A 144,179-nucleotide genomic window follows, 5' to 3' on the forward strand; every position below is an offset into this window, starting at 1 on the left:
GCCAGGATATCACGCGGGGACCGCCTTCGTGAACTGCCCCACACCCCTCCCCGCACCCCCAAACCCAGTTCCTTTGAATGCATTCATGGCAGCTACAACGGAAAAAACTCTCAATAAAAAATGTAAAGTTAAGACACTTCGTGTAATACTTGGGACTGTCTACAAATCGAGGTGGTCTTTTTAACTAGCATTACAAGTTTTAACATAATGGTTAGTATGCTGTGTGGTATTTAATTTTCGGCAACACTTTTTGGCTTCATCCTTTTTACATCCCTATTTACCCACCCTACCCCCGTGAGCTCCTCGGAGTGTGTGTGTGTGTGTGGGGGGGGGGGGGCAGGAGTACAGAGCTAGGGCGTCGGACCTAGCCTGTGACAGCTCCTCTGACGGGGGCCGCCTCGGCGCCCGCCGCTCCACACACTGCGTCCCCGCTCAGCTCCTCGCCCCCCTCGGCCTCAGCCTGGTGCAGGCTCCGGTGGGCGGAGGCAGGCGGGGAAGTGTCAGAGGCTGCTGACTGAGGAGGGAGGCAGGGAGGGACCACTCTGCGCCTGCAAGTTATCCTGCTCGAGCAGCGGTCCAGGGAGGAAGAGGAGGGGAAGCGAAGCCGCCTGCAGAGGAGGAGCGGGGAGGACACGTCGCAGCCTCCGGCCCCAGCCCCTGACCAGACCGGGAAGCCACCAGTAGCCCTGCGGACCCCCTGCAGCCTTAGAGACTCCTATCCGCCGGGGGCTACTACCCAAGGATAACAGAGCAAACTCGTGCGAGGAGGGGAGGAACGCGCTCTCTGGCTGCAAACACTTCAAAAAGTTGTTTTCCAGGCACACAAGACGACGTCCTCCGAAAGTGGAAGCTGATTTCTCCCCCCTCCTGTCCCCCCCAGGGCTCAGTACGCGGGGCCGGGTCTGCAGCATGAAGTCACGACTCTGAAGAGGAACCTGTAGTTTTGGGCTGCTGGGGGGTTCGGTTTTACCCAGAACCAGACGATCGCTGATGGCACTGCCAAGGAGGAAGATAAGGGCCCCCTCCATGGGGCCGCTCTGTGCCTTATAAGACAGGGAGAAGTGCCCACTCACTCACTCACCGCCCACCACCCTCTCTCACCAGAACCCCCAGCTCACTATCTACTCATACTCACCCTGCCTGCGCTTTATGCCCAACATACCTACTCACTGGACCCAGGTGACCTCTCCACACTCACCCATCCCTTAACTCATTCAGCACACAGAAGACACTCAGTCCTCAACTCAAAGACTTGGTCATTGCCCCCACCCACTTGCCACTCCTTTAACTCGTTCCCTCTCCCCCACTCAACTAACTTACTCAAGAGAAAGTGCGCAGACACCCACGGCCCTCATTGGTCACTCCGCACGCGCCGCTTGAAGTGAGCAGCCACAGCGGTGACACATTGGCGCAGATCACAGGGGTTCGATACAGATGGTGGACCCGGGAGCCATGCAAAGCCTTCCTGCCCGCGGATAGTGCCTCGAAGCCACTCCATGAAAAAAAATGAAAAGGCGCAGACAAACGGACACGACGCTCACAGAGAGGAGACACCAGTGACCCACTGACGCATCACGGAATAAGGGGCATTTTATGGACCCACGCAGGATCGGCGGCGTGTGTGATATTTGCCCGGTCTGAGGCGCCGCAGCCCCGGGCGCGTGCGAGCCTCTGCGGGGCGGGCAGCGCCGCCGCCCCTCCCGCCGCCCCCGGCTGGGATGCGCCCGCCCCGGGGCGCGGAGGGCTAGCATGGCTTCGGCCGTCTTCCAGGGCACCTCCCTGGTCAACATGTTCGTGCGGGACTGCTGGGTGAACGGCATCCGGCGGCTCATCATCAACCGGCGCGGCGACGAGGAGGAGTTCTTCGAGATCCGCACCGAGTGGTCGGACCGCAACGTGCTCTACCTGCACCGCAGCTACCAGGACCTGGGCCGCCTCTTCCGGCGCCTGCTCGACTCCTTCCCCGAGGACGGCGGCCAGCTCTCGCAGTCCCTGCTGCTGCAAGGTGCGTGCCCCCTCGGCGCCCCCTGACCCCGGCAGGCGGGTCACCGGCGCGCAGAGGGTGTTTATATTTCTCACTGTGCCTACCTGTCTCTGCAAATGCCGCAGTTGGGTCAGTTTCTTTGCAACAGTGCTTTAAATAGAATTATTAAAGTGCAGGTACATGGAATTATTGAAGTGCAGGTACATGGAATGATTGAAGTGCAGGTACATGGTATAATTGAAGTGCAGGCACATGGTATAATTGAAGTGCAGATACATGGAATTATTGAAGTGCAGGTACATGGTATTATTGAAGTGCAGGTACATGGTATTATTGAAGTGCAGGTACATGGAATTATTGAAGTGCAGGTACATGGTATTATTGAAGTGCAGGTACATGGAATTATTGAAGTGCAGGTACATGCTATTATTGAAGTGCAGGTACATGCAATTATTGAAGTGCAGGTACATGCAATTATAGAAGTGCAGGTACTCACTTACCTGTTAAGTACCTGTTTGCTCTTAAGGCGTGTTGGTACTCGCCCATTAAATGTATTGCAGCAGTGCGGAGAAGTGCAGGTACTCTCCCTTTCGAATGAAAGTGCATAGTCAGCACAGGACAGTAGTCAAGTCAAGTCCAGTCAATACAAAGTTTATTGTGTAGATTACCCCGGACAGTATTTGCCCATTTAAAGAGCTCTGCTTAGTAACTGTTCATTCTTTCTTCCAGCTATAGTAACCATACATCCCCCTTTAGAAAGTTATATAGAAGGCCATTTTGGGTGGAGAATGCCTCCATGGTTTAAGCCACAGTTACAGTTTGTGGAAGGGCTACATTTGAAGGCTAGCTTTCTCTTATTGACCATACTCCGTAATTCTGGCCAACTCACTTTGTATTCCTCCCCAAAATGACAAAGAGACACCACCTATATCAGAAAGGGCAATACTTCTTCATTTATTGTAAAGTGGCAGAAATTGTTAAATAAGCCGAGTAAGTACCGCCACAAATATTGAGTTGTGTACAGAAAGAGATAAGCAACAATCTACAAGGTGATGGATTGGATGCTTGGATAATCTCAGCTTCTGGCAGTTGCTTGGGGCCCTATTCCAGTCCATGTTCCCTTTTTCACCCACCGCGCCATTCCAGAGAAATGCTTGTCCTATGCAAATCGGCGCTGACCCTGCTCCACATGGGAACTGCCTGGTCGGTCAGGCTGGACTGCCCCTGTTGGAGCAGAACCTAGAATGACTTGCACATGGCAGACTTCGGAATGAATGAATAATAATTATCTGTAATGCAACCTGAGAAATCCTCAGTGGCATTTCTCCCTTTGTTGAAGTAGGAACCCTTAGAAGGACAAGTTTAATCAAAGATAGGACCCCTGTGCACTGTGCCACAGGATCCAAGCTGCACATCACTGACGAGACCTACGTTGGTCGAAACCAATCTGGGGTTGCCTGTGTTTTTGTCTGGAGGGGACCTGGCCTGGCAATTCAGGCTGGGCTGCTCCTGTTGGAGAACAAATACTGATGTGTTTATAGCAGATCTCTGTCTAGACTGGCATAACGGGTGAAAAGTGATGGGCCTCCATACCTATCTGAGTGGTCCCCAGTGGTTGAGATTGCTGTTTGTAGTAAGCGAGGGACACACACCTGAGCAGGCACACTAATATGTGTGTGGAGATAAAGTCACATTCCACTAGTCTGACTCTGGGCAGCAGAAGTCAATTTAATGAGCCAGCATTTCCGTTTTGATTCAATCACATTTTCACCACAATAATACTGCTTCCAAAGACCACGTCACATGGCTTTAACACCTTGGCTGCTAGGCGTTTTCCCGCTGGGTGCGGAGGATTCTTGATCCCCATTGTTCATGACAAGGTCAACTCGTCATAAGCACAGGGCAGGTAAAACCCATGACAAGTTGACCTTGTCATGAGCACTGAAGGGGTTAAGGTCCAAGATTTTTAAATGAGTGATCCCTCTACTCTGATTTTGAGAAGTCTTTGGACTCCAGATGCACCTCCAGATGCGTGGGTTCAAGTATCTCAGTATGATGCCTTGCACTTACTTTTGTTGGGTGTTGGGGAGGTTGTTTTGTTGGAATGCCACTAGACTAGGGTTAATTTCAGAATTTCTTCAGAGTTAAGTACGCTCTTTAAATATCACTATTTCTGTTTGGCAGCAACATTTTTTAGGTTTTTTTTGAAGCTGAGAATCCTTAAAAACTAAGCTTGATGCCGGCCTCTCACTAAACTAAATACGTAGAACCAGTAACATTTAATTCTATTTTTGTGAGTGTTATTGCATGATGAGATGACACATTGTTTTAAGACCCTGCAAACAATGCAAGGCGAGATATGTTACTGGAGCCACAACTCCACCCAAAAATGAGCGGCGTAAACGATGTGGTGTGCGGTTAGAGATGGAAAACTTAAGATCCTAGACCCAAATCTTCAACTCGGTAATTCTTCCAGAGGCAGGGCCCAGACAGACGTTTGCAGCCCACGCAGCAGATTGAAATATTCTTAGTATCACTCAAACAAGGGAAAACTAGGTCCCCAGAACAAGCTCATGGAAGTGTTTTGTGTCCAACACACACCAGGTCTGTTTAACTGCATTGAGCTATGAGATCACAGTTGGAGAAGGTGTCAACAGTGCAGCTGCTTGGATGAAAAGTAGGAATGGCCATTATTGCTGCTGCCAACACTTCACAGCAGTGTATCAGTCATCGGCATGCAGCACAAATCAGAGCTGGCGAGTGAGGGAGGGTCACGTGTCTGCCAGATGTTCAGCCGGATGACTTTTGATTGGTTAGTCATGTTTTTTGCATCTTTCTGTGACATTCCCTCTCTTTCTATAGGACATACTGGGCATACTACAAACTATTTCCAGTTTCGGAAAAAACTGAAAACTCGCCTCTTCCCCAAACTTTAGCTTCTAGCATTTGCCATCAGTAGTTGCTATCTGGTATTAGCGCCGTGATATCCCGTGGGATGAGTGTTGCGCTCTACAAAAACCGCAAATAAATAAATAAATAAATTCACTGCAGCTGTCTGTTGTTGGTGCCTTCATACAAGGGTGCAGTGACACAATGTGCGGTGTTTGGTGACAAATGTGACTTCACGACCCAGGCATTTAGTGTGTGTAATGCCGGTCTTTAAAGGCCAGACCTATGCCAGACTTTTAGACTATCCAGATAAGATAGATTTGGATACAATACATCTAAAAGGGCGGCATTTACTTAGTGATTATCCTGGCATGGATAGGGTCTTTTTGGCCCAATACTGGACTCTTGCATTGTAAGAAAGTGGCGAAAATGTTGGCCATGGCATTTATCTAAACCTAATAAAACTGGTTTTATAACAGGGACGGGTTGCTCACTAGACAAAATCACACTCTGCAGGACTCTTCATGATCTTAGGTTCAATTCCTGGTGCTTCCACTCAGCCTTTTAACCTCCCTCAGTTAATAACAGGAGTACCATTCAGTTGGGGAACAGTAAACATCTGTTATTCAGGGAAGAGAATGGAAAGCTAGTCTTTACAAGACTTTGAAGCAGGCCCTTCTGGAAAATAATTAGGGGTATGTACAATACCAACGTTTTTTTGGCCACAGAACAGATTGTAAAGACATTTTATGAACTAAGTATGCTTTTTGGGGAATAACTCTGTAAACAGGTGACCTTTATACAAGAACTGTAAAGCAAAGTTGGACGAAGCTGCACAGTCTTTGCAAAGTTCAGTGTTGGCTAGCTTAGTGGGCAAAGCTTACACTGCACAGACCTACAAAAGTATACTTAGGGCCTGTCTCAAATAGATTAGAATTATGTTTTATAAGGAGAGGCATACAGAAAAGATGTATGTTCCCGTTTCCGAGAGATGTCAGACTGCCACATTCAGGGTGCTTTGAAGCATCCTGTGGAGCTTAAATACAGCTCGTCCACACACCTTCATCACGTACAATTAGAAGCATTCAATAGTAGGGCGAAGCCTGAGCAAACACAAGGAGAGGACCAGTAGGCGGAGATGTGGTTGGCCAATAAAAACATCCTATACAGGTGTATTGTTCTGTTGCTCAATTGACAAACACACTTCCACTGTAGTACACACATTTGTGCCCTTGTACAGTGGACCAGGAGCTTGTCCTAAAACGCACTGGCCATGACATTTCTTCACCTTCTTGCCTTGCACCCCTAGTGAAGATAACCTCAAGTTTTATTGTTCTCTAATACCAACCAGCTTTCTTGATCTTGAAGGTAGGCTGCCCAGGCATCAAACTTACTTTGAATCCAGGACCAGAGTCACAAATCCTGGAGTTTCTGCTGTACATCACTGCTATAGGTTTAAAACCACAGGGCAAGAGAACAAAATACTGAAGAAACTGATCTGTGATTTGAAAAGGGGGTACATTTTCTTAGGTTCTGCAGGCTACAGATATGACTCCAGATAAAAAGACCTAGCGGGCGTTCTATTAACTTTTGGCGCAATGCAGTGAAGCAGTTTAAGGGTATGTGCCATATGTTGAGCATAGATTTTGTACTGTAAGAGTATCCTTCCAGGATAATACGTATGCTGTAATACTTTTCCCGCTTTGTACTGGGCTGCGCATTGCAGTACACCTGCAAAGTAGAAAAATATGGAGAGTTTTAAAACTTGTCCCAAAGCTATGCCTGTTTTGAGGAGGCGTGAGCTCATACGCTTTTGAACAAATCACTGTCTACCAATGTTAGTAGATATGTATCTGCATCAAAACCAATGGGAACACCCGCATAACTCCCATGAAATGCTCCCTGCCCATAAAGTAGCGCATAGCAACATTTTGTGTTATTTTAGGCAATTTTCCATAGCAGATTAGGATTTGCTTTATAAGGTAAATCCCAACACATTTTGCCTTGGGTTTGCATAATTTTTGTGGCGTGAACCCAGCGCAAAATGGTAAAAATCTTGGCCCTATTTTCGTGTTCACTAAACATTCCCAGAATCCTCTGCGCCCTTCTTTATCCTATCAAGCCACCCATGAACCCAAAAACTCCAACACGAAACAAAGGTGAAAGTTAGGCCAGCACAGAGAGCTCCTGGTCATTTGCTGGCATTTAGAGACATGTTTAGGAAGGTGCAAAGTTTTTCTCAGGCACACTTCCCGAAATTCTTGCGAATACTACGGTCACTACCTGTACTTTGCAAAGTTTTCTGCATGTGGGTTTTTATGCTTCAATCAGAACTTTGCGGTACAAAAGGTGGTGGTGATGGACGGAGCATCTGAACAAATCAAACACTTACACCCAGTCAACAGATCTGGGTTTAATCCATCACCGTTCTTTAACCCACTCTGCCACCCCAGTTTAGACATGGCCATATGCAAATCAGTCTGACCCTGTGCCTCATGGGAACAGTCCAGCCTGAACTGCCAAGCCATGCCTTCCCTGGACCGGACTCAAGCTTTTTAGGACCGGTTTCTGGCATTACAGCCGTCTTCAGCCAGGCTTGCTTGAATACAGTGGCAAAGTGAGCAAGGGACTCACGTCTGAGCATACCCTGCCAACTTATGGCGAACAAAGCGGTACAAAAGGGGGTGGTAATGGACGGAGCATCTGAACCAATCAAACACTCACACCCAGTCAACAGATCTGGGTTTAATCCATCACCGTTTATTAGCCCAATCTGCCACCCCATTTTAGACATGGCCATATGCAAATCAGTCTGACCCTGTGCCTCATGGGAACAGTCCAGCCCGAACTGCCAAGCCATGCCTTCCCTGGACCGGACTCAAGCTTCCTAGGACCGGTTTCTGACATTACAGCTGTCTTGAATCAGAACTTTAGCACCACTTTTTAAGATGTTTTTGAGAAAAACAGAATGCCAACATCACCAGATAAAAATTTGAGGGGAAAAAAAGCTGCACATCCATTTTCAGCACCATGGAGCACTTTGCATGGATATATTGAATGTCTGTGACTGTTTGTGGGGAAAAGCTATGGCTTGCTGTAGGTGTGGAAAAAGGCAGCTAACAACGGGCCATTAATTAAGATCTATGCAAGATTTTGCTTGAATAATAACTTCACACACCTCGAGTGCCCAGGAAAATATTTCGCTTACAATTAAATCAATGATCAAAGGCAACGTTTCTTTTAAAAAGTAGGCAGGGTGTGGACGCTTTTCATTGTAGAGGATCACAGAGCGAATAAACCACGCGCTTTTCGCACATACACTACTTAATGCGAAACAGTCATATAATTGAATCAACCCTTTGCATGATGGGATAAAGTGTAACTGTGCACAAACCACCACTACTGTCTCTGGCTAGTACTCATCTGCATATAGTGTTGCAACTACTTCACTGCATCTATGCATCTTGTGCATCTAGCAATGCCTAGACCAAACTGTGCGCGCTTTGAAAATGTTATGTTGGGGAGGTAAGATTCCCTTAATGTCAAGACAAAGAGGGTGGAGGGGTCTAATTTAAGCTATCTGTGAAAGAAACTGTTTTGTATCTATGTTCACCACCAAGAGGCTGGTAACTCTACTGCTTACTCACTCATTTACTCACTCGTCTGCTGGATTTAACGTGGCCAGCTAGTTAATGATCTCACAGTAGGTCTCAAAACCCAAGCTGACATCACCAACCAAAATGAACATTCTGGAATGCCTATTTTGTGGGGTGATTGTTAGAGATGAAGGACTGAATGAAGAGAGCCGCGTGCTTTTTCCCTACACTGGATAGCGTCGGGGAGAGGTGTGGCGCCATGGTCAGGGGGACTGACACTGGACGCTGAGAATCACGGTTCGATCCCAGGCCCTGGCGGCAGGGGTCTGCCCAGCACCGTGCGACTCTGGGCAATAGCTCGCTTAATCTTCCCAACGGCCCCAAGCGCCTTGAGACCCCTTCGGGGGTGATTCGTGCGCTATACAAGTACTGGATTTTACATTTTTTACATTTGAATGACTGAATGCCTAACCTCCTGACTGGCTGATTGATTGATGCATGATTGACTCACTCACCTGATAGAACGAATGCCTGACTGGCTGATTTACACAACATTCACTCGCCCAAATGAAGACTGTCAGTGCCATGGGAATGTTGGGTAGGTGATTTGAGGTCATTGGAGCCTCTTGCCGCCACAACAAGCGCTTGGAGGGCAGCCCTCATTAAACAGTCCTTCTCACAGCATGGGACCTGATTACCATGACAAAGACTTGCTGAGATATTCTCAACACCGCTCAGTGTTGGGGTCACGTGCATTCCCTTTCACTCACAGCTGGCACAGGCAACCACTGGCCCGCCACCAGCAAGAGTAGAATTAACAAGCCCAAGGCCGTAATTGCAACTAACGTACTGTGCGCGACATACTTAGAGAGGAAATAAAGAGAGGTGTTTCATTCCTCACCGGAGGGCATTGTGGTCCAGGAAGTGCAATATTGATTGTCCTACAAACAGCATTAGAATACGAATGAATCTGGTTCAACCTTCACTGTGTTGATTAGAAGTTTGTAAGGAAGATTTGATTGGCTGACCTCAACTTGAGATGGATGTGGGGATTGGCTGTGAAAGAGACATAGTAAAAACATGTGAAGTGTTTACCAGCGCAGATAGTGTTTCAGAAAAAGCCAGTTACTCTTGCAGAAGAGGTTGTTTAGATTTGAGAGGGCCAGTGGCAAAAACTCTAACCTTCAGCCAGATCCATTCTTCCTTCCATAGAGGTCATCCCTGGATAAAGTGAGAGTGGCCAACCCCCAGACCTGAGGACCGCGAGAATTCATCTCAGGGTCACCACAATCTAAAATGTCTGGGATGCGCTGATTAGAGTACATGTAATGCCTCTTAGCGCTACAGAGCCTAACCCTTTCAGTGGAATAATTTGAGTGGGCAGCTGGGGAAGAAAGTGGGATTCATATTTTCTAGATTCACAATAGAGCATGTCCATTGCTGTGTCACATGCCGCATTGCATGCTGGTATTAACATGGTGCAGAACCCTGCCTAATGCAAACCAGTGCTTAACAAAGAATGACAACTTTTACTCTGGCATTCACATTCCATAAATAATACTTTGGGAAATGTACCAACTCCATTTGACAATCAATCTTCCCAAAATACAGCCCTATAAAAGCAAATGGCATTTCAGAGTGAAAAAAAGGATATACGAACAAAACTACCTTTTTGTTCCTGTTGAAGTATAGACCTTCCTACTTTCTGTATCTTTTTTCTAGCATGTTGATGTTTGGTCAGGATGAGTTACAAACCCCTTTCTTCCTGTTTTTCACTTGTTAGTGCTTTTGCAGACTCATGCTTTTAGTAGCTTGTAGAAAGATCTTGTGCTCCGATCAAAACAGCATTTTACCCTTGGAGCGCTCCGTCACCTAATAAGAAGGACATTTTCAGGTCCTAAACTTGTAGTTTAGGGCTGCCTAGTTGTAGCGCCTTAACTTGCCTTATTGATGTGCCAACTCTAATCATTCTGGCTCCGTTCCTCCTTCCTGTATTGCTTTCTTCTCTTTCCCTTTTTCATTTTCCCTGCTCTTCCATTACTATGTCTGCCCTAGCTCTTCCGGCAGCTTCCCCTTCTCCCTATCTTTCCTTTGCCTGGCTGTCAACTCACACTAGTCACATTCCTACCTGAGCTGCCAGCCCGGTACCAGTCAGAGCAATAAGTAAGTGGCCATTTAGTGGCTCTGGCACAGGCATCTCGCATTATTCAGCAACATGACACAGGTCTCATCTGACCTTTGTTTATGGTTTAACCTCATTTTACGCATAGTTTTCTTAAAACAAGACCACTTCCTTACTAAAAGTTTATCCAATCAGGCCAATGCATCTAAGTGAAAAGTTCGAGTTGGGCTTGAATTTCTTGAACTGGATTTATGGAAAAGCAGCAGGTTGAGTGCTGGTGCCCCAATGACCATGGTGCTTGCCTTAAAGTGTCTGTGGGGCTAAACTAAGTTCCCGTCGAAAACATCATTACACAAAAGCCAAAAGTATTTCCCTTGTCGATGTTTGTCTTTTTGCATTATTTTATTAAGTTGTCACAAAGCGTACGTTAAAGCCTGAGAGATTGGTTTGGATGTTGTCTTAAACTTTTGTCTTTACATCTTTTCCCTCTTACTTTTTGGAAATAACACGACATTGCATTTCTCTGTAGTTTTCACAAAGCCAAGCATGCATGCACCAGCTGACCTGCACGAGGCATAAGACATGTTTATTCCTGATGTTCCTTTCGGGGCAGCACCCCCCCTTGTCGTCCTCTGGCCCCAGATGTGAATCAGCTCACCTGATATCACCTTCGCCATGATGCTAAATTGATGGCACACAAGAGAAATTATTTTACTAATGGAAAAGGAACAGACATCCAATGAAACTTAAAGGGAATCAGTGTTTGTTTTGCTTACATCTACTACTTGCAAGATCGAACAAGTACAAAAATCTGTTGGGGTTACAGCAGGGCCCTCTATGTTGGCATGCTTGACTTTTTGACCAATCGGCGTAGAAGTGATTCAAAACTCTGCTGCCACTGCTGATTCTTAATATTTTGCCCATGTGCCACATCTTGCACTATCAACGCGATCTGCACTGACTCCCTTTAAGAAAATGGTCTCTCTTCAAAATCCTGTTCTTCGCCACAAGGCAATTCATCAGCCATACCTACCAAAATTAAAGGCCAAAACCCAAGGCCCTTTCCTCTGCTAATCACCATCTTCTTAAAATTCTTCGTATCCACACCGGCAAATATGGTGTTCAATCTCTCTTTATCTGGTGGCCAAAAACTAGAATCTGCTCCACATCGCTCGCGTCTACAGTCCAGCTGTGTACTGTTTTAAAAAACAACTAAAAACAGGGTTATTCCTACAGACCTAGTTTATAGTTTCTCCTAGTTCGTGTTTTTTTTTTAGCATCCTAACTATGGATAGGTGCTCGTGCTTTATAAAAATTAAATTAAATAAACGAAGAACAAAATTGTAGTTCCTGAAAGTAGCGGTGATTAAACAAAAAAAAATTGAAAATGTTTCAAAAAATAGTTTGAGAGAATAAACCCAGCAAAACTAACACCGAATTTTATGAGAAAACTCACCGGAACAAACTTTGATAAATTATAATCTTAACAATGTTATTGTTAATCCGGGCCGCAGCCATCAAGTGTACGGTTTACAAGTAGTGGGTGCCAAGATGTCTCTAGGTGAGGCAAGTGATAAAGCAATACATGGATTCTTATTCCTTCTGGTGGCAGGCAGGTTGGTCCCTGGGGATGATGGAGTAAAGGTATGCAGCACAGCAAGGGTTAAATTGACCAGAGAGCGCTCACCATAGTTGCATGGATTTTCTATAGGGTGTTAGATAGCTGTCTGATTTGAAATAATAATCTGTACCTATCTGCAGATCTTAAATGGTTCACAGTAAACTGTGTGTCTGGAAGTTTGAGGTCTGGACAAACAGTCCAAATGAACGAATAATGGAAAAAAGCATATTTTTTTTTAAGTTGACACTTTAAGATCTGGATAGGCAGAAATATATTCCGCAATGAGAAATGTACATGTTCGGATTTCAGTGAATATATGTTATCCTGAAATACAGAATGACTAAAAATCATATTCTGTATTGCAACACAGCTTATAGTATACAGAACAAGGAAGAAATATAAGAAGATAAGCATAAAAAATAAGGGTTCAGAACAAGGCACGCTAAGGTTCCAGCCTTGGCCATTATTCTTGAAGATGCTCTACACACTCCTTTTATCATCAAAAAGAGTGAAAAGTGAGGCCCTTAAGTTTGCGCATCCTACGACCATTAACGGGAACATCCACAATATCGTTGGAGAGTCGCAGTTTTTGAAGCAAAAAATGGCTTTACTTTATCTTTCGCATGCATTAAATTGACACCATTTCAATGCAAGTCAGTAGGGAATATAAAGTTCCCGGTTTACTTTTCCAGATCTGCCTCCTTCCTGATTCCAAATGTTGGCATGTATCCATGAAGTATGTTTAACTTTGACCCACAAGGGTTGGAGCCCTGCCAGATGATCATGAGATCCACATGTGATGCATACAGTGAATCGTAATTGGTATCAGATATGCAGCCAGGGATCCTCCTGAAAATCTGGCATGGCTCCAATCCTCATGGACCAGTGTGAGACAGCCCTGGTGTAGGTGTAATTGAGTCAACATGCATTTGAGTAGTGTGGCTCACTGGTTAGAGGCTGCAGACCCAGAAGCAAAGGTCGGCCTGGGACCAGGGTTCAATTCCCGATGCGGCAGGGTGTTGGGTCAATGTCAGCGGGCTCGATAAATCTCGCCTTCGGTGCCACTCTAACCATGGGTCCCACTCAGCAACTCTGGGCAATAGCTTGCTTATTCTCCACAAACGGCCCTATCAACACCGGGGATGCCTGGCTTCACCTTGGGGGTGCCCAATAGGGACCATCTCACAGGGAAAGCCAGGACGGGTTCCCCAGCGTTATACAGCGCCAGGAAACCTACGGGTAGCAGTGCGCTTTACAAGCTCATACACATTTACATTTACATTTAAAGTTTATTTGTGACCCGGGTTCTCTGACAACCTGTGTCGCTGGCAGTTTCATCCATGACTGGCATTGGTTGTGGAAAGGGAACAATGCTGACAAAATGACACCCGTGTTGTGCTTTGGATGACTATCTCCTCTTTGATACACTCAGGGCCTGTTTCATAAAGCTATATTTATAACTCTTTCTTGCTCATGTTTCCTTTAAGCGTCTTTCACTCCAGAAAATACTTTGTGAATAATGTCTGGATATTATCTTTTAACTCACATCACAACCACTCCTGGAAAACACTTTGTGAATCGGGCCCACAGTGTTCTGTAAAGAAAGACATAGTGATAGCACTTGGGCAAATCTTCATACTGGCATACCTTATTTTCCATAAGATATCTCGGTGGGTAAACCACCTATCCAACGACATGCATGCATATCACACGTCCAAAATCCTGCAGGGTGGAAACCGCCCTTAATTTTTTCGAGGTGAATAAGTCATAATTAGCTTAATGCTCGTTGGACCAGTAACTATAGACACTGTGGGTTGGGGTGTGCCCAGTAAACACATTATTTGCTATTATGTTTAATCTTCCGTGTCTGCTTGTTTTTATTTTGCTGCAGCTGTGCATTCCAGTTGCGTGCGAGTTTGAAAGGTCCATCGTGACATGACCTTTCCAAGGCATTGGCCTCTTCATTCCAGCTCGGTGTCCTCACCTGGACAAAGTTTACCGACCTCGTGTCCTTCCTATCTTGAAAACATGCATGGAGTCCCTGTTCATGCTGTTTGCAAAGGTAGTGGACAAACAGTCATGGCCAGTGTTTAAACCGTGCCCGGTGTTACGCAACGCCTGCACCTCCCACGGGAGGCGCATGGTCCAAGCACATTGTCTCACAGTGTTGACGTGGATAACTTGGAGAGAGCAGCTGCATCTGAAAAACAGCAGTTCTCGAGGTCATATCACAGGCAGTGGTGTAGGAAGGGGGGTGCGGTGGATGCAGCCGCCCCGGGTGTCATAACTGAGGGGGGTGGCAAAAATATGTGTTTTTAATATAAAAAAAATGGGGGCGGGGGGGGCTCACAACCCTTTTATTGAAAAGAATGTTATTTAAAACGAGTTTAATAAATCGTCTGACAATTAATTAACCTCAACAAGTCAGCATAATCGGTATTGCAACTTTTTAGTTTTTAGTTCAGCCAACAAACGCAACGAAACGTGGCTGAACTCGACGCTGTGTAGTGGAGAGCATATGGATAAGGAAGGGGAGGGGGTGTTTCTTTCCGCCGAAGTCTGTCTCTGCAGTTTGTATTCAAGCGATACGTAAACAACTGGTCACTCATCATCACTCAACCCACAACCAATCCTATCCGCTGCAGTGCCGGTCAGTCACCCCACATCATTCTGTTGAGTTAGTTGTGCATTATTACTGAAGCTTATAAGTGCCGTGCTGAATTAGTTTGTGTTCAATTTTTTAGTTCTTTGATTCGTTGTGATCATCCTCTTCTCTATGATATTGAGTTTGGTAATTAAACGTTATGATGCATGCTATTTGTTTGTATTTGTACGTTAAGCCGGGGTGATCAGAAATTTTCCGCTCCGGGTACCACTTGACCTTGCTACACCATTGATCTCAGGCATTTAACAATAATAGCCAAAGGACCCTGAAGATAGATGACTGTTTAGGTGGACGCCGAGCACCACTTCCTGTGTGGAATAGGAAACAGGAAGGAGAGTGGCGGCAAAGGGCAGCATAGGGCAGGGCAGTACAGGGTCAGCATGGTGGGCCAAAAGCTCCATCAGGAACATGAGGTCTATGTCAGAGAAGATATGCTTAGTAAATCCATAGATTATCTCTCTACCTGGTGTTGTGGTTGTTATTTGGGGGTGCACAAGAACAGCACAGAGTGGTATTTGACTGTATGGGGCCGAAGAAAGTGCTTAGTCAATCTATCATAGGGTAGCTGATACTCTACAAAGGAGTGAGGGATTGCTTGAAAGAAACGACATTATTGAATCGTAGGGAGCATCTGGTCGAGTCCCAAGAAGGCAATGCATGGTAAAGGTCATTCTACCAGAAAACTGGTAGAGGCTTGTTCAATGATTGGCATTGCCATTTAGGTGCTCTATAAACTGTTGCATAAATTGGGCTGAGCCTAAACCTGACAAAAGTATAACAGTGGGCCATAGATGTATTGTAAAGAAGCATTCAGAATGCAGATGTCCTCCATATCATCTTGCAAATGTGTTTACATTGTAATCAGGAGACCTACAAATATTGTCATTCACTCACCCTTGCACGGAGCCTCCTTTGCCCTGACCTAGTTTGATTTTTTTTGTTTGTTTTGAAATTTGTTCTGTATTTGGATACCATGGGCATGGGCTGCATGTTAGTTTTTTTTGTTGGAAGGTGAAACAAATTAATACCCAGGGCTATGTTTCATGGTTGTATGATGTTACAACGCGATCTTTTAGATCGCGGTACATCACCACGCATCTTTTACAACGCAAGCTGTAGGGTGCTGGACTTAGGAATAGTAAGATTTACTATTCCAACTCCAGCCTACGTACAGTAGGGAAGGTGTTGGAATAGTAAATCTACTATTCCTGAGTCTACAGCGCCCTCCAGCGCGAGTCGTGGTAACAACTTGCGTTGTAAAAGACGCGTGGTAATGGCAGCGCGGTGTTTGGACCGCGTTATTATGGATGTTCCCCATGTTTCATATATAGAAAGCATTTTATAATATATGGGGGTCTGCAATCCCGGTATAAATTCCCCTCTCTAATTTTTTTGTATTACAGGATGCTTCTGATGCATCTAGTCACCAGTAAATATACAATGACATCATAGTCGATCAACTGTAATAAGTTATTACAGTTGTGTTTTGACATCACAGTGCATGCTTTCAGAGCCAGCAGCCAACTGCTAGAGTGAAAGGCTGGTCACGCAGCTATATTTGTGACAAGGAAAATGTGAGCTGACTAATCCTTCTCCTGGAGTTTTTTTCTAAAAGAAAACATGATCTTTAGAAAGATATTTATGGCAACATGTTTATTTTTTCCAAGCTATAAGTCATTCCTGGAAAGATAGAGTCTCTGCATGTTTGTACACAATCTGAGGCACAGCATTTTTTATCTGATCTACATTAAAATGATTCTGATAAGGGTTTTTAAAAAAAGGACTACTTTTTTGCTGCTTTTATACTTCTTGTCGACAATGAACATAAAAGAGAAAGACACTATGGATTTAAGCAAATTTTGGGAAGGATAATGGCGTGACCATGTATTTTAATGAATAAAATACCCTCTGCAGGTCATTAAACGGATATTTCAAGTCACCTCAGAGTTCTGAGACCTTAAATGGAAAGTCAATGTTCGACCTCATTTTTATGGCCATGGAAATTCTATGTGACTTGCAATATCCTTATAATGTACGGCAGTGGGTAGTTTATCCTTATATAATAGTTTAAGGCCAGAGAGACTGTCCTGGTGAAGTTGAGCACTGGATATCCCTGCACTCTTTTAAATGTAGTTCCATGAAACGTGATTTTTTTCTCACCTCTTCATTGTTGCTTGGTTCAGAATTGGTAGTCCTATCTGTACTATATGACCAGCACCCCATCTTTTGCTTCTTCTGCCACCTCACTTACCTTTGTTTCTTCAGACTAATGTTAACCTCAGTGCTCATGCCTCTGCCTGTATATATCTAGCTCCTTTCAATTTTCACCTATGATTTTTTTTTCTTTTTTTTCTTCTTATTACTCTGAGACCTTTGTCAAATGTCTAATCCTTTGCTATCACGGGATTGAGTGGCTGAAATATCACACCGTAAGGGTTACTTGCTTCACCACTTACCCCTCTCAAGAGCATTTGATGCTCGTATTATAGCTGGTACTTATAGGTTGGATTTAATCACCTGTATTCTGATATATGTCAACCTTTTGAGCACCATTATTTGGAGTAATTAGGACTGAGACTGAACATGTTTTGCTACTGTGGCATTACGTCCATTACTTCAACCTGCCATTAAAAAGGTTGGGCAGATTAACTGTCCTAAATCTTGCCCTAAAGTTTACGCACTTAGGCCAAGTTAAGGTCAAGGTAATGCCCATGGTTGAAGTAAACGTCTCAGTAATGGGCAATAGAAGGAATTAGGATGCATGAGCCTATTCTAAACCCATTGCACCTGTCTCCATTACCCTATCATTTTTTTCATGATTTGCTCAATTACCTATCTGTGCTTGTCCCTGGAAGGTCTATATTTGGTTGAGAAGCTCCTGGTCTCTGAGGCTCAAAGGTTCCCCCTTGATCGGAATGTGACAAACTGTCCATTCACCTCTTCAGATCTTATAAAATGTATGGCCGGTATTCTCTGCAACTGCAACCAAGTCCACCTACAATTCCTTACCGCTTTCAATAGATCTTCTTTTTACACTTCTTGCTTTCTAAAAAGGTTCACAGGGCGAGTCTCACGGTACATTGTTTTTGTAGATTGAAACAGACCCACCCCATGCATCCTCCCTGTCATATCATGATGGAGGATACTAGGATCCTGCATGATAGAATGGTCTCGCAAAACACTTAGGCTACTGGACAGCCCTTCCTGCTCAGGGACTGTACAGGAAGTGTGGGGAAGCAAGGCAGGTAGTATAGGGCAGAGCAGGGACTGCATGGGTAGAGGCAAGTTCCCTCAGAAGTAGTAGAAGAAGTATACTTGAGAGTGCATTCATAATAAAAGATCGCTTGGTGCAAGAACCTGGTTCCCAGGCTTATCTACACTACTATATGCCCAATATAACAGCTGTTGATGAAGGGAAGGGGCAATTGCATGTTTGTTGCAAGCCATGCAGTACTTTAGTTTGATTGCGAAGGAATATCATGCTACGCCAATAAATATCGTAAATATCTGACATGGTGGGCAAGTACTCTTCATTGCCCAACCGCAATATCTCAATCGCTCTCGCTCCTGTACAGCTCCTGGTATCAGCTGTGCTTGTGATGTCCAACACTCCAGAAAGCAGCAATGAAAACCCACAGTCCTAAGGTCAGCTGCTTGTGTATACAGGCAGGCAGTTGCCTACGAAGGAGCTAAGTTCTGCTGGCGGGCTCCGAGTCAGTCATGCTTGTGTGCGTACAACGCTATACCTCAGGAAGTGGAGATCTAAGGACTCACATACACTGAGTGTAGTGAGAGGCAGTGTAACTTTTTAAGAAGAGACCGACCTCTCATTCGACAAAGGGGACAGGGTTTTCTAGAAAAGAACAACAATAAATTTCCCCTCTGTGTATAATTTTCTGTTGGTACCATGTCCTAATAGTCAGTCTCAATGGCCTATGCACTGTGTAATTAGTTCTTCCTTTTATTTATTTTAAAATAATATCATGAAATCATTTGTTCACATACAATATTTAAAATAAACAATATAATTCATTAGTACTCAGATCTCAATAATGCACATTCCCAGGTAATATTGAAATTTGAGTACTAGTAAATTATATTGTTTATTTTATATAATGATTGTGAACACATAATTTTGTAATATTCTTTTAAAATAAATGAAATAAAGAATTAAACATACAAGTAATGATTGATGAAACTGAAGGGGAGGTATTAAGGGGTATACAGTGCATGGGCCAGTGAGGCCGAATAATAGGACAAGGTAACAATAACAAAATATTCCCTGAGACGAGAGGTAGCATTGCCATGGAAGGACATCTTGGGTGAAGCCACTTTATCTTGGTGCGGGGAATCACAGTGCCAGGTAAATAGTCGGGTCATAGAGGCCCTGCACAGTGATCTAGAAAACAGGAAGTAAATAGTACCATAGTTCTTAAAAGCCATTCCGAACATGGGCGGGAGGTAGATCATAGAGCAAATAAGCAAGATCTCCAGGAAAAATAAATCTCCTAGAAGGGGCAAGTGTCCACCATCTTTAAATCAGGCAGACAGCATTGAAACTAATAGGTCAGTCATTTCAAAGTCAGGCACTCTCATAAGAAAAGAGAGAGCGTCCATATAATGCAATGGTTGAGTCCAAGCTAGAATGTAAATACAAGTGTTGCAACCATGACGGCTAGGGACCACCCTGTCAATAAAGAAACAGAAATATGTTGATTTGGAAAGAATAAATCAAGATTGACAGCAAAAAAATTAAATAAGAAGGCGAGAACAATAAGTGGTCACAAAATAAAGACGGTACGTGCAAGATGCTTTCAGAAGCCTTGAGCTAAATGCCCAGGCAGTGACTCCCTATAAAGTGGATGAGGGGCAGTCTGAAAGACAAATTAAAGAAGGATGATACCAAGAAATACTGGGGGCCCAGACATCTAAAGTACAACTGATTTAAACAGTGGAATAAATTACAGAAAAGCAAAAAAGCAAAAACAAACTAACAGAACCACTAAATGAGCTAAGGCCTTGCAGGTTTCACTCCAGTATCCATCCTCTCAAGGTCTTTCAATAGAGTTTACTTGAATATAATGACAGAAACACCCATCACTTGCAGAGACTGCAATCTGCAGTATGACACTACCTACACATATACAGGTATGTGATCACATCTGTATCCTTAACATTCAAATACAAAAGGAAAAGGCACAAGAAACTGGAACAGAAAAGCCTAGAGCAGTTGATGTCGGAATTAATCCAAAAAATAGGGAATGGTGCAAGGAGACTCCTGAAAGAGGCACCAGTGAAAACATTCAATAAGTGACACCACTGCGGTGAACCCCTTGATTAGTAGAGCGTCATATCGCTGCACCATCACAGCAAAAGAGGGGAGCTCACAAAACTGGACTTGCTACTTCAGGGTTCAGCTCCAGTTGTAAATACTGACAAATGGAGTTTGAGCCCTAGATGGATGAGGAGGTGGAAGTCGTTGGGTGATGGGGAATGACCAACAAAAACTGCAACTTCTCATTGAACTGGTGGCGTATGACTGCAGACACCTAAGCAGGACATTTTCAACAAAGAAGACTGAGATGTAGGACAAACTCAAAGATACACTGCACACACTATTTAATCCTAAGTGAAATGAGGTAAAAAAAATGGAACATTTTTAGCTCAGCATGTCAGGAGCCAAGCAAATCCTGAGCAGCTTTTATTCTATGGTTTAAAAGCCTAGTACGACATTATGCTTTCAATACATTCACGAATAAGGACGCAATTTAACTGAGGATCCTTGAGGACTCCCTATCACTAACTATGAAAGCTTTTCTAAAAGCTTTTCTAATTAAAGGAAACTCTTGAGAGGGCCAAAGGTGGTGAAGTAGCCGAAGAAAAAGAATCACACCTCATTGCAAGAAAGGAGAACTAGAAAGAGCGCATCCTCAAACACCATTGAAGAAAAACACAAGAGAATGAGAGAGAAGCAAAGAGGAGTGTGGGCAAAGAAAGGTCTCAAGAGAACAAACACCAGTGTTAGACTAAGATCACTATGGCGCTGTCCCATCACTCACACAGCAGAAAAGGAAGCAATGACCTGGTCAACCATGGACCAGGATGCGGTCCCTGGGGCACAGTCCACAATAGGTGAGTCAGCAAGGGTTCGCCTTAAAGCGAGTGTGACAACCGTCCACCCTCTACCCAGAGGAATCTTGATGCACTATTAAAGCGTCGTATAAAGGAAAATAAGGAACACCAATTAGGTGGTATAAGCATGTATTTTTCACAATGTGGCATGGCATACAATTAGCGTGTTATCTGTGATTAAACATATAGGAGTGGACATGTTGACCTATAGGATCGCAGGCACATTACCAACCTCGCTTCCTAACTACCCCCTATTTTATCATTCTGACCAGAGGCAGGAATAAAATAGATATACCTACTAGCCAGGTATTTTTAAATTACATCAAAACTCGGCACCTTTCTCCACTCCTTCTCCCTCTTTTATAAACACCTTCTTTAGGATGTATGTCGTTACAACGCATACTTTTACAACGCCTACCTTTACAACGCATTTTTTACACCACAACATCCATTACAACGCATTCCATTACAGTGCATGCCATTAAAACAAATTCTTTGAAACTACCTTTACAACGCATTCCACTAGAACGCATACTACATTTACAATGCATACCATTACAACGCATACCATTACATAGCATGTATGGTAAGTATTGGATAGTGTAGGGGTAAAAATTACTATTCTAACTCCAGGGGGTGCAACAGTAGGGTAAGTGTTGGATAGTGTAGGGGTCAAAAAATTACTATTCTAACTCCAGGGGCTGCAACAGTAGGGTAAGTATTGGATAGTGTAGGGGTAAAAATTACTATTCTAACTCCAGGGGGTGCAACAGTAGGGTAAGTGTTGGATAGTGTAGGTATGCGTTGTAATGGTATGCGTTGTAATGACTGCGTTGTAATGACATGCGTTGTAGTGGTATGCGTTGTAGTGACATGCGTTGTAATGGTTGCGTTGTAATGGCATGCGTTGTAATGGATGTTGCGTTGTAAATGTTTTGTTGTAAAGGTAGTGCGTTGTAAGTGTTGTTTCCCCCTTCTTTATCATCATTTAAAGACCGGCAAGTGCTCCCACGTAGATCGCAGCATGCCCCTATCCGCAGCGGATCGGGATGGACTCGATGATGAAGCATGCCACTGAGGAGTAACCCGGCTGGGTAAGAGTATTACAAGAAAACATTGTTTTTTTCTGACACAGAAGAGTTATCAAGTGTATAATTACTTGGTTCTCTGTATTTGATATAACAACCATGGACCAAGCCAACTGGGTCCTCTGAATGGTATGGAGCCTCTCATCACAAAGGGAGTCTAGCCTTGCAGACACCTGCAAAAGGTGTCAACAAGTGGTACAGTCCTTGAAACTCACATGTACTCAGGAGGAATAAACATGCTTCAGAAAATATCGCAATACACCCACTGGAAATCTACACACATATTCACCAGAGAAAGACACAACAAAAGATGGAGGAATGAGAAGCCATAGTCAATGTTAAGAGAAAGGCGTCAGGTGGCACCTAAGGAGGAAAAGCACATGAGAATCTCGGAGATGTGATTTACTGAGAAATACCCAAGACGCCTCTGATCCCAGGAGTGGATCTCTGCACTCCATTAAGTCACTGGAATCGATAATCACCTCACTGTCAAGAGAACTTTGACATGAATAAACATTTGAAAACACTCAAGACTAGGAGAGGTTTTCATCACAATCTTTTGGGTCACCAGAACTACCAGTCACACCAAGGTCAGAAAAACATACCTACAGATGACCAAAAGAAAACACATCGGACGCAGAACCTGTCCATTCAAAGAGCGGTGGACCACATTGTGATGAATCTACGCTGCCACCAGAAACACAGCCCGACACACCAAGTCAACCGCAGTCATACAAAAACATGATGAGTAGGCCATCTACAGCAACCGGAACAGCAACAGCTCAACTTACTCAAAAAATTCTGAGTTTACAGACCAGATGAAGCCAATCCTTGCTTCTGTGGACTGTAGTCGGGTCAGCTGCCCACCGCCCCCTTCTTCCCTTTATATTAAAGGTATGCTAGAGGGATCGACGGGCTGGTGAAAGGATCCGCAGTGTTTGAGGGTGTTCTCTTGACACATCTTAATGAAAGGGCGATGTGGGAGGATCCGCCTGATAGCATATTTGATATTTGCTTCAGGTCACTGCCAAACTTTAGGGTATCTCCTTGGCGGGAACACATTTGTTTTAGGGAAATGGTCCTGGTGTGCTCAGTTTGGGGAGTCTTAATAGTGAGTATATATGTCACAATATGTCACATCTTTTCTCCTTGCTTTTCCAGTGACTTGTTTATTAGCAGATGTTTCATACCTTGCCTTCAAATTATCTTCTCTTCTTCTCATTGAATTGGGTGGTGGTGTTCAGATTCTTGGAGGGGAAGGGTTGTACTTTAGCAAACGTTTTAAATACATTTGAATAATTACTTCTGCTGAAGTCATGATAACATGATTTCTAAAAAGGCAGCCGCGTACCCTCCCATGCTCGCTGCCTGCCACCGGTTTATTTAATCGTTTTACGTCTGAGGGACTCAAGTAAAAAACAGGGCAAGCTTTCCTTAATGTTTCCAAGCAGCCCATTACCATTTCTTCTCACTCGCCAGTATTTCTTTTGAAATAAGAGCTGCTGAAATATTCATGCAATTTCTTCAGTGGAGATTTATTGCAATAATAAAAGACAGAGCAGCTTTCAGTCTATTGCTGAGGACATGTCATTAGACAGGATCAGAGAAGAATGTGAAATCGCTTATCCCTGCCTGGGACATTCATTCGTTCATTCATCCATTCGTTCACTCAGTCTTTCATTTTGGCATACAATTTTGACCTCAGATGTAGACACTGAGTATACCCACAGCTCTCTAGCAAAAAAATCAAAACTACGCAAGCCATTTGTTAACTTTTGATTAAATTTGTTGCTTTCTCCGAAAACTTGACCAGCACTGAGGACTGGCACCACCGGAGTAGACATGCTTGGAGACATGTATTGGGCTGCATTATGCGGGGGCAGCGTATCCATGTAGCCGAATAGGTCACCAAAGACACCAAGTTAAGCGAACACCAAATAAAGAGGAAAAAACTAAAATTAAACAATTTCATAAATATTTGGGATGACAAGTGCATTGTTCTCCTAGGAAGCCAGTTGCTGGCAGCTAGCCTAGGAGCCCTACCTTTCAGAAAACCCTAACATTAGGGCAGCTTGAGGCATAGAACTGCACGTTCTGACGCTTCAATATCCAATAGAAAAGTAGCAGATTTTGAATCAAACCATTTTAAGCATCCCTTGTGAAAATCCCAGTTGACCAGTTTCAAATGGTTCCTGCTGAATCTTGTTGGTGCATATGCAGTTTTGGACATAACGCAAGAAAATTCCAGCCTACCGCAACCTCATCTTGGAAATGAAGGTTGCTGTTTGATGATGGCTGTTTGTCCGGCGGTGGCTGCTAGGTGATGGGGATGTTCTTGTACGGCTGGAGCAGACTTCTTAACTATTTTGTCTTGCACAATTCAACAAGCGTTTGCAATGCAATATGTCTCGCATTAGCGAGATTTTAAGCTATTGACATTGTAAATGACAATGTCTTTTATTTATCTGTTTTGATAATTAACACTTAAATAAAAGGCATTGTCATTTACAATGCCAATAGCTCAAACTCTCGTAAATGCGAGACCTATTTCACTTCAAAGAAGCGGACGCCATTGTCCCGGGCTGCTTTGACAGTGAAAGCACGCATTGGCGCGCTGAATGTTGCAGGAAAGCATGTTGTGCCTGCAGTAGGAGAAACTCATGAAAGAAAATAGTGCTTACAGACTAAATAAGGCATACGTGTAACAACAGAAGTAAAAGAGCTAGTAGTCATAGGAAGTTACAAATTAAGACACAGTGGTACTAAGGAGGGACTAACAAACCTATCAATGAATCAGAAGCCAGCATTTACAAAGGACAATGACACAAGCCAATTAAAAATATGGGTGGAGCTTCAAGTCCATACGCAAATACAGCATGCCTCGCAGAGCAGCGCATGAGCTGCCCAGGCTGCCCTTAAAAACAGAAGAAAAAAGCCACAGGAAGGGCATGGTTTAGGGGATAAGATGTTAAGGTAAAAGAACACTTTTTTGTTGCACCTTGTGTCTTGGTTAACCTATTAGGTTTACTAGCTCTAAATATACAGAGTCCATTCACTGTTGCTTTTTGGTCTCTGTGCAAAGAGACATTTCCCCTCTTTTTTCTGCTCTCCTCCTCTGAAAGTGAGGTCAGATATAATGCTTCTGGGAGTGATCTGTCCCATACCATTACTGGTGGAGCCAGCCATTAATGCAGTACCAATCACGCAATTTCAATAAAAAAATGTGTTATTAAATAAATATATTCATCGTCTCACCTACCAATTAAGCATAATCACACCACTATTTAAATGTAAGTTACACAAATATCCTCATTAAAATAGTACCATGCTGTATTATGGAATAACTTTCTCTTTCACAGCCTTTTGACATGTTTAACTCCGGGCAGATAATGAGAAAAAGTACTAAGTACCTTTGAAAAAAAATGTATAATTATAGTTTTGGGAGAGCTGAAAAACACTTCAGTTGGCCTAGCTAAGATTTACTGTGTCCTTTATTTAACGGAGAACATAAGTGGAACAAAAAGATGTGTGTGATAAGTCACTCATTTTGAACTGTAACAACTTGTCAAATATAGCAGAAAATAAGTGATTCCAGTATGTTCCCATGTCACTTGTAGTAGGTGAGACTTTTGACAAAGGGAGCTGGAATATTGAAACAAAACTACATTTTTTTAAAACAATTTTTTTTTATTTCTTACTTGCAATATTTCTCACTTAATTGTACTGTTCAGTCACAGATAATGCTGTTTTCATTTTATTGGTAAAAAAATATTCAGGAAAAAGAAAAAATAGCTCTTAAATGTTAATTTTGGTCAATAAAAATTGTGTTTGGAGATTTCTCTTGACCTGTCCCAGGCGGCTAGAAAAAATCGTGCACTTCTTGAGATGCTATTATGATCGGAGTAAAAAAAATAGTAGTTCCCTGGAAGCACATAAAACTGTGCTCAATAGAAAAACAGCACTAAAATGAAACACTTTGTTATATAATACTCATCTTTAGATAGTATTATAAATGTAATCCACTTTAACAGTTGTTCAATTGTTTGGGACAAGTAGTTCTGTGTGGAAAACAGCAAGTTCTTATGGGACTCAGATCAACATGTCTATTTATGTCTTACCGCGTGGACCACTCAGCCTGACCACGCACTGCAGTTTTAGGACCATGACCCATCACCCTAGGCTGTCATTCAAGGATGTTATCGAGCTCATTTTTCATGACTTGCAATGAATCCATGGGAGGCTGCATTTTATTTCCCCCCAGGGATTGAAGTGCCTTGTACATTTCTTTCTTCGAATGTCTTCTGAAAAGTTCTTTTCAGAATTGCGTTATGTAATGATGTAGTTTGAAACACAACCCTTAAAATAACAGAACGATGTTTATGTACAAATAGGAATAAGAAAAATGCTATTATAAGTAACAAAACTAGGAATAGCTAGTTTTGATTGAAGTCCATGTGCTGTCTGCTGGCTCTAACCAGAAATTCCTACTATTTTGCCTTCAGCTGCCCCCTCAGTGCATCACATGCAGGTATTGCACTGACGCGCTAATTTACATCTCAAGCCCATTATACAGTTTTGGGCAATTTTAGCAGCAGTGGCCGGTGCAGGTAAGTGCGGTGAGACAGTGGGGTGGGGGCTGGTGGTCTGAGAGACGACGGAATAGGATTTCTTTATTTTATTTGACCTATTCCGTTGTCTGTCGACATCCCCCCGCCCCCCACCTCACCGCACTTACCTGCACTAGCCGCTGCTGAATTTTAGACTGTTCTAAACCTACTCCTAGTTACTAGTCAGAATAGTAAATCAGCATCTTGGAATATTTTGGGGAAAGATGCACTTTCCTCAAGCATTCTGTAGCTAGAATCGGAATAGTTAATTAGTTGTCCCAACATCCACATAATCTCTGTTGCCTGAGGGAGCAACTGAAACAGCACAGGTAATTTACTGGGTGCTGGAAGGGGTTTTATTGATTTATTTATGGCTTTTATATTTTAAAGTCTCCTTTCATTTGCAATTAGAGGATAAGAAGGGAGATTTGGTGGAAGCCGCCCTCAGAGTCCAGTGCGAGAAGCAAACAGTCTCCCACAGAGCTACCAAAAAAAAGCACTGGGTCATGTGAATTTGCAGAGCCAAAGCTTAAAAGTTGAGGAAGCAAAGAAGCTAAGGAAGATATGGGTCCACCACATCCTCACCCATAAATTAATCACAGACAGGGAAATAAAGTGGAAAGCAAAAAAAGCAAAAATAACGGCTTAGAATTGCACATTCTTCATATCAGTTTCTTTTTATTATCATTTAGTCAAAATCAATCTTGTTATTAAGGCTTTCATCGTTTTATCATAGATCTTTTTGGTTTTTGTCTTTGCAGAAGGAGAGACAACGATGAATTAAATAATGGGAATTTAAGTTTTCCGTTTTGGGTCTGGGTTTTCCCAGTACAGCTGTCAAACAGATATTTGTCTAACAATATACATAGAGCGGACTTTGTATCCACCTCTTTCAAGCATCGGATTTTTAAGCTACCTGTTTCATCCACTGCCTTGAGGCTTTGTCACTCTCTTCTTTACTCTGTGCAGTGTAGTACTGCTCTCTCACCTCATGCTATTGGCACATAGGGCGCATCCTTCCGCCTCCACTCGAATAAAGCTTTGAACGTTAATGAGGGACTACTTTACAACTATATCTCTTGCAATCCACTCCTACTGGACCTATGCTGTGAGTTTCACTTTACTGTGCTAATGCTGCATAGATTAGCACATTTTCTAAGCACTTAAACAGGGATTAAATGCATATATATAATTAATAGGTGTAAAGGCTTATGAAAGCGAGTAGCCAAGGAAAGCTCTGTCACACCTTCACAAGAGTACTCCTAATTTTTTTATGATTCAGAAAAAACATAGGTTTACTGCTAGTGCTGGGCCTAACCAACTGGAGTACATTTACGATTTCCTCTGTGCAGCATGTCACAAACATGCTGCTCAGATTAAAAGGTACACAATGCCAATGTGGCCAATTCACAATGCCTTTCACCTGTTTGCAGACTGAATTTTACACTTAATAAATTACACTTTTTTTTCTCATTGCACTTGACCATCGGCTAGTGCTCTGCTTTGGATTTTGCTTGTGGTTATGGCACCCTCTGAATGCAATAGAGACATGCCTATTGGCATTCTTTACATGGAAGTTAGAATTTTTCAAATGTTTTCTAAATATAGAAAATTATTGTAATTGCTATACGTCTGTGTTTTTTTTTTCTAGGGATTCCTAGTGAATTCCTAGGAAGTCTAAGTAATCCATGGGTGAATGTTAGTAAAAACTTTGATAAGACTATCATTGGGTAGGATTTCCGGACTGTTCCATTGGAGAAGGTGGCACATGGGATACATTCCCTCACAGTGCTTGGTCACCAGAATCAGTCCTACAGTGACAGTGCTCCAGAGGAGGCGAACTGAGAACATGTTTGTAAATATTTCACATTTTGTATTGATGCGTGCAGTGCAAGCACTGTGAAACCATCAGGAGTGAAAAAGAAGGGCTGTACTTGTAAAATAGTGCCCAGTGCATTTAAATGCAAACAACCACTCTATTGGCGGCGGAAGGATACATCCAAACAGCCATTGGCATTGTGCTGAATACTTCAATGTGGTGGGCAAAGAAGGGATTGACAAAGCCTCCAGACAGTGACTGATAAAGGCTGATCAAAGAAGCCAATGGGTGAAGTGGGCAGACCCAAAGTCCACTCTATGCATATTGTGCGGTAGGTTTGTTTGACAGCCATGCTGTCAAAACCCAGACTTAAGAAAGGAAGATGGGAAAATGAGGACAACAGGGAACTGTGTTGCTTAACCCCTTCGATGCGGATGACAAAGCCAGCTCGTCATGGGCGTTACCTGCGCTGCGCGCATGACTAGCTGGCTTTGTCACAAAAGCCGCGATTTTCAAATTTCAGCGCACAGCGGGTAAACCCGCTAGCGCGCATGCGGTTAATCTATAGAAGCCTGTTCTCGCTGCAGAGGAACTCTCAGCTTGCTTCCCCCACCAGGAGAATATCTTCATGCTATAATCTTTTTTTTTTTTTTAATGTAGAATGCTTTAAGTTCAACTCTCTCTGCCGCAAATGGTGTCTGAGAAAATGGCTTGTATCCAGGCTGATGGCATTCTAACAATTCTAGCCCGGATCCGCAAGGAAATCCTGTCCTTTTGGAGCGTGACCTGAATCTGCTTTGGTATTTGTTTCAGCTTCCCTTGAGGAAGTCTGGGAGTTGCTTGCCAGGAATGCACAGCACTACAAAACCTTAAAATCTGTCTGTTCAGAATGACCTAGGAAGGATTCTTCTAAATTTCATATGAAATACACGCTCTGAGTAGCTTAGCCCTCTAATCTTACTAATGACTAAACTCAGAGACATGAAAAGTGAATGGATCAATTAAAGATTATGCAAGGTTCTCATTTCTCTTAACTTGAGGATACGGTGTGCGAAATTAGAAAAGGTGCACTTTTTTTGATCATCTTTTCTACTTTCAACAATCTCATGAAGCTAATAAAGTTTAAAAAAAACTATGGGTGAAAGCCCTAAAATAAGTAGATTTTTAACTGACAAAAGCCCCGTAGAACCTATTTTTAGAGAGTTCTTGTGTAAAAGAAAGTATTTGATGAAAAACATCTCCAGTTACACTTTTAAGTGGGTCACAAAATGTGTCATCTTTGCAAAACTTCGTCAATGGAAAAATAATTTCGCAAATCCTGAGCTTGAGTAATTGCGACAAGCCTAACAGAGAAGATAGGCCGTACGTGAGACTATTTACCTGATATCAGGGAATGCGAAATTCACGTAAGATCTTTTCACTAAATGCTAATCTGCCATTTGCAGATGTATTCTAGTGCAAAATGCGTCCTCACACTCTCTTGTTCCCTTGCATTCCCGGTAATGTCACGTTTGATGTAAATTTTACCATGAATGGTGTGCATACCTGAAGTGCACTTAATGGTGTAGTTTCGGAAATATCGAATAACAAGCATAATGCTTAATGCTGACGTAATTTACATTTTGGCTTGTCCTTGTTGACATGTAATTCCACCTTAGTTGACTTAAGAAACATTTGATGTTGATAACAAACTTAGGCTGCCAAGCATGTGTCTTGGATACTTAGCTGGAGAGGAAATGATTTAGGGCCTAATTAAGAATTTGTCCGTCTTGGAGTGGGGCCGCCATGCTGCCGACCGGCTCCATGACCATCAAAGCCGTACTGACACCACCTGCCAGATTACGACTATTTTAGTCTCTGGCGGGCAGTTCTTTGGCTGTCCCACGGCAGTGCCTGCACCGCCACTGTGGCTACGGCGGGCCATTGGACCACAGTAGTCATAATTAGACCCTAAGTTTCTAAAGTTTCAAAAAAAATATGATGTGCATACACACTGCTATGAAAAAAATGCTCCGCACCTCTCATGCTCACTGGAAATGCTGCTTCAATACCTTAGAGAGACCCCTGACTGCATAACACGTGAATGAGTGATGATGATCAACTTGCAGGTTATTTTACTTTGAAAACTAAAATTGTTTAGGTTGCTACTTAAATCCTGTAGGAATAACATTCTAATTAATAGCTCAGAACCATTTGCAGGCGTGCTACTAAAAAATGTAGTCTCTAAAATATCGACCCACAGCCATATTGACTGCAGTAACTGAAGTGGTGTTAGAGGGCCCGATTCACAGAACTAACTTAAGACAAAATCCTAAACGTACTACTTTTGGTATTCACAGAAGGCGTTTAGTAGTAGTAAATTTAGGATTATGTCTTAAGACTGTCTTAAGTCTGTCTTAAGTCTGTCTTAAGTCTGTCTTAAGTTTGTCTTAAGTCTGTTTTAAGTCTGTCCGAAGTTTGTCTTAAGTCTGTCTTAAGTCTGTCCTACTATGTTTGATATTCACAGAAGGCATTTAATAGTAGTAAAGTTAGGATTTTGTCTTAAGTTTGACTCAAGACAGACTTAAGACAGTCTTAAGACAAACTTAGGACAGACTTAAGACAGACTTAAGACAAAATCCTAACTTTACTACTACTAAATGCCTTCTTTGAATACCAAAAGTGGTAAGTTCAGGATTTTATCTTAAGTTAGTTCTGTGAATCGGGCCCAGATACATCTACACTCCCCTCTGTAAACCTACTGTAACGCTATTATGCAAGTAGATATTTCTCAGCTGATATTGTTGTTGGTGGATATGTTTGTGGGTGATATTTTGACATACAACAGATTGACGGCCAGAGCTGGCAACTTTGGATCTGGGTAACCAGGTTCGAGTCTTGGATAAGGCTCAACATCTTGTAATTCTGGTCAAATCACTTAATTTCTCCATGCCTACAAAAAATGAATGTGTCCTTGTGTACCGTAACAGATACTCATGTAAAGCGCTTCAATACCTTCGGGTCGAGTTTGTGATATATAAAATTTAGAAAAAATATATAAATATATATTCCTCATCAGCGCTCTTGGATTAGTTTGTGGAAAGAAAGAGAAACCTTCCCCTACCTTTCCCTTGTAAGAAAGAAGAAGGTCTGAAATAGTCACAGGCGAGCGGCAGGGGTGAGCATACTCTCTATAAAAGCTAAGGGCTGTTCGCGTCTCTATGCTGAGGAACCCGGTCCACATCCTTGAAGGCTTTGAACAGACGAGCTGTCAGCCCTGTTGTCTTCGGCCCATGCAAAAACCTTTGCACTAAAATATTTTTGATAAAGGACTGCACTATTTTCAGGTCTGTGAAAGTTGTAAATATTTGCTTGATTTTTTGAAGGAATGTTTACATGAGTAGGAGCCCCTTTTCAGCTGGCTATTCTTCAGATTAGGGTCTATAGTCACTGTATTTGTATTTATTTCATTTATTTGACACTCTAAACCAGCGGGTCTTAATCCTTTGACTTCTGTGGATCTCGCCAAATCATTACTGGATTCTAGGGATCCCCACTGTGTCATTATTAAAAGCTGGGGACCCGTTGACTAAACTATTTCTAGGATTTAAACTTCCAAAGAAAACCCAAATACAAAGAGAATAAACCAACCACATGGCTCAAATATTGAAATATTTTGTCAAATATTGAAACAGTTTTCACATTTTCAATTTTGCTTCTGTATTTGTATTTACTTTAATATTTTTAACACATTAATGTTAATATTGTTTAATTTTGTAACATAGTCAGGGACCCCCTGAGTAGGTCTCACGGACTCCAAAGGGTCCCTGGACCTCAGGTTAAATTACCACTGCTCCAAACAAACCATGATATCTAAAATTACAATACAGCATAAATAACTAAAATAAAAAATAACTAACATTAAAGATGGCTGAATTTGTGCATTTCATCTTGTCCACAAGCAGCACAGATCTTCTTCACTGTGGCAGTATATGATGACTTTGATGCTATTGTCAACTGGAAAATCATTGACCACAAATGTCACCGCTAACTCAAAACTAATGGCCTGTCCACATCAAAAGTTTTACTTTGGCGGACACTGTGAGACGTGTAGATGCCTTTACCAGAAATGTGTTGGACTTGTTCCAAAACCCCACTAAGGGAATATTCAGGTATGGCATGACGGAGTTTTCCAGTGATCAAGAGTGTGGGAAATCTGCCATTATTTTATGATGGACTTGTATGTGAGAGAAGCTCAGTCAATCATTGAATGCATTTGATGACACTCTGTGAAGAGCGTTGATGATGTAGACGTCGTGGGTCAAAAAGTTGACAGCTTCGTCATCTGTGATGAACAGATGAGCTTTATCATCTGTAGGGTGGACTCACTCACCTCTTTTGCAATCTCTTTGATGATGACATTTATCAGAGCCAAAGGCTAGATCTGAACACCAGTAATGATTTCTCCTTGCAAAGCCCAGAGGCCAGTCTTGGTTCTCCAATACATCTCCTTTTCAGACTGAGTTACGGTTGTCGATACTGATGATTTTCACCTTTGAGTCCTCTCCTGAAGCAAAGTCGTTCCAAAAAAAGGCATTAGAAATATTTGCCCTTTTGTTTTTATATGTGTCAGAATCTTTAGGTGACTCAATGTGTTAACATGTCCTCTCTTCTCAGAAATTCACACGTTCTGTACTTATGATGTTCTATCTTTAACCTCTAAACCCAACTTCTCATTCGATGTTATGCAATGTTATTCGTATATTTATATCTCACGACTCTCACTCATGGGCGTACCTAGGCAGGGACTCAATTGGGCCTCACCCAAGTGTCCATGAGCTCAGGCCAGTCATGCAGCTTGGAGGAGGATAGGCCAACAGCAGAAGCATGGCCAGAGTGGCAGACTTATGCTGGCAGACAGACGAGTCAGTGGTGATACAATCTGCCCCTCTCACAGTGAGGTCTCTCCACGCGCTGCACACAAGTGTGCTGTCTGCCCATCCACCTCTACAGCAGCTGCACCCCCACCACCAGCACAGTGAGATAGTGTCTCTGCCATCTCCAAGCACAAAGGTGCCTGACTGTTCAAAGACACATTGGGAGAATCCCATAATTATTCAGCATTATGCTGAATGGGGTTTAAAACCAAACTCATCTCCCCCTCTCCAAACTCACTTTTCCAAAACGAGTGATCCTTGTATTATATGATGGTGCCTTAAAAAAGCAGAAAACCTAGAAGAATCATTTCTACAATACATGCTTCCTGTTTTGTTTTTCAAATCCCACATATCTTTGTTTAAGAATCAAAAATGATGACTCATGAATTTCATGTGCATATTTGAAGTCCACTGTGATGCATCTGCCTTTGGTGTTGTCCTTGAAATAAGCTTTACCAGTAACAACTATGCACTGTAGCTCGAGCTGCTGCATAACACTGTGCGACCCTCACACACCCGAAACATGGGCGCATAGCAGAGTTCAAGAGGCACATGTGAACCTTAGAAGCCCCTAACATAAGTGCGTCTGTAATAATAATAATTATTAGATTTTTAGATAGTGCCTCAGACCAGACTTCTGCCATTTCTAAGCTCTTCAAATAACAGATTTTAACATTACCTAATATAACTGTCTTCAGTCTACCGAACCCGGAAAGATGACAGGCTAAGTCTGCCTCGCAGGGATTCAAACTTGTGACTTTCAGATCATTGCAGATGTCAGCGGTGCACATTAACTCGCTGAGCCATATTTCCAGCAAGTAGTAGTTGTGCGACGTGCAAACTATAAACAAGCTACGAAATAAAAGCAAGTTACGTTACTGTGCATATATGGCTACTGTAATGAATTCCATTTAATTGGTAAGATCACACATTCTTTCAGGATTTAGTCATGCTCATTGGGGTTGGTATTTATGTGCCATGCATTTTACCATTACTTTTTTATGAAAAAGAGAACAAATCATCACCCAAAGAAGCACTCGAATTGCAAGTAGTTGCTATTTAGAATGTCATTTAAACGTTATCACAGCAACTTTCAAATGGAGACAGGAAATAAAGAATCATCTGGGTACTTTAAGTGGCAGCAAAATAACAATTTTTTAAAATTTTGTATACAAAAATAAAACTAGAAAAACACATTTTGAAAGAACTTTGCCACAGAAGGTAAAGTAACTACTTTAAAGTTGATGTGAACTGAACTATGTGGACAGGCGTTGTGCATTCAATCAATGCGAAGGGAGTCGGTGTATAAAGAGGGCTGACTCATTGCCCTGTGATGTAGGCTGGGGTGGGTGGAAGTAAAGTGTGAATGACAAGTCAATTGGCCAATGGATGAACCCTGCTGACCTAAACACCTTTAGATATGTATATTATGCATACATGTTTTGGAAAAGAGTAGTCTCGCAGTCGCAAGGCAACTAAAGCTGCCTTAAATGTCAGACCTAAAATGGTACTAACAAATAGCCATTGGGCTCACATAGGCCGTACTCAAACCAATGCAACATGTCACGTGATTTGACAGAGGAAAGCCACTGCTGAGGCCTTGCCTTCCTACTTCTCAGTATTATGTGGCAGCGGGACTGGGTCAGTGAAAAAGGTCACTGAAAGAGGTTCTGAACCTGGTGGGGGAAGGGTGGCTCCGTTATTATTGGGAGGTAAGGAGAAGGTAAGCAGACATCAAAGACCAGGGTCATTAAAGTGAAACAGCAAAATACCTTTACAGGGGAACACCAGATGTTTTGTTTTCAAATAATGAAATCCATGCGCCAGCACTTCCTCTGGGCTGTTCATGTAAAAAACAGAATCTTGCCGGAGGTGACTCAAATCTTTTTTCTTTTTATATACACAATTCTTAGTCATATCTTACATTAGTACAACCCTCGGCTGTATTCTAGTACTAGGTGGAGCGTCACTTCCTGTGACACTGTGTCTCGAGAGCCCTGCCCTGCAGAGTTCATTATCTGCACATTTCAGGGTAGCAGGGTTGGCATGGTTTAGATGGCATCTCTCGGTGTCACGGTTCAGTGCGCAGAGCCACAATATAATTGATTTTTAAACATCAGCTGGGCTGTGGGAATGTTTGAGTTAAAACACGGTAAAAACAAGCACTGGCAGGACGGTTGTACTTGCTTTTCTACAGTTTTAAAGTCATCACCCTGTTCATTATGAAATTGTGTGGATTTGTGTGGCAAGAGAATTGTACATGTCGTTTAACATGGCTAATTATCTGTGGTACTATGTATTTCCATGTAAGCTGTTATAGTTATGTGGAAGCAAAGCTGGACCCAGAGTCTTCATAGGGGTTGTGCCTTGCTAGGAAGTAGTAAGTTTGGGCCCAGGATTCTTTATTGGGTATGGGCTTCTTAATTGAGAAAGGGGGCGTGAACTCCTGCTTTAGATGCTCTGGGACAATTTAAGCAATTGTGAGTGTGTCTTACAGCTGTGCTTACAGTATCCAAGCCTATTAACCCAGAAAGGGTAAAATATCATATTTTAGTGTACCGTTGCATTTTCAAAGAAATGTGGCAAAAAAATGTATTCACAAATAAACGATACGTGGCTCAAAAATATCACCTATGAGCGCTATGAGACTCAGTGAGGGTTTAGTGAATTCTATACTGCACGCTGGAAACATACCATGCTATATTTGCCTAAGGATATATTTTTTATAAATGTATGCACTTAAATAATGTAAGTTGCTCATTAAACTTGCTTTCTTGTGATTTAACATGGAAGTTTTCAGATGGCAGATATTCAAATTAACCACAACATATTGATTTATGCCCAGACACGTATTGGTTTACAGGTAGATTTTCGACAAGTTGCAAACTAAAAAAGCAAACGAAGTTGTTTTTAGTTTAAGCTTTTCTGGGATGTCATTGAGGTGAAGTCTCTAAGGATGTCTTGTGGGTGGCCTTTGTACCGTTCATGGACACATTATCCATAGTTTCCCCTGTATCACCCACTGAAAGCAGTTGTTTGGCTCTGGTTTTCAGCGGGGAATGAACTATCCCACCATTTAGCCACCATAAACATAAAAGCTAGACTCCACCCAAATGAGTGAAATTGCTAAGGGACCAGCAGATCCAGTATATGGCCACTTTGCTTTTCTAGTCAAGTTTGAAGGAAAGATTCAGCATTAAAACAGGGAGTGGTCGGTGATTGAAGGAGCGATGAAGGCACCTAGCCTCCTATGATCCTTTCCATTTATTGCTACAATGTGGGAGGAGGATCTGGCACACTTCTAGCTCTTGGGAGATTATTGTATCAAGCTCTGTCTGAGCTGGATTGCAGAGGAAGAGCTGGTGGGTGTTGCTTTCTGGCTTCTCTAGCTGCTGACCGCAGGGCAGAGATTGTCTTAAAACTCAGGGCCTGAATCACAAACTGCATTTTGTAGCATGTAAAGTCTTTCTACAGTAGTACTACTGACTGCAAAATGCAGTTTACAAACCTATGAATGGGAATCATCACCACCTCCACCTCTCCTGTCTTTACTTTGGGAAATCCCCACTTCTGTGGTGCACAGATTTAAGCTCCCAGAGACAACGCGAATGGGTGGAATAGTTGGAAGATGAGAAGGGAAGTCAATTTACAAGTTTCCCTGTGTTTGGTAGTTTTTGGTTTGCACACATTTCACTGCTACACAGACAGAAACAGTGAGGATCTGAATGGCAAAAACTCTATAATATGTTTTTCACTACATTGGTCATAATCGGTGCATCTAAGCCAAGGTTCAATATACACTTTGCAGCATTTGATACAACACCTCGTGCACCAATGAACACCCCCAGATTATCACGCATCGATGACGAGAAATAAAAACGCAAAAAGAGTGCACATATTCAGATATTTCTGCTTTTCAAGCTGTGCATGGTAAATAGAGCATGTCTGCTGAGAGGCTGTTTATAAAATAGCAAAGAAAACAGCAAAAGGGTTTTGGCTAAAGCGCAGTAAGGCTGCGCCAAATATCAGTTTCAACAAAACAAGATGCCAATACTGCTAAATAAGTAAATATTAGGACTGAATCCCTCAAGGTCCTGAGGAGAACCCCCGCTATTAAGGGGCTTCAAAACACGTCAACCCTTTTTCTGTTACGAGGCCAATCTTATGAGAATATTAATTGTGAAATGTCAAAATTTTAAAAAACTATCTAGATGGCCTGTTATATGAAAGATTTATGCTTTGTCATTTAAAAATGCTTTAAAATCGTTCCATTAATACCCCACCTTTCATAATCATAATAGATTCCTCTGAATCTAGGTGAGGGTATTCACGTTGTTTAGATTCACATGTGTGCCCTATCTGTTGTCATCCTTCTATATCACTTTTTTCGTTCTTTGTCTTGTCTGTTTGAGCTGGAATGTGAGAAAGGTATATCTGAAAGATTCACGGAATGAATGATTGATGAAACATTAGGTTGTATGTTTGAGATTCTTTTTAATAATTTTTTGGATGTTGACCTTATTCTGGTGTTTGTGGTTTTGCTTCACAATTTTTGCACATCACTAATCAGCAGAATGAAAATTTTAAATACCCACTTCCCTCTCCCTTTGCCCATCATCCAATATATAATCATTTGCAAAAAATCTAAAAGATACAAAAAGTACTGAAAAAAGGTTTTTCAAAAAATAAAAAGATTAATACTTGTACACTTTGAACTGTGTTTATGCGGCATTTGTTTAATTCATGGTGCATTGTTCAAACATATTTACTTATTTAGCAGTATTGGCATCTTGTTTTGTTGAAACAGTTTATAAAGTAGCAGCAGTAAAGGCCTACCTATTCACAAACCTAAATGCCTGCTGTGTGGATGAGGACATCCTTCAGAACCATTTTTGAGTGTAGGAAGTAATACTACAGGAGTACTCTCTTTGATGATTCGCCCCGAGAGGCCAACTTCCTATTGGTAAAAGAGCACAGAGGGCACAGTCCTTTCTATAAGTACAAACTGTGTATGATTATTCCTATTTTTGTCCCATTTTGATGTTTTGGGATAAGTTCACAAAGACATAAAAGAGTTTTGCAGGATACTGTTTTATGTACTCCAATAAGCCTTTGTGAAAAGGTCCCTAGGATTCTCACTCCCACAGTATATGTATTGATCCACAGCTAATGTAGCCAACATTGTGATTGCCATATATGGGTGCTGTTAATGGTAAACATCAAGTTAATGAACCTTTCAGGGGGTTGTTTAGAGATGGCCTACCTGGCTTTTTCTGTTCTGATCTTTCATGAAAGATATGCCCAGATTTACTATGTAGCACAGGCGCTCACCTGGTGCTTCAACGTGCTAATTGGTGCAAAGGACAGTGCTGGGTAACTTTCAGGTACAAAATATATTTTGTTCTGAAAAATTAAACACAAGCACAGTGCAAAATAACTTTGCATCGAAGGGTGTCACCCCCCCCCCCCCCCACACACACACACACATTATCTATGCAAAGAAAATAACTAGATAAGAATAATGCAAACACACATAGGTTATCACTCAAAGTCGCATCTACCGGAATAGCATGACTGGCTTTGCATGAAATCCAAGTGACAAATGAAACCAGGAGCCATGAAATAGCAATCTGAATATCGCATGATGTTACTAAGTGAAAGATGTCTAATTAAAGCGGAGGTGCCCATTTTAAGCAGCTTACCCTTGGCAGGGCTGTAGCGGGCACCGTGCGTTCTACCGGTAGGCCGGAATGGTGGGGGCCAATTTTGGAGCGGTGGGGGCCGTTTTTGTTACTGGGGACTATTTTGCAATATCGGCCCCCTGTAGCAAAAGCAACAGCAGTGTTTCCCACCTGCACCCCTCCCACCCCACCTCTCCCCCCAGGCCGGTCCGACTTAATTGCCAGGCCTGGCTTGCATTCTCAGTCCGGCCCTGACCCTTGGACGGTTGTCCATGCTTTGAAATAGAAAATATATTTCGGAACATGTACCTCAAATACAGATCTCATGCAAGTTATTCACTTACTTAACTCCGTTCAGCCGTATGCCGGAGTTTACTACCCCCACCGTGCCCATCCCCTGCCCCGCTCCACCACACGCAGAACTCCCTCGAGGAGCCGCCACTGCTCTGCATGAAGATTACTTGTCTTGGCCATAGTCTTTGATGACGGGTAGGGACTACCAGCTAGCAACTTCCAGGCACTATGAGCCTGCTTATATGCCTGTCTACACACAACACATATAACTTAACTCAGTGTTGCCCAAAGTAAGTTATGGACCCCAGATCAATGCCAGATTTATGGATATCCCCGTGAGATAAATGTACATCCACTTAATCTAATTCTAAACCATTTATACAGCCAGTTGTTATCCTGAACATCTGGCACAACTCAGGTCCCTGTTGGCCCACGTCAGACACCCCTGTTTTACATAGTCTGCAGCGTGTACTAGTTCCTGCTCAGAGATATTATTTTTTGTGTGTAATTTATGTCTATTTGAATTCAATAACTCCAGTGGCACATTGTACTTTAGAAGTGCCTTGCGCTTCATGGAGGTTAGGAAAGCGCTAGAAATAAATACCAGTACAATACTTTGTTTGTTCCTATTAGGAATTTGAGCTGGGGCGGCCTTAGGCATGTGCAAGCTGTGGACCTGCACAGGGCCACCAAACCCCAGGGGCCACCACGCCAATATATATCCTTAATATAATAATCCTCTGAGGATGGATACAAATTTGCGTGGTGGCCCCTGGCAGGGATTTGGCGGCCTCCGGCTCTGTTCCACTTCCAAACACCCTGACCCCCCCCCCCCCCCCCTCTTCACTGGCCTCCGTGCTCCGTCCCGCCCTGACCCCCTCTTCCGGGGGCCCCTACCTATGCTCCCTGCCCATGGCCGCCATGAGCCCAGAGCCGCCCCTGATTTGAGCATGTCTGTTATAGCACTGTCTGCCTCTTTTACTCCAGTGGGAGTGGGTGTATGTTTGAATTCTTGAGGCTCTACTTGTGGGGTTTTTGGTTGGTGTGAACCCGACTGTTGGGTCTCCATAGCACTTGGTTGTTCCTCTGCTAAAATGCCAACTACTGACGTAGCAATGATAACACAGGCCTTAAAGTTAGACAGAAAATGGGCCGCTACCCTCTGATTAGTTAGCCATAATTAGGGTGCTTTGGGGCCTGCCCACCCAAAGGCCCAAGTGCCACTGCTCATGCTACACTTATGATAGCCTCGCCTCTAATGCCAACCTCTTGACCTACCTCCCAGCTTTTCAAGCTATGTTTTGTCTCTCAATCTCTTTCGGCTACAAACCATATTACAGACTTTATTCCCACTGCCAATAGGTGTACCCTTTCTACAACAGCACTTAAAATACGTTCATAAAGATCACAGGTCTGGAAATCGATTTCTGTGACCCTCCACCTGGCACCTCCGGTTCAGAAGAAGGGCTGGTGAATGTGGTATCTGTTTATTAATGTCACAAGTGCCGGAAATGAGGGGGATCCATCCAGATGCCGGATTGGGCTGCTGTTATCGAGCTGATTCTGGCCCAGCCTCGGTGAAACATGCTGACTTTGTCCTGGTATACTTTTCTGATTCTAGGACATAGTTAGCGGTACCTGAACTTTACTGGCTTTGTGTTGCGGGAATCAACCATCAGGAGGTGAGAGCGGTCTCAGACGTTCAGCTTCAGCTGGGCCCAATACAAAGACCTCACTTAAGGGGCCATCAGCACTCTTTTTGTTCGAGGTTCATTCTGGCTTGGGGCTAGCTGCAGCCAAAGACCTGGATGATAATGCTTTTGAGCTAATAAAGCGCTTGGTTTGTAACTTCACAAATGCTCGAGCTAAATTATGATTTGGAGGTAAGTTTGTGAATTTCCTTATCGCTGTATGTAAAAGAAATGCATACAGTGTACACACGTCAGATATATCTGCCTATGTGAGTAATTACACTAATAACCATTTATAGCACTTACTAATAAGTCTTTGTTATTACGCAAAGAAACCCTTTTAGCAAACTTAGAATAGCAAATGATTTAGAAAAAAACTGTAAGGGTCTACACCTATGCCTTACAGTTTGCATGCATACCCTTGATGTGAGTTCTTAACTGGCTGAGCTGTTTATAAGGATTATAACTTGGTCCTGAAGTAATGCAAGGGTCTCTGCAGCAAAAGCAGTCATCCACTAAGCTGCCTCCAACATTAACATTGTGCTTTGCAGAAGGCCCATTAACCCTCTATGCAATTTTATGGTGAGTCGAACCTGTGACTCGACTGCACACACATTTCAACAGGAAATACATTAATCAGTAGAGTTATTCTACTGTTATTATACTCTGGAAATTGCTCGGTATTCAAAGATCTGTGCAGCACAAGCCTTCACCTGAAAAAAGTTTTTAAATATAGCCTGTGAACAATTAAGTAAGCCAGAACATATTTACTATCACATTTGTCCTTGTTACCAGCTTTTTCGAGCAGAGCTTTTAAAGGAATGAATGTGTAAATTGACGGTCAGACTCCTCCAATGTATGGAATCCCAGTGGCATAGCTAGGCCTTGTGCAGCCCGTGGCGGTCTCTCTCTGCATTTGGCGTCCGCAGTGGCCGAATGAATGTACGATCAGGGGTGGGGGGTGATTCCTGCGGTTGTCGCCAAGACCACAGGTGGGAGGGTGGCTGCCGTACCCAAAACCTGTGCTGCCTTGGGCAGAACATCCCGCCACTGCCCTCCCCTTGCTATGCCACTGGTTGCAGCGCTGAGTACCACCTAGGTGCTTGGCCCACCACAAATGGCCATATATGCTTCACTTTCTCTAGAACCAATCTAGACAAGGCACTGCTCGAAATGACCCCCATGCATTGTTAATACCTGGTACGCGTGCAGCGCACAATCAAACTAGCGGTCTCTGCCACCTCTCTCCACGGATTTTTCTCAACCTACTTTTGTCTTCACTGGACTCTTTGAAAAAACCTGAGCTGTCTGCCTGCTGGAAATTACATTTTCTTCCATGGCTGAAAATAACACCAAGAGAAACCTGACTTTTTGACCTTATTTACATTGTTGGCTGCCAGGATACTCCGTCACAGACGTCGAGGATGTCACGTCTGCAGTATTCCAAGTGTGTTATCGCCTATGCCGGGGTGGCAGCCACCTTTTAATAGATGATACGGTCTGCCCAACTCTAACTAAGCCCTTTGTTTCCTGTGCTTAAGTGCTGCCAGCAAAACACAACCCCTTGTACTGTCGGTGATAGGGTTCAAATAATCTCTTCCATATTAAGCCATCAGTGGTCTTTTTTAAGCTTATCTCATTTGCTAGGGTGATGTCACAAAGTCAGAGTTAAGATCTGATTTTTTTTGCGTTGAGTATCAGAAGTGTTAAGTGATATTTGTAATCTCGCCAGAGAGCAGCGCCCCCCCCCCCCCCCCCCCCGCAGCTCACAGTGCGCCCTTCCACAGTGACAAAGGCGGAAGCAGCGTGTTATCATGGCCAAGTGGAATTTCAGTTATGTGGCAGCAGCGGCCTTCCACGGGTTCCGCGGCTCTCGCATACCGTGGCTCTGTGCACCCTTTCATAACTGCGACACAAAGGGCCTGTCGGCACGGGAAGGACTGGCCCAGATGGGCTGATTCGGGACATACCACAGCTGCTCGACAAAACGCAGAGCCCTGAGAAACGGGCAAGCCTCCAGTGCCCAGGAAGGGCGCTTGTTATGACTTCATGTTGCTGCCTAACAACCGTGACGCAAAAGCAAGTCGACATTCCAGGCGCCGTTGTCATCTTTCAGCATCTCTGGAGCCCCAGCTCCTGCGTTGGCTCTGAGAGTTCCAGGAATGGTATTTTCTATTCAGCTTCGGTGTTAGAGCTTTTCGTAGCATTTCCTTTTCCCAGCGCAGCTAAACTGATTCATTATTGTGATAGTTGGGCCAAACGCCTCCATAAGAGAATGGGCGTTGCAGGTGGTTATGTTGGTGGTTGTACATACATTATTTACCTGCTGGGTGTGCTGTCTATTCTCAACCCTCGGAAGCTCTTGAAGACCATCAACATATACAGGGGCAGCTTCTCCCCTGGAGCGGAGGCGCGTCGCCCGGCCTGCTGCAAGCGCAGCAGGCAAACACAAATAAAGAAAATGGCATTTCAATGCCATTTTATTAATTTGCAACCGGACGGCTCGCACTGTGTACAGCATGATGGTGGGGGCGGGGCTGAATCCTGCAAACGCAAGATTACAGGACTAGTCTGCAGTGCGCAAGACAGATTGGCCGGCAGTCTACAGCCGTCCTATCCGACCTGCTCAGTGTAGACCCAGCAATCCAAAGGCTGTGAAACAGCCTAGTGATTGCTGGCACAGGCCCCCAGCCTCGAAATGAGCGCTGGGAGAGCCTGCTCCCACCAATCCTGGAGCTGCTTTCGCAGCATGAAAACAGCTCCAGGATTGGTTGGAGTTCTGTTCCACAAGCAGAAAGGAAGTCCGTCCTTTTCTTGCTTGTGGAAGGGAGAAGTGCTGCAGTGGTCGTGCTCCAGCTCAAGTTTATGGTGAGTAGCGCCGTCACTCCGCATTATTTTTTTTTTAATGAAGGCAGCCGCCGGCAGAAAACTAAAACTCAAAACTTCCAAATTACACACCACCACAGCTTTAAGGGGACATTTCCTGAGGATTATGAAGCTGTGTACCCTGGCTCATCAACTCCCAAAAATAGTTTATTGGACCTTGATCTCCCAGGTCCCTCAATGTGGACAGCCACTGTACAGGTGCTGTTGGGTACGTACATTGGCAATAGTATCTTATATCATAAGTACCATACACAGATAGCAGCACCTGCCCAACAATCAAAGCAATTCTACAATTGTGGACCTCAGCACACAGTACATTGAAAGTGTACAGATACATTAATTTTTATTTTTATTTAAAAAGTTTTATATAGCGCTAGCTTGACCCGTAAGTATCAGAGTGCTTTACATATACACAGTAAGCAGCAGAAGGACATTACATATTAGGCCGCCAGTAAGGAAGCAAACCACAGAAAAAGAAATAGAAATAAATATGCAGTGCAGCGGAGGGGGAGAGAGCAATTACTAAGGGCGAGGCTAGACGAGCCCGCCTTTAGGGGCCGGCCCCCCGGCCCACGCACCCCATTCGTTGAGGGTAGCCGGTCGTCCACCCTATGGGAGGCGACCGGGTAGAGGAAGTCCTTCCGGGGGAGCGGTGACGCGTTTCCGGCGCAGAGGCCGTGACCTATATAGGTCACATTCGCAATTCGGTCGTCCTCTTTCCTCGCCTGCGCACGGACCTGCTCGCACCTTCTGCCCCCACCTCTTTTACTCCCAGGCTCGGTAGCCTGTTTTATTTAATGATAATGTACAGTTTTAATTTGGTGTTCTGATTTGCAAGTTTTAATAACTTTAATAATAATACTTCGTCATGTTTATGTTGTGTGAATATTAAACATGGCCGTTTTTTGACACCCACCTAAATCTCAAGTTTAATTATTGGGTGGGTGATGGGAGGGCATGGAGCATGCTGGGGGATCCGGTCCCTAAAAATAAAAGGCGAGAGTGACATAGTGCGGTCACCCACTATCCTTGAATGTCCAGAGAGAGAGGAAACAACTCGGATATGCAGTGTTGGCAGTGTTGGCTCTTGGCTTGGCTTGGCTTGCAGGACTATCGATTGTCGTGGTACTCTTTCTGCAGCCACTGTGGGATGGATGTGGAATCGCCAGGATGGATAATCTTTACCATCAGGGTTCATTGAATACGTTCAATACCCTCCAAAATGTTTCTGACTTCCACATACGCAGACATGGGAGTAGAGACAGCTCTCTCACTGCTTTTGGAGTAGGACTGGCTCTGCCCCCTGGCACCAATCACAATCCTCAATTCTTTTGTGTACCATAAAATCGGGCAGGTGTAGATATGAGATTTCAAATTTCTCTATTATAGGATACTTCAAAATTAGTACGGGCCACTGCCTAAATGATACTAAGCAAAGTTGATCAGTGCCGGAGGTATAGTATGTATGTGTGTTCTTATATAGCGCTCAATGTACCCTTGGGCATCTCGGCGCTTGCCTTGGGAACCCGTCCTGGTTTTTCCCTGTGAGATCACCCATGCTGGGCATCCCCAAGGTGAAAGCCAGGCATCCCGCCGCGGGGGGGGCCGTTGTGGAGATTAAGCAAGCTTGTTGCCCAGAGCTGCATAGTGTGAACTTGTGTTTAGAGTGGGCACCGAAGCGAGAATTATCGAGTCCGTGGACAATTGGGTTCAGGACCCTGCCGCGTCGGGAATCGAACCCTGGTCCCGGGTCTGACCTCAGCTTCAGGGTATGCCTCCTCTAACCAGTGAGCCACACTTCTCCAGTCTCATAGTGAACACAGAGGTGACTCGAAGCATTTTCTTTGGTAATGCCAGTGCTTGATTTGTGAAATATTAAGTGCCAGGGCTCTTCTGGGAAGGCCAATGAAGCTTTCACCACATATTTCCCCTGCCAGCTCTGTCAGTGACATTCCCAACATAACACCTAACCATCTCACTGCTACAAGTATGACAATTCACCCTATTTTAGGTTACACAAAGCTATAATAACGGCATGAGAAGCTGGTATTATAAAATTTTCAATGTATATTGTCCTAATAACACTGCTGTTGTGCTCGTCTCAAAATTAAAGACAGGGCCACCATGTGGTGGACTGTCACTAGAGCCGGTGCTGACATTTAAGTGCTGATGCCGAGCACCGGAAATCTCTGGCTCAAATTAAGCATTTTGTAATGCAGAAAATATACTATTGAAGGGAGGTATGGTGAACACTGACTGACACTAGTAACTGCACCTTCCCCCATCGACAAATCTCACTATGTTGTACAATATGTCTGATGTAGAATACCTAATGTTGCTTTGGAGAAGTAGGATGGCTACTTCATCATCAATGGCGAGGCTCTGCACACTTAGACCCTGGAGGACTGCCATAGTTCTCTTACGTGCAGAATGGCTCACTGGAATATTTTGCTTGGCCTCTCACAAAGGTCTTAGTTACCGGTTTCATGATCAAGTGCCATTGTTTTTACCGTATCTGGGGCCCCTTCCTGGTTCTCAACACTGTGGAACGGCCTAAGTATCCTGAGCACCCCTCGTCTCACCATATGGGGTATTGTGGATTTTCTGGTGTTCGTTCCCCTCCCTTCAAACTTCAGTCTTCTTTTGTTCCTAGTTGTTGGTGTTTTGTAAAAATTTGGAGGGATTCTAACATCCAACATTTTCTGATGTGTCTATGTTCCAATGATTGTTCTGGTGGCCGAACACCACATTAAGATGTCTGTTTATGTTTCATTTCCAAGAGACACAAAATATAGAACTGTTTCAAAAAAGAGAAAGGCAGCAAACAAAGAGAAAGTGAAAAAATGGGAATGAAACAAAAGTACACGAGTGATGTAAAGAAACAGGATGTGTACAGTGGTGGAAAAAAGAAGCATGAGGAGGAATCAAGACCAGGCAGCTTTGGGATTCGACCGCAATGACAACTAGCTCCATAGAAAAATCTTGGTTCTAGCACTTCTTTGCAAATAGACACTGCATAGATTTGAAAAATAGTTTCTCACCAATTCATGCCTTTGTGCTTTGCTCCCTCAGTGGCTTTGAAATCTGGATTGGTTCCACTTGGATATTTTGGTACAAACACAATTGGATTCAATGGGAGGTTGATGACGACGTATCTGACTTCAAGAGACCCATGCAATCCATAGCTGTGGTCTTTGCCGTGCTGGAAGATGGTGACTTGAATTTGAATTTTGAGCTATTTGAAGAGCGCACATTCACTGGGCAGTTTCTTGGCGCTGTAGGATTTGAAACTGTGGAGAAAGAAGGAAACAGTACTTTAGTATACTGACTTCCATTCAGTATACTAAAGTAAAAACTTTGGGTGGGATGACCCACTTAGTCCATCTCATCTCCGCCTCATTGTAGTCAGCTTGACTGAGCTTAAGTTCCAGTCAACTGCAAACTGTTGCTTTTCAATCGTACTTAATTTTTCTAGATGCTTTTCTCATTAACACTTTATAAAATACATTGTTCTGGTTCCCCTTACCCAATGTTGATGATCTTGGTGGATTTTAGCCATTTAAGTGTTCTATATTTTTCTAAATTGGTTTGGGAATGTTATTGTGCAGTCCTTTTTACTTTTAAATTGTTGGTACTGTTTGAACTCACACACTTCATGGGGAGTTCTTGCTGCCTGTGCTATAGCTATAAGGTTTTGAGCAGAGATTCCCCTAGACCTGTGTGGTGGCCTAACTAGATTATATGTATTTAGTTGGTAGGGGTCAACTTCTACAAATATTTACATAATTTTTGGCAGAAGTGAAAGGGACTTGTTCTGTGTCTGCCATTAAAAAGGCTTATGTCCTGATTTAGAGATGAGAGTTAATGGAAATGATTCCTGTTTCTAGTAAGTGTTAAAACGACTTAAGGACCCATCAATGGTATTTCCTCCACCAGACTATCCCTATGATTAGAGAACTTCCGCGGTTGGACTCTCTACCAGAATTAGGACTTTCTTCCGGAATTCGGAGCATTGCCTATTACCATTCCTTTCTAAATCAAGATTGCGCTCTGAAGTGACAAAGGGGATGTCTTCGCTACACATTAAAGTCCAGCCCTTGATACTTGGGGCTTGGTAGCCCAAGTAGGCAGCAATGCCCATCATAGCAAACCGATCGATGCCACTCTCCTGTCATGCTGCTACCTTATATCTCCCACTGGGTTTACTTTCCTGCCCTGGGGATGGTCTCTTACCTGAAGCTGGGGACAGTTAGCACTTTCCTGGGGCCTTAGGCGAGAGCTGTGATGACTTCCAAGTTTGCTGGAAGGATTTCAAGGGTCATACCAAAAGTGAAAGCTTTCCATGTTTACCCCAACAATGGGGTTGTATTTGGTGTTTGTGTGGGCGATGCGGCGCCTCTGCTTATGGTGCCATAGGTTGCACCTAGAATCGCCATAGAGAACACTATGTAAACAACCACTTTGTCCCAGTACATCCTCACATCTCCCTATACATCATGATGATTTTCCCATGAGTGAGAGCAAAGCGGAGGGGGCTTCCACCAACATTCAGAATGAGAGACATGGACAGCATCAGTAGCATCGAGGCATAACATAACATGTATTTTTAAAGTGTATGTTCACCCAAGGGTATCTTGCCACCGAATAACAGATGTTTATTGTTACCCAACTCAATGGTACTCATTTTATCGACCTCGGGAGAAGGAAAGGCTGAGTGGACCCACCAGGATTTGAACCCGTGACCATGAGGTCGAACACAGGCCCCTATACTGGGCACATTAGTCCACTAAGCCACCAGATCCAGCACCAGCCCACTGTTATTTACATTTGTTAGAACCTTACAAAGGAGAAACGTGGCCACAGAGCAATGGAGAGTTGCACTGAAGAGCATCTTATAGTGAGAACACCCAATGCCTATCAGAGGGAAGTAGAGAGGAAGAAGGGAACGAAGGGAGAGGTAACATGAAGATGCTGTACTGGTCCCCACTTGGTCCTCCCTTGGGGATAAAGGGAAGCCCAAGTGTTGCTACCACTGCACCCACTGTTAGGACTGGGGCTACCAGTCTGTGCTGTTAGGTTCAGTACAAAGGCTAAGCGGTTAAGCTAGAGGTCACCAAGTGGGAATGATGCACATTGCTCAATTTACCAGCTGTAGCATCACATCAGGCCATGCTCTGTCATAGTCCTACAAGGTAGAAATAGGCCTGAATGGGGATTTTCTGAGCTCTCTTTGTCTGAGATGAGTGGTTCTCGTTCAAACATTGCAAATCATTGTTTTTTTTATAAAAGTTCACTTCACAGTGCTTTTATTTATATGCTCTGTGCCAGAATTCGCTCTGATAAAGGCACTCTTTTGGGCAAAGGTAGAAAAAACATTTTTTTGCGGAGAAGTGTGGCTCACTGGTTCGAGCGGCAGACCCTGATGCAGAGATCTGACCCGGGACCAGGGTTCAATTCCCGTCGCGGCAGGGTCTTGGGCTCAATGTCCGAGGACCCGATAATTCTCGCCACGGTGCCTACTCTAATCAAGGGTCCCACTCTGCAACTCTGGGCAATAGCTTGCTTAATCTCCACACTGGCCCTAATCGCTAAGGATGCCTGGCTTCACTTTGGGGTACCCAGGAGTGGCCACCTCACAGGAACAGGCCAGGATGGGTTCCTCAGCGGTACAGCGCGGGGACACACTGGCTAGTGTAACCAGGCGCTTTATAAGCTCAGTTACTTACTTACTTACTACTTCCTCAGAGCTCCCTCTTGCATCCTTAAAGTATTGTTTCCCTATCAATGAAAAACTAGTCTAAAGTTTAAAGACTTCTCTCCAAAGAAGAACACCTTCTCAGTAACTATAGGAGGCTGATCAGATCACCTGTAATTACTGCATTTTCAAGGTATGATATCTCAGCTTTGCTAAAAAAAATATCTTTATTGAGAGAAAATGTAAGTAGGGAAGCTAGGCATAGTCTTATGGTAAATCCTTCACTCAAAGTGAGCCGAAGACTCTTTTCTGTGTCTTCCAAAGTATTCGGATAGCAATGTCTCACAGGATGCCTTGTGCTCTGATCACATTATCCCAACACTGAATTGTGGGCTACCTGCATGTGCGCTCATAATATTGGCTGCAAGAGAACACTAAATGTGGATGTCATGTCTAGGCAAGTGTGAAAATTAAAGTGATGGGACAAATGCTTGAATTAATCTCACCTGCTGGTAATTACTCTCGGCCGTGATCCAGTTTATTGTTTTGCTCACTATGCACTTCAGACCGGAGCAGCCATATGCAAAGCTGTGTTGGTTCTGCTCCAGTAGACCAATCCAGACCAAACTGCCCAGTTGCATTCCTCTGAATTCTCTCTGAATGGCTTAATGGCTAGAGCGGCTCGCTTTGAAGCTGGGGAACCAGGTTTGAGTCTGGTGGGAGGCTCAAACATCCTGTGATTCTACGTAAATCACTTAATTCCCCTTGCCTAGAAATGAATGTGTCCATCTGTAATGCAACTGGTGCTCATGTAAAGCACTCTGATACCTTAGGGTCGAGTTTGCGCTAACATTAAAAAAACAAGCATCCCCAGACCAGTTTCAGCCTTTATTGGACTCTTCGATGAGGCATACATTGAGTGCTTGGGCACGATAAGCTACAAGACGTACATCTGTGCTTACCCATTGCACTTAGGGCAACACACTGAGAAAAAAAAGTGATTCATCAAATGCTTGCATTAATCTCAGCCCATTAGTAATTACTCTGGGCCATATTCCAGTTCACCACATTTTTCCCACTGTTCCACTACATACAGGGAGAAACCATATGCAAATCAGCGTTGGTCCTGCTCCAATAGGAATAGTCCAGCTCAAACTGTCAGGCCGTGTCCTCTCTGAATGGGAATACAAGCAACCCCAGACTGTTTTCAGCCGTGTTGTGCTTCTTTAGTATGGTGCAGCTTGAGTCCTATGGCACAGTGAGTCACTCTGGTCACATCTGGGCACCTAGGGCATCAGAATAAAAAAACAAAAAACATTAAAGCGATAGCGGAACACGTGAAATGATCTCAGTCTCATAATAACTTCGAGAAGCATTTTAGTTCATTGATTTTTAAGCTTCTTGTGCCTCCCCAGGCAGGGCGCAACCATATGCACTCGACCCTTTATTTCTGCTCCAATAGGAACAGTTTTTGCTTTTCACTCTTAGGAAAGTGTGGCATTTTCTCAAATGTACAGGTAAATTAGTGGCACGTGTACCTGCGGGCAGAAGAATGCTAGGTTAAAACTCACTGAAACATTTTCACAAATAACAAAGTTAGACTGTTGTAAGACAACATAGAAAAAAGAACAGAACTATGTTCTCTGCTGTGCACAGCTTTGCCCAGGCGTCTGCTATCAAGCCGAGACTGATTCAAATTAAAATAGCCAGCTGATAAAACAGCTTGAACCACTTGCGTCTGATTAGAAAGGTATGCGGCTAAGCCAAGCATTACCTAATGTGTTGCAGTGGTGCATGCATTCATCAGGTTACTCTGCAATTACACACACTCTGGTGGTTGTGAAAGAACGAAAAAACAAGAAGTGGTTTGTTTGACTTCACCCCACTGTCATCTGGATTCAGTTCTCACAGCCGAGTTTCATTTTGTAGAATATTGTGAAATAGTTAAACAGACAGTTTGCACGATCGTCTATTGGACTATGGCGCGTGTTCTGGTTGGAAATCATTCTCAAACAGTGTAAATATGTTAAATTTAACCATTTGGACAGTTTTACAAACTATAGTTGCCTGTTGTGCATCCTTCCTTTGAGTAATCTTTGCCATTTGTATAGTTAGTAGAAACCATGATGAGTGGTCAGCTGGCGAGACCCATCTGCTGGTTGTGGTTGATTGTACCTCAGATCAGGAATGTGCTAGAATACCCATACAAAGATGGCGCCTGGGATTAGGGTAAGAATGGCAGAGCTATTCATCTATCCACACAAAAAAGTGCCCATACTTCTTGCCAGAATAGGAGGATTTAAAGGGTGCACTGACTCTATTCATTACATATTGTTAATTAATCACATGTAAATTAATTTGCTGAGAACAAGTACATGTTTCAATGAACAGCAAGAACACATACAAAGAATATATTGTAGAGTCATTAGATTTACCAATAAGTGAATTTCACGTTAAGCTGTATGAATATGCAATATACTACTGTGTCACACACATGACATGTACTATCTGCGATTGCAGTGACTTGGCTTCCATTCCTCATCAGCTACTTTTCCCTCAGTGTTCACAAAGTGTAACTCGATCACCTCACATCAAGTCCAGTAAAAACATACATATTCACCCATTGGCTCTTTCAAGACTTGTCCATCAACTTGGCTGCCTTTGATTGGCCAGAACCAGTTTTCACCAGTGACCACGATACAGCATTAATGTTCTGCTGTGCCGATACTTAAAGTGCACCTTGATTATTGTTAAATATACCACAGAAAACCTGAAATACAAATGTGAACATAGAGGGATGGCAAGAAATAATCCTCAAGAGGCGTAGGTATACGCCAGCCATGTGCCAACAATGACATGTACATGAGACAGGAGGTAAAACACACGTTGCCTGCCTGCGGAGTTTTTTCAATTTCAAACCTTTTCAGTACTTTCAAAGGTTGGATTGGTGTCGTTTTCTATGGGGATAAGTTAGTCGTTAGTAGTGTAGCTACACAAAATATTCTAATATTCTTTTAACATCTGTAAGTGTTGAGGGAGGCTATGGAAATACAATGTCATTTAGGTGAACGCTCACAGAGACATATCTTTGTTGCTCCTGACATACATTTACAATTTCCTTTTCCACAGAAATCTACATTTGTGACTCACGTGCATGTGGTGCAGAAAGTATGACAAATGCATGGGTTTCCTACATTTTAACTGGGGAATGGGAGGAAATAAAGACTTTTTGACCTATCAACTTTTGAAATAATGTAACCATGCGTAAGGAGGTGGGGTCCTGAAGGGTTGAGATCTAAAGTGTAGGCGGGACTTTGAGCCCATCACAACATAGAAAACCATGAGAGGGGCGGGGATGGGCACACGGCACTGGCCAAGCGACCCTCCCACAAATACAAATAAAAAGAGCTTCAGGGGCTGTTGCCGACATTCTTGAGTGGCTGTAAAACTCCTGATTGACATCGGCTGTCAGGAGCCTCCAAACCAGAGCTGGCGACCCGCTCTCTGCTGGGGTTACCAGCTCACTTTGTGTCACCATGTGATACCAGCTCTTCACCCAGAGACCATGTGAACAGAGGCGATATTGTCTAACACACAGTGGCACTGTGTGAGATGACTTATCTGGACTTTGCATTCCAAAAATAGTTTCAATGCCCTTGTCTGTATGGCGGAAAATTCCAAGACATAGGGTTACTAAAAACATGCATAGTCCCCAAAATGTAAATAACATACATTTAGGCGGATAAACTTTGTAAGTCCCAGTCAGATCACCCTTATGCCTGGAGTTATTTGTGGCTCATGTAAACAGTCTTAAATATCCACAAAGAGGAAGCATACTCCTACACATCCTGAGATTTCAAGTGTTTCTGAGGATTGTCAACAAATCTTACTCCAAAGCTACATTTATGACAACAGCTGTAAATGTGCCAGAGTGAGATCAAAGCGTGTCAGTGAAAGTCTGAGCCTCCCTATGTGCACAACAACCTGAACGTTTTTTTCCCCCCGGAGTTTTTATATTGCCCGAATTTGAACCGAAGGTATCAGAGCGCTTTACATGAGCACCAGTTGTACTACAGACAGGCAATTTTTTTTGTTTTGGTAGGTACGGGAAGATTAAGTGATTTGCCCAAAATCACGAGATGTTCAGCGTCCCTGCTGAGACTCGAACCCGTTTCCCCAGCCTTGAGGTCAACCACTCTAGCCTTTAGGCCACACCCTTAGAATGGTCTACTTTAGGAGGGCCTGATGCACAGTGTGTTTTCAGGATACAATGGACACCGCTGTTGGACTTTCTCATACAGTAGCCAAGAGTAATTGCAAAAAGCCGCTTTGAGAAGAGGGCCCTGAATATTTCATAGCATTAGATTTCCCCCTTGCGGATGCATAGGCTTGCGATGCCACACTATATTTGTTTCATCAGGTTGTGTCCGTGCTGCCTTTACTCCAGCTATAATTTATGCCCCTACCCAGACATTTATGCAGTACAAACACATCAATATTAATGAGGTGCCATTAGACCATCCCAGCAGCAATCATCCTCATGTCCATGGCCGATTGATCTGAATAGCTGCGTCTGCAGCCTTGAAATGTAGCGCTGGCATTCTGCGGCTGCAAGGCTTGACGATGGACAAAGGAGGACTGAGAACTCTGAGGAACAAAACCCTACCACAAGGAATGTTTCATTCGATTATTATTAATATTATTTTTACCATCATCATCATCATCACTATTATTATTAATATTATAACCATTATTATTATTATTATTAAAATTGATGTTATTGTTGTAATAATAGTTGTAGGAAAGTAGGATCTGCTTCTTATGGTTACCACCACTTTTTGCTACCTGTAATGCTGTTTATGACAAGTCTGATTGGGATCCTGCTAATCAGGACCCCAGTCTATCGGCTTTCTCCCTAAATTCAGTACTTAGGTACACTCCAGATAGTATACTGAGTTACCCTTGTCAGTCCCTACTATATGGTACACATGTACCCAGGGCATAGTTACCCCAGAGGCCTCCCATGGGCTGAGGCAAGGATTATGCCACCCATGAGAGGCCATGGAAAATTGAGCTATAGGCCTGCCATTGTAGCCTGTGTAAGATGGTGCTTGCTACACTTACTAAAGATATAGCTTAACTATATCTAAGGGTCACTGCACTTAAAACCTATAAGTCACCCCTCTAGCAGGCCTTTGCAATCCTAAAGGCAGGGTACATGATTCTAAGTGGGAGGGTGCCCCTGCAGCCTCCAGAGTCCATTCTCCCGGGCTGTGAAGCAGCCATATACTATATAGAGGAGCACCACGTGATTACTCGATGACCAGCTCGAAACTGGCTGCAATTAATACTTTCATGTTTGGTATCAAACATGTTGGAATCATACCCCTCACCGTAAACGGTGTGAGAGGTACGATTCCAAACACTGGAAGAGACCTCCGTTAGGCTCTCAGTGTTCCGGACAGCACAAAATGGTTGCTGCAGACCAGGGACACATTTCTGCCCTCCTGCTGCTACGTCAAGCTCGAGCAGAGGAAGGCAGCACAATAGGCATCCTGTCACAGGGAGGTGTGACCTCCTCCCAGGCAGGATTTAGTGTATTGGGACCGGGTGGGTGCGCTTGCCAGCATCAGAAAGTCTGCATATGAGGCACATTTGGTGTCCCCGTGCACAGTCCAGTTCAAACCAGCTCTGGGAGCCATTGGCTCCCACTCTGGCATGAAACTGGACAAAGGACAAGGGAGTAACCTTCCCCCCTGTCGCGACCCTCCCCTGGGAGGGTCCCCTGAATGTTCCCAACCTTTTCCCTAGAGTACTTAAGGGCTTACATGGGTGTAGAGCCCTTGATTCGCCATGGGATAAGATTCAGATCAGACACCACTTCTTCTTCTACCGTTTGGGCACTCTGGACTTCACTGGACTTCGTTTGGGCCTGACTTCGTCTCCCTTCCAGTCTGCTGCACTGTCTGTGCATCATACATGATCCTTCCAAGGCCTGTGAAGCATCAAAGACACTTAAAGGAATCTCCCATAGAATGAAGGAGTCACTCCCATGAATTCCCTGGCCCCGCAACTAAGTCGACCGGTCTGCTGTTTCTGAGCTCCTCCGGGCTCCGTAAGGTTCTGCCCTCTCACCATGTTTGAGGCCAGTATCCCTCGTGGGGGTTGCAATAACCGAAACCCTGTGCACCATGTCCAACTTGCAGTTGCAAAGGCTTGTTGGCTTCCTTCCAAGAAGATCTTCAGGCTCCAAGTAGCTCTAATCTTGAGCACTTCCAGTGCCAGAATCTTTAGCCACACTGCATTGTGTGCATTGTGGCCTGCATCTTTTTGTGAGCTGCTGGAGGTCCTCTTGCGACTCCAGTGCCTCCAGCCTGTGGGTCTATTTGAGGGTCACAATTGTTTCTTTTGGGCTCTCCTGATTGCTCAGGCCTGCCCTGACTCCCCTCCTTGTGGTGAGTCCCCTGGACCTTGCTGGTCCCAACGTTACTCCTTCTTTACTTCCTACATTGGTTGCATTTGCCAAGGCTTGTTAGTGCTCCCGCCTGCTCCTCACAGCTGCAGAGTCAAAGTCTCCTTCATCCATCCTGCAATACCCGACATTGGAGGGCATTTGTCTTCCCAGTCTCCTGGTCACTGCAGTGTGACATATACTCTATCCCCTCTGCTTGCAGGTACTCACCGAGAATCCATCCTCGGATTCCAACTGACATTTCTTCCTTCTCTACACAGCACTTTTCTGAAGTCCTCCATTGGGTTGGGCAGCGGTTAATGACAGCACTTCACAAGTATGCTCCCGGCTTCCCATGTGTAGGTAACATGGATACTAGGGTATCTCTCCAACCTTCTGTTTTTCACAGGGTTTCTTCAGGGTCCACTGGGAAGGGTCCTTAATTTTTTTTAATCCAACCGAGACTTGCATATAGACTTGTATGGAGAACGCAGTTGTGTTCCACACTGCACACACTCTCTGTGGGGTCTCTATCTACCTTGGGTGGTTTTGTGGGTCCCCAGCATTTCTACGTCCTCTCAACATCGTCCTGACTCGAGTCATGGATCTTTTACCACTTTCTTAATATATGGTTTAGACCACCCCTGGGTCCCCTGTGTATATTGTGCTATTTACTGTGTTTCTTTGCTAAAGTATTGTGTGCGTTGTTTTATCTCCATGTTGGAGATATTTGAACGTATAGAGAGTAATATATAATAAATACAAAGTTTTATAAATACCTAGCGTGGTTCTTTTCACTTAATCTGTACTATAAGATTGCATTCGGGTAAAACAAGCTGCTTTACACTCCTTTTGAACTAAGCCTGAAGGCTGCTCTCCACAGCTACCACTTAGACAGCTTGCTAAGGTGATCTAAGACCTCTTAACCCCTTCACAGTGGGAGTAATTCCCCCGCTGTGCTGGGGGGCTGGGGGCGGGCAGAGCGCCCCGTTGCTCGTGACGAGGTCAGCTCGTCATGAGCCACGGTGCTCGTGTGCTCATGAGCCACGACACACCCGTTTCCATCAAACGATCAGCACAGCGGGGGAATTAGCCCTGGGTGCGAGCGTTCCAACGGTCATGACGAGCTCAGCTCGTCATGAGCACACGAGCACCGTGGCTCATGAGGAGCTGAGCTCGTCATGAGCACGCATGGTGTTAAATCATCATAAGGGTTGTCTGTACTGGTGCAGGTTGCCCATTTACATAAGTGGACATCCTATACCAGGCCAGCTTCTCAAAATAGTAACAAATATATATATATATTTTTTTTCAAATAACTTCCAAGTTATAACGCACGCTCAGAAACAGGATAGTACACAGTGTAGCTTTATTGCCGTTGCGCGTTTCGGAAGCTTTTGCTCCCTTGCTCACACAACAATCCATCAGCTCTCCACCATTTACATACACAGTTCGTGCTGGCTATAGAAACAGGACTGCACATTTCATTTTGGCTGACATCTTGGAGTGTATATGTATTACATTCTTGTTTTACCCCTGGTGTCTCACTTTACAAATACAACTTTGATCATTGTTGCAGTTAAGAACATTTACTTTGCTTTCTTATTCATTATTCTTTCGCCACAGTGGTTCAATGCGCTAGTACTTTTCATTAACCTTCTTCTTTCGCCTAGTGGCTTAATAAGGGTCCAATGTCTCTGGGGAGTGCTTGTTAAAACATATAGTGAAAAAACGTGAACTTAAGTGAATAAATCTTTACATTACTAAGTGACGAAGTCTTCTACTCTATTCTCTCGTGAAATCCTCTGGGTGACAGGTTCAATTGCTCGTGTAGTGCACGTGCTCCCTAATCTGAGCATCTTGATTCTACCTGTTAGAGTAAAACAAACAAATAATTACAATTGTGCTAAAGTTTTGGTTAAAAACATATATACACTTTCAAGCTTTTTTGGTTTCAATAGGACAGAACCTCTTAAAACATGATAAACATACATCTATTCAGATATCATACATTTCAATTGATACAGTATTCTTGCTCCCTAGTCAGGTTTAGGAATCGTACAGGTGAACTGATAGCTCTTCATGGTCGTTATGCCCATTCGGCTGTCGTGTTTCCAATTCCAGGATCCATTTGGATTCCTTCTTTCTCAACTGTACCAAATAGAGTGATGCAGCACTTAAGGGCAATTACAAACAGGGATCCTCAATACCCCGTTGCGAGACATTTTGCCCAACATCACAAATCAAATTGCAATTTGCTAACTTACTTTGCAATAGAACAGGTAAGGCAAAACCAAAGAGGGGGTAACGGAGAGGTACAGTTGAGAAAGAAGGAATCCAAATGGATCCTGGAATTGACAACACGACAGCCGAATGGGCATAACGACCATGAAGAGCTATCAGTTCACCTGTACGATTCCTAAACCTGACTAGAGAGCAAGAATACTGTATCAATTGAAATGTATGATATCTGAATAGATGTATGTTTATCATGTTTTAAGAGGTTCTGTCCTATTGAAACCAAAAAAGCTTGAAAGTGTATATATGTTTTTAACCAAAACTTTAGCACAATTGTAATTATTTGTTTGTTTTACTCTAACAGGTAGAATCAAGATGCTCAAATTAGGGAGCACGTGCACTACACGAGCAATTGAACCTGTCACCCAGAGGATTTCACGAGAGAATAGAGTAGAAGACTTCGTCACTTAGTAATGTAAAGATTTATTCACTTAAGTTCACGTTTTTTCACTATATGTTTTTAACAAGCACTCCCCAGAGACATTGGACCCTTATTAAGCCACTAGGCAAAAAAAGAAGGGTAATGAAAAGTACTAGCGCATTGAGCCACTGTGGCGAAAGAATAATGAATAAGAAAGCAAAGTAAATGTACTTAACAGCAACAATGATCAAAGTTGTATTTGTAAAGTGAGACACCAGGGGTAAAACAAGAATGTAATACATATACACTCCAAGATGTCAGCCAAAATGAAATGTGCAGTCCTGTTTCTATAGCCAGCACGAACTGTGTATGTAAATGGTGGAGAGCTGATGGATTGTTGTGTGAGCAAGGGAGCAAAAGCTTCCGAAACGCGAAACAGCAATAAAGCTACACTGTGTACTATCCTGTTTCTGAGCGTGCGTTATAACTTGGAAGTTATTTGAAAATTGAATGGCTGGCGGGGCTCTGCCAGTGTAACGCGCCACCAGACTACGGGAGGTTCCCCCGTGAACGAGCCGTGAAGAATGAGTATATATATATATATATATATATATCCTTAACCTACTGGCAGTCGCCAGTAGCTATATATAGTTAGGACCTAGTTACCATAGGAAATTCCGAACATTCTATTGGGAATAACTTTGGCGCCAATTGAGGGATCTGCCTGTAATTTTCCTTAAATTTGCCTCGCTCCGCTCCTTCCCTGAAAGTTTCGGGGGGATTCGTCAAGCGGGGGCCGAGAAAAAAGGGGGGTCCCAAAACGTGTTTTCCCCATGTTAATTTCCATAGGGACATTCTGACAAGGCTACAGCTCGAACGGCTGAACCGAATTACACCAGATTTGGCAAAATGGTAGGGACTGGTATGCAGCAGTGCCTTTTGTATGTTTGGTGTAAATCCCTCCAGTAGTTCTTGAGAAAATTGAATTTGAAATTTTTCAAATGGCATTTTCTATGGGACCTTTAGACACGGCTACAGCCCGATTGGCTTAACGGAATTACACCAAACTTAGCAAAATGGTAGGAACAGGTATGCAGTAATGCCTTTTCTATTTTTGGTGAAAATCCCTCCAGTAGTTGTTGAGAAAATTGATTTGAGCAAATTATTTATCTATATGCGCTCAACATTCTATTGGGAATAACTTTGGCGCTGATTGAGGAATCTATGTGTAATTTTCCAGAATTTTGGCCAGCTTCGCTCCGCTCCTTCCCTGAAAGTTTCGGGGGGATTCGTCAAGCGGGCCGTAAGGGGGGTCCCAAAACGTGTTTTCCCCATGTTAATTTCCATAGGGACCTTTAGACACGGCTACAGCCCGAACGGCTGAATGGAATTACACCAAACTTGGCAAAATGGTAGGGCCTGGTATGCAGATGTGCCTTTGCTATGTTTGGTGAAAATCCCTCCAGTAGTTCTTGAGAAAATTGAATTTGAAAATTTTCTAATGGCATTTTCTATGGGACCTTTAGATACGGCTACAGCCCGAATGGCTGAACGGAATTACACCAAACTTGGCAAAATGGTAGGGACAGGTATGCAGTAGTGCCTTTTCTATATTTGGTGAAAATCCCTCCAGTAGTTGTTGAGAAAATTGAATTTGAGCAAATTATATATCTATATGTGCTCACCGTACGTGCACCGTACGCGTACCGTACGCCCGCGTACCCTTACGTGTGTGAGCCAGTTTCTGATTGGCTGGCAGTCGACTGTCAACATTCCAAACTGTCCAAACCAGGAAGTGTTGGCCACCATCTTGTTTTTCAGGAGAACTGAGGCACAAGAGGGCCCAAAACAAGAGTGGAAAACACGAAAAGGGGGCAGGGTAGAGACCCCCCAACCCTCTAGCCCTTCTCAGGGGGTCCCAAAAGGACCCCAAGGGCAAAACAAAATTCCAAAAAATCGCGGGGTACGCGTACCGTGCGCGTACCCCGCGATTTAAAATTTTAGTTTTTTTAATTTTGCACTTGGTGGTCCTTCTGGGACCCCCTGAGAAGGGCTAGGAGGTTAGGGGGTCTCAATCCTGCCCCCTTTTTCGCGTTTTCCACTCTTGTTTTGTGCTCTCTTGTGCCTCATTTCTCCTGAGAAACAAGATGGCTGCTCAGGTGGTCCCAGAAGGATAATAACATATATAAACGTTATCCGCTAATAGAATTAGCATTTACAAAACTTTTGAAATTTATTGAAAAAAATATAAGTTTCACGCCTGATATAGTTAGGAATTAGCATTTAAAAAACCTTGCAAATTCACTGAAAAAACCATAGGTTTCAGGCCTTATATAGTTAGGAATTAGCATTTAAAAAACCATTGAAATTGCTCCTATATAGTTAGTTGTACTAACTATATTTCGTGCACCCGCAATCCACTGCTGATGATGTCACATATTACATCATTCATGACATGGTCAGTGACATCACTGAACTGATGACATCTCAAATGACATCTCTGATGACATCTCATTTGACATCACTGATCACATCACTGATGATATCATTCATGTGATAATACGATGCACCTCCTCACACTCTAATATAACCTTTGATACACCCAGTGTTAAATACAGACTACCATTCTTGAAACCATTGACACACCAATACCAGTTACTACATACGCACTCACTTATTCCTAGGTCTACACACACATTCACTCATTCACCCATAGAATCACTCATACATACAGTCACTCATCAATACAACACTATCATATGCACTCATACACCTATAGAGACACTCACACACTGCCACTCATCCATGGAGTTACTCACACATCTAGTCAGTCATGCAAAGAATCAATCACACTTCCATTTCCTCAACTATACAGTTATACACACAACACCTCACTTATTCAAACATATACTAACACATACTTACTCTCTTAAACCATCACTGATACAAGTACACAATGATCCATACAGCCACTCGCACATTCACTGGCTCTCATGTATAGTCATTTATATATGCCAACTCTTACATGCACTGTGTTTTACATATGTACTTACTTGGACATGTAGCACTGAGATATCCGTTCACTCACCAACACACCCATGCACACAGTCAACCGCCCATATAGTTGTTTCCACATGCACTCTTGAACTCATACACCTAGTGAATCAACTGCTCACACATCTATGCACAGAGTCACACACCTCCCAGCCACCCACACACACACTCAGTCTCCCATTCAAATACTTGGGCAACCAATCAATAACCCATATAGCCACTCGTGTAGCTACTGATCAACACATGCAGCAGCTTACACAACAACAGACATACTGATGCACACATTCAGACAGTTTAGTCACTAACCCATGCATTTAGTAAGACACATTTAATCACTCACTCATACAGTCAGTCACGCACCTACTAAATCCTTCATCCAGACAATTATACATCCACTCATTCTTCCATATGTAAAACATATTTAAACTTTACAGAAACACACAGTCACTGGATGATGTCATCAGTGATGTCATCAGTGATGTCAAATGAGATGTCATCAGTGATGTCATTTGAGATGTCATCAGTGGTGTCACTGACCATCTCATGAATGATGTAATATGTGACATCATCAGCAGTGGATTGCAGGTGCGCGAAATATAGTTAGTACAACTAACTATATAGGAACGATTTCAATGGTTTTTTAAATGCTAATTCCTAACTATATAAGGCCTATATGAGGCCTGAAACCTATGGTTTTTTTATGTGAATATATATATATATATACTTTTTTTTTAAGTTCAAGTTTATTGAAACCAAAAACATAGCATAAATATAAAATGTAATACAGTCAATCAACGAGAGGCATAAGAGATATACAAATGAAATTTAGGGAGGTATAATACAACGGAATCAATAAACACCTATAGCTAAATCATGAAAAAGAAATAGCAAGGAAGGAAAAAAGAAAACAAAATAAAATAGGGAATGGAGCATGACAATTCATAAAACGTTACATTGTATGCAAATAATGAATGTAAATAAAACAATGTGTGATAGACAGCAAGCAATAAATAAGCACAGAACTTGTAAATCGAAATAAAAAGAGAAATAACAAAATCATGGTGGTTTGTGAACAACATCAGATGAATTTTGGTAATTAACAATATATATATACTTTTAAAGCCTTTGTCATCTAGACAGGATAGATTTCAAATTAGTTAGAGGAGGATTTTTCACCTGTAACTAATGTTAAAATATTTAGAGATTTTGTAAGATAAAGATTAGGGGCCGGATTATGAGTTTGGTGGTCCACAGACCGCCAGATTTACAGTTGGGCCACCGCCGCATCGGCAGTCCGACCACCGCATTCCAACTAGGGCATTCAGACCACCATAACACCGCCGCAGTTGCTAGGGATCAGAGATATCTGGCGGTGGTGCAGCGGTCTTCAGGCCGCAATATGCTTGGTAGTGTCCTGAGGCGCCCCCAAGCAAATTAAGACTTTCCGTACCACTAGCGGTCGCATGGAGTTTCTTACTCCATGAAACTGCTGGCGAAGAGGAAAGAAAGGGGGCTCTACAGTGCCCCCTCTTGCCACTAAGGATGGTGGTTCATCCAGGGGGGAGCACGTGGTGTGCCCCCTGTAGTTCTGCGCCACCTGTTTCTGCGTGGGAAGGAATGGATGACGCCCTGCATTACTTCCCTTGCAGGAACGTGCACTAGTGGTCCTGCGGTGGTGCAGTTTAAGGTTCACTATGAGCCTTTAAACCAGGGGCGGCTCCTCCATGTGGGCAGAGGCGCATTGCCCCACTGCTTTCTAGCAGTGCCAGTTGTGGCTGCTTCAATCGTGTAGAGAAATTAGTTTGAATACACCTTGTTGAGCACAGCTGTGCCTGTGCAGATGCTAAGCCCCTGTGAGATCCGGTACTCTCCTTGTCTGAAGAGAAGTTCCAGTACTCCAGAGGAGAAAATTAAAAAGTGCAGGTACTCAGTACAGTCCCATTTAAAGCGCTGGCTAGGAGACTATAAAAGTCAGAAAAGTCTTCCACCTAAGCGAGCAAAACTTTTTAATGACCCTCTTAGAAGACTGCCATCTCGTTCCCTTAACCCCTTCTATGCTGATGATGTCCCCCGGCCGTCATGCATCACGGTGCTTGTGTGCTGATGATGGCTGGGAGCCGTCATGAACCCGCCCACTTTGAAAAACACCGCACAGGCGCAGAATTGCGGCTGCACCCAAGGGGTTAAACCGCTCGCTTCTGCTGATCAATGTCGATTTGAGGGTATATTGCAAGTGCACCTTGTAAGGGCCCCTGACAGGAACTTTCAAATAGCAAGTGATCACTAGCTAGGCACGCCACCTCTAGTCATCCTATAGAGCCGGTGGGGAGCGTGTGGCAAAAAGGCTACTGAGGCACTTGCCCGTGGGTGTAAACTTTCATGTTGTAAAATACCTCATAAAAATAATATATCTGTGTTTGTTGCTGAAAGAATCGCAAAATAAAGTGCCACCAAAATGCCCTTGTGCCACAGAATTTCCATATTTGTACTGTAAAATTTGCTTATCCATGCCGCAATATCCTAGGGGGTCTGATTTCTGTTTAATACATAAGAAGGAAGTATGCGGCTTACTAAACAGTCTTATCCACTCTGCTTCACGTGTTCAGTCAAGGAGGGCCTTCTGCAGTTAGAAGTCGTCGCGTGGCCTCAGAAAAAAGTCAAGTGCAGCCCAGTGTCTGGCAGTCACCCGTGCTGCCCTCCAGCCCTTGATTAAACGCATGTGCTGATTCCTCAGAAGTCACAGAACTTTATCAGATGCATTGTGTGACCCTGAACAATGGAAGCGGGCTCTCCTCCTAATAGCTTTCACCCTTCACATCTCAAACGAGGCCTCCTGCTACTCGAGAGAGGCCCCTGCGCCCAGAGTCTGTTTCTCATCAAATCCACACGAAAAACACAACGAAACGAAAAGGGGTGGTGGGCGATTCCAAAAGATGTGGCACACACAACCAATTTTTCCTCTCTTTGTCACGATCACTCTGTTATTTGTAACGCCCAAAGCATGCCTGTCTGTAAGGTCTGTGTATTGTGTAATCGATCAGAAGGCGCCCATTGTTCACCCCGGTGTGATAATCCGCTCAAAGTGTTGGGTCAAAAGGCAATTCCAGGCCACAATCTGGCATCGACGCCTACGGTTAATTATCCAATCGTATTGAGTCAACCACAATGTAATGAACCCTTTGATTCGCGGTAATCCTCGTGCCCCAAGGATGCGCGTGAACAGTAGGGGTCAACATGAACACCAGTGCAGAACAATAAGCAACTGCTGGAAACCATGACGTGGAAAGAAGAATAGGAAACCACAGTAGTAACAGAGTTGATGAAATCAGACAGTGTTGTAGTAAATAACAAATTCACATCACCGCATTTGGAAGCTAAGGATCACTATTAAACGCAATAAATGAATTTTTTTAAGATGATACAATCTAAATAAAAAACATTTTTTATCTTAAAATACCTTTTTTGAGTTTGCAAATTGAGCGAACAGTAATCCCAGCCTGGACCTCTCTAGCTTACAAATACATTAATAAGAGCCCTAGGAGGTAAAAGAGATATGCTCTAGGGAAAAAATCTTAACTTGAAACTAGGACATCTGGTTTGCATTTTCGGCTTTGATCATTGACCAATAAGATGTGAGATCTAGAGAGAGCCATTTCGTCTCCGAGTGCCACATATTGTAAAAATGTTTTATGTTAACTAGAGTTGTGAGAAATGTGCCTTATTTTGCATAATACACACACCACATTCCACAAAGTGTACATTAAATTACATCTAATCGTGTGAAATGCAAATCTGGCATTTATCATTAACGTTTAGCAGCAAATGTGTCCTCACATGCTTTAGCCCTAAAAAATAAAGCATCAAAAACACGCGTACCGCAAACAGCCACCTATTGCATACTGGTTGATCTCATTATTACTGAACTCCACACTATATTTTCGTAACTACGCAAATGTGGCAATATGGTGTGATTTTGTGAATTTTGCATTACAAGTGTAAAGTGAAATTTATGAAAATACGTGCATTATGTTTGGGTAATGCCCCGGTTACTTACCGGTAATCTTCATTACTCCGAGTATAGTTTTCCTCGCCACATGACTAACAAAGCGAGCTTTAGCTCCACACCAGAACCCTCCAAAGCAAAAAGTCAGCCTCCCATACCTTCCCAATATGGCCGAACCATTACACCCTTGACCTCTATAAGAGGCGGGCCAGCCCAATCCATCAGCCTGAAACTACCAAGCACAAACATGAAGCCGATAGCCAGACAGGGAGGGAGGGATGGGAACTCATGTGGCGAGTAAGACTATACTTGGAGTAATGAAGATTACCAGTAAGTAACGGGGGCATTGCCTCCTTGTTAGTCATCCTCGCCACATGACTAACAAAGTGAGCGCATACCAAAGCCAAGAGGCTTCATGGAAACTCACAAGCAACCAACGGAGCAGGATGGGACCCTCACGGAAGAGGGCAAACCCAACAGGCCAGACTAGTGGAAGAACCCCCCAAGAGAGAGGCAACCATGAGCAGGAAGAACCAGCCGGGACAGAAAGAAACCTGAAGGGCCGAAAACCTGGACCCCCGAGATACGAAGTGCCTCCAGAAAATGTGAATTAACCATAGATCGAAGGAGGACAGATAAGGCGCGGCATAAGACCGCACGGAGATAAAAGCAACCGCAAACAGGCCCACGAACAGAAAGCAGCAAGCTGGGCTAAACACCCCAAGACCGCCCATGGACAGCCCAAAGCGAGAGGGTAGCAAAAACCCAAACAGGTCATGAGTCACCAGGGCTCCATAGGAACCAAAGAAACAGAGGGCAACCCCACCCCACAGTGACCCAACGAAAAAGCCACAGCAGCAAGAGACACAGTCCGACCAAATCCCAGCCACAATGCACGGTGGACCACCAACAGCGAGAGAGTCGAACCACCCCCAAACCAAAGACCAGAGCGGAGAAGAAAACAAAATCCACCAAGTCTGACGGGAAGCAAGGGCAGAAGCAAAGGAACCAGACGGAACCAACCCAGACCGGCAGGAGCCGCAAGAACGGACGGAGGCGCAAGAAAGGAAACCAGCACTCCACCCGAACAACAAAAATGAAGGTCACCCAAACCCCACCAACAAGGAGAGGCAGACGGGACACGGACCACAGTTGCCCAAAGAATCCCCGGACGGGAGTGCGACAGCAACAATAGAGCCCATGAACAATAAAGCCCAAGCATGTGCAAGGCAAAAGAGACCCGGAGGCCACAGGAAACCACAACAAGCGACCCCAACATTAAGGGCACCGAAGAGGACCAGGACCAAGGCCAAGCCCCAAACAGGAAAGCGAACACCCACCAGGGGACCTCATGCACAAGAAAGCATAGCGAACCCGGAAGGCAGAACGAACGAGCGAGACAGCCCAGCACAGGGGACAAGCAAACCACCCGCAATGCTCCACATGCAAAAATGAGCGGCTGAGGCAAGCACCCAGGAGACCAAATTGACACCAGGACGAACCAGCCGAATAACGGAGAACCAACGGAACAGGAGTGAAAACAGGGGCAAGGCCACAGGCAGCAACCTACCAAAGGCGAGAAAGACAGAAGAGCCGGGCGGAATGAGACAAAGAAGAAGAGGATCCGAACTGCACAGGGAGCACCGGTGATAAATAAAAAACCGTGGCAGGATAAGAAACCCCAGACCCGAGTGAGCCAGCACCCACAGCGGCACAACACGGTCCAGAGCCACCATCTGCAGGAGCAGAAATGGGAAGCACCCAGGCGACCCCCACCAACAGGACAAAGATCCCGGCCAGGGAAACAAGCCCAGGCGCGAAGCTGTGAGCCCGGATAAGAAGGATGGAAAAGCCAGCACCGGGACACAAACTGGAAGAGAGCGACCAAGGCAAGTCCGCAAAGCCCCTGGAGAACGAGGCAGTGTACAAACAGCCCAGGAGAGCAACTAGAAGCCCCCTTGTAGCAGGGGAAAAAACAAGCCAAGAAACGGTCAACAGAAGGCAGACGAGAAATCTGCCAAAAAGCGTACCAACCGACCCAGCACAGATCGGGAACCCATGCAGGCCGCACAGGCCGAAGAGGCCGCACAACACCTGGGAAGGGGAGACAAGAACACAAAGACCACCGGCCGTACTGGCAGACAGGGCAGGAAGGGAACCTCCGGGGCAAGAGGAGGGACACCCACGGGAACTGGTGAAGTTGGGAAACCCCACAGAACACCGGGACCAACCAGACGGGGGACCCCCAACGGACAGACAGGGCAAGCACCACCAGGTACCCAGGCCCAAGGAACCCAAAATCAGGACCTCATCAGGGTAGACAACCCAGACATGAACAGCTGGGGGCCATATAAAACCAGACGAAGGGGGACAGCCACCCAAGGGAGGAGACCAACCACAGAGCCACAGCATGTGGGACTGGACCCATTCAGCCAGGATTGCCTGAAACCAGTGGCAAGGAGAGCACGGGGCACACAACAGGGCAAACCTGTCCCACTCGGGGTTACAATGCAAATATAAAACAAAAGATGGACAGAAAGCAGAACAATGTCATGCATTCACCCCAGTACAGAGATTGGGACTAAATCCATTGTTTACCTTTGTACACCATGCCATTCCAGTTTGGACCCAGGAAAAATACCACCAGGCAATACTTGCCACAACATGTGCACGGGTGCATGCAGTGAACACAACATAGTACACTACTGTATCACCAGAGCCCTCAGAAATGAGGCAGGAGTAGTGAACACGCACAACTTGCACCAGCTGAGATCCGTGACAACACAACGAGGAGGAGGGTTCAAGGGACTCCCGCCGAGCCATGGAGTAGGGGGAGGAGGGGACACCACCGCCCGGGTCCATGGCAAGAAAAGCCAGACTGCAGGAACAGGAGCAGAAGCCAAAGCCTACCCGGAGACTACAGAAGCAGCCAGAGAAGGAAGAACAGGAGCAAACAGAGGACCACCCCCATCAGACCTGCAGGCGCCCACAGCCCCCGGAATCTCCGAAGGCCACACCAACCAGGACCAACCAGGACAGACCCTGCACAACAATGAGAGCAGGCAGGGACAGGAGTATGCAGGAGGAAGGACCGCTGGACCAAAACCCCGAAGTGAAGCCTGGGAAGGGGAAACACACACCCCTGCGTGAACAACCAGCACATACATGGCAAAACACACAGCACAGCAAAAGGAACTGAGAACCACCCCACGGAACTCAGAGGAAAGATAGATAGCCCGGAAGGGCCCAAACCAGTGTCAAGCAGTGCACGTAAAATGGCATCCAACCTGGTAACCTGACCAGCATGGACACTCAGAAGGAATCTGGGCACCTAAGAACAGAAGTCCACTGCTACCCAAAGGCCCACAAAGGCCCACAGACGAAAGAAACGCTAAGTGGCGCAAAGAGAAGAGCCTGAGACCCATGGACACAGGCCTCCACAGCGGAATGCTGAGAGAGGATACCCTACCGTACTGGGAGACTAAGTGAAGTGCACAGAGACAAGGAACGTCGAGCGCCAGCACCGAGACTGGAACCCAGTACCCCAGCATCAAGGTCGTCCAACGCTGTCGTCACTTAACAAATATGCGATGCCCCGTTAAAGTAAACGTGTGCAGTACCACTCCCATCTCCCATTCCCAGAGTCACAAATAGCGTGAACTTTACCCGAAGGTATCAAAGCGCCTTACATGAGCACCAGGGAGAATCAGAGAGTCGCCCAGAACACAAGATGTCGAGCGTCCCAGCTGAGACTCGAGCACGGTCCCCCAGCAGTGAGGTCGACCGCCCCAGCTGCGAGGATAAAAATCCCGCCAGGAGGGAATGGAGACCCAGCACAGCCACAAGCGGCAGAGACCCCTGGGAAACGTAATTTTTTTTAACAAGAAACGAACATAGAACACTCACCAGAGAAAGTGTTACGTCATCCAGCACAGGGCCACTATGAACCCAAAACAACGTAAACGTGGAGCCCCTGCACACCACCACTGCAGCCGCTAATAAGGCAGTCAGGCCTGCTGGATCCGCTGCACCTAAAGGACACAGCCTTGAGCGAAGTCGGGGGAGGCAGGCCCCATCCCTCGGAGGCTGACCAGTGAGGAATGTCTACCGCCAATGGCCGAACCAGGAGGAGAAGCCAACAGCCCGGCCCCATCCCACTGAGGCTTCGGGAAAAACACGCAGGAAGAAAAGCTCGAAGAAAAATGGCAACCGCCGCGTCGCCAACCCCCGCAAAACCCCTGAGCGTCTGCTACATGTGAGGAAAGCATGGAGCGCATACGTGTGCGACCTAGATGCACAGATACTGGTCCACAAACTCCTGTAAAGCCACCAGGAGAACAGCATGAGGCTCGCAAGCACAGGCACACAACACGGACTGCCGGCAAGGTCAAGCCGACAAGGGGCCCTGATCCATGTCAAACTTACCAGACGCTCGCTGGCAGGAGGAACGAGCTAGCATGGTACTACCCGGACCAGGGTGCACCGAGGCAAAAGCAGCAGAATGTGACCACAGGCGGCCTGGAGCTGGTGCGGCTCCCGGAAGAGCGGGCGGATATCCGCCCAGGAGAGCTAGCAGTTAAAACAAACAGCTACGGTCAGGTGACAGCAGTGGGCCCCACACGCACATGGGCTACAGCCACAGGACCCTCACGCACTTGGGTCACAGCCGCGGGCTCACGCCCCTAGCCCCGGTCGTGCACTGCAGCATGCCTCTATCCATGCTGCATTTAGCCGCGGCGAAGCGATGTAAACAACAAGCGGACATATGACCCAACGCGGTAGATGACACACTGGCTACGCCGCTAAAGGTGACTTTCACATGAAGCAGCCCAAATGACACTGCGATGGGCAAAATGAGGTGGCCAACGCAGCCAGGCAACCCCCACACACGGAAAGCCAGTCGGGAGAGGCACCACCTCAGGAGAAAAACTCCACGACCTCAGCCAACCAGTGCCCCCACACCCTGACCCCGTATTTAACAAAGTTGGTGGGCTGGGATGGACCTTGAGGCCAGCAACACCCCGGAGCAGTCAGGCCTGGGGAGACCCAACAAAGAGAGCCCGCTAGAGCCGGGCTGGACTAACACCCAGAGCCTCCAACCTCAGAGCTCGCTAGAGCAGAGCAGGAGAATCCAAGGAGGCAAGGTGAGGGTACAAGGTGGGGGATAAAACCAGAGCAGGAGCCCGCTAGAGCAGGGCCTCGTCCTCCGGGCCGTAAGACCTGCTAGAGCAGGCCCTGGCCCCAACTTACCTGTTGAAACACGCTCTGGGGAATCTGCAGCACAGAACGAAAAAAAACAGGCTAACGGGTTGGGCCAGCTCGCCTCTTATAGAGGTCAGGGTGTAATGGGTCGGCCATATTGGGAAGGGATGGGAGGCATGGGAGGCTGACTTTTTGCTTTGGTGGGTTCTGGTGTGGAGCTGAAGCTCACTTTGTTAGTCATGTGGCGAGGAATACTAACGAGGAGGTAATTGAAATCTCGTCAAGGCCTAATGTAAAAACATCAATTTATGGTATTTTGCCACAGTGATGTGATCCAATCACATGTCCTGCTTTCTGTAATCCGGATTCAAGCAGTAGCCTCTTGTCCACGTAAAGCACCTAAGGCCTCAATCTTAGCACCTTAAGCCTCAAACTCAGCACCTTGTTATTTAGTGAGGAAATGCCGATACCACAGGGAGCAGTTTTACTGCATCATGCCAAGGTTGGGTTTCCCCTTTCCAAGTTGCAAAACCCATAATGTGATGCATTATCCTCACATAACAGGTTTTTCACTTAAAAGTTATTGGACAAACCTACCTAGCCATAACACTAGATGATCAGGGCGCCCGTTCATCCACTATAGTCCAAGAGGCCGGTGAACCCGACAAATGCCTAACGCAATCTCACATTGGTGGGTCCCTTACACAGGATTGGTCATGGATTCCGTCCATCCTTAACCAAAAGTATTCCTAAAAATCACAAACAGCTATCCCAAAGTACATGGCCCAACTCTGCGCTTAGGAAGACGGTTAAAACGTCCAAAATAGGCATCTGCAGCTGGAACATTCACGGGTTCAGTGGTATGGATCAAGATAGCGAGACGCACCAGTTCTTTCATAAACACGACATTCTTTTACTACAAGAGACATGGAACCTGGCACCCCCCGCCATCCCCGGCTTCACTGAATACCATATTCTAGCCGAGAAAACATCCAAGTTTGGGCACCCTAGTGGAGGGTTATCCACATACATCTCGCAGAGTCTAAAATGGGAGCCGGAACCACTGGACGTTGGTCTTCGATGGGTTCAGGTAACCAAGATCTCGACAAAACCGGGACTCCAATTGTTATTAATAAACATCTACATTCACCCCGAGCAATCCAAAAAAAATGAGAAACTGGCTGTCCTTATTAAACTCATAAAAGCACTTCAGAAAACAAACCTTCAAAGTTTGCTGTTACTATCAGGCGACTTTAATCTTAACCTAATTCAAGAAGATCAAAACAAACAAACCTCAATGACAAAAACCCGGGTAGAACCTACTGCATCAACTCTTAAGCAACTGTCATTGCTGGGACTAACAATTTTAAATCCCGTATCAATAGGTATAGCCTCAGTACCTCCGACGTACATGAGTGGAAAGTTATCGTCAACTATTGACTTTACATTTGTCAGTAACACCTTGTTCGACTCTGTAACAGGCTATGAAATCGTTATTCGAACAGAAAGTGATCACTTTCCACAAATATTCTGGATCAACCTAGGGGTGCCGGAGTCAGCCCAGTTAACTGTTCTCTCCCACCAAGTAGAGATGTTCAATTTACGTAAACTGCGATGGAGGGGCAGTGGCATGAAAGCCATTTTTGAATCCACAAGTAGCTTTTTTTCTCAACACAAAAACGACCAAAACGAAGATTTTGTTTTATCCTGGACAAATCTGTTAGAAAATGTGTCTCTTAAACACTCGGTTCACCCCGCACCGTACCATGGCCAGTTAGTCCCACGAGAACCCTGGTTTACGAACAATCTAAGGGAGGAAAAGAGAAAAATAGCCAGGGCGCAACGGAAGGCATCAAGGAACATTATCCAGGGTCCCACGTCAAATCATCTTCTTGTTAGGAGAATGAGAAACAACTATCGTAAAATGGTGTGGAAAGCCAAGTCAAACCACAAGGAAGGGATGTGGGCTAAACTGCTAGTAGCTAGTAAAAAGCGCAATACGAGGGACTTCTGGGGCATTATTAACAAATTAAACCATGCTGACGCATTATCCCAGGATCCCGGCATTAGCAAACAAAGCTGGGAAGCCCACGTAAAAAACCTTAAAAAGGGAATCTTGTGTCCCAGTAAACCACCATCGTCCCAGTAACATCACAACGACATCAAGCTTCTCGCAAAAACCGTCAGATAATTCATCAAGTTATCCTGACATAGGAAGGTCCAATAACCTGGGGAACCAGCCGGACCTATTCTCCTGTGACAGAGTCAAAAGGCTCATTAACCATCTTAAAACCGAAGGCGCACCAGGGCCCAATGGTATCCCCAACGCAGTATTCAAATACAACGCTGAGTTTTGGGCTTTTCATCTTTCAGCCCTGTTTAATCAAGTTTTTTCTGGCAATCAGCAGCCCCCTTTGTGGACAGGCAACATCATCCACCCAATTTTTAAGAAGGGAGACAGGAGATTACCACAGAACTATCGGCTTATATCTCTAATCGACGTGGAAGCCAAACTATACGCTTCTTGTATTTTGGAGGAGATTCAGGATTGGGCCGATACCAACAACCTAATTCCAAATTACCAGATGGGCTTCAGAAAAGGGACAGGGACCACAACTAATCTCACAGCTCTAGCACTCCTGATGGAAAGAGCCAAAATTTTACAACAATCGGCTATATTGCTGCTTTATTGATATTAGAGCGGCTTTTGATCCGAGTCAGCAGGGGGAGACTTAGGGCAAAACTTACAGAGTGGGGGCTGCCAAAAAATGTCCTCGGCGCTCTCATGCTCCTCTATACAGACACTTGGGCGAGGGTCAAACAAGGACAGGGTTCAAGCCTCACGTCTAAAATTCCAACCGAGGACGGATTAAAACAGGGCTGCATCCTGGCTCCTTGATTATTCAATCTATACCTGGCAGATCTAGGAAAAAGGCTCGGCCAAATTGTAAGCCACGCACCAAAGCTCGGTAACACCCCAATGCCAATTATTCAATTTGCTGACGACATTGTGCTCCTAAGCAGAACCCCAATTGGGTTGCAAAGGCTGATAAACGCTCTACATCTCTATCTGGACGAGGAACATTTGGAAATAAATAGAGAAAAAACAAAAGTAATACGTCTTATAGAGCGAAAGTCCCTCACATTTAATTGGTCATGTAATCATCTTGCCATAGGGGTACAGCCTTACTTTCGGTACCTGGGGGTTACCCTAGGCAAAGACAACTCAAAAAAAGAACACTCAGCAGTGCTAAAAGCTAAAGCCCAGACGTTAATTTATGGATACAGGCGTCTCCTACAAAAACTGGGTGGCCCAAATTACACCCATCTTCTTAAAGTAATGGCCGCTCAGATCTTACCAGCTTTGTCCTACGGTCTGGTTACCTGGTGTGGGGGGGAGGCCGGTATATTAAACTCTCTGCAAAATAAAATCTACAAAGTAGTTTTCAATTACCGAAGAATGCCTCGCCGGCCCAGGTGCGACTTGAATTTGGCCTTCAGAATCAAATCTTCAGGTCCAAATCAAGGTTTGTCAAATTTTGCCACAAACTCCGTGCTGCCGATTTACACACATTAAATAATCTCTGTTGGCAAGAAATCAATACTGACTCTACCCAGTGCTGGGCCATCCATCTTCAAAGCTGCCTTTTGGATCTTGGATTGCTTGAAGCATGGAATAAAAAATTTGACCAGGCTAGTTTTTGCAAAATCGCCAACCTAAATACAAAACAGAAGTCATTATTGGAAGACAAACAAACTTTGGCCCTTCGACGCCACGCCTGGACCGTTATTTCTTCCTATTCACTCCAACAGCCAGAGGCTTACTTGGCAACACACTTTAGCCAACACCTAAAAAAGGCTCTCATCGACCTCCGTATGGGCCTTCACGAGTCCAAGGATTTAAGACCTTCCTGGAAATCCCAAGACAACTGCCCAAAATGCAGACTTTGTGGCTACCAAAAGGAATCTTTAATTCACTTATTTTGTGTGTGCCCATTTCTTATGGTAGCCAGAAGACAGTTTTTACGGGACATATTAAACAAAATGAACATAAGAACATGTCGCCAGGCCGTTATAATTTGGCTGGGAGGTCTATCGCCAATCCTGACTTGTAGGGGTCTTAAATTCATGATTGAGATTGGAAAGCAGTTACAAGTCCGTGCATGATCTTTTAATATATGGTTTGAGGCCACTCCTACATGTCGTTATCGATGGGACCTGACGTAGTTTTAACCCTCTTTTAACTTTGTTATTAATTCTTGTTTTACCAATTTAATGAAATTTGTTATGTGAATTTAGGTCAATTGCACTTCTGCTATTGTAAGGATTTTTATTAATTCAACAATAAAAAACATTCTGATAGATGATAAGGTGACAAGAAAGAAGGGAGCAGAGGAGAGCAGAGAAAATCAAAAGTAGCGGGTGGGAATTTAATATTGAAAAAATGTGTGTAATGGAGAGTGGGAAGAATGTGGAAAGGGAAGCCAGAAGAAATATTATGCGAGTATACAAGAAATAAAGGAGACGGGGCAACAATACAATGGAAAAGAGAGAGGGAAGCAGGGAGCTAGGATTAAGGAAAACAAATTCAAAGGAGATAGGTAAATAATTAGAAACAAAATAAATAATACAAGGGAAAAAGTATGGAATGTAGTAGGCAGTCTCAGATATGGTGTAAGGAGAGAATTGCACACTAACCCCCCTTTTATCCTCCATTCAGATGTAAGTGTAGGTATAATCCTTATGTGGTGTGCAATTTTTATTTAAAGTTAGCTAGACTCTTCCTCCACTGCAACATCCATCCATTTTGCATGGAGCCCTCTAAATTTTAATTAACTCTGTGATTGGGCCATACATGTTATTTGTTGAGGCATTCACTTTGGTATTGCACTTTAACTTTCCTTTTAATCTGCATATTCCATGGAAATGAGTGCATCTTCAGAGGTAGGGAGGCTTTACCTCAACTCATCACACCTCTCATGCAGACCTCTAACTCTTTGATTGTCTATGTTACTCAAGCACTATGCATAGGTTTCAGACCCCTGGTGTATAGTTCTTGTCTTCGTTGGTTGTATTTGCAGCTTGTAGCTGCACAGTTTGCTCAATTTTACCAGCTATTTGTTGGCTCTGGATGTCTTGCTGATAGAGAAATTTACTTTGGTTGGTTACTATGATCTTCTTCATTCAATGGTTATGCATGCCTTATGTAAGAAGCTTCTCAGGCCTTGAAGTGTGCCTAAAACAAGAAGAATTGTAATTATTTTCCTTCAGGACACATATCTCCTTAGTTCTGAATTAGGTAATTTGTTAAAGGAGTCCGTTTCTTATGTTGTATTGGCATCGATTTCCTGTAAATCCAACCCCTTAGTGGTATTTCTTCACAATTTACCGAGGGCAAAAAAACTTGTCGAAGGATTTTAATGGTGATATTAATTGAGTCTGCCTCTATCTCTTTCCCTTTTTATGGTTTGTCCTGCATTACCGAAGTTATAACCAAGATAGACGAGACCATTTTGATAATGTAGTGCAAATGTAATGTAAACGCCAAAATTATTGTAGACAGTACAGTCAGTGACTATTACTTCTGCAGTGTCCTCGCTTTCTTCTTCATAATTAAGCAAGTCAAAATATACTCAGAAATTGTCACAACCAATCAGTGAAGTCTCACACACTTTTTAACTCTGAGCTGGGTCGCAAAGAAGTACTACTTCGCAAACTCATAAATGCCTTTGTGAGTGGCCCAGAAATATCCAGCTCCTTATAGTAGTAGTGAAAAAAGGCTACTCCTAGTAATTGTATATGAAGGGTCTCTGAAATGTCCCATTTTATTCCCATTTCAGATGTTTTGGGCCAATTTACAAACACACTTAAAAAATGGGAAGTGATAATGCAGGAGGGAGGCTTCACATAATCCTTAATGCCTTTGTGGACTGCCTCTATGTATTTTACAACAAGAAAGAAGTAGACTCTGCAGCAGACATTTGCTCTATTATCATTTCTGACCGCGCATGTTCACTTCAACCTCACAGCCTGGAATGTTTTTCTTATAAATCTTATCGGTTTTGTACAAACACCAACATAACATGCACAATTTCACACTGTAAATACATAGTTATTGTATGGGAATCCACTGATCCCCTCAATTGCCATATCACAGTTAATGTTGTCTAGCGGTGGTCTGATCAGTGTGCTTAAAAGACTCATGGAAATGGTGCTCTCTTTTGGCCCCATATTTGTATATGCTTCTGCTGGCATCCTCGAGCTTTAAAGGATAATTCTTCCGCTCTGGCGCAGTAGTCCATCTCCCTGGTCCTCTTGACCAGTGAGGGAGCCTCAACGCTCTCCAATATTTTGCAATGTCCCATTTGGCTACAAGCAGCCTTATTGCCACCAGTGTGCAGGTTTCCCGTGGGCCACCCCATTCATCCATTAGCCCAAGTGCGGCCATTTTAGGGTCAGGCTTGATTAGCTTATGAGACACCTGAGCTAGCGTTTTTTGTATTTCCTACCATTATTGCTGAATATTGGAACACAGCCATATTGTATGAAAGAAAGTGAGGATTTCGACTCAAACCAGAGGCAGTTGAGGAGGGGCTTCTCTTCATTTCCCATAGGCTAAGATGCTGTAGCGGACTCTGTGAAAGTACTTCGGTTGTATCAGACGGAATCACATCGTCACCTCCATCCGTGGTATGTTCCGACAGCATTTTGGCCTAAATGTAATATTGAGCAGGCCTTATCAAGGTAGGCTTATTTTCATGTACTCAGCTAGAGACCACATCCACAGCAACTTGAACCTTGAAGTTAAATAATTATGCTCTTAGGGACAGTGATTGCCAGTGCTTTGTTAGAGCTGGATACATTTGTGTAAATGGGTCGGAACCACTCCTGCTTTAATTCCAAACGTGCATCAGGAATCTGGGTGAGGTAAGCCTAACAGGGGCGGCTCTAGGCTCATGGCGGCCCTGGGCAGGGAGCGTGGGTTGGGGTCCCGGAAGAGGGGGTCCGGGCGGGGCGGAGCGTGGAGTTCAGTGAAGAGGGAGGGGGGGGGGAGGGGTGGGGGGGTCAGGGTGTTTGGAAGTGGAACAGAGCCGGAGGCCGCCAAATCCCTGCCAGGGCCCGCAACGCAAATATGTATCCATCCTCAGAGTATTATTATATTAAGGATATATATTGGCGTGGTGGCCCCTGGGGTTTGGTGGCCCTGTGCAGGTGCGCAGCTTGCACATGCCTAAGGCCACCCCTGAGCCTAACTCTTTATGGTTGCGGTGCGCAGCCACTATGACAAGGTGATATGCGTGCAACATTCTTGACTGACGGTCTTGTGCCTTCCATGCCATACAGATCACCCTGCATTTCAAGAAGGGCCTCAGGATTTGTGGGTCTAATTGGGCATCATTATAGGTTATGATTGGACATAGGCATTACTGAGCTGGCTGGCAGGAAGAAGACTGGATTAGCTGGAGAACATCTCATCAGTTTGAGATAAGTAAACTGATTGGGTAATCCTACACCTGTTATTCACAGCACTTCAAAACGGAAACAGCTCAGTATGAAATGCTGTAAAAGCATAATTTTGTTATTCGTTTTATTAATTAGTTTTGAAGCACTGTGACAGATGATGATGTATGGTGGCAGCCGTGTGACATGTCAAATAATGAATTCTGAGGGAACCTTATTTTCTTTCGCATAAAAGAGGTTTAGACACTTATCCTAAATATCTCCAGGTGAAAAAACATTCAAACTTTCATGGTGAAGATTGTACATCTTTTGCTTGAACATCTTTAGCAATATAATGTTCAATTTGGGGATGCAACTGTATCTGGCATGTGATGACTGTAGTTTTTGTTGTATCAGGAGAGGATCATATGTTTTTATGTTAGTGGTACCAAAAGCTGCCTTTGCAAAATCCACCCATCCATCGATCCATCCATTGATCCACCCATCCATCCATCCATCCACCCATCTCCTCTCCTCTCATCTACCTCTCTACCTTCCTCTTTCCCTCTGTCTCTTAAAGACCACTGTGCTTGCCGTAATTAACCTTGGTGACCTCAGGAAAGTGACAGAGGCAACAGCAGTGGCCGAGGGCTTTCAAATCCAGGCTATCAGTGCTTAATTTGAGCCAGTGCTTTCCGGTGCTGAGCACCAGCACTTAATTGGTTTCCGGTGCTCGGCACCTAATTATCAACACCACACTTAGGGCGGTCTGCTACAAGGTGGCGCTGCTTGATGAGCAGTATAACAGTTGTTTGGGAAAACAATATAACACACCTGTTCTCCAGATAACTGATCACTGGTCTCCCACCCCGCTCAGAGTTCCTCAGTGGTAGCGCGGGGACACGCCTCGGTGTAACCAAGCGCTCTATAAGCTACCCTTACTATACAAAATTGCTAATACCTGCCTCCCCAGCCAATCCTTTAGCTTTGGGGACCTGGAATAATCTGAACGATTGCATTTATGTGCGAGAGAGATGGATAGTAGTTGATTTGGCAGCAATGACAATGGTGATGGGTGGTGCAAGCTGCAGTGGCCTCCTGGTCAGAGCCCTGGCACTTAATATTTTACAAATTAAGCATTGCGAGGCTTCAACGGCTCTGGCCGACCCGGTAAATCCCTGATTGCATAAGCGGCCGGGGCAGAAAATGTTTAATATGGTGGCGGTGTCTATTAGACACCGCCAGCCATATTATGATGGGCTTGCAGACATGCCTTTCCGTGGCGGCAATGCTGCCACGAAAAGGCATGCGGAGAATCCCTGTGGGGGCCCGTTGCGGGCCCCCTGGGACTCCGGGGGTGGCGGTTGCCCATGGGGAGTACCTATGGTGCCCCCCCGCATTTCATAGTGCAACATGGCAGGCACCGCGCGGTGCCTGTCATGTTGTGCTTTGAAATGCACAACCTGCATTTTTACCATTGCGGCGGGCGGCGCTTTCAGCATCACCCGTCGCAATGGTAAAAATACATGATGCGCCCGCCAGTGTGGCGGGCGCATCCTAATTGCCAAGGTGGGACCGCCGCTCCTATGGCGGGCGGTCCCATTTTGCACGGGGATGCGGCGGGCAAAGTCCCCTCGCCATCCTAATGGACCCCTTAATATTTAAAAGATCTGCACACTCAAACGTCCATGTTTAAACTGTCTTCCCCGGGCATTGAGCACCATATATAATCCTGTTTCTTTCTACATCTGTAGATTGTTTGCTATCTCAGGAAGTATTTTCCCAATATACATCTAAAACCCTACATGACAAAACTGACCCTGACTTAAGTCTCATTGAGGCTTCTCCTTTCTTTGTCCAGAGTGACCCTCACCTTTCCTTCTATCATCCACATGACTTCTATTTCGGAGTATAGCCTCCTTTTAGTCTTGTGTCTGTCTACCTTAATCTCTTATTGTAATTCTGCTAATAGGCCACACCTCATTTCACAGATCACACTCTTTCCTGCTTTAAAATCCTACCCCTGCAACCCATAAATACCTAATCTCCACCAGTTTAGCTATTTATCTTACCAACCACTTGTCTGAAACTATATAGCTCTCGCTAATGATCACACCTAAATGGTATTCATTTTAATCGGACCCACTCCTTCCTTGCACTCCTTTCTCTTTCATTCAATTCTTAATGTGACGAACGCCGAGGTAGCGAGGGAAGTTTATCATGACCGCGCACCAGTTTTGAAAACATACGTGAAGCACTGAAGAGAAATAATCCCCTGATGAAATGCATAATGCTTGAAATGCATTGGGACTAATTATGATTATGTAAAAAACAATATGAATGATATATGAAGCATATGAATTAAAAAAACTCGCTACAAAAGTGATTTGAAAATGAAAATAAATTTTCAAAGAAAAAACATTTGAATTCATGGATTAAGAATTGAATGAAAGAGAAAGGAGTGCAAGGAAGGAGTGGGTCCTGTTTTTACAGAGCACACATGTTAAGACTTTTCATGCATACCCTAAGAGCTCAGTAGGGTACCAACCTATGCACCAACGACCTGTATGATCATAGTTGAAACGTACAAACTAGGTGAACTACGAGTGCACTACCACAAATCAAATACTTACACATTCATTTTAATCGACCACAAAGTGGAGTAAATACATGAGATGTGTTTTTCTTCAGAGCACATGACTAATTGCTATAGCCAACAATAACCACTGGATTAACCAATAACCTTGGATTCCAGAGTAACATGCTACCTGCTATAAAGTTCTTCAACCCCTTGTCAGGGGTAGTAAATGCTGTATAAATCAAATTATTATACAATACATATTGGGGAAGCCGACATGATTGATTATACGTAGGGCTTCCAGTTTTATGGTATTTATTGTTTTAACATTTCTGTCTGTATTTATCCATATTTGTTTTTTGATCATTTTTTCTGTATTCATCCACATTTTTTTTTGCCGCAAGCAAAAACAAAAGATGCTGCTAGTATTTTTCCACATTTATTTTACTAGGCAATGTGCGCTTGTTTGTTATAGGTTTAGATAGATTTATGTAGATGGTAAATGGGTTACTGCTTGTAACAAATATCCTTTTGTTACTTGCAGTTAGTAAATTGCAGTTGTCCTAATCTGACCCTTACTGTCTTATGCAACACATCATATACATTTATTTACACACATATGATTTATTGTCAAGCGCTCTGAGACCCTGCATTATGATGAGTAGGGCTATAGCGCTGTAAAAGAAATAAATCCAATAGCAGAATTTAAGTTGTTATATGTTTAAATACTGGGATAAAACAACACATCTAACATTCCTACAGTGCGTTTATATCTCTTGGCTCCAGTGACTAAACTAAATCAAAAGCAGGCCTCTCTTAAGTACCTATGCAGTGATAAGCTTTGCGCATTTGTTATCCCTCAATTGCTTCTAGGGCTGCGTCTTCCTCCTCACGGGCCCCCACCCCCCATAGCTTCCAGCCAGGATACTTAACCAAAAAAAAGTGCCTGATTGCCCCTTAACCCCTTGCATGCGGCCGGGATTCTGCGCCTGTGCAGCAAAATCGTGAGTGGGCGGGTTTATGACGGCCCCCAGCCGTCCTCAGCACACGAGTGCCGTAGTGGGTGACGGATGAGGGCCGTCATCAGCATGCAAGGGGTTAATGTCCACCTGTGTTATGGGCTCAGCTGAAATTTGATAAGCCCTCTCTCCGTCCCGCACTGGGACAGGCTTGTCTTCTCCTGGCACACAGCAGCAAAGGTTTATTGGCATTTTTCCGTTTCTATCTATAAATACAGCCAAAAAAAAATATTTTTCCGTCTGTATTTATATGCAAAAAATCTGTTTAAACGGAAATACCGGGAACCTTAATTATACGCTGTGCCAATGACTTAATATTATGGCTATCTATCGAAATAATACAGATCCTACATTTTCTTAGGTATGGAGTACTAATGCCACCGTGTGTCATTTATGTGTACTGCAGGCATACATGCAAACAGCAAGCCAGACGCATTGATTATTTGATAATGTTTTTTTCTATAAAGGCCAATACAACATCTTATGGTATTTCTCTCTGTCCCAAAGCTGCTGTGTGCGAAAAGGTCAGTTTAACACTTAGCAGACAAATAACGATTTTTTTTTTAAAAGGTAATTACTTTAAAAAATGGTATTTTTAATACATGTTTGTGCTGTGTACCATTTGAACTCCTGTAAGTTTTCAAATTTTACATAGGTTGCAGCTAGTACGACATCTAGTTTTAAAGATTTGTACAGTCTATATTTTATAGGGCCAGATTCACAAAGGTAAATATTCATGTGCATATTTCCTCAAACACACATTTACTACTGCACTAAGGTGTAATTTTCCACTTTTTTTGCTACTGACCTTTTCCAAGTGAAGATTTACGTGAAGGTGTAGCGAGTGAAGACTTATTTGATGATAATTGCTACTGTAAATGAGGCACACATGTCAATCACTTGGGGAAAAGGGAAGAATACTTTCTTCATGGAAATACTGGGAAAATATATCAAAATGTAATAACGTTTTGTGTTTAAAAAAAACATATTATAGTTTATAATATAAATTAATTCAAAATATTTATAAAAATAACCTGCAAATAATATTGTTTTACATCACGTTTACTCGTCAAATTAAATGTTTATTAAGTTATAGTATCAATTAAATATTTTTAAATGTATACATAATAAGCATGGGCGGAAAATCCGTTCCGCTCACGGATTTTTGGTAAATTCGCAATCCGCGAGATTCGCGAATTTCCAGCAAAATCCGCGAACGGAACGGATTGGGTCAAAAGTTCAAGCTGACTTTTTGTAACTATTTTAGAATGGCGCCGGCAAGCTGCCAGAGCCTCTAAAATAGTTACAAAAAGTCAGCTTCAACAGGAAGCACTAATAGATAAAGTAAAGCAGGTGCTAGAGTTGAATCTCAAATTCAGTTACACAATCATTAATCACCCCAAACTTGGGGGTGATTAATGACTGTGTAACTTAATTTGACCTTCAACTCAAGCACCTGCTATACTTTATCTATTAGTGCTTCCTGTTGAAGCTGGCTTATGGCTGAGGGCAGAAGGGCAAAAAGTGGGACAGAGGGCATGAGTTAGGCAGAGGGCAGAAGGGCACCGAAACCAGTGGGGCAGAGGGCAAAAGGGCACAAACAAGAGTGGGGCAGAGGGCAGAAAGGCACAAAAACAAGTGGTACAAAGGGCAGAAGGGCATAAAAAATGAGAGGGTGGCAGTGAAGAACCAGGCAAAAAAAACCCCCGCAAACACGCAAAGCGCCCCGCGAATACGCAAAAGTTCCCCACGAACACGCAAAAATTAAAAATCCGCAAATTCGCGAGAGTTCGCGGATTTTGCGGATTGTGAATTCGCGAATATGCAAATTCGCGAACGCCAGATTCGCAAAATACGCCCATGCTTAATACATAATAATTGTGAAACAATAGTTGTAAAAAATATTCACCCTTGTAAAATTTCTGTATTTAATATTTGTAAACTTCATTAAAAGTTATATATTTAGTTTAAACCACTTTTTAAAAAAAAGTTTTAAGATTTAATGTTATTTTATAAAATTAAGGTTATTATTATATTTGAAAAAATGTATTCCGTAGGATCCCACCGCCAATACTACTGAAAACCAGGACCTGCCAGATTCGTAGCACCCCTAATCTTGATACCACCTGGTGCATCTTTCCAGTGCTCTACACTTTCTGTTTCTTTATCTTGCTATAGCAGGCCTTTTTTGATCCCTGTTTTCTCTCTTTGAAACTGTTATCTAATCTCTTTCTTCATCCTCAATTCTGCCTTTTCTGTTCTATGTCAAACCTTTATAATGAAAAATAAGTTGTAGTCCCTAAAAAAGACTGTTGATTCCCACCACCTGCACAAAAGTATGCTCTGGGTTCAGATCAGAAAATGGGCAGGCAAAGTAGAGGTCTGAATAAATACCATTCAGTCATCTTGGCTTGTTATTTTCTTTATTTCCAAGATAGTTGCCACATTGCAAATGGTGGCTGTCTTGGAAGTATAGAAATTAACAAGCCAAGATGCCTGCCTGCTGCTCTCTACTTTGTCACTGCTTGTTCTGTATTGGCAGAAAATATTGGCAAGCAGCAAGCACTGGGAAAGTGAAACTGATCGGCTTCAACAATGCTGGTTAAAACCATCAATAAAATGACACTGAAGGCCTAGTGCAAGCCTGCCAGTGTGTTACTAGTATGCCCCAATGATGCTTTCAATTCAAAATCTACATGTTGGCAACTTTCTAAATGTTATCATTGTGAGCATCTGTGTAGGACAAACATTTTTCTATTAGTGGTGTATGTAATTAGAAATCTGCAGATGAATTTGGTTTTAGTTTACAAATTTCCATTAGTTAAGTCACATAGTGGTTCATATAAATTTACTCATGGGCAAAACTTCCCTCATAAAGTTTTTTCCCAAAATGTTCTGTGACAGTTTTGTTGATGGGGCGTTGTTCTCAGTGGGATTTTCACAAGCTTGTTTAAAAAAAAAAGTTGTTACCTTTATCACATTTGCCAACATGGCAGCATTTTAGTAAAACTTCACAAAGTATGGAAGGTAAAGTTTGACAACTTTGCTCACCACTAATTCTTTTGTGATTTAGTTAATAGGCACATGCATGTACCATAACGAATGGAATACTTTGGACTGTGATAAAGCATGTTGTTATATTGTAGCGTTCATCAGCTGTCTGTCTGTACATGCAAACACTTACCTCCCCTGTCATTCATGACACTTCTCCTCTGTTTCCATTACATTTAGGGCTCATCACCATCAAAGCAGCTCATGATATTGAAGCAAGACTTAATGAAGTAGAGAAACTTCTCAAGACCATCATAAACATGCCATGGAAGGTAAGTTAAATATTCTAGTCCTGGGCCTAGGGAAGGATAGAACTATAAAGTCTCTGTAGAATATGTAAGAACTATGTTTGTGGCTGGTCCCTGTTTCCTTGGCACACAAGGCCAATATTCTGAAAGATGAGGTGCCTTTCTGAGATGAAGTGACTGCAGAGGTGATACCCTTCCACAATTTCATCATCTGAGAGCAATAAGAATTTAAGTGCCCCCAGATTGCTATGATCGTCTTGTATAGGTTTTATCAAACAACTCGAAGGAAGTAAAGTATGTGAGATTTTAACTGTACACCTTAAAGATTACATTCAAGCTCCCTCAATCAACCAACCACAAGGGGCGTAGCTTTAGTGGGAGTATTTGGGGTGTGACACACCGGAAATAAATGCATTCTTGGCTTGGTAGATGGAACTGGGGGCCCTGAGTCAGTTTTGTTATCACTGTGTCATGAGCAAAAAATGAAAGACAAATCGTGACCTTTGATCTAAACGGAACAGAATCAGATAGAGATATCCATCTGGTAGCTGAATTTCAAAATGTGGAACCAGATAACCTGGAATCAATACCAGCGTCCCTACTTGGCCAAATTGTGTGTCCCTAGGCAAATAGTTTATTTCACAGTACCTCATTTTAATTTAGTTTCGCCTGTGAGCGCACTTTGAAATAATTGAGTTCAGGATGTGCAGGGTACAAGGTCCTCTTATGTTTGATTTAATAGGCTGTAGTGTCGCTCCATCTATGATGAGAATCTAGGCCAGGGTTTACAGGACTACTGACTTGCATCTCAGTTCACTATTGGGATTTTTGTTGAGGTGGGCGAGACATGAATGTTTTCACTTTTAATAAATGTCTGTTTATGCAGTAATATAACCTGATGTACTAGGGCAAAATGCTTTTGCATGTTAAAGAAATAATTTTTTTAATAGTTTTGTAGCAATAATGTTTTTACATTATGCCATAAATTTATCACGGCTTAGCTCATGCACAGACTCTTAGAACCAAGCCAGATCCAGGGCCGGACTGGGAACAGAAACCGGCCCTGGTAAACTGCTCAACTGTCCCCCCTGGTGTGAGGGGGAGTGCAGCCGAGCAGTTTGCGATGGCCGGTTTTGGACGATTTTGTTACAGGGGGCCGTACTGCCAAACCCCGGTAACAAAAACAGCCCCTATTGGGCCCAAAACCCGCCCCCACCCTAGCGGCCTACCGGGAAAACGCGCGGTGCCCGCTATGGCCAGTCCTGCCCTGGCCAGATCCATGGCTCAGCTCTCCCTATTAATTTGCACGAATGCCCTCCTCCATGTGCGACTCGGGCATAGTACATTGTAAAAGGTGAGGACTAGAAACATGGAGCTCTGCTCACATGCACCATCCGACAGCTCAAACATCATGGTTTCTTTTAGCAGAGACCTAGAGGGGTGCCTGGAGTGAAAATACATTTAAAATCAGAGATCCCACGGCAGGGACTCCAGGCCATTGTGTTCTACATGAACTTAGTCATGAGTTCCCCGGGAAAACTACCAGGCCCAGGTCGGATAGACAGGGGCATAGCTTCAGCATAGGCGCTTGGGGTGTGACACCCTTCAAAATGCATTCTTAGCTTGGGTGAAACATTGAGTTGTTGGTTAGAAAGGGGTGTGAGCCCTTCTCAAGCAACAGCCACAATTATTGTCAAGGTGATCCGTTAAGGTCACCGAATTTACCTGTACTTAACCCTTAGGCAGCTTGATGCAAAAGCAGTCTTGGACATCCTTGTCCAAGACATGTTATACAGGGGATGGTGAAGAGAATGATTGCATGGTTTGGTGCTAGTAATAATTGAATCTGTCATGAACATTTTGGCCTAGAGATGTCGCTATAAAATTTATCTTGACAGATGTTGGACGTACCCAGTTTTGCAACGGGGTATTTAGGTACCTTGTCATAAACCTCCATCATTAGTGCAGCAGGATTAGTGGCACCATTATCCAGGGGATTTAGGGGGCAGGTGCATACTATTTTGGCTACATTTTAATGCCCCACAAGGCAGCACTAGTGGTCAATCTTCCTTGTTTGTCTTAGGGCCCACACATAGAATCTACCATTGCATGATTTACTAATTTCCCTCGCTCTGATGACACTCTCAAGATACCCGTGGCAAACCAGCTTACCATGAGGATAACCCTGGAGCACTTGAACATTGCACCCACACGGGAACATAAATAATCATCAGCGGAACTGAACCTCCTGCTGATACAGCTCTGATCATTGAGGTCAACATGGTCTCTCATCTCCCCTGTGACAACGAATTTTTAGACCATTATTTCAAATTCCACAGCTTCCTGGTTGGGTTGCAAAATGTTTCATAAATCGATGTGTGTGTTGATGTTGCAGTTTGTGATACAATATTTTAATATGTGTTGGGTCTGTATGAAGCATTTCTTTATTTGCTCTTGCAGGTTATTTGCATGACATAGTATTCTTCTTTAGACTAAATATACTTTAATTGAATGTCATTGAATTATTGGTTGTCTAGGGGATTATGACCTCTCCATTTGATTGACAGTAAATTTATAGAAAGCGGATTAGGTTGTCTAGTTCTTGTACAGCCTTGAGTAGGTAAGACTGTAAACCCTAGCACTCCCACACGGATTGATTGTCAGCAAAACATTAATTTTCAAAATGTTATGTCATGGCATGCGGTTTTTTTAAATTACCACATTCTTGCTCTAAGAAATTCTTATGCACACCTGAGTACATACAGCTGTGAGAGCACGATGCAGAGGAAGGGCATTGGCTGGAGTTTGGTTGACTTTAACTGGCTTCCTTCTTTCTTTTTCAGTATTGTCGGTCTGAAGTTGTCCTCACCTTCTTTGAAAGATCTCCATTAGACCAGGTGTTAAAAAATGACAATGTCCACAAAATCCAGCCCAGCTTTCAAAGTCCAGTGAAAATCTCAGGTAAATATTTCCTCTTTCCCTTCTTATTATCTTTCATATGATTCATCCCTCTGGGCCAATAAAGCACAAAATTCCACCTAAGGTCTAAGATGTCATATGTCTCTCTAACATTGGTGAAGGAAATTAATGCAACTGCCTAATGGGAAAATCTGAATGCTTCATGGGACCGAGTATAGGTTTTCATTGATAGAATCATTTAAAGCTTGAAGGTAACAAATAGTTGCTCTTTTTGAGAGGAAGAACAGGAGTGTGAACAGTTATGAATGCTTTTTATTCATGTAAACCTATACCCAAACAATTACACTAGATAGTGTGACTGCGCATTAATGAAAGAATAATATTTGGAAGCAATTAAACCACTTTTACACTGAAGATTTTCGCACATTTTTCGGCATCTTATCTTATCCTGTGTGCTGCCTATCTTATTCTGCATTAAATATACATCTCTATTCACAGTGCTTTCTGTCACTGTATGAAACCTCATAGCACTATGATTATGCATCACTACTCTCCAATGCAATAAAAAAGGATTAAAGTCAGTGACCTATCCATCAATTGCACTGCTCACATGAAACAAATGAGATTTCCTGCCAGAACAACGCATTTCACACAGATTAATTGAACTTGCATTCGTTTTTCATTTAAGAAGGCTTTAATAATTGCAATTCACCTGTAGGCAAAAGGGCAGCAAAATACTGGCATTTTTTTGTTTTTACCTACGTCTCTGACCTTGGCCTCACTGTCACTGACATGTCACCTTTGCACTCTGGGTCACAGTTTCCATACCTTTTGTTATCTACTTGACTGCTGGAGGGTGCAGCATGCTGGAGCTCATATACAGCCTGACACGGTGACTAACACCACATAAGTTCATTCTTTGGCTAGTGCTTTATCTTCAAAGAATAAGACGACTTTTTTTTTTTACAGGTGTATACAATAAGCTATTAAATAAATGACATTTACCTCGTCTGTTGCTGTAGTCAGGGGCATAACTTCAGGGGGGTGTTTGGAGTGTAACACCTTGCCAAAATAAATCATTTTTCTGATGAATAGTTGGGTACCGGTGCTTTCACTCGAGTATGATGAGGTGCCTGCCAGATTTCACCTTGGATTTTTGCATGCACACACTGACAAAAGCACACACACAAACACACATTCTCTCTCATCTCTGTTCTGAAAGTCCTCAAAATGTAGAATAATTTCTCTCCCTTCTACTGCCCCATTAGCCATCTCATGCAGCCCGCTTGTCCTATAATGTATTTTAACATTTTATGCCAGTGGGATTATTAGGAAATCTGAAGCTCACACACCCCGTGATCTTACTGATCAAGCTACACTGCTGACTGTAGTGATATAAATATTAGCAGCTTTTTCAGTCACGCTGGAGAAAGGGACATATGAGACAGGCTTCCAGCTAGGGTTGCCACTTGGCGGCTTTTTTACCAGCCTCTGCTGTATATTTAAATCCAGGCCAATGAAAATATTAAGAAAGCAGAGAAATCCTATATTTTTACCCTTCTGAAACGTAAATCTAAAACAATAAACATACATAATTACATAGGGGCCTTATTTTTAAGCCCCTTGCACCACCGGTGCATCACTTTTTTTGACGCTCTGGTGGCGCAGGAGCCCGCTTTATATTTACTAAGCCACTTTTTTTGGCTTAATGCTGCCTTGTAAATATCTGTCCCTTCAACTAAGTTTTCTGCGTGAAAGGGGCGTGCAATGGTTGTTGCTGGGGGCGTTCCCAACAACATCCATGGCTTTTTTACACTGCCCCAGATTTACGAGAAATCGTAACTCCGAGGCAGTGCCAAAAACATACATCTCCACAGTGGAGGTGTAAGGGAGGCACAACGAGGAGAAATATCTTTATTTCTCCTCATTTTTCATATGCGTGCCTCAGCACACACGGAAAGAGGAAATTACCTGAGTTAATTGATTTTGTGCAGGAAGATGTCCCTTCCTGCACCAACTCCATCAGCCCCACAACACAGGCACCCTTGCTACATGATGCAAGGATGCCTGCGTTGGTGCCAGCAGCCCATTGTGCAACGGCACTGGGGAAAAGGACAGGAATGGGCTGTGTCTGATAGATACAGTGCATTCCTGTCCTTTTCTTTTGCCGTAGGGCAGAGCCGCAAGATTCCTTGTGGCGCTGCCCTACGTCAGAACCTCATAAACGAGGCCCATAATTTAGAAAGTGTGTGAGAGCAGTCTAAATCGTTCCAGAATGATTATTAGTGCAGAAAAATAATTAGAAAAGAATCTTGACAATTTTACACAATTCGTTTTCACCTGCTCGTGTTCCAGAATAGCAACACATAAACCTATGGATGTATTTTTTGTAAAAAAAAGTGACAACCCTACTTCCATTAACAGAAAGGACGGAACTAAAGTCAGAAAAAAGATAAGTAAAATGAAATAAAATGTAAAAGACAGTTTTTAAATGAAAACCATGTCCTCGGGTGAATGAGTTGCTGGGCTATTGGTTGAAGAATAATCTCATTTGAAGGATAATCTCATTAGGCAAGGATTTTTATAGACAGAAACCGAGCAATTACAAGGTGGATGCAGTTCGTAAAATTGTCCACTAGATGGTGCTAAATGCTAACTTTAGTAAATTTGAGAAGGCAACACAAATGTTCTCACGGGTATGTGTTTTCAGCAGCATTTGTATTTCTTAATTTCTGTAATGCTTGCTCTCTGTGCCACATCACAGAAAACGCTACTAACTGTGACTGAACTTGGTCATTGACATTTTCTCTTTAGTTTAGGTTTACTATTTAGACAGAGACCTTTCACCATGTTTTTATTTAACGTGGTCACCTTGTTTACATGTTCCGCGATAGGACATTTGGTTTGTGAGGATAATTAACCTTACAAAATGTTTTTTGAGCCTCTTGCTAGTCTGGTAATACATTTCAGCTAGTCACTGTAAGGCTGATATTGGGTTGTGTTTGGAAAGTAATGCGAGCATCTTTACCTATACGTAACATAAGATATACAAAAGGCTGTACCAATCCAACCTTTTTTTCTAGAAATATTATACTGAATAATATTTTTTTTAACTAAGTTGCAACAAAGAAACAAGTAAGTCTTTTTTGGGGAAAACTATTAAGAGCCTTATTATTAGTGAGAACCGAAATTCTGTTTTAGCCGGCAGCGGTCGAAGAGCATTTTAAAATAAACGTATGCATACTGTGATGCTGTGTGCAATGGGGCCTCAGGGTGAGTGTCCGTGGGGGTGGTGGCAAAGTCGGGGCTAAAAAAATACAATATTCTGTAACTTTTTTTTTATTTCTTTCACATTTAGGTTACTACATATAAAATAAAACACTGCTTAAATGAAAAATAAATGCAAGTTAAGTTAATCAGTGGGAAATGTAGTATTAACCGTCATGAAACCTCTTTTATTTAATGCACAGTAGAGGTCTGTCTGTGTCTGTAACCAGAGAACCTGAGAATTAAATCTTGGTTGGTGCAGTGGAGACTATGGACTTGTGTATGTTTAGTGCTACAAGTTGCAAGTCTGTGACAAAAAGCACTATGAATATGTAAGTTATTATTTTAAATTTGCATTACACACAGTATAGGATAGATAGGCTGCTACAAAGTACGCAAATCTGTTTAAGGTAAAAAAGTGCTTCTAAAATATAGATTTTAGTAATACCCAGTCTGTATACAGTGCAAACTGTTTCGATAAGTGTCCTTTAAAAGCACACACTTCACAGCTCAACAGGTAACTCCCTTGCAATTCCATTAAAAAAAGAATAGATCTGTACCATCAGCAAGCTTAAAGTGATTCCATCAATTAAAGTCAATGCTGGCTCCCAATCACCCTTTACATTGGCAGATTAAACAGTTGCACGTATTTACCATTCTTTCAGGCCAGCGGACACCATGGCAACAAGGCTTGTTTAGCCATCTGCCCCTCCCTTGTTTTCACAGCACAGGATACTCCCTTCCTTACACTTCAGCTAAAGCAGTTGCACTGTCGGAATTAACCGTCCCGGGATGGTTAACTTTTCACAATAAGTAGGGGAACTGTTTTCCTTGAATTGAAAAAGTATGTGCACGTTGTGCTCCTTAGATCCCACCCACTTTGACCACTTTTCTGGGAATAACTGATCAAACCTTTTAAAAGGCTAATTATCAATTAACTCTGCATGCATATATTTTCAGACCTATTTGATGCCTCTTGGAATGCATTTTTCAGAAATTAATATAGGCTGACCTTTATTTTACCTTAAATTTGTTTTTTTTTGCTGTGTTGTATTAGCCTCTATGTTACGCCCTTGAGTGTTTGTTGTTTTCATTAAGTGCTACTATGGGCCCTTACCTTTCTTTTCCTCAGTTTTTATTTTGATTATTATTCCAATGTAGTGTATTTTTCCAGTAGTATGTGTAGCAATAGCGTTTTATGTTTTAAGTTTTTTGAAGTCACATATTCGTTTACATGATGGTCAGAATAGAAGGGAAAGTACTGTCAATATTCCCATAGCAAAGCAAAGACGCACAGTCTGTAAAATACATACTGAAATCCAATAATAGTGAATTAACATATCCCACCTGAGCAGGGCTTACAACAGAGCATGCAGGTTGCAGCCTATGTGCGGGGCTTGACATTCTAATTGTGATTTTAAGGTTCCTATGCCCTGTATCCCATATGTTGAGAGAGGCATCACCTCTTCATATTTTTCTGGATTGTGAGAAATGAGCAAGACCAGGCCTTCCAATGGAGTATCTGGAGAACAAAAGCAAAAATACACCAAATAAGACATAAACGAGCAAGTAACAAAATGTAAGTTTTAACAGCAGGGGATAAAGTAAACTAAAAGAAGAACAAGTAGGATGAGAAGATGGGCACTGGTTGAGGCTGAATGTCTTGAGATGGGATTCAAAACAGGATCTCCCTTCAGTTTAGACAGCCTAATTTGACTTTGAGGCACTAACCAAAATGGCAGCATGTGACATCTATAATGAAAAATCTACATTGGCTCCCTATTGCCAAAAGGTGTGTCTTCAAATTGGGATGTAGCATTTTTAAAGCTTTGTCCGGTAGCAGTCCCGCTTTCGTTTCGGCGAAAATTCAAAGATATATTCCCTCCCGGGCCTTATGCTCTTATCACCAAAACCGGTTGATTATTCCCTCTTTTAAGCGCAAAAAGCTAGGTGACCTTCGTTTTGCTGTTATAGGCCCGCAGTTCTGGAACTCTCTCCCGGTAGAGATTAGATTGACTCCAACGTATGGATAGTTTAAAAAGATGCTCAAGCCCTTATTATTTGCTCAAACGTATAACATGTAATCTCAGCTTTCCATAATCCCTTCTTTCTGCCTCTAGCGCCATGAAACTGCCTGGTGAACGTGCGCTTTACAAGTGCTTTTAACATAACATAACACTAAACTAACCAAAGGATCATTGGAATATGCCACCCATGTGACTATATAAAGTAATTAACCATAGCTGTGTGGAAACGTGTAGTTGATGTACATTGTGGTTGTACTATTGGTTACTGACCCCTAGAATAGTGTGGCACAAGAATATCAAGGGGAAAAATATCGAAAGATAAGTGCTCATAGGGAAATATACATTTTCTACTTCTGATTAAGTGGAGTTAATGTTTAGAAAATATAAACTTACTTGTTGATTAATTTTCAAAAGTTTGTACGTGAAATTGTGTGGCATCCATATTGTGGTGCTGATATTCATGATGCACACCGTATATTGTGGGGCAAAAAGACCATCCAAAACGAACTCGCTCATTACGCCTTTCACCATCCTCACAGATCCTTTTCATATCTGTTCTCCTTTATTTTCCTTTATCTGTAATTGAAACCAGTGTATAAACGTAAATTGAATGAAGCTTGTTTAAACTAGAAATTGTCTGGTCATTTATGACATGGATCTGTGTGTTTAAATTCAATAATTATTAACCATCCAAGATCTCCTGTTTGTCTACGCTCTTCGGAAATGTCTGTTTTTCCATACTGCCCCTGACGCTCAGAGGAGACACAGAAATACCCCCACATTGTTTGAGGAAAGCATGATTTACTATTCTAACCAGAGTCCTTGAATGTTTTCGGAAGGGGTGTGTTTGTGAGCTTTGCCATACTGTTGACTAGTAGGGAGAGTACAAATACCAACATGTCCTTGTGCTCGCCTGAAATGTTCTCGCATTTGCACCAGCGACTTGAAGGCATAACCAGATGGGGAGCTTCAACAGAGCTCCCCATCTGGCTGTAGCGGGTATTTTTCCGGGACGCTGGATGGATGGGAGCTGGTTTTGCAGCAGCGGAGGCCTTCTCCAGGGGCGGCCTTAGGCATGTGCAAGCTGTGCACCTGCACAGGGCCACCGAACTCCAGGGGCTACAACGCCAATATATATCCTTAATATAATAATCCTCTGAGGATGGATACATATTTGCCTGGTGGCCCCTGGCAGGGATTTGGCGGCCTCCAGCTCTGTTCCACTTCCAAACACCCTGACCCCCCATCTTCACTGGCCTCCACGCTCCGCCCGGACCCCCTCTTCCGGGGCCCCCTACCTACGCTCCCTGCCCAGGGCCGCCATGAGCCTAGAGCCCCCCCTGCCTTTTCTTTTGTAACTGGGGGCCAGTTTTGCACCAGTGCTGAAATATTGGCACCCCAGTACCAAAAGAAGCAGTGCTTTACACTTGTGCCTCTGCTACGGGGCTGGTCCTACAAAACTGCCAGGGCTGCTTCGGGTTCCCAGTCCGGCCCTGATGAGCTGGCACCAGTCATCATGAATAATAAAATCTGCAATGTGAAATGTGAGAGCCGTGTTTTGGAGCATGAGATATTTGGTGCTTTGGGGTAAAGCAGACACTCAGAGATTATTCCATTTTGTTTTTATTCCAATCCAGAAATCATGCGATCAAATGGATTTTGCTTAGCAAACACAGAAACCATAGTTATTGACCACAACATAACAAATGGGAAAGATGAAGACCTAGATGTGGACACGGCAGAACACTTGTAAGTATATTACAGCTGGGCTTTCTCTCTTTAACTGTCTACTACTTTTTATTGTAAAACCCTCACCAGGCAGGGGCTGGGTTTATAGGCTGATAAAGCGTGAGCACTGCAGAAATAAATGTGCATGGAACCAATATGCTGATCATCAATAGAAAATAGTGGCAAAATAGGCTGTCTTTGACGGAGAGGCAGTTGAAAACAGGTTACTACAGAAACCCTACCACAGTCAGGGCTGGGCATATATTAAATTACTTCTGCTTAGTTGGACATTTTTCAATTAATTTTGTACCTCATAAAGACATATGATGATTTCTGAGGTGAACAAGGTTGTGAAGTTTAAATTTACCCCTGCCTAGTTTAGACGTGCAATTAGGCTCAGGACTTGTTTCTTTGGTGTCACATCAATTCTCAGTTTCCTGGATCCTTATGTCCCCGTGCATGATCAGGGAAAAGAGATGGATCCTGAGTAGCAGTCTTTGTACTTCCTCACTACCAACTGACAGGGAAGAGAATAATCCTGAGTAAACATCAGTTGGATAGAGTGCCCGAAGTGGATGAATGGATCAAAGAAATATATATTCTGGCCTTTTCAGAGGAGATCAAGTTTAGGTGATGGGACACAGTGGAGTTCTATAAAGATTTCCTGACCATACTTTTTAAAATTGGATTATAACTGAAGTGTAGTTTTCTTATTCTATTTCTCTTATATATCAGATTTAGACAGATTTAGACATGTAACATATTCCTATAATGTTTTCTTTTTTTTCTTCATTTTTGCTGATGGGATTGTAAATGGAGTCTTGACTCTATAGCTTTAGTTAAATATGGATACATGTATTACAGATCATTTTAGAATATAGTGTGTAATATAATTTATTCGTATTTATAAATCATTAGGAAGAATTGGCATTTTGTTAAACCAATACATTAGAGTTATTATTCAGGATATTGAAGTAAGTTCAATAAAGTATTTAAGGAATTGTTTTTAATTAGCTCCTTAGTGTCTGTTAGTGAGTTGTCTTTTGTAGACCAAATTCCTTCCAGTAGTGTAATAGGTGTTACCAATCCTGGTGGGTATAGGGACCCATTGATGTTTGGGAGCAAACATGTAACAATGAACAGAGGGGAGGTCGGGAAGAGTAGGGTGTCTTTGAGGACATCGCTGTGCATGATCTTTTTGAACCTGAGATCACTTTCACAACTGGATATCACTTGCTTTTATTCTGCAGTAGCAGAGCACTGTGATGCCTTTAGTTCACCTCAAAGAGGCCTATGGAATCCCGCCTTAACCTCACTGTCTTATACATTGCATCAGTAGTTGCAATAGCGGCACTTGATTGTGTTGGTCCATCACCTGCCTAACTGCCTCTGCATATTTCTTGATCCAGCGAATTGTATTTTAAGAAAAACTATTCAGGAAAATCACACCCACTTCATTTAGTGAACCTCAGAATTGACTTTGATTGTGACAAGGGTTGCAGAGCTCTTTTTTACTCAAAGGGGAAATATTTAGCTGTCTCAGAAAACTCAGGTTCTCAAAGACTCCAGTTCTAATCCTAAATTCCCCTTTCAATCAATCTCAGAACCACATTTCCAGGGTTGGCTAGCAACGTAAAAAATGTGTAGGGCGCAGCAAAACTTAATGATGTGCTGCCTTTCTTCCCTCCCGATGGCGATGAGGAGGAATGGAAGGGGGTTTACTTCATGCATGCAAATCCAACCAATTCTGGAGATGCTCTCATGCTGCTAGCAGCTCCGGGATTAGTTGGAGTAGGCTAACCCAGTGCTCATTTTGAGGCTGGAGGCTTGTGCCTGCAATCCCTTGACTGTTTTACAGCACTGGGATTTCAGGCTCTGAAATGCGCATGACAGCTGGCTAATCTGTCATGCGCATGGAGATCTTGAAGAAGTCATCCTGCAATACGCAGGAACCTGTCTGCCCCAACCCCACCATCACGCTTGCACTAGCGGGGCACACAGAATAGGAAAATGGCAATGACCATTTTATTATTCTGTTTGTACCTGCTGCGCTCGCAGCAGGTGGGGCGACACTCCTCTGCCTTAAAATAGGAGTCACCGCTGCGCATTTCCCTTAGCTGGAAAAATTAGCATGAATAGAAAATGGCTGCACACCAGTAACACATGCTCTGCTAGATGATACCAGGTTGTCAGACATTAATAATTATGTGACTACTATATTAATTACTAATATCATTTACATAACGTTGCGGGTTCCATGATTTTATAATTATGATTTTAAACAAAACTATGACCCATATGACATCAAAGGAAGAATGAAAGAGGGACATAAAATAGAACTCAAAGCACAATGCTTTAAAAAATGTTTTATAAAAACTAACTGCCTCCAAAATAAACAAGTTTAGCTAATGCTGGATGTCCAAAGAAAGAAGGTTCAAATGTTTTGTTGCCAATGAAAGATAATATTGTCCCCTTTAGATGTGCACTTACGCCAGGGGGACAATCGCCGACATCACCTCTATGAACCTGAGAGAACAACCTGAAGAGTGTAGCTCATGAGGATCATATGTTTAAAATGAAGACCTAAATATTTGTGCACAAGGGGATTCTTGAAGGATCCCAAATTTTTAGATTTTAAAGATTAGTTGAGTTAGATTAAAATAAGATATAATTTTCAGTGTGAGAGAGTGATGAAGGTCATTTCTGACAAAGATTCTGAGTTTTAATATTGCGCGTCCTGTTTTTTAGTTTAATAATGATAATTCTTTTTGTTTTCAGATTCGAGAATGGATCTGAGTTTTCGACTGAACAAGAGGACAGCGATGATCCAACTGCTTACGTCACCAACCTGTCCTACTACCACTTGGTCCCATTTGAGACAGACATTTTGGATTGAACTGGATTAGAGACTGTCTTTATTTCATCCAGAAGTTCTTCTTGTTTGCCTTTGCTGCTACCTACTTGGCAAAGTTCAGCTGACCAAATGCCTTTTCAACCATACATCACATAGGATACCACGTGGACCAGCCAAACTTGGGAAAAACAATACAAGCTGGCACCATGATGTCTTCATGCCTACTGCCTCCTCCCACCAGAAAGCTGGCACTGCATATAGTGGATGCCCCATTAAGACTGATTCAGCCAAGCCATCTTCACAATGAAACACATGCAAGTGACAGACATGTTTGTGATAGGTCACGAGCGCAGAAAGTGCTGGTGTATCACAAGCTGGCCTTAGCGGTAAATTGCTGGCTTAAAGATAACCAATACCTTGGGCTCAATGCTTTATAAGGATGTGCCTGCCAATTGAGGATTCTTTACTGAACAGACCATTCTTCTGTCGATGTAGTACAAATAATAATATCTTGATGCAAAAGCCAAGCAAAAGTCTTACAGGCTCAGAAAATGTGACAGGAAGACCACTTCAAAATGTTTTGACACACGTGCACCAGCAAAACAAATGTATATTTCCTTCCAGGAGGGTCAACATGTTTCAAAGCTGAACTCAAGACTCGCTTTGTTGTTTGAGGAAGAGCTTTTTTTCCAAGCATGTTCCACATTCTCCAAATGATAGGCGTTTGAAAATGGATTCTACATTGACATTGGTCACACCTCCACACAACATGGAGTCTGAAAAGGCTGCTACCCCATTCCACCATGTACCACTTGGCCTGCTTTGCATAGGCATGCTAAATTATTCATTACTGAACAACGAAATATTAACCTTTCTTCAGTCGCCAAAACCATTTTTGGAGAAATCACCATTGATTATTTTTAATAAGCTCCAAATTGCAGTGCGCGCTTGGTGATTTGATCGAGCGAGCCTTGCCTGCAACGTTACGCAACCCACTTTCTGCTCTGTGTACTAACAGGAAGAATTTGCTAATGTAAATAATAGTAAATTATTGAGAATCCTAATTCTTTTATACAATATGTTTCGAAATCTATTTTAATTAAATGAAATGTACAACTTGCAACAAATATAATAAATATTCGCAGGTGATGGAGATGCGCTATGTATTTTCTTTGTAAAATGAAGGAAATAATTCAACCAATAGTCTTCGGCTGACACACTTCCTTCCATTGTTGCAGTTAAGAAATGTAATATAAAAACATATTTCACAGGACCATCTAATTTAGGCAGAGGATCTAGGAGCATACTCCCTCTTTATTGCATGTAGTATATAGTATGACAAAATATTGCATTCAATACATTGAGCTAACTGTTACATTGCAAGTTAAGCCTGCGTAAGTAGATATGGAGGTAAAAATAATATGTATATACCTACTTTGACAATCTGGTGGTAAGCGATGTAGTGGATGCGATTTTACTGTAGGCTGATATTATGGACCTCCATATATAATCTGGCAGTGGGTATGAAAATTCCAGCTGGAGAACATACACTTTTATCTTTGATTTCAAGCTTTAACTCAAATTAAAGTAACATATAAACACAGTATCACCTTAATCACACATTTACAAACCAAAGGCCAATGCCTCTTTAAGATGTTTAGAAACAGATTTTGTTGTATTTGCAGCTTGTAATTGTGATTGGTATGTGGACACTTTGGACTTTATTCAAGATGATATTCCACTAGTGGTAAATTACAATGTTTCTAAGAGCGCTCCATTGACTGGTAATATTGTTAGCACTTTAGTCCTTACTACTACTCACAGTAAGTCAGTTGTCACTAGTACTTTTTTTACTGTGAGTAGTAAATTCTTATTATAAAGGTGCAAATATTACAACCAAGGGATAAAATGGGTAGATTTAAGCAAGAGTACCAGAAACGCTGTGGCATAAAAATAGTCTGTCTTCACCTGAGTGTGTAGTGACCTTACCTGGCCTACACTTCAGGTGGTGTTAGCTAGTTATTGCTTTGACACAATTTAGGACCATATGACAGCTGATCTCATTTATGATGATAAAGACTTCAATTTGTAGATGGTTCAGTTTCCTATATTAGGAAAGCAGGTGCTGATGCTCTTGCAAAAGGTTTTTCCTGACTTGTTTGAGAACCTATGTAAATGTGGTGTGGAGCTCTGTAAAGTAACAGAAATGGGTGCCAAAATTCCTACCTGGCCAGTGTCACTCCACAAAAACCCAAACTAGATCTTGCAAGCAAAAGATTCCTTCACTGTTCAGTGTTAGCATGGATAAACTTACATTTTGTGGTAATCAATGCCTAGTGCCTCGAACCTGCCTGCACTGTCACACCAAGCAGAGAGCAAAGTCACAGCACATCTTCATATGAATTTACTAAAATCTTAAAATGCCTCGTCAAAGTGAGACATTCACTTTTCATTAAAGCAAGAACCAAACGTTGCTTATCACTTATGACGTTCAATCATCATATGAAATAACATTAACTGATCCCAATTTTTTTTCATAATAATACATTACAGAATGTCTATGCAAAGAAATATACAAGAAGAAACCTAAAGGCAACTCCAGCAGTGGAAATATAATACTGATGATGATGATGGTAATTATTATTATCATTGTCATTACACTCATCAATCTACTTTACCAGCTGTACATGTTAACTTATTATTCAATTTAATTTACATGTTTTAGTTTAACACAGACCTGACCCTGGAGGTGTCAATGCACTTTACAAAGACATTATTAAGCAAATCATAAAAGATTCAAAAATAGTGGTAAAAATAGAGAGTGTGAAAAGTCCCTACTATAAAAGCCTAATAACATGAGAGTCTGATTGGTGTGGGGGTGGGGGGGGGGGTTGCTGGGACATGTGGGAGTTGTATAACACAAGAAACACAGGGTGTCTACCAGCTTAATACTAGAGCTGTACTGTCAAAACCGAGTCCACAAGATCATTAAGTCTGTTTGATGGAAACCCGATCTGAATTGTTTTGGACTGGTTAGCCATTTATCAATACCCTATGATGTAACGGTCCCTTCTATGCATGTACAGTTCACCTATTTCTCTCTCTTTTTTTTCTCTCAAACACACTGTCTTTGTGATATACACACTCTGAGATCTTGTGGACTCCGTTTTGTCAGTACAGCTCTAGTATTAAGATGGTAGACCCCCTGTGTTTCTTGTATTATACACTAAGTAGGAGCTGGGGAAATGATCAGGTGTGGGTCTCTAAATTATATATCCCTTGGACCCTTTTTTCAAATTTTTGTGGTTATTGTCCGGCATGTGGTAGTTGCTCATAAGATACGTGTGAACAACAGCATGCTTTTAGGCACTGTGCAGCAACAGATAGTAGAGAGAGGCAACAAGGCAACACATAAACTTGGAAGTCCCATGTAATTTGGCAAACCGGAGTGCAAGAGGGCAGACTGGAACTTAGTTTAGGGATGCTCTCATAAGAGACGATCTCCAATTGGGAAAACTGTGGATTTTCAAAGCACAAGGTGTCGGTCAAACAGTAGATTTTTTAGCTTTAGTTGTAGTCCTAATTCATAGAACGGTATTGACATGATCCCAGCAAGATTCGAGTTCCAAACTTTGGATGTGTTGTCCAGAAAAGACTGTTTGGCCATTTTCAACCTCTTCAACTGTGAAATTTTTAGGAGTGTCCTTAGATGTGGTGATCACCTGAGATCTTAAGCTTAATTGTTAGATATCTTGGAGTGCTTTCATGTACCACTCTGTGTGTGATGCAGGCAAACTTGAAGTTGCATCTGGCTTAATTTGGGAGCTAGTTCAGTGAAATCAGGGTGAGAGATACATGGTCAAATTTCCTAGTTACTGAGAACAATCTTGCATCAACATTGCTGTAATTGGGCCAGATGTCTTTTGGGGATTTCAGCAAGGATGAAGTAACTGTAGTCAGGTTTTGAGAGGACCAGGTCCTAAGCTACCTCTTTGAAAACTTCTTCCCGGATACATTATTTGAGTCTTCCCAAGAGTCTGAGTTGAAACGGAGCTCATTTAGCAGTGTTATTGATGGGATCTTGCGGTTCATAGTTATCTAGGAAGAAGCCCAGATATTTTGCAGAGTCAATGATGGTTGGAGTGGTATTAAAAATCAGTTTTTCTATTAGACAGGCTTGTATTGTGATAGTGCAGTTGGTGGGTGTGATGAGGAGAAATCCAGATTTTTATGGGTTACGTTTCTGATTGGAAACGTAGGACCACTACTTGATCTCGTTGAGGACTTCTGAGAGAGTTTCCATATCTTTGGGGAAGGATATTTTTGTTGTGTGTCACCTGCATAGAAATTGTATTTGATGTAAGTTCAGTTAAGGAAATGAGCTCAGGACCCCATGTAGATGTTAAATAAGGTAAGTGATAGAACTGAGCATTAGGAAACTTCTTGGTGTAGGTTTGAAAGACTAGAAAAAAAGTTGTTTATTGTAATTTGGTGGCTTTCATTTTTTAGGAATGATGTGAACCATTGAGGACTATGCCACTTATGCCTATCCTTTTTTCTAGGACATTCAGAAGAGAGTTGTTATTTACTGTATCAAAGGCTGCTGAAAGTTCTAGGAGGACAAGCAGATAGGAGTCACTTTTGTCCAGGATGAGTAGGGTATCAGTAATAATATTTGGGCTAGCCATGTCTGAGCTGTAACATGATCTGAATCCAGTCTGCAGTTCATTTAGCAGCTCATTGTCTCTATGAAGAGCTTTTGAGTTGCAATTCAACACAGCTTTTCAGTATATTTGCAAGGAAGGGAAGATTAGTCACAGTGCACAATCTTCTGGACCTGCGACATGTATTTCTTTTGGAAGTGGAGTGATTGACCAACATGGAGGATTTCTGTGATGATTCCTTGTGTATTTGGTAAGAAAAAAATTATTGTATTCTATGGAAGGGTACCAGGGGGACACCAAGACCCAGGTTGGGGGGTCAAAGGTATTCCTACCCTCCCCCCTTTTCTTTTATTTTGTGTTTTTTTTTGGGGGGGAGGGACTCGGCTGAAGATGAGTCCAAAGATGGCAGCCAACACTTCCTGGATGAAGTGTTGGCAGGCAATCAGAACTCTGAATTTCCCTGCATGAGCTCGTAATTATTTGCAAAGTTATTGCGGCCACAGATTTAAAAACTGAATGGATTGACACCAAATACCCAAAAACACAATCTGCAGGCCAAAAGCTAGCTTTCTGCAAAATTTAGTATAATTCCATTCAGCGGTTTGGGCTGTAGTCATGTTCAAGGCTGCTATGGGAATTAAAATGGGAAACTCATATTTTTTTACCCCCCCAACCCTTTTTCGGCCCCCGCTTGACAGATCACCCACAATCTTTCCATGCAGAACAAGATTATCCAGGCCAATTTTTTAGGAAAACTTCATGAAGATTTGTCAAACAGCACCAAAGATATAGGCAAGTCAAAAACACTTTTCCTATGGAAACATGGTCCTAACTATAACTACCTAGTGGCGACTGTCAGTAGGTAATCTATCTATCTATCTATCTATCTATCTATCTATCTATCTATCTATCTATCTATCTATCTATCTGTCTGTCTGTCTGTCTGTCTGTCTGTCTGTCTGTCTGTCTGTCTGTCTGTCTATCTATCTAACTATCTCTCCGTATATACATCTAAATATGTATAGAAATACATAGATATATATCACCTACTGGCGGTCACCAGTAGGTAGTTATAGATAGGCCCAAGGTTTCCATAGGAAAAGCATTTTTTGTTTTGCCAATCACTTTGGCTTTACTTGACGAATCTTCACGAAATTTTCAAAACACTTCAGATTTTGTGTTCAGCTACTGTGTTGAAAGTGTCGGGGCGATCCATTAAGCGGGGGCAGAGAAAAAAGGGAGGGCCCAAAATGTGTTTTCTCCATGTTATGTCTATAGGAATTTTTCATTTTTTGAACACAGCCCGAACCGCTGAACAGAATTACTCAAAATTTGACAGAAAGCTACATGTTGGTCCAGAACTTGCTTTTGTGCTTTTTGTGATCTGGTGTAATTCCATTGTTTCAGAGATATTGAAGTTTTAAAAATATTGATATCTGGAAGCCCAAAATCCTACTGAATCTCTACTGAAAATTGATTGGACTTCATCTCCTAGCCAGTAGTGCAGCAGGAGGAGCATTTGCAGAGTGGTGGTAAAAGGGGGCATGGCCTCCAAAGACCTCTCGGCAATCCCGCTGTGTGGGACTTACTGGAGGTAACAGGAGGGATAGTTGACCTCTGAGGTCCCTCTGGAGCCAAGGGGACTTCAGCCCCCAGCCAGCAGTGCGCCAGGAGGTTACTGGAGGTAACAGAAGGAGTTTTTGGCCACCACGAGCGTCCTTGTGGCCAACTACCACTCCTGTTACCTTCAGTGAGTCCCACACTGCAGTATTTCTGAGAGGTCTTCGTAACCCAAGCCCTTTCTCTATGACTCTGCATACACGCATCCTGGCACACTACTAGTCGGGAGATGATGTCCCCTTGGCTGCTAAGGGACTTGGAGCAAACAACTCCTCCTGTTACCTCCAGTAAGTTCCAAACAGCAGGATTGCTAAGAAGTCTTTGGAGGCCACGCCCGCTTTCTCCGCCACTCTGCAAACGCGTCTCCTGGTGCACTATTGGTTGAGGAATGAAGTCGTCTTGGATGCTGAGGGACCTTGGAAGCCAAAAAGCCCTCCTGCAACTTTCTGTAAATCCTACACAGCGGGATTCCTGAGAGCTGTTCAGAGGCCCCATCCCCTTTCTCCATCACTCTGCAAATGCCTTTTCAATTAAAAAAACATAGAAATTCACTGAAATAAAACAAAGGTTACAGGGACATGATAGTTAGGAATTAGCATTTAAAAAATCATAGAAATTCACTGAAAAAAACAAAGGTTACAGGGACGTTATAGTTAGGAAATGGAATTTAAAAAACATAGAAATTCACTGAAAAAAACAAAGGTTACAGGGACATTAAAGTTAGGCTCAGGTTTCACTCGCCCATACAGCCACTCATACACCCACTCATTCACAAATACAGCCACTGACATATCCACTCATATACCCATACAGCCAATCACACACTTAGTCAGTCACACATACAGTTACACACACACACTTCCTCATACATATACTAACAGGTACTCACCTATACAGTCACTGACACAAGCACACACTCACCCATAAAGCCACTCTCACATTCACTCACTCACCCATACAGTCACTCATATACCCCATCACTCACCTATTCTGCCTCTCACATACCTAGTTACTCAACAATATACCACTGACTCAACCACTCACTTACCAACACAGCCATACACATACTCAATCACCCATACAGCCCCTCACACACACACACAATCACTAACCCATACAGCCACTAACTCACCCATTCATTCATCCATAGAGGCAGTCACACACCCTCTTGCCCACCAACACAGGCACTCAGACACTCATACAGGTACTCAGACAACCAATCAATCACCCATACAGCCACTCACATACCCACTCACACACCCATACAGTCACTTAGACGCCAACTGACAGACTGATACAAACATACACACACAACCAGTCATTCACCTATACATTCCCTGAGACTCATAATCACTTACTTATACAGTCAGTCTTGCACCCACAGAATCATCCATACATGCACGCATACATCCACTGATTCACCAATATACTGTGGTGTATATATTTAACACTCAAATCTTTTTTAAAACACTCACAGTTACTGGATGATGTCATCAGTGATGTTATTTGAGATGTTATCAGTGCTGTCATCGGTGATGTCACTGAAAATGTCATGAGTGATTTAATATGCAGTGCATTGCGGGGGCCTGAGTTAGAGTTAGCTCAGGTAACTATAACTGCTGAATTTCACTGGTTTTGTATAAGTGAAACCTGAGCTTAACTATAAGGTTTCTGAAACATTTTGTGTGTGTGTGTGTGTGTGTGTTAGTTAGGTAGTTAATTAGTTAGTTAGTTACCTACTGGTGGTCACCACTCATTAAGCAACTGGCCCAGATCTTCATTTGAACACATTCCAATAGTCTGTGTTAATTGGTTAATTTCAATTGACTAACCTTTTCTAAGAGGATTTTCTAAACCATTTCGAAAGAGCTTCCACTGAAACATGCAAATGACTTCCACAAGTGACAACAATGTTTTGGGAATTTATTGAGGCTCACAAGCCCCAAAAATCTATAAAATCCAGTGACAAAAATCTAATGCTGTTCTAGCCCTCTCACAGAGGCAAGCAAATACCATCAGAGGTCATGGCCTTAAGAGCCACATTTGAACAAACCATGACAGCAAATTATGTTGGTGTAGATTACATGATAGCCCAAAAAACAGAATGCCAGAATCACGCACATCTTGTGGAAAAGTCAGCCCATATGACAACCGATGCCCAGGCTGCTGGCGCAAGGCGCCTCTTAGTTCCCATTTTGAATAGTTACCAAACAAAGAGACGAGCGCTGGAGGCAGGGACACAAGAACAGAGTTTATTACTCATGAGGAGAGCCTGTCATTTCCGACACGAAACAAGGTGTCATCGGGAGGTGCTCTAACAAGTTCTCTGAGACATCGCCTTTTATACATCACAAACATTCCTTATTACAATAATGACATTGTGAAGCAAGGAAAAGACATCCCCGTCCCCTCCCCGCTCTGGCGCAATCCAACACGTGGCTACAGTAGAGGTCCTCACCCCATACAACGGGAGGGGGCTAAAACCCAGCTGAGTGTTCCGCTGATTCCTTTGGAATGTGTGCGCCTGATCGATTCTCGGAGGGGTGGGGAGGTCGTGATCTATAGTAGCTCTTTTGAAGAGGGGCGAGTGCATACAGTGGTGGGCAACAAACTGTATCCTCAGGCGAAGGAGATGACCAGTGGTCCGTGCGGACAATCGGGCTCAGTGGAGGAGTCATCAAGGGAGGGGTATTCATAGGAAAAAGGGAGGTGATGGTCAGGCGCGGGGTGTGATTCCCAGGGGCAGAGTCGCACGGAAGGAGAGGTCTTATGACCCGTACATGAGAGAGCGGGGGCAGTCAGGTATAGCTGGGGGGGTTATGTCAGCTGAGACGAAGGATGCTTCTTCAAGAGAAAATGGGGGGGGTGCGTGGGTCAAGCAGGAGGGTTACTTTTCAGAGCAGGGTCGCGCAGAGGGAGAGGACTTCATGGTCAGTGCATGTGAGAGTGGGGGGGGGTGTTCAAATGCGCGCAGGAGGGAAGCCGGGGATTCCAATGAGCGGGCAAAAAAGCCATGGTGCCTAATATGGCTGTCATGTACATATGGGCACGGGCTTTTACTGGCGGAAGGATGCGGTCAACGTTTCAAGGTATTCATGGTGCCTACAGGGAGGGGGATGGGAGAAGGCAAATGAACGCCGCTTATGTACATTAATATTGCTAATTTCCACAGTCGCCGCTTTTAACATAAGTGAGTTAATTTCCTAACTAATGGGCGTACATACAATACATGTGTGGTCGATGAGATAGCATTTGTCAAATACCAGCGAATTGCATATAACCATGGCACAATCGATGCGGTTGGTGGAATGCAGCACATATGAATTCACAGTTGCTGGGTTATTTATACAAGCCTAGACTACATAGTATAAATGTTCTGACTTCCTCTTCGGTGGCATCAATGTACAGTTTTTTTTTTTAGAAGTGACCGAAAAACATTTTGAAAGCAATACAAAGTGGTTGAGGGCGGAATTCAGTTCGACACAAGTAATGTAGTCAAATTGATGGGTGTCTTCGTCACAGTGTCTTTTTAGCAGTGAGACATCACTGGTAGGCTCTAGTCCGTTTTCTATTGTTGGCGCTGTTGAGCACCGGCGGTGGAGCTATAGGTCCAGCTCGGATCTAACCTTACGCGTTGCAGGGTGCGGTCAGTCCTCTGCTGTTAGACCACAGTCCTGTTCCCTAACCAATTCTTTAAGGGTGCCTTTATGCTCGGCACCTGTATTTCCTTTTTCCTTCTGTGGCAAACCCCATTTCCATCTGAACGCTGTTCCTCTCGTCTGAGTCAAAAAGTCATGTAGAAAAGAGGGGGTGTTGGATATTCGAGGGAAGAGAGGGCGGAGTGGGGTCAGATATTTTCTTAGACACATCAAGGGACCAAGGGAGCAAAGGAAAACGAGCAGGCAGGCCCATCAATCGGGCCCAAAAAAGGGGGCGAAGACTTCAGGCACACGCGGGTTAGCAGACAGAGGGCTTCAGGGCAGCCCTTCAATTTTTCATTTTCCACGTTTGAGATTGCTGCCTCGTCCCGTATCTTGTTGCTCTGCAGCTCCACCTTTGGTCGAGGTCACATGTGTCTCAAGATCTGCAGCCAGGCTGTACGTCACGTCCGACCCTTCTCCTCCGATGATCGTATATCTTTGAATGGGTACAAAACAAGTTTTAGAGAACTGGCAGGAGAAGACAGTTATGCATTTGAATTCCGCCCTCAATCCTACGCACTTGGGGGGTTACGTTCATCGGTCACAGTCAGAACCCTACCACCATGGAGTACACATGTCGGCACTTCTACTGTATTTGTGCCAAGTCTATTTATCGTTCATTCCGGCTAACCCGTTCAAAAACAGGGCAGGGGTGCTATCATCGAGAGAGGGGCAGAGGCTAAACATTCTTTTCCCGGAGAGCAGCGGTTAATCAGGGTCATCAGTTATAATTTGAGGACAGCTGATATGGAGCTGGGGTCAACCAGGAGAAACGGGGGCGCTTTGGGCATTCGCACTTGAGTGCAGAGGGGTGGAGCAATCTGGGCATTTGGGGATCAATCTGGGCATTGGGGATCAATCTGGGCATTGGGGATCAATCTGGGCATTGGGGATTGCATTTCTAACGAACTGAAAAAGAGAAGGCCATTGACATATAGTCCCCCTATAAAAGGCCAGATTAGGGGACATCAGTCGTCTTACCTGTCCTTTCCTTCTTAGCCAATTCAAGTTCCTTCATTTTGCAGAAAGGAGAGGCAGTAATATGGCGAGTTAAAATCCTTTTTGGTTCCTGTAAATTTTGCTGAACACCTTCGCGTTCAATGAGTATCCGATTAGGCTGGTGACGGCGGGGCACAATTGTACCACAAAAAGGAAGTGGCAATAGGGGGGGGGGTCTCATAGAGAGTGAGAGTCGTCCACATTCTAAACGAGCCATTCGGTACACGTATGACATGTAGAAGGGTAGAGAGAGAGAGATAGAGAGAGAGAGAGAAACGTGTACGGCAATAGGTCACTTAGTGCGCTCACAACACAGAACGGCAGGGGTCAGGTAACACGGAAACGCAAACAGAGGGAAGACATAAACCCATACATTACATACACACAAACTCAGACAAGGGAAGACAGTACGTGTGTTACAAAAATTCACGACAAAACATAGAATAGTTATTGGCCAAAAAGATCTCTTTCTGCATGCTGCGCATCTTTAGTACCCTATTTATCTACGTTCTGAGCTCTTTTTACCTTTTTCCTCCTTTTCCCCTCGTTTGCCATCTTTTGCGAATGTTCTCGGTTGCGAATACTTACACCTTGGTCAGTTGGTCAGGAATTAACCTGGTCGGGCTACTACTCACGGTGGGATCTTTAAATCATTTTTCCTTTTTTCCCTTTGGCGAAAAGGTTCTCCAGGCTGAGGCAACGGAGGGCATTAATCGGGAGAACAGTGGGACAGCTTAGCTCTATCTATGAGGGTGCGAGAAGGAGGTGGTACATTTTTAAACATTAGCAACATTTTTAGTCTTCCAGACGGGCGGTGCTTAGGTAAACCTTACCCCGGAACTTTCATTGCCCTTTCCCTATCTAGTTAAACGTCATAGTTGTATTATCTAGCGTGCTGGTTCGAGTCATATTCTGTCATATCGTACTAACTCGTCGAGTATCTACGTCAGTCCATCCGCCCAATCACTAGGTTCTGAGGGAGGAACAGTCATGTCTAAGTAAGGGGGGTGCTACATCTTACAAAGCTCGTCATGTATAAGCACTATGCTCAAATTCCCTACTCCCCCGTCCGTCGGTCGTTCGGTCATCACTCCTCCAAACTTCTCCTCCAAACTTCAGCCGATGTTCCGACGTGACCTGCAGATGGGAGGAGAAAGAAGGGGGGGGGGGGGGGGGGGGGGGGGGAACAACATTCAAACCACATCAGCGCGCATAAATCCAAAAATGTTTTTACTTACCACATACTCGACCTATCCCCACGGGGTGCATTCTCTACCATCTCGGCGTTTAAGCCCAGAGGGACCAGTAGTGTTAGAAACATAATCATTGGCGTTCTGCGTATCCGCATGAATCACTCGAGCGTGGTCTTTTAGATCATGCGCAAGGGTGGTGGTCAGGTGGCATTTCTTCGGTATCGCTTAAGGGCGTCTAGAACGTTTTTCCTGTTGCCTGTGGTATATAATGTAACGGCTTAAGTATTGGGCTTTTTAACCTTCAACCTTAATAAAGCTGCTTTCATTTCGCTTATATCGGAGACAGTAGTAACACATTCGAAACTCATTAATGCAATCGCTACAGTTGTACTCGCTTTTTCAAAAACCTTTAATAAAAATGTTGGCGCACAAATACGAGCCTACAACCCAGTGGGCCGGCCATAGAGCAGACCAGAGCCGGGCGTGAGGGGAACGGAGTCGGTGGCCATTCATTTCATAATATAAAGTGCGGCAAGTGCAATAACATCGTATCGTAATTCATTGGGAGTAAGCATCATAAATGTCGAAAAGTTGAACTTTCAATAACCATGGCGCGTTAAAAACTTAATATCAATTCATTGTCCGAATGCTCAATTAGTACCTATCTCATATCAAATCATTGCTTTAACACATAATTGGTACCCGCCCTATACCAGTTCATTGTCCCAACACATAATCAATATCCATCTTGTCTACTTTCATTGTCCAAAAACTACATACATATCTCAGAACGTCAAGGCTTGAGCAATCAGGGTATAACAAGGAGCTGAAAGTTTCATTTGTACCGGCGCCATTTTGGGCGAGGTCAGGCAGACCCAAGTATAGTCGAAATGTTTCCACCATCTCGTGGTTGGACCAGAACCTCTTTCGGCAGTTCAAGAGTTTGTTTTCGAAAAGGGCAACAGAAGAGACTGGCAATGTGAACCATCAGTCAAAAAGTGGGGAGGGAGGCAACAATTTTCCTACCGGGTCATACTGGTATCCCACCGGAACTGTTCAAATTGGCGGTCTTGCAGGGTCTTAGTCATTTCAAAACTGAGGTCGGCGACTGCAGGAGTGCGCCGATGTCGTAGTTCCCAACGGGGGACGGGGGCGTCCGTGTGGAGGGGTCGGGCCCCCCCCGGCTCTTTTAGAATCTTCAAGGTCGAGGAGAAGAGCACAGGACGTGCACCGGTCCTGGGCCAAGTGCCGCTTTTCGATTGGGACCCTGTTGATCGAAGCGTTGGGGTGTCGCTGGAAGCCTCCACCTGGGGAGGTGGGGGGGCTCGTTCGCGCCTCCTCCCCCTTCCAGCGACCCCACGCCGTTTCGGCTCCAGCACTTTGGGATGGCCGTACCAGGCAATGAAGAGGGGGGGGGGGGGGGGGTCGGAGGCAGAGGCAAAACATTCCCCCCCCCCCCCCCCCCCTGTGGCCTGTAGGGCAGCCAAGAGAAGGGAAAGGGGAGACCATTACGACTTTCGGGCCGTCCGCCCCACAGTCTCCCCTTCCGATGGCGGCCAGCCAGGCCCTGCTCTGCACGTGTTGAGGCCTTGCCTTCCGGATGGGCGTAACCGCGGACCTGTTGCACTTCGGGAGCTTCCGGAATGGGGGTAGGTATATGCTGATTTGTATCTATTCCATGTTACCGTTATTGGGCGTGGCGGGCGGTGGGATAGACATGTTTGGAGCAGTGAGGGGCGGTGAAGCCTAACTACCTCGTGTCTGCCTTGGTGTCAAGCTTGTCTTCCCTCGCCATTTTTATGTTTCTTATTGCGGGTTATTTCTAACGTTTCTTATTTTTTAGCGAAGTTGATAACTCATCAGTGGCCTACTGATTTCGCTCGACTCTTTTCTTGTATTTTTATGCCATAACTTATTATAAGCTATAGCGACTAGTCCACGCTTAGTAAACATGTCCTTATTAGGTGTGCCCTCCAGTGGAGCTGGATGGTTCATCTCTAATAAGCGGTCCGGGCTAAACAGGCTACCAATCAGTGGGGAGAAGATAGGCATGGCGGATTACAACGGGGACAAAAGTCTGCATTACCTATCTTATCACGGCGGGCAAAGACTAGACAGAATATTTCTATTCTCCGTTGTTTGCAGGCGGTGAATACCTCAAAAGAACCAATATCGAACAATCAATGTTCGGTCAATCAAACAATCAGTGGGGAGAATAAGTAGGTACGACGGGTTAAAAGTCTGCGTTACCTACCCTTTCACTACCTGCAAAGAGAGACCTTGTTCTTCCCTGTTTGTAGACAGAGAATCTCCAGACAATAATCCACGAACAACAGTTCGGGAAACAGTGGGGGAGGAAGATAGGCACGACGGATTACAACGGGGACAAAAGTCTGCGTTACCTATCCTTCACTGCTTGCAAAGGGAGAGCCTGTTGTTTCTCCGTTTGCAGACGGTGAATCTCCAGAAGAATCAACAAAAGAGTAATACTAGTATTATCCAAATCAAACAATCATTTCACAATTTGTCGCATTTACACGACCTTACCCGGACCGGACCGTGTGGACAGTTCTTCGCCTTCCTCCTTCCAGCGCCCGATCGTTCTCTTACTCCATGATTTTACCGCAGCAGTCCTGTGGGATCCCAGTCAGGACAGTGGGTCACTCGAGAGAGGTCCGTTCGGAATCGGTGAAGTTCACTCAATCAGCAGCCGGGCGAGGGTCCTCTCAAGGCGCGTATACTCGATCGTTTAGATGTTCACCCCATCGTCTGGACCTCTCTTACCGGTCCTTATGTCGCTGATGGGCCCCGCGTTGGGACGCCAATTGTGGAAAAGTCAGCCCATATGACAACCGATGCCCAGGCTGCTGGCGCAAGGCGCCTCTTAGTTCCCATTTTGAATAGTTACCAAACAAAGAGACGAGCGCTGGAAGCAGGGACACAAGAACAGAGTTTATTACTCATGAGGAGAGCCTGTCATTTCCGACACGAAACAAGGTGTCATCGGGAGGTGCTCTAACAAGTTCTCTGAGACATCGCCTTTTATACATCACAAACATTCCTTATTACAATAATGACATTGTGAAGCAAGGAAAAGACATCCCCGACCCCTCCCCGCTCTGGCGCAATCCAACACGTGGCTACAGTAGAGGTCCTCACCCCATACAATGGGAGGGGGCTATAACCCAGCTGAGTGTTCCGCTGATTCCTTTGGAATGTGTGCGCCTGATCGATTCTCGGAGGGGTGGGGAGGTCGTGATCAATAGTAGCTCTTTTGAAGAGGGGCGAGTGCATACAGTGGTGGGCAACAAACTGTATCCTCAGGCGAAGGAGATGACCAGTGGTCCGTGCGGACAATCGGGCTCAGTGGAGGAGTCATCAAGGGAGGGGTATTCATAGGAAAAAGGGAGGTGATGGTCAGGCGCGGGGTGTGATTCCCAGGGGCAGAGTCGCACGGAAGGAGAGGTCTTATGACCCGTACATGAGAGAGCGGGGGCAGTCAGGTATAGCTGGGGGGGGGGGTTATGTCAGCTGAGACGAAGGATGCTTCTTCAAGAGAAAATGGGGGGGGTGCGTGGGTCAAGCAGGAGGGTTACTTTTCAGAGCAGGGTCGCGCAGAGGGAGAGGACTTTATGGTCAGTGCATGTGAGAGTGGGAGGGGGGGGGGTGTTCAAATGCACGCAGGAGGGAAGCCGGGGATTCCAATGAGCGGGCAAAAAGGCCATGGTGCCTAATATGGCTGTCATGTACATATGGGCACGGGCTTTTACTGGCGGAAGGATGCGGTCAATGTTTCACGGTATTCATGGTGCCTACAGGGAGGGGGATGGGAGAAGGCAAATGAACGCCGCTTATGTACATTAATATTGCTAATTTCCACAATCTAATTTACTTCTGTCCCTATTGGGCACCAATTTCATTAATATTCAGGCACAACCTAGTAAAGAGGATCCAAAATGTTGCAGGGCAGCAAAACCATCACACCAATAACAAAAGACTGGCACTCTTTAGTTAATGCTGAAACACAAACTGTATCCAATACCAATTTTAAAAATATATTTTCCTCAGTAACACTTAACACAGCAGTACAGAGGCATACAGGGATATGGAACCAAGATATACAAGTAAGGACTCCAACTCACAAAGATAGGTACAAAATATGAACTCTCCTCCTGTAATGTGGGCATGGAAGGTGAAGCAAATTCATTATTGGACTAACCATGTGAATCTACAGTACTATTCGCTATTGTAAACAGACAGAGGCAATTTACTCAGTTTATTTCAGGGACAGCCTAATTTCAAAATCATTGAATCCTCAACAATGATCAGGGAGGGCTTACATGTCAATTAGTGGTAGAATATTATGCATCTGCAGTTTCAACCTGGACAAAGACAGGTGAGCCCGAACCCATGTACAGACATGAAACAGTGTTTATGAGTGGAGGACTAGAGTGCCAAAAGGCAAGAATGGAACAACATCCAGCTTTGTTTGTTCCACCTGAGATTAGATAAGATAGCGGGCCCCTTTCACAATTTACGGTACCAAGAAGGATATGTAGATTATAATCCTTATCCTTAGAGGTTTATTCAAAGAGAAGATCGCCTTGGAAGCCTGTCCACTGGACCTCCTGCTTCCTACTACCCTCATTCCGACTGCTCCAGCAACAGTGGAACTACACTGGCTTTTGACCATGAACATACTAATGGTGAGGCACAAGGCCCACTTTCTACACACCCCTTTCCTGCAAACTATGACAATTAATTGCAAGATGTTTTAAAATTTCACAGTTGTGATTTGAAAAGAAATGAATATTTAAAAATATCAAAAAATGGGAAAACATAAAAAAAACTAGTAATTTAATTTATTATTTAAAAACTCAAAGAAAACATACAGTTGGAACACCAAAATAAGCTTGGTCTACCCAAAACATAAGCGTTAACACGCCTCCATATTCAATAGCTCATCAATATTTAGGATATTGCACTTGTAGTTCTCCAACCATTTAAGTGTTTTGTTTAATTGTTTTACAGTACAAGCATTGCATTGTCTTACTCAATTGCTGTATTTGAACTCCCACAACTATTTCCACCCTTATTGGATACATTATTTTTCATCCATAACTTTTCCCTTATCTACCTCTCCCAAATTACACTTAGTACGTTCACCCCCATTCTGAGTGTTTCGCTCTACAGAACATGGTAACAGGATAACATGGTATCACCAGTTCAGCTCGTCTTCAACATGATAATCTTCCCTTATCAAACATTCTCTGTACTACCTTCAAAACCATTCTCATCCCTCGCTGAACTTGCTCATCCCACCTACGATCAAGATTACTTAGCCTACTGTTTACATTAATCTTTAACTTTCTACTTGAATCCTCCAACTCCTTGCGCACACAGATGCAGTTCAAATGCCACCGTTTCCCATCACTCAAATGCACTGAAACCCTTATACACTTTGCCCAGTTTCCTCACTTTCACCCATTATCCAACCTTAATGTAAACCTCATGTGTAGTGTTCTTACCTTCATAAATAACGTTATTTGTAGCTCTCATAAGTCTTCTTAATGTCATTTCTTTTTTTTAAAACTTCTGCAATAGATTGTTTCACAGCTGATTTGAATATCTGAGGATTCAATTTAGTTCTGAGAATCCCTCCCATCATTATTTAAAAGGGGATAAACCCTTGGCATAGTTGACTGTAACACTATAAAACCATTACATTTTCTTCAATTGCATTTCGTTAATGAATTTATTAGCACATGCCAAATGAATGGCCCTTTTCAAATCCATGTTAAATTTTTAATCACCCCACTACCATTGGGATTGTACAGAAAGGTAGATCTATGCTATTTTCCCACTTTCTGTAAATAATCGTTGACTGTGTGCAATGTAACTTTTTCCTGATTATTGCTGATCAAAAGGCGCTGGAAAATCCTCATTCATGAATACATGATCCACAAACTGCAAAACAGTATCAGTTCTTTTAACCACTTTTGTGACCAGCCAGCTAAAAATAAATCAGTTAAAGAAATGGCATGCTTCTAGTCAATTCCATGAGTACCCACAATATTGGTAGTTAAACACTCCCAAGGGCTACTGAAAAACGTTTATATTAAATAAGGTTGAATGGTTTTTAATATTTTATTTCCATATGTGCATTCTGTACACTTCTCAACTGCTCTCTCTTTTGCAATTTATGCAATTGTTTCATGATCTTATCTCTCAAGGACTTCAGTTGTATCACTGCACTTCTCCAAATCATTGGCCTTCTAATGTAAACTCAGTTGTTGCTTCCCAAAACGGCCTCACATCATATACTAGTGTGTCCTTCCTGGGCAATCTTATATACAGGTTCCCACTCTGAAACTTTAATCACAAGTAAACCATTTTCATGTACCAGGGCTATTTGAAAATCTGCCTGTTGGCATTCTAGACAAGAAGTCAGCCACCACATTTTTCTATCCAATTACATGCTTTCTTTTATATGCAAAATTATGAAGATGAGTCACAATTCTAGCAACCTTCCCAAGTGTATTGGCTATTATCTGCATAGTTAACAACTTAGGGCCTTATTACAAGTTTAGCAGTCCAATGGACTGTAAAAACCATGGTGGCGGTCCGCAGATCACCAAGCTGGCGGTCCGCCCCCTGCATTAGGACTGTGGTGTTTGGACCACCATGGGACCGCTGCTGCCACAGGCATCCCTGGTGGTGGTGCAGCGGTCTGAGGCCCCTAATATGTTGGTGGTGCCTCTGCGGCACTGGCAAGCATATTAGGAGTTTTCTCACTGCTGCACTTTTCATAGTAGTGCGACCACTGTGAAAAGGGTGGTGCTAAGGAAACAAAGGGGGCCCTAAAGGTCTGTCATGTGCCTTTGCGCCATGGGGTGCATGTAGGGGGGCACATGATGTACCCCCCTGTCTGTATGCCCCCTATGTTCCTGCACAGAATGAAATGTACAACATTGTGCATGTCGGTCAGGGCAGAAACATGCTTCGGCATTCCCATTGCAGTGCCTATTTCAAAGGTACCGCCGTTGGAACACCAAAAAAGTTGTAATCTGAAGGGCAGTCTGTTTTGATTTTGACAGTGTGGGAGTGGGCGGCAGCGTGGAAGCCCTGCTCCCACACAGCCAAAATCATAATAAGGCCCTTAGTCAAGCAGTTGTCTAACTTGAAAGTTCCTGACAACAAAATTCGGTCCATGCTTAGAATAAAATTCTGTCAAGTCAAGCAACACTATCCTTGCGCTGTTGACCTGGAGCATTTTTGAAGGCCTCCAACAAACTTGGTTTCGGTTTAATGCCATCTCCACTAACTTCATGTCCAAAATAGGTCACACAGCTCTCAGCAAATTTGTATTTAAAATACTCAACTGTCATTCCAGTCTTGTTTAGAATTCCCAAAACATTTTCTCACCGCAAATATTGTTCCCCTTTGTCCATTCCAAAGATTGAAATGTCACCCTAGAAGAGTATTATTCCTTTTTTCCTTAACTAACAATTGCAACATAAATGTTTGAAAAACCACACCTGCGGATGCTAGACCAAATTGCATTTGTTTACACTGAAAGCAACGCTCAGCTGTTATGAATTTGGTGCACCATTTACACTCTTCCTGTAAAGGTATCTAATGATAGGCAGATAATTCAACAACAGAAAACCACTTTACACATTTTACCATCGCTAACATATCTATTATCTATTCACTGAAATGTTATTATTAAAGTAAAGAAGGTCCACACACAACCTGATTTTCCCGTTAGCATGTCATGCAGTGTCAAAGGGGGTAAATCCGGTCTGAGGCCTCAGTTGGCTTAATAATATGAGCCTTGACTAGTCTCTCTAATTCCCTCAACACTTCTATCTGCAGTCTGGATGCACTCCAGACTTTGTGAATTTTGAGCGACCATCATCCATTAATATTATTCTATGTTCGAATCCCAACAATCTGCCTAACCTTCCACTGAACACTTTAGGAAGGCTCTTCAACACCTACCCACAGTTTCTCCTTCATCCATGATCAGTTTTTGTTATGTACTATTTGCATCCAGTGCAACTACTGTTATCCAACCATCCTCACACTGACTATCTCTTCTTAGCAACATAGAACTTACCTACTTTTTTCTGTTCTTGTACCTGAAAACTAGGCTTCTGTAGCCCAAAGATTTTATTGTTTCACTACTATACCCCTCCCAGTGAATATCAGACTCAAATAATCGGTTTCCTATTGTATGTACATGTGTTCTTTTCCATACAGTTTCTTCCACTATGGTATAGGGAGACCCAAACCTAGCAACTACCTGTATACCAACAAAGGTCTATTATATAAAGGTTTATTTTTTCTAATACCTTGGTAACTGATGTTCAAAATAATGTTGTCACTTAAATTTAAAACTTTCTTGCCTTGGAATATTCATCCTTGGTAGAAAATGCTAAAATCTTCTACCTTAACAAGCTTAACTTCATTTCCTCTTTTTCTGTACACCTTTGCAATCTAGCCTGCTATCCCACATGCATTTCATCTCTGCTTCACATCTGGAAAGCCTTTATGACAAATGAAATGATTCTCACTGTTGTTTCTATAGCTTCTGCGTCCCTTACCCGGAACACCATATTATGAAAGCAGGTTTTTGAATGTTGCAATGTGTGGCAAGATTGTTTGTACATTTTTGTTATGTGGCATATTGTTATGGTGGTAATGTGTTCTGTTGGTTTTTGTGCTGCTGTGCTCTTGCCCTGCATTACTGCCATGGGATGTAGTGTTGCATTGTCTATTTTGACTAGCCAGTGGACCTTAAAGATGTGCTGTTTTTGGCTGGAAATGAGAAACATGTGTTGATAGATCTAAAGTAAACAAGGCTAAACACAATCCAACATAACACAATTAAATGATCTGTGGCAGCAACTCAACAAAACATTAAAAGCATAAACACGATATAACCACAGTACAACAACATCACACTAAAATAACGCAGCAGAGTAGCACACAAAACAAGAAAGCACGTCACAACAAATATGCACAAAACACATTTGTCACACATTATCACCCCAGAATTCTCCTTTCTTAATTTGATGGTAAAAAAGTGTTTACTCAATGTACTGCTTTTCCTACTTTCATTTTCAATAGGTTTTATTTCGACAACTCGTTACAGGAAAGCAAATTTACAATAAATGCATTCAATAAGTTTAAAATGATAAAACATACCATAATATACATACTAATTCTTCTTTGTATGAGAGCTGAAGCATCACAGCATACAAATGAAGTTAGACTTTTGACTGGACACAATCTGTCATCCTATTTTGCAAAAGAATGCTTAATAACACTGTTAAAACACATCTGTATTATGCATTGGATTAAAATAGAACTAAAGTGTATAATTAATTGTAAAAAGAATCGTGACCACACACACACATTTTTAATAGGCTAAAGACCAAAGTGACACATCAAGCAGCAGGGTGGCAAATGCAAAGTTCCAATATCTTGGTTAAATCACCACAACAGGATACTTTTAGATGCCAATCGTGGCACAGAGCTATGGGTGAGCCACCAAATAAGTTAGGACACATCAGTGGAGCCAGTTGACTGGCTTAGAGTAGGCATCCTGGAACTTAGTGCCCACATCCAACTCAGACACTTAGCAACAGAGCTTGCAAACAATAGTCGAGGGTCTGATCTTAGGAATCTGAATGTGGTAAAGGTACTTCTGGTTCCCAGCATCTTACAAAGAGGTTTGATCCATTTCAATTAACCGGGGCAAGCAAGCAGAACATGAGCAACGGTTTCTGTAAAGCCATTGCAAGCAGGACACACAACAAATCTGAGGTTCAGGAAACTTTTAAAGACCTTCCTTTTCTCTTGAACCACGGAGGAATGACCAGGTTGTCTAATGCGCTGGGATGCCTCCGGGTACAATAAACAAAGAGAGTCGGAAGGTCTGTTAGAAAACGTAGCTGAGTCTATGAGGTCCTAATGAAGTGACCCTTTTGGATTGCACTGAACCAGGCCCAGTGGTCACATGACACACATGTGTATTAGAAATCCTATCAGCCCACCCATCTGGCGGAGCCTCGTCATGTAGGACCTCAAACCAGGGTGGTGTGTCCAAGCCCAGATGAATTGGCCAGACAGCACACACTACTGGTTCATCTTGTGAAAGTGTCCGTGCCACAGAGTGGTGCTGAAAAAGTGCAGTGCAAAACAGGGGATAAAGAATAAGTGATCTAAAATGGCGGTCAAGGCAAAGAAAAAATATTTTTATTAAAGATATTCACCAGGACGCCAGATTAAAAAGAAGTGTTGAACAGTGTGAAAATATCACTGTGATGCTTTGCTGTGTTGTAAATCAGGCCAACATGTTTCTGCCGAAGGTGGAACTACACCGGCATTCTTCAGGGCCAACTACAAAAAGATCTTGCTACTGCAAAGGTACACTCCGACAAATTATACAAAGTGAGACACAAAAAGGAACAGACCAAAAATTTGTTAAAGACCTGTCCAAACTACTGGTGTGGTCATATAGACCATCCTACCATATCCTCCGGATCAGAAGTTGATAGAGGAAGTAATCCTAAAATTGAAGAAACAAAAGGAACAACAATTGTTGTACATTATACGGTCAAAAATCGACTATTCACAATATCAGGACCAACAAATAAACTCAGCTAGGCAAGTCCTACTAGGACGGCCAGATGATATAAGGGTTTCATATTAAGGTAAACCATCAGTCATTGCTGAACATGAATTTCAAACAGGATGTAAAAGGACTTACCCAGCAATATGTGGGAGTCGAGCCTCACCTCACCCGGCAACGGCTCGGAGATTGAGGCCCCGCTCTATACACAGAACAAAAAGATAGAACTTATCAACCTGTGTTGACTCAGGGAACTGTAGTCAGTGTTAGGTTGTACAATCTGTGCATAAAACTGTTTGTGTAGCTATCCCAACCGAACGCTGTCCAATGGGGGACCAGGAGAGGCCTGGCTAGTGGACAGAAACTAGTGCCTAGTGGGTGACTTGCACTGTCAAGCTGGAATGAGCACCTGTATCTGACTAGTGCCCGATCTATGGTTGTGCAGTCAGTTGTGAAATCTGAACCAATACCTAGATGTAAACAATATGGCTCTAGGATTGACTAGTTTAGACTCGTGGGTCTTAGGTTAAAACAAACCCCTTTGTCCTGTGCCCATATGGAGGGTTACATACAGTAACATGGACCTAGACCTACCCTTTATTCTATTGGTGTAGAGGAATTACAGGAGCTCAAAGAAAGAGTAAGAGCTCAAGCTAGCATCTGTTTAAAAGGAAAATCACCTGCAGATTAGCTAAACATGAAAAAAGGAAGGGGGGCCACATCAGGAACACAGGACTAAGCGCTGCACCTAACAATCCAAGCTACTCACCTCTCCGTCGGTACCCCTAGGCAGACACCTAAGCCGAAGGGGAGGCGACGTGGAGAGGTGAGGCTAATGTATTTATACCCCCTGTGATTGGGTAAACAGGAGCAGCTGTGTGCCTATCGCCGCTCCCGATGTTCCGATAACACTCCCTTTGCGCATGCGCGGTAAAGTACCGCTGCCCAACGCTGTGTGCACAGTACCAGGCACGCGCAATGAAGTAATGCCAGCTGCTGATTGTGAGCGCCGGTAAAGGAGCAGCGCATGCGCACTAGAAACCCTGGGTGATTACGAGGGAGACTCGGAATCACCGCGTTAGCGCGCATGCTCAACTATGCGCATGCTCCGTAATGCTAAACAAACGCCGGTTGTCAAGGAATACAAACGGCGGGCATAGCAACAAACAGCTAGGATAACCCTAACGCTTGCAACCTTTAAACGAGGGCCTGACAGCTGGCGGCCACATGAATGGCGCGGTGGAACCCGATGTATTAAAGTCCCTGAAACGAAGCAATGCATCCTGGGGGCCTGTGTACACCTGCATAATATAGTTAGCACAGAACACAGTGGTTATAAAGACACTAGTTGTTAGGTGTAAAAAATACCAGGATCAACACGGTACAGTGGAACCTAATGTATTAAAGTCCCTGAGACGAAACTATGCATCCCAGGGGCCTGTGTTCATCGGCATGCTATGCCTATAATGGCAATGAAAATCGTGATTATGAAGACCCTAGATGTTAGGTGTATAAAATACCAGGATCAACGCCCGCAGATAGCGGGAGGGGTCGATAGACGCGATCATAGTAAGGCAATAGTGTGCTGACATAAAACAATGATCTTTGGCTATGTACTTGGGTAGATGTTGCCAGAGACATATAAAATGGCGCCAGCAGCGTCTGTCCAAATGTAATTGTCATATTGGAAGTGAGGTTGACAATTCACCGACTAATTCTACATTATGTCTAGTAGATGCAATGGGTCTGCATACTGTGAATTATAAGTGAAGCCAACTTAAGGAATTCAACATACTGGAAATGGGATTAGCCAATTTCCGAAACGAGCTACTCTATATCTGTTTGACGCAATGGGACTGTGTCATATGAAGTATAGAAGGAGCCACTAGTGGTATATCGAATTATCAGTAGGAGATGAAGTACTGAAGGGACACAGCTGGTCAAATGGACATCCAGGGTATACTATCATTCAGACCTGAGATGTCAGTTTTCAATTTGAAAATCCAGCGTTGTTCCTTGATGAAGAGAAACCTTGAGATGTCGGTGATATGCGGTGGGATGAATGGTTGCTCCAAAACAATCCACCTTAGATCTTCAGCTTTGTGCTTTTTAATCAAGAAGTGGTTTGTTAGACAGGTGGATTGCTTGTTGCACCGTATTGTGCTCTTATGCTCACTGATACGGGACTTCACTTTCCTAGTGGTATGTCCAATATAGGCAAGACCACACGGGCAAGTGATCTTATAGATCACTCTCTCCGAGTTGCAGTTTGTATGGTGCAACAACTTCCATGGTCTAGTAGTTCCAATGTCAACAGAGAGTGTCTTGCTGGTCTGGGGACATGACGCACAGTTGCCACAGGGATGGTGCCCTTGAACCGGAGTTGTATTCCAAATGGTGTCAAGGGTAGTGGTGGCATCCTTCCTTAGTATCCGTGGTCTAGTGTGGACCAGTGTGTCCCTGATGCTCGATCCACGTTTGAACGCAAACAGGGGCCTGGGTATTGTACCAGAAACCGTGTTCAATATTTTCCAATGTTTCAAGACTATCCTCTTGACCATATTGGATCTGGTGCTGAAGGTATGTACCATTGTGATTCTGTCGGAAGGTGTGTTCCTATGTCGATGTTCGATCAAAGCCTCACGATTATTATTGAAGGCTCTCTTGTTAGCCCGACGTATCAATTGATTAGGATAATGCCGCTCCTTCAGATTGCATGCTAGTTCACTCGCATGATGTTCATATAGCTGGTTAGAGGAACAGTTTCTCCGCACCCTGAGAAATTGACCCACTGGCAAATTGTCACGTAGTGACTGTGGGTGGAAACTTTGGTATGATAAAAGGGAGTTGCGTGCCATGGGTTTCTTGTACAAACGGCTCTGAAGCCCACCCTCTTCGGGAAAAATAAGGAGATCCAGAAATGGTAGCTGCTCTTTACTGTACTCCACAGTAAAACGGAGATATTGATTCCGTGAATTAAGCCATGTATGGAAGTCAGTTATCTCCTCACCAGTGCCCCTCCATATGACGATGATGTCATCTATGTACCGGCGCCAAAGCAACACCTTACAGAGGTAAGGGTTGCTGATGTTCAGGACATGGTCTTGCTCGAACTGGTGCATATAGAGGTTCGCCAAACTAGGGGCGAAGACACTCCCCATTGATGTCCCCGAGACTTGGAGATACAAGTTGTCCTGGTACTGGAAAAAATTCTCCATCATCGCCAGTCTGGCACACTCCATGATGAACGGTATAGGAGTGATGGTCTCTGGTGGTTTAGATTCCAGTAGTTGTCTTATGCACTCAAGGGTCTCTTGCTGCGGGATGCAAGTGTACAGAGACTCAACGTCGAAACTTACCAAGAGGTCGGTCTCAACGTTGAACTCAGTATCCGCAAGAAGACGAAGGACATCACCAGTGTCTTGCAGATACGTCGGAGTCTCTTTGACCAAAGGTTTCAAAAAGACATCCACAAATGTCGAGAGCGGCTCAAGTAGAGAACCAATTCCCGAAATAATGGGGCGACCCGGGGGTGGTCTCTTCTGAGCAATGTGAAGGCTTATTCCAGCTTGACAGTGCAAGTCACCCACTAGGCACTAGTTTCTGTCCACTAGCCAGGCCTCTCCTGGTCCCCCATTGGACAGCGTTCGGTTGGGATAGCTACACAAACAGTTTTATGCACAGATTGTACAACCTAACACTGACTACAGTTCCCTGAGTCAACACAGGTTGATAAGTTCTATCTTTTTGTTCTGTGTATAGAGCGGGGCCTCAATCTCCGAGCCGTTGCCGGGTGAGGTGAGGCTCGACTCCCACATATTGCTGGGTAAGTCCTTTTACATCCTGTTTGAAATTCATGTTCAGCAATGACTGATGGTTTACCTTAATATGAAACCCTTATATCATCTGGCCGTCCTAGTAGGACTTGCCTAGCTGAGTTTATTTGTTGGTCCTGATATTGTGAATAGTCGATTTTTGACCGTATAATGTACAACAATTGTTGTTCCTTTTGTTTCTTCAATTTTAGGATTACTTCCTCTATCAACTTCTGATCCGGAGGATATGGTAGGATGGTCTATATGACCACACCAGTAGTTTGGACAGGTCTTTAACAAATTTTTGGTCTGTTCCTTTTTGTGTCTCACTTTGTATAATTTGTCGGAGTGTACCTTTGCAGTAGCAAGATCTTTTTGTAGTTGGCCCTGAAGAATGCCGGTGTAGTTCCACCTTCGGCAGAAACATGTTGGCCTGATTTACAACACAGCAAAGCATCACAGTGATATTTTCACACTGTTCAACACTTCTTTTTAATCTGGCGTCCTGGTGAATATCTTTAATAAAAATATTTTTTCTTTGCCTTGACCGCCATTTTAGATCACTTATTCTTTATCCCCTGTTTTGCACTGCACTTTTTCAGCACCACTCTGTGGCACGGACACTTTCACAAGATGAACCAGTAGTGTGTGCTGTCTGGCCAATTCATCTGGGCTTGGACACACCACCCTGGTTTGAGGTCCTACATGACGAGGCTCCGCCAGATGGGTGGGCTGATAGGATTTCTAATACACATGTGTGTCATGTGACCACTGGGCCTGGTTCAGTGCAATCCAAAAGGGTCACTTCATTAGGACCTCATAGACCCAGCTACGTTTTCTAACAGACCTTCCGACTCTCTTTGTTTATTGTAGTTTGACTTAGGGGTTTAGAGTTTGGTAGGTCTTTAAACATAGTCCCCTTGACCCTCCTTAACTTTTGTTTTCCATGCCTCCGGGTAGCCATGCGCTATATAAGTGCGTAAACATTCATTCATTCAAATGCACATGAGCCCCATTTTTTGGTAAATGTTTTCAGTGGCAAGATGCCAACCCTGAATTGAAAGTAGAGCTTCCTATCTAATGGCCCAGTGATAGTATTCCAATTAGATTCCAAGAAGCTGTGACATTTAAAATTCAAGAACCTTCCCGTCAAGCCTTGCATTGCGATATACATAGCCAGTAATGGTTCATCAATGTTTCTAGGGATGGAATGTGTTTGTGGGATGGATTTTCCCAAAATTCCCTCATACCTATATCTATTATTAGATTTCTAGCTTGCTGTAACCACTTGCTTTTGTGAAATCTACCTCCCTCTATAACATCCCTTAGGGTCATGGCATAATGGGCTAGTTCTGGTGTGGACCTTACCCTTCTCCAGAATAATAATGGGTGAAGTTTAACTTTACTAGCTAGTGCTTCCTAGCGAAATCAAGCATCAAGGATTTCAACAGTGGGCTAGGGAAAAGGCGAGTCACAAGTCTCAAAAACTTTTTCTCTGAGAGGGTTAAAGAAGAAATATTAGAGAATCCCCAAAGTTCTGAGCCATAGAAAGCTGAGCCTAAAGATTTAGAGTTATAAACCTGTAGAACTGGGCCAATTGGTTTAGAAAAAGAGTGCCTATGTTCCTTCACTAAGCTAAGGCCCCGGTAATCTGTCTGTGTTTAAGAGACTTAGCTTCCACTTTGGCCTTTCATGACATGGTTGTAAACAGGGTGCCACCAAAGTGGTTGAAGACATCTGCCCTCTCAAGTGGCTTATCCCCCAGTTTTACTCTTCCCTTATATGACCTATGTTGCTTGAACGACTTATACTTTATATTGCGGCATTGGTCTCAACACCTTGCGCTTTACAGAACTCCTCATAGCAGTCCAGCGCACTCTGCAAACCACCAGGTGTTTTCAATTTCAGCAGAGTGTTGTCTGCAAACAACAATATTTTTTTTTTTTGTGCCAGCCAGAGTGGGTGCATCAGTAGGAAAACAAGAAAGAAAGTGAACAATGTAATTAAGAAACAAGGAAAACAAAGCAGGGGTTAAAACACAACCTTGGCAAACACATTTGTCAATAGAAAACTGATTGGTGAGTTCGCCCTGCCCACCCCAGTGAACAGGAGGAAAATTGCCTCGTGGCAGGTGAATTACTAAAAATAACATATCTGAAGGCATACCCAATTCATGGAGGACCAACCATAACTTCTTGCGGGGAACTAAATCGCAAGCCGATTTGAGATTGACAATGGCTACATATATGCTGCCTTGCCTATTTCGACTACCCTCCAGTATAAAGGCAAGAAACAAGACACCTGGTCAATTGTACTGATTTTCTTGAGGAAACCCACTTGAAAGGACGATAGGATGTTGTTATCAATTACCCATTCATGAATTTTTGCTGTAACAAGACTGGGATTTTTTTTTGTAGCCAGAGTCGACTAAACTGATTGGCCGTTAGATCCCAGGTAAACATTGATCTGCTTTTTTGTATATAGGGATTACTTTGAAGCCCCCTTCCGGGAATCCGAAATGGGGGCACCACTGGCAAAGCGAACACAATAAGATGATGGATGGAGCACTGAAACCTTTCAGACAATCACCCCAAGTCACTATTAGATCTGGCTTAGATCCATCATCGTTCTTTTGCTTACTTCACTACCCCAGTTCACACCCAGCCGTATGCAAATCGGTCTTGACACTGCTCCTCATGGGAATAGTCCAGCCCAAACTGCCAAGCCAAGTCCTCCCTGGACTGGAAACAAGGAACCTGGGACCGGTTTTGGGGTAACACCCCTCATCATCTAGGCTAGCTTGAATCCACTGGCAAAGTGAGTCAGGGACCCACGTCTGGGCATACCCTGTCAACTTAAGGCAAACAAAGCAAACACAATAAGATTATGGACAGAGCGCTGACACTTTTCAGACACTCACCCCCAGTCACTATTAAACCTGGATGACAGCCATCATCTCTGGTAAAGACATTTGCCAAAATTAATATATATCTAGGCCAGTTTACTCTATCCTGCAAAAATTATCAGCAGGGAGGCCATCTGGTCCTGGCACCCTGCCTCTAGTAACTACATCTAAGGCATTAGAAATGTTTGATAAATCATATAACCCCTCAATTGGGAGAACGGGGCAAGATACCATCAGGCCGTTTAGGGAGAAACCCTCAGAATATAAGTGTAAAAAATGATCAACCCATGCAGCAGGGACTATGTAATTGTGAGGGGTGTGCTTGCCCTTCTCTACCACTCTTAACTAAGAACCAGAATCTAACAGAGTCCTTGGCAGAACAAGCAGCTTTAAGATCTTGCCATCTCTCCTTATCCCACTCTCTTTATGCCCGAGCCTGAGTTGATTTATACAGTTTCCTTGCTGAATGGACCTTCAATGTGTCCTTAGCTTTTATTGCTTTGACCAATAGAGAGTGAGTTTATCTGCACTCCATGCTAAACCAGCTTTTTGATACAGGCTGTGATCTGCAAGTGGATAATACAGGATTGAGAAAATAGGATAACATTTTCTTGAAAAGATTGTTATGAAAAGCAGTATTTGTCCCTTGGCGCACTGCTTTTAACAGCTTAGTAGACATCTCAACTAAACAGGATGATAAATCCACACTGAGGTCGGGCAAGTTGTTCCGGAAGTCAACAGCCTGGGGCCATTTGTTGTGCCGCATATTATTAGAGGATTGTATGTCCCTGGTAGTTTCTAACAAAAGAGAGGGCCCCAAATTCCAAAGGAGTAGGGTTCCAAAGGACGAAATGTCAACAAGGTTTCCCCCTTGGGTAAATTTCTAAACTCGCTAGAGCTTAAACGACATTATTCCATACGCATTTAATACTACACAACATATCAGGAGCAATGATGATACAAATGATGAGGTCATACAAAAATTTACATTTTATTTTGACATATGTTAAAAAGACAAAATAAAAATTATAAAGCACCAGTAAAAGTCATTGCAAAAATGAACAGAACATAAGCACAAAACGTGGGAAAAATTACAAGGAAAATGATTCCTGTTAAAAAAGAGAAGAGCACATTAGTCAACAGGAATTAAATCATACTCCAAATTGTAACTCTATCCTGATTGGAGAAGTTTTTGTCCAGCGACTTAACGTATCACAACTCAACAAGTCATCAACGCGTTTCGGTTTGGCAACTATTATTATGAGCCAACACCTTCTTCAGGACTAAAAATAAATTCACACTTTATACAGTCTGACTGTTTAGAAGCCCAAATAGAGAAAGTTACATAAACTGGAACAAAATAGGCTTTTCTTGAAAATAACAATTGTTTAATGGCTTTGTTGTGAATATTTTCTATTCCAGCACTCATTTAAATTTCATATATTTTTTGCTGTTTGTAATGGTATGAGAGATGTATGATTGAAAGCTTGAATGATGATTTTTTGAAATGTATTATTGTAAATATGAATTGTTTGATTGGTTTTGTTGCGTACATAAGGTCTTAACAAATATAAATTTGAAAAATTGAAATACTAAATAGAAAAGTTAAAATAAAAACATTGAAGTTAATAAAATAATTGAAAATAAAAAACACAAAACATAGCATTTTATTCGGATGTTTTGAGAAAATATTCCAGGTTAACGTAGTAGCAGCACGTGCACCTCTTTTGTTTATTATAATTTACAGATGAGCACAACAACCGTTTATTAATACAACATACATTAAAAATGACCAATGCTTTCGTCCCAAGCTATTACTATAGCTTTGGGGGCCTGGAATATTCTGAACTGTCATACTTGTGGGAGTGTGATTGTTAGCAGTTTTTTTGATACTGTCATGTAAGAGGTAATGGGTGGCGCAAGCGGCAGCAGCCTCCACACATGGCCCTGGCACTTTTTTTAAATTAAAATCTGGGCCTATCTAAGAGAACTTAGTCCTGTCATCATGTTCCCTTCCAGTGCCCTGCGCTCAGATCTATAAACCTGGTCACGCAGGTACTTTATTATAGCAGGTTCCCATTTTATAACAGTTCGGTCCCGAGAGGCTACCAAACTCTTTGACTGCACCTCACATCTGCCTCTTCTCCACATAGGTAGAGCAACATGTCCTCCGTTTATAGCAAGATATATGGAGCTCCCCTCAATTTCTATTCCCTGATAATAGTATCCCTACTGAAACATCAGGGCCAGTGGTTCTACTGCCTAAGGAAGTAATAAAAGGGAAAAAGGACAACCCTGCCTTGTGCCTCTGCCAACAATGCAGGGTTCTGGAATTACATTACCCATCTTAACTCTGGCCACGAGACTAATATATAATAGTTAGGTCCACTTCAGAAATCCATGGCACAGCCCCAGGCCAATCTGCTGCGTGCAAAAGTACCAATAGACGGAATCAAATGCCTTTTCAATGTCAATAGCGAGTCATCCATTACTTGTAATAGCCTCCCAATGTTGGGCATGTTGCTACACACAGGACTGAACAGGTTTTATCAGGATGGACAATGTCACACACTCTAGGGAGCAATCTTTTACCTAAAACTTTGCTAAGGATTTTGTAATCAATTTTGAGCATTGACAATTGTCGGTAGGAGAATATTTACATTGCACCTTTCTCCTTTTTAAGGGGGGAAACTATGACTGCATCCCAAATCTTGAATGACAGGAATCCTACATTCCTGGATTCCTTAACGATGTCTGTTAGTCTGGGGGCCAACACATCTATATGCATCTTGTAGAATTAAATTGGAAACCCCCGTCAGATCCGAGCACCTTCCTTCTCACCAGCCCCTTCACAGCCGCCTTCACTTCCTGGACTGTTATTTCAGCAGAATGGCCACTTTTTCCTGCTTAGCTTTGGAAACAAGTCATGTGTTCACTATTCAACTATTGTTTTTCAAGTGGTGTCCATAGCAGAGTAAAGGCTATTGCAGTAGGGCTTAAATGTTGCATTTATCTTGGGATGGGCATATACCATTTGGTCCTCCTGCTGTTTAAATCTGTAGAATCTGGGCAGCTCTTTGTTCCTGGTTAACCAGACATGCCAACATCCTCCAGGTTAGTTGTGTGCCATCAAAATGTAGGACCTATAATCATTCCTGTGCAGTCTGTCCACCAGTGACATCAACTTTTCCTTTTTCACCTGGAGGTGCTCCTGACACTTACCAACCCTTCGAAGTCCTTCTCAAATAAGATTAGCTGCTGTTTAGTGATGTCTTCATTGACGTGCTGCACCCTCACCCCAACCCAGTTAGCATTGCAGTGCTCCCTTATCACTGTTTTGAAGGCCTCCCTTTCCACTGTGACCAAAGTCACTGTGCCTGTGTTTTCGACAAATTAATTAGAGATTGCTTCCCCCAAAGAAGCTATTAAGGTCAGCATTTTTTAATAAATCTACATTGAGTTTCCAAGTTAGTATGGTCACTCTGGGGGCATTCTACTGTAATGTTATGGGCAATAGACTTTGATCAGAATAGGTTCTGGTCACATACTCAACACATGTGACGTTTATATGCATTTGAGGGCAACAAAGAAATGTATCTAATTGAACATGCAAATCATGCAGACCTGAGTAACAAGAGTATTCCCTCCCCATAGAATTGTAGGACCTCTAACTGACCACCACATCTTTTTGCGCCACCCAATTAATAAAAGTCTTGGTCAGCCTGTGTGTCCCAGATGCAGAGAGAAGGGAATGTGCATCCAGTTTTGTATCTGTCACAATCTCCCAGTACCGCAGACAAGTGGGGGGACATACTCTCTATGAAAGCCAATTGATCTGTATACGGTGCAAAAATATTTATCAGAGTTAGCTGTATGCCCAGGGTTACCGCAACAATAGCATTTCATTTTTTTGTCAAAGATCTGTTTATTTTGAAATAATACACAATAAAACATATATGCAGCGCATATCATATCCATACTTCCTGGTACAAACTTGTGCTGTTTCCAAGATTACAGCGTACGACTGGCGGCGAGCACGGATACAAAGTTCAAAGTAAACACTTTTGACATATATCTCTTGGTGGCATACAGTGTCTCCTTACCCCTCCCTCCAAACAGAAACATATAAACCGAAACCAAAAGTGTGGCACAGCTGAAAATTGGTATTGTCCAGTGGGAGGGTCAGTTTCTCCTTCAGTCTCACATTATTAGTTACAAAGTACCTTTATCATTTGTGTGTCCCCCTAAAGTTCAGCTCTTTAAATTGAAACAAGTGAAGTGCCCTAGTTCTGGCAGGGCATGCGCAAAGTGGAAGGCCCTCTGAGAGATAAGACACCAGTGGACCCCACACATTTTCAAAGTTTTTGTAAGAGTCCAACAGAATGTCCGCCAGCGCTTCATCGTTAATGCTCTCCATAAGTGTGAGTGTCACTGGGTCATTGAGGGAGCCTCTGTTCTCTTCCACTCCGTTGCTACCGCCATTTTGGCTCCTCACAAATATAACCACATAACAGATTTATCCCCAAATATCTGGTATTTAAGAGATTCACTGCGTAAACCCCAAAAACACAAACCCTGGGTCCTCCGGCACAGGATAGCCTGGGATTCCTTTAAGTTGCACCAGTATCTCTGCCCGGATGGTCTAATTTTGGGACAATCTCACCAAATGTGCTTGAAGTCACCTAGGAATCCACATCCCCTACAGCAACGGTCTGATGTTTGGGGGAATATCTGCTTGAGTTTGGACGGGTATAAATACCAATCAAACATCAATTTATAGTGTGCCTCTCGTAGCCACATTGAGTGATTGAATATGGGAATATCTCTCACTACGGCTGCCCATTGAGCCTCCATAATGGGGGTATTCAGTATCCCCTCTCAGTGTCCCCTATGTCCGGGCTGTGGAGTAGGCATTTTATCTAACAATAGGTTACACAAGAAGGTGATGGAGCCCTTTGTCCCGTACTGCTCTTCGCAAATTTTTCAATAGGTGTGAGTGTTCTCGTGGCGGCCTCCCGCACCCCAGGTTGGGACACCCAGTATAACATTTCATTTTACCATATTTTGTTTCCTTGTTCATACTTTTTACCCTTCTGTTTTATTTTGATCAACCACATCTGTAGTAATTTAATTCACATCGCATTATTGGAGTCATCATATGCAAAAGGTGTGACTTGCATTTACCGTACTAAAGTGTATGTGCTTTCTACACTTTCCATAATGTTGACAGCTTCCCTAAGATCAGGGTTCTTTGTTAATAATTTCTCTTGAACCCTGAAATTGTTAGTGCATCACGCCAATTCATCCCAAATAAGATAATCTGTTAAAGGATCAAGGGGCATATTATCAAGGGGGTTTATCTCTGCTTTTTTGGCTTTAAAAGCCAAGAAAGCAGAGATAAGATTATCTCCTTATTACCTAGCTGTCGCTAACACCAGTTAGCAACAGCTAGTAGGAGATAGCGACCATCTTGGGCCACGCTTTGCATGTCAGTGATATTTATCACTAATGACATGCAAAGTGGGCGTGCCAAGATGTTAGCGACTGGAAACAGTCGCTTACATCGCTATCTCCTATTACCAACTTTTGGAGATATTCGCGCTAAGCGCAAATATCTTCAAAAGCTAACACCTGCCCCTGAGCAGTTCTTAGCCATGTTATCCAATGGTAGGTGGATAACATGGCTAAGAGCATTAGCTCGGTAATGCATGAATATCGCGGACTTTTCAGCGATATTCATGCATTGCGGCCGATTTTTATCGCTTAGGAGATAAACTTTGAAAATAGCAAGGTTCCTAAGCGATAAAAATCGCCGCAGCACGGCGATAAAAATATTGCCGCTAAGCCAACATAGCGATAATTATCGCTTGCTGTTGGTAATATGCCCCCAAATTCGCAAGTGTGTGCCAAAATTCGCAAACAATCCACAGAGTTCCCTACAATCTAATCTTTCCCTTTTATTCTTGAAAAAACTTGTGCTGTTCTAACACCACATTAATTCTTGCTTCAAAGAGTTTCTTTAGCATCGATGCAGACATTTCATAGGCATCTCTTGGTTCTCCTTTTGCATTTCCATGTTGAATAATCTCAGGACTGTCATATATGTTACGCCCTTCCACCCCTAAGTTCTGTCGAAGCACTGCTTGTTTCCTGGCAGCTGAAAACTTTTTCCTCATAAGGCAGAATATAGGAATCAAAGAGTGTTTTCCACCTCGCCCACAGTATCAGTCCTTTGTCCGATAATAATGTTGGGTTAGAAGGTATACTAGTTGTTGACATTGCAGCAAGGTAATAACAAGGAACTATGTAGAAATACAATATGTAAGAACACTGCTTGTAGAATGTAGCCACAAAAATATACTTTAATGAAAATCACTTTTAAAGGAGGAGTTAAGAACCATTCTCTTTAAATATACTTGAAAACAGAGAGTTTTTAACATTCACCTGTCCCAATGAGAACTATCAAATTGTACCAGTAGATGCTTAGCTCTTCAATTGCTGGCTGTACTGTTTTTATGAAGCATACTGCTCCTCAATATCTCAGATACTTGTATATTTACAAACTTATGTTTGCTGACACTATAGTCACTCGTAACTGCTCCTCTTTGCTCACCTTACCCATGCCAATGCACCTTACATTTGCTAATGCCCGATCTTTACCTCGACACGCACCTCCCTCCCTCTGTGAGTTGTGTTGAATTCTGGGGCACACTTGAGCAGTGCCCATCCTCATTGTGCACCTTACACTCACTGTTAGAGTTATTTTACTTCCCATTGCCCGATCCAAGATGCCTCTCCTTTGCGCGCGTACATACACCCCGACACGCACCTCCCACTGTGTGTCGCATTGAATTCTGGGGCATGCTTGTGAAGTGAAGATCGAGTTGCGTTCGGTCTGAATGAACCAGGTTGCTGAGCGGTGTTGCGAGCTCAAGGGCCTATTCGTGTGTCCATACTGGATGCGGGGTGCCACACGCTCATACGGTGTTGAAATGGTTACCGCGCTGTTAGAAATGGGATTTCTGGTTGGCTAGGGCATGCATCTAAGCCAGGCAGAAACCACCACTCTAGTCAGGGCAAGGGAGTTAAACGCTGAAGGTAGCCCCTTCTAACCCCCTTGGTAGCTTGGCAGAAAATTCAGGCTTATCCCAGAGGCAATGTGTAAAGCATTTGCGCAATACACTCACACAACAGTGACACACTAGGCACACCACAAAAGAAATTCCACACAAGGTTACATAAAAATGTACTTTGTATTATCCATAAAACACATTTAGAACATATCACATAGATACACATAGATACACTGTGCCACCAGGCACTTGTCATGAATTTACAGGTATCTGCATAAATCATTAGGCCAATCGGGCCTCTTTCGTAACATCACAACTCACAGTTAGTGAAGGCAACCAGTAACTACAGGGAAGGGTGCACTTAGCACACCACCTATAGGCATAAAATATCATTAGCAATGCATCATTTTTAAAACACATCGTGCCCATCTTAGGCATAAATATTATTGCTGCACATAGCACTGGCGTAGTGCACACATTATGGAAGTCACTAAACATAGCCGGCAGTGCACCATAGTACAACATTTACAAGGTGCACGCAGTAGAAATACATTCCCACTGGGAATATCCCTTCCATAGGCAATATTACATCTGGGCCAAACGGGCCGACTCCAAAGAGTAGGCCGTGCTGACACACAAATCAACTCCTTCAGGTACCCGGGCTGCGCGAACGCCTGGCGCTACCTAAGATTGTGGGCTCATCTTCGAACAAAATGCCCCAACAAGATAAGTGTCAGAAAGGGGGAGGGGCAGACCACCTCCCTTGGCAGGGCAACCTTGCATCGTTCCTCGCATCTGGCCAAATTTGCCCGGTTGGTCTCAGCAGCTCACTCTGGGAGGTCGAACCTCCCCCCTCGCTGAGGAAACAGGGCTGGCCTTTCTCTATGGAGCGAGCCCTCCGTTGGCCTGACTCCACTTTTGGCCATGGGCCCCGCCCACAACCAAGCTCAGCCTCTGCCTGGCTTCTGGGTTTCTGTTTACTGCTGGCGACCTGCCTCTCCCTCTACCAGGTGGGGGGAGGCGGAGAATTGCGAAATGGAGCCCGCGAGGCTCCATTGTCTGCCCGGGGAGCCCATGACTTTTGCCACCACAACAGACTCAGGCCACACTCGGGGCTCTCCTCATCACCACGAAAGCCCAGCCCACAACCAGGCGTAGACTTTGCCTGACGTCTGGCATTCCCTTGATGATGCTGAGAATCTCCTGGTCTGGGAATTCTCATCCTTCTTGCGCCGTTGGGTAGCTCGGGCCACGTAGCAGAGCCCTAGCTAACCGCTGCATAGAGCGCTCTTTCCTGGCAGTCCTCCCTCACAACCGGGTGCCAGTTTCAGGACAAAAAAATGTCGAGCTTGGCTCACACTACCCAGCGCTGGGTAGGCAAACCGCACTGCCACTCCTTCTGGATCGTGACGGCAGCACGCTTACTCGCGCTGGTCAAGGAACAGAGCAAAAAGCGCACCATGCGCTGCTTCAATTTACTCAGGACGAGCCACACAGCCCTGGAAATCACTGGGGGTGCCACCAACTGGGTACAGGAAGACCAGCACACAGAGCCACTACAGCAGAGTGGAAGTCCTTTCAGACACCCAGCAGGTCTGTTCCAAGTGGCAGTTCCTCCTGGCACACTGCAGTCCACGCAGTGTGCTTTCCCAAGTTCCAAGTAAGCACCAGTTCAGATCAACAGACATGGGGTCACAGAACCAATTTTTATACTGTACAAAGTCTTCCTTCTGCCCCCATGGCACAGGGCCCGGTCCAAACCAGATCTGGGGGGCACTTAAACATATATTTTCAGTGCACAACACTCCCCATTGTAAGTGGAGGCCCTGGCCCCAGACTCACCAGAGGGGGGGCAGAGCCATCATTGTGGAAAGCAGGCTCAGCCCTATTCAGATGGAGGTGCTACTTCTCCCACCACTCCAAATGCAGAACAGGCCTATCCAGCCCAGCGCTGATCCATCCAGACTCTGTGGAGCCACTGCACCTCCCTAGCCCCTGTCACTTCCAAGGCCAGACCGTCAATACACAACAGGCAGGCACAAAGACACATAGCACACAGAAATGCTCATTTATAAAAGTGGCATTTCTAAAATAGTGGTAATAAATCTGCGAACACCAATACTCAGCATTTATCACCACTATTCTAAACCTACCAAAATTGATCACGCTATTCCTCTCATATGAGGGATTACCTCTGAAGCACATATCAGGAATCCCCAATGCATCCCTATGAGAGGGCAGCCTCACAGCAGTGAGAAACCAAATAGGCTGTTTGTCACTACCAGGACATGCCACACAATTAAGGCACATGGCCTACTTTTGACCTACGCCGCACCCTGTCCAGAGGGCTAGCTGGGGCCTACCTTAGGGGTGGCTGATATATAGTAAAAGGTTGAGCCACAAACGTGGCAGCCACTTTATGAGCCACATCACAGCGGCAGTACACTGTGTGAACAGGCCCTGCAGTCGCAGAGGTCTGAGACAGGTTTGAAAGGCTACTTCGGTGGGTGGCGCAGCAAGCCCACCAGTAGCATTTAATTTACTGGCCCTGGGTATATGAGAAACCAATGTACAAGTGACTGACAGGTAAATTAAATATGCCAAACAGGTGTAGACCAATCTTACCAAGTTTACCATAGAGAGCACATGCACTTTAGCACTGAACAGCAGTAATAAAGTCCCTAGAGTCCTAAAACCACCAACAATAGGTCAGAAAAAATACAGGAGTAAGGAAAAAGGATCTGGGATGACCCTGCAAAATGGCCAAGTCCAACACGCCCCAATTAAGAAAGACCCAATTAAGCTGTGCTTTTTCTCTCAGTTCTCCTTTTAAAATCAACGGCGGCTCGCAGAACATATGTCATGGGTTGAGCAACTTCGCATGTTGGTTCAAATAAGATTGTGAGTTCAGGAGAGGTTGGTTTGAAGACACCTGTCTCCTTCCAGGTTCCTCATCGCCAGTGTTATGAATTCCAATAATGATGCAGATGTACATTCAGGTAAGAGTTGTCAAAAGTTTATTGATTACAACGCACACCAACCGAGAGCTCTCAGCACCTCCAGCTCCCTGCTTCAACTGTCATCGTGGAATCCCTTAACATTCCAGGAACACAGATTTTAGCATGAATGATTAACGTGTCATCTGTTCCAGTACAGATGACATGTTCAGTTCTAGTATAGATAACAGATGAGCTCTATATTTCTCTTTTTCCTCTTGTAGGTATTAATCAGGGGAATCACGCTATTGAAATCTAAATCAAATGGGATTGGTGCATGGTCTGAGATCCCACTCCCCCATATGTAGCAAAGGTAATTTTATTACAAGACCAGAGGCTACCATTATGCATAATTCCTTTAATGCCACTGGAGAGAAATGTGTAGTCCCTATCTGTAGGGTGGGTTAGTCTCCAGATATCTACCAGAATGTGATCCAAACAAGCTCACATGCTGTATTGGCACCAATTAGAAAAGGTGTAGTGTTGGGTCGTTGTGCAGACCAAGATGACGTGAGATATCAATCTGCAGCACTTGCGGTGAGAGCAGTAAGGGGGGATTATGGACAGGGAGGGTCAGAGAAAGTTCTTTTAGACTACCATGAGTTCGATAATGAGGGGGAAGGAGTAACGGGTTATGAGGGACATTGCAAATAAGATTTAAACTCAGAAGGTCCTACTATCAAGAACGGGCGTAACATTATCGATGCTTTAGTGGCAGGAAACTGCCCCTAAAGCAGTGATCAGGGGCTTGATAATATACTCTAGAGAATTCCAATAAAAGTCCAGGTTTGATGTCCTTCCCACCAGAACCTGGGCTTCTATTGGAATTCTCTAGGGCATATTATCAAGCCCCTTATCGCCGCATTAGCGGCAGTTTCCTGCCGCTAAAGCGGCGAAAATGTTATTGCCCGTTCTTGATAATATGGCCTAGAGTTTTTTGTGGGTTTACAAACCCAGCAGCTTAAACAAGAGCGAAAGGTGCTAACTAGCAGATTATTGAGGAGGGCAGTTAGTTCTCTACCTCATTGGTTGAGTTGCCACTGAAACATCAGGCATGTAGGATGGTGTTGTCACTCTCTGCATAAGGAGACTATACTAGCTGGATCCCCATTCGGAGTCCATCACTTTCTCCCGCAGAGGTTTGCAAGCCTGGGGTTATAGTTTATGTAGCTTAAATGTCAGTCTTTGGTGGTTTTCTACCATAGAAGCATCGGGAGAGAACATCCTGTGAAGGGGCATTGTGCTGGGTTATACTTCTCCCACGATTGTAGGGTGATTGTCTTCATTGAACAGATAGTGTGGATTGTGGAGGGTTTGAGTAGTAGTGCCCCGAACAAACTTCAACAAGGGCAAAGAAAAATTTAACAAAGACCAGATATCAAAGAAACAGGTCGGACATGAACGATGTTCCCTTTGACTTAGCATCAAAGCTACTCACTGGAAGGTGGTGGGCAAGCACTATATGAATAACCCAACTAGCGGTCAGATAACTACAAACTTCCTAATCATAAAATCTTGCTCCCTATTTGAACCGTTCCTTGGCCTGATCTCTCCCTCACTCGCTAAAAGCTTGTACATCAGGTTTAGGTATGGTAACGTGTTGTTGAAATTTCCGGGGAAAGAGGTGAAGGGCCTAACTATAGAAACCTGCCGGCATGCTGTGCAGCTGCCGAAACCAAAGAACATATTTTGTTTGTCTGTCCCAAGTATAGGCAGGTACGCAGAAGGTGGATTAGAGCTATATGCCTTAACATGAGTATTAGGAAGTACCAGGTTGCATTTAGAATCTTAAAAACAGACACTTCTGGACCAATTGTGTTTTCTCTTAGTCGTTTTCTGTTATCTTTTTGGTTGATTCGTAAAAAATTTCTTTGCTAATCATGACACCTTTTTAAACCTTTTTTACCTATCCTTTTCTGATATATATGTATCTTACATCCATAGCTGACTCAATGGTTTAGTTTTCATGTGCTTGGTGACACCATTGTGCCCCTCCCCTCGCATTATTAGATTGTTGGCACATGTATTTATGTTCTTAAAATGATTCAAGATGTCCTTTGTATTCGAGATTGCAATGGTTTAATACTGTTTTTAATTGTAGATATATTTATGTTTTATTCCTTGTGTACGTTGATGTTTTTTTACAAATTACCGAATAAAGATACTATGATGATGATGATGCTGATGATTTAGCAGGAGGTTCACTCTTGTGTCGCTAGTTGGGCAACGACCTTGAGGGGAGATCTCGATTTGTCCCTGATGTGTGTAAAAGCATCCGCCACTTGGTGCAATCCCACTCTGTCAGAGAGCATCTATTCATAGGATATGTCTGCCCCTGGTGCTGACACGAGATGTATGAGGGTGTTTGCCTCAGGGGTGGTTTGGGTGGAACGAGCTACACTCGAATGTCCATGCCTCGATATTTCCAGTGGCTCAAGAAAACCCTGTGGGCTTTTTACTCTTTGGGTTGGTTTCGAAAAGTCCGCTAAAATTGGGATCGGCTGACCTTCATACTTGAATGGGCTGTATTCTTAGCTGCTTGGATGACTTACCCTTATTGCCTACAGCTGAGAAAGTAGGAAATGTTTGGGCGTGGTCTACCTTTCTTGTTGATGCACATCAGGCTTAAGAATGTGGACCCCTTTAATTCCAGGTTGGCGTGAACTCTATATCGGTGAGGCAATATACGAATGTGGTCAGGAGCTCTTCCTTGCTTCCCGTTTCTAAGCACTTTGGAATCCCATACCAAGACTATCAATCAACCTAGCTCCACCCAAGGGCACTAACAGCTGAGACAGAAGCGCAGGATTGTGCAATGACCACTTCACCCATCTTGCAAGAGTGAAGGAGGAAAAAGGTAAAGGAGGGTTTCTAAGGAAAGAAGTTCAGCAGCAAACGCTCTGATTTGAAGGATACGCTGCGGACGGAGAAAGAATTCTAGTCCATCTTGAAATAGCAAATGTTCCCCCAAATGAAGTAAACCGTCTAGCTGACAGAGCCAAAGCTTATCCATAAGAACATTTAAATGAAATTAAACACCACTGTCAGCTGAGCTGAAAGAAGCTTTAAACTAATGGAAAAGGGGCATATGTATCTTAATCATAGGATTTGCGCCCACTAACTGACTTTTACAAATGTACTAAACTAATTTGTGATTTGTTAACTGGTTACAAACCACTCTGAATTGTGATTTTGCGAAACGAATCTATTAGTACAAAGATCAGCTTATAAAATCAGAATTGAGCTGCAAAAGGTTTTTGAAGAATTTGAGACCACTTTTTGAGAATAATGTCTTAGTACCTTTGTTCCGAAGTATCAAGCCAAGAATTAAAGTTATAGTCTCAAATGTTAATTCCTTTTTGCATTCATTTACCTGTTTGGCAGCTATTGTAAGAAAAGCCTGGAAGAAACGAATAATATTGACGTCTGTGTCTTTATTAAAATGTGGGCTTTCTCGCATTAAAGCTTTTTAAAAAATCTCTGGAAAGATTCCAAGAAGGCCATCCAATTTGTCTCTTTGACAGTGTAATGAATCAGATTGTAGTTCAGAAAACATATCGATAGATGGCAGTACAGTTCTGCGGCCAGCTGACTTCAGGCCGCTCGCGCTTCAGTAATAACTAATTATATTAGTTCTCTCGGCCTCATGACAGCAGTGCCATCACATGCTGCTGAATTTCCATGATGATTTAAATGGGCTTGTCACGAGGTGCGAATTTGCTTTACTCTAGGTACATTCCAGGCCTCCTGACTGGCATAATGTAAAAAATAGGGTTCAAAGGTACGATGTTAGTGGCGTTGCTTCTTCTGTGAGAGTGTACCAGCCTTTTACAAGAACAGTTTGCAGAAACAAGTATTGATAGTTTAGCGTCATTCTGTTGTTCTGCAATGTTCACAGTTTTGCATTTGATGGCGTGCACGCTTATCATTTTTTTTCTTTTAACTGTCGTCCCAAGTTAATTATTATTATCCGACACCCCGCCTATACTGCGGTTGTAATTTAGGAGACTACAGATATCTGGACATACATTAAGTTCGACAAAAAAATGGCGGAGCTGTAGTTAAACAATGAGCAGTGAAGTTGCGCGTAAAAACATCAGGGCAAGTGATGTCATATATGTTGCACTCTATCGTTTCCCTCTCGTTTCTCACTTCAAATGGGATTGGACCATTTTTTACAGTCAAAGCTAAGATAATATTTGCTAAATGTGAATATTTGTAATATGTGAATGTTAAAATATAATCGGTCATTATCCTACACTGCACTTTGTGGTATGTAAATAGTACTATTCACGTACTACAACATGCTATTCACAAACCTACATACGAAGGCCTCTGCTTCGCCTGATTGTAAGGTAGCTTTGGTGTGGAGGGTGGAGGGGGGCAAGAAGAGGGGGAACAGCAACCGCCCCAGTCAACACTAATAATACACTCATGGCCAGTGCTTAATTTGAGCCAGTGTTTTCTGGCACTGTCACTTATTTGTAAACACCGGCGCCTGTGACAGTCTGCCACAAGGTGGCGCAGTCTGGCTAATTTAGAGACCACAAAAACAAATAATTATGAATTCAATATACCTTAAAAATGGATATTCCCTGCTACCCAAGCCATTCTTTGAGATTTGGGGGCCTGAAACAGTCCGAAGTCACTTGCAGGATTGTGATGGTTAGGAAGTGGGTTGGTATTGTCATTGGCAGTATGGCAGGGGCAGTATTTGGTGCAAGCTGCTGTGGCCTCTTGACGAGAGCCCTGGAACTTATTTTTTTACAAATGAAGGACTACTCACAGCCCCCAGTAGTATGGAGTGTGCCTCGAGCGGGTCCACCTCCTTTTGGCTCACTACAGAGATCTCCACCGAAGCAGCTGAGATCTTCGCACAATTAAGTCTAGGATTCAGGTGTAAATGTGGGCGGGCCAAGGATAAGTGCCTAGAAAATTGGAAATAATTACTTCTAAATTGGAAGGGTTAAAGGAGGAGAAAGGGAAGGTATGGATGGGTATGGAGGTGTTTAAGGAAAGGCATGCTAATGCAAATAGCCTGACATAAAAGAGTAAGATCATTGCTATTCACAAACTACACTACATTACCCTAAAGTTACTACAGCTTAAAAGGTCACAAGCAATAGTAAATGTATTCCACCCTAGCCTTGAAGGAGGCCTAGCACCACACATTGTTACTTAAAGGTACTGCAACTCACTCGCATGGAAAATCAAGGAGGCAGGAACTTGATATAGCACTGCATAAAAAGTAATATTCATTAAATAAAAAATGACGTCGGGACTTCCGGCAGCAGGAGGAGTGGTGAGCTCAAGCCCTGCCAGTACCCATGTCGGTTTGGCCGGCCGTCCACGGCCGGCCAAACCGACATGCGCACTTCGATATCTCCAAGCTATTGCTTGGAGATATCCACATGGCTCAAGAGCACAGGCTCCTAGTCCCTGCTGGAGTGTGGAACCAGCCCGTTCCACTCAATCCCTATGCTCCTCTCATGCTGGGTAATACAAGCATGAGAATAGCGTCTGGATTGGTGCACAGCACTTTGGGAGCCTTGTGAGAATCATCGCGTTGGAGCTGAAAAGGCGGCAAAGCGGCGGACGTTGGGCTTTCAGGTAGGTTTTTATTTATTTTTTTTATCATCCCCTGCCCCACCGATTTCCCCAGCTAGCCACTGCCACTGCTTGGCAGTACAATCTCTGCAAAGTGACATCAACAATTTTCAGACCAGACTGCTGACGAGGGGTAACAGACGGATATGGAATCATGATTGGATGCACTTCCTGACCTTGGAGGAGATATGGGATACCTCCAGCAAACGGTCATCGACTTGAAAGACCGCATCTGTTGAGACAACGTAGGGATCAATGGCCTACCAGAGCATGCTGAGAAGGACGATATGTTTGACTTTCTAGGTGCACTGTTCCCCACTCTTGTGAACCTTACTTTTACTCCCCCTTGAATTCCACAGGCCCACAGGGTCTGCTCCAAGCGAGAACCCAATGAATGCCACCCTCACCATATTTTGGTGTGTTGTGTGAGGCATCAGCATGCCAGACAAAATCTTCAGGAAGCCAAAAAACAAGGCCCATACTGACAAAGCTCAAATTCTGTTTGTAGCAGACTTTTCTGCACCTACTAACTTCAAATGGAAGCAGTTCCCTGTTCTTTGCCCTCAACTTAATAAGAAGGAAAATTAATAGGGCCTACTGGAACCCACCACTATGCTCTTCTCATTTCAAGGCAGAACATCCAACTACCATTAGCCGAAAGACCCAGAATGATTTCTAGATGCCTTAGCTGACACCAACATGGACACCGCTCCATCTGCAGCCTCACTTGGATTCCCCATCCCCAACCTGACAGGGCACCACCCAGGTGGACACCTGT

The 144,179-nt window shown here is 43.5% G+C and overlaps 1 protein-coding gene across 1 annotated transcript; it reads left to right on the top strand.

The window, feature by feature from the left end:
* Nucleotides 1-502: 502 nt before the first annotated feature.
* Nucleotides 503-99,339, top strand: PXDC1 (PX domain containing 1). Its single transcript, XM_086965047.1, has 5 exons — nt 503-2,005; nt 85,324-85,415; nt 88,235-88,352; nt 95,242-95,353; nt 98,111-99,339. The coding sequence occupies exons 1-5, from the start codon at nt 1,750-1,752 to the stop codon at nt 98,226-98,228; spliced, it is 696 nt and encodes a 231-aa protein (XP_086821173.1). The 5' UTR covers nt 503-1,749; the 3' UTR covers nt 98,229-99,339.
* Nucleotides 99,340-144,179: the final 44,840 nt, after the last annotated feature.

Source organism: Lissotriton vulgaris, chromosome 4_1 (assembly GCF_964263255.1).
Source record: "Lissotriton vulgaris chromosome 4_1, aLisVul1.2, whole genome shotgun sequence".
Taxonomy (NCBI): domain Eukaryota; kingdom Metazoa; phylum Chordata; class Amphibia; order Caudata; family Salamandridae; genus Lissotriton; species Lissotriton vulgaris.

Bases quoted from the DNA above. Each gene is read 5' to 3' on its own strand.
- PXDC1 (XM_086965047.1), top strand. From the start codon at position 1,750: ATGGCTTCGGCCGTCTTCCAGGGCACCTCCCTGGTCAACATGTTCGTG. The intron at 2,006-85,323 runs GTGCGTGCCCCC...CATTACATTTAG, and splicing joins GCAGTCCCTGCTGCTGCAAG to GGCTCATCACCATCAAAGCA. The intron at 95,354-98,110 runs GTAAGTATATTA...TTTTGTTTTCAG, and splicing joins GTGGACACGGCAGAACACTT to ATTCGAGAATGGATCTGAGT.